At 43.8% G+C, this 144,179-nt stretch overlaps 2 protein-coding genes across 2 annotated transcripts; both read left to right on the forward strand.

The window, feature by feature from the left end:
- Positions 1 to 2,008: 2,008 nt before the first annotated feature.
- Positions 2,009 to 79,556, forward strand: LOC138677051 (gamma-glutamyl hydrolase-like). Its single transcript, XM_069766871.1, has 11 exons — positions 2,009 to 2,033; positions 48,590 to 48,676; positions 49,738 to 49,842; positions 51,568 to 51,682; positions 53,099 to 53,149; positions 56,446 to 56,530; positions 58,743 to 58,881; positions 74,622 to 74,728; positions 75,842 to 75,935; positions 76,016 to 76,153; positions 78,320 to 79,556. The coding sequence occupies exons 3-11, from the start codon at positions 49,740 to 49,742 to the stop codon at positions 78,439 to 78,441; spliced, it is 954 nt and encodes a 317-aa protein (XP_069622972.1). The 5' UTR covers positions 2,009 to 2,033; positions 48,590 to 48,676; positions 49,738 to 49,739; the 3' UTR covers positions 78,442 to 79,556.
- A 20,077-nt stretch (positions 79,557 to 99,633) lies between these two features.
- Positions 99,634 to 100,560, forward strand: LOC138674635 (olfactory receptor 1E16-like). The gene has a single exon (XM_069762450.1). It carries the CDS (start codon positions 99,634 to 99,636, stop codon positions 100,558 to 100,560), a length of 927 nt encoding a protein of 308 aa, XP_069618551.1.
- The last annotated feature ends 43,619 nt before the right edge of the window (positions 100,561 to 144,179 follow it).

Raw genomic sequence — 144,179 nt, forward strand, 5'->3', positions numbered from 1 at the left:
CGACGACGACGACGGCGGAGACGATGACGGCTGAGACGACGACGGCGGAGATGACGACACTGGAGACGACGACCCTGGAGACGACGACATGGAAGACCGAGAAGCAGAAGAACAAGAGGCTGCAGAACAAAGAGCAGAAGAACATTAAGCATAAGACTTAATATCAGAGCAAAAGATATTATCTAAATTATATGCAGAAGAAGACTAAGCAGTGTATGGGGGTGAGTCCGTTCCTCCTCGTGGTGCCCCTGGATAAAGCCTGATGCTGCAGGCCAAACTGAACGCGGACAAATGTAACTTTTGTGACTGGCAGAACGGAAGGTGTAATCTTCCAACTTTTATAGATAACAACTACGGGAATGCCTGTCACAAATGAGAATATGATGAAGAAGTAGAATAGGAAGAATAATAACAGTGGAATAAAAAGAATATGTAGAATAGGAAGAATAATAATAGTTGAATAAAATGAATATGAAGAATGTAATAAAAAAAAAAATAGGTAGAAGATGAAGAAGATGAATAAGGTGAAGAAGAAGTTGATGTCAAAGATGCTGATGATGATGAAGATGAAAGTGTGGGAAAAGTAAAAAAAAAAAAGAAAAAAAAAGAAGGGGAAGGGCGTGGAATAGTGAAACATCAATATCTGACAAAATAAAAAAAAATTTACATACTCAATATCTTTTTCACTCCGAACGTCTTAAAAAAAAAAAAAACCATGCTATTCTATTTGATTGGGCTAAACCTCATTGCCTTTAATGTCTCCGCCACCTCCCACAATGAATCCTACATTATTCTTAGTTGTTTTCCTTCATGTAGAATGAACCTACAAGGCAAGAAAGGGTTTATTTTAATTCCGATATTTTGGTCCCATTGACTTGCATTGGGATCGGGTATCGGTATCGGCGATATCCGATATTTTTTGAATATCGGCCGATCCTATCCGATACCGATACTTTCCGATATCGGAAGGTATCGCTCAACACTAGTAAGGAGGCATGGGGATTTATTATAAGCAGCACATGTTGTGGTTTATGTAGAGGTGGTGGAATGTGAGGAGGGTCCTGGAAAAGCAGTAAAGTAAAGAAGTTTCTGTGCTTTATTTTACAGGGACGAATTATGGATGGAATAAGATGTCATTGAAGTCTGGACCGAATGGAAAGGAAAATAGAAAATGAACGACAACAATCAGTAAAAAAAATCGCCCTTGAGAACCTGTACAGTACATCTGGGCCGGTGTTAGGGGCAGGCAAACTAGGCCCCCACTCCCCCAGGGGCCCCCAGCCAGTGGTGTGCCGCTAATGGGGGCACACCACAAGGCCACTATGGGGCCCGTTATTCAGGGGGACCTGGTGCCACAGTCAGGTAGACCAACAAAAATGTTGTCTACAACTGCCAGGAAAATTGTTCTGGATGCAAAGAAAAACCCACAAATAACATCAGCTAAAATACAGGACTCTCTGAAAACTAGTGATTTGGCTGTTTCAAGATGCATAATAAGGAGGCACTTGAAGAAAAATGGGCTGCATGGTCAAGTCGCCAGAAGAAAGCCATTACTGGGCAAATGCCACAAAGCATCTCGCCTACAATGCACAAAACAGCACAGATGTAAGCCTCAAAACTTCTGGAACAAGGTATTTCGAGTGATGAGACCAAAATTGAACTTTTTGGCCACAACCATAAACGTCCAGTTTTGGGCACCACATTTAAAATAAGACATCAACAAACTGGAGCAAGTTCAGAGAAGAGCGACCAGAATGGTGACCGGTCTGCAAGCCATGTCCTATGAGGAACGGTAACAGGATTTGGGAATGTTTAGCTTACAAAGAAGAAGACTGAGAGAAGACTTAATAGCTTTCTACAAATATCCCAAGGGCTGTCACATTGTAGACGGATCATCTTTATTCTCATTTGCACAAGGAAAGACTAGAAGCCATGGGATGAAACTGAATGGGAGGAGAGACAGATTAGATATTAGAAAAAACTTTTTGACAGTGAGGGTGATCAATGAGTGGAACAGGCTGCCACGAGAGGTGGTGAGTAGTGATAAGCGAGTGTACTCGTTCAGGGTTGGACTGGGGTGTCTGGGGCCCACCAGGGGAATGTACTCTAGGGGCCCACCCTACAGCTATATGCAAATATCTGTAATTATAGCGGAGCATCAGCTGTAAAACACAGGCGGCTGCTGCACATCTACTGTGCGACCCAATAACTTGGATGTATAATTACGGTAGTTTACATTAATGGGGTTCTTTGGTTGAAACAAATTATCACTGATCCATGGGCTCCACAGGATAGGTGATCGCTTAGATCTGACCATTAGAAACTGCACCGATCGGAAGAATGGGGAAGTTTTATCCCTGACAGGACACTTTTATCCCTATTTTAAAATGCAGCGGCAGGTGGGATGTCTGACCGCAGCTCCATTCATTCTCTTTGGGGCTTCTAGAAAAAAACAAGTGCAGCCACTGAGGGAATGAATGGATCAGTGATCTAGTCGGACATGCCACTCCAGTCTAATGGGGATAAAAAATTCCACATTTTGCTGAATGGGTCCAAGCAGTCAGACCCCACCACCAATCAATACGTTATCAATTATCCTGTGGAGAGGTGATTACTTTTTTTCCACAGGAAACCCCCTGTAAGTGCATCTCCGCCGCTGTGTACAGAGCATTAAAACTCTAATGGAAATAAAGAATCTTCTCCTAATTAATATCAGAGAGAACAAATGACCGCCATACACAACACAATCCACTATACCAAGAACAATATTACCACATACAGGGAAGAAATACCACCACACCATGACCAGACCACATAGTGACCGAATAATACTACAAACAAGGGACAAATACCGCCACACCATGACCAGATCACATATAACCACCACATAGTGACCGAACAATATGACATATTAATGCGGCACGGTTCAGAGGTTAGCACTGCAGCCTTGCAGCGCTGGGGTCCTGGTTTCAAATCCCACCAAGGACCACATCTGCAAGGAGTTTGTATGTTCTCCCAGTGTTTGCGTGGGTTTCCTCCAGGTACTCTGGTTTCCTCCCACATTTACAAAGACATACTGCTAGGGAATCTAGATTGTGAGCCCCATCGGGGACAGTGGCAATAATGTCTGTAAAGCACTGTGAAATTAATAGCGCTATATAAATGAGTAAAAATAAATAAAAATAAATATTACCAGCATATAGAGACCAAATGATACCACATACAAGGAGAAATACTGCCACGCCATTACCAGACCACAAATTACCAACACATAGTGCCCGAATACTACAGTCATGGACAAAAATTTTGAGAATGAGACAAATATTAATTTTTCCAAAGTCTACTGCTTCATTTTTTCTAATGGCAAGTTGCATATAAATAAATAAATAATAATAATCTTTATTTTTATATAGCGCTAACATATTCCGCAGCGCTTTACAGTTTTGCACACATTATCATCACTGTCCCCGATTGGGCTCACAATCTAGAATTCCTATCAGTATGTCTTTGGAATGTGGGAGGAAACCGGAGTGCCCGGAGGAAACCCACGCAAACACGGAGAGAACATACAAACTCTTTGCAGATGTTGTCCTGGGTGGGATTAGAACCCAGGACCCCAGCGCTGCAAGGCTGTAGTGCTAACCACTGCGCCACCGTGCTGCATATACTCTTGAATGTCAGAGTGATCAGCTTAACAGCAATTACTGTACTTGCAAAGTCAATATTTGCCCAGAAAATGAACTTTAACCCCCAAAACACATTTCAACATCATTGCAGTCCTGCCTTAAGAGGAGCAGCTAACATCGTTTTAGTGATTGATCCATTAACACAGGTGTGGGTATTGATGAGGACAGGGCTGGCGATCAATCAGTCATGATTAAGTAAGAATGACATCACTGGACACTTTAAAAGGAGGCTGGTGCTTGGTATCATTGTTTCTCTTCAGTTAACCATGGTTATCTCTAAAGAAACACGTGCAGCCATCATTGCACTGCACAAAAATGGCCTAACAGGGAAGAGTATCGCAGCTACAAAGATTGCACCTCTGTCAACAATCTATCGCATCATCAAGAACTTCAAGGAGAGAGCTTCCATTGTTGTCAAAATGGCTCCAGGGCGCCCAAGAAAGACCAGCAAGCTCCAGGACCGTATCTTAAAACTGTTTCAGCTGCGGGATCGGACTACCAGCAGTGCCGAGCTTGTTCAGGAATGGCAGCAGGCTGGTGTGAGTGCTTCTGTACGCACTGTGAGGCGGAGACTCTTTGAGCAAGGCCTGGTTTCAAGGAGGGCAGCAAAGAAGCCACTTCTCTCCAGAAAAAACATCAGGGACCGACTGATATTCTGCAAAAGGTACAGGAAGTGGACTGCTGAGGACTGGGGCAAAGTCATTTTCTCTGATGAATCCCCTTTTCGATTGTTTGGGACATCTGGAAAACAGCTTATTCAGAGAAGAAGAGGTGAGCGCTACCACCAGTCTTGTCTCATGCCAACTGTAAAGCATCCTGAAACCATTCATGTGTGGGGTTGCTTCTCAGCCAAGGGAATCGGCTCACTCACAGTCTTGTCTAAAAACACAGCTATGAATAAAGAATGGTACCAGAATGTCCTCCAAGAGCAACTTCTCCCAACCGTCCAAGAGCAGTTTGGTGCCCAACAATGCCTTTTCCAGCATGATGGAGCACCTTGCCATAAAGCAAAGGGGATAACTAAATGGCTCATGGAACAAAACATAGAAATTTTGGGTCCATGGCCTGGAAACTCCCCAGATCTTAATCCCATTGAGAACTTGTGGTCAATCATCAAGAGACGGGTGGACAAACAAAAACCAACAAATTCTGGCAAAATGCAAGGATTGATTATGCAAGAATGGACTGCTATCAGTCAGGATTTGGTCCAGAAGTTGATTGAGAGCATGCCAGGGAGAATTGCAGAGGTCTTGAAGAAGAAGGGTCAACACTGCAAATATTGACTTGTTGCATTAACTCATTCTGTCAATATAACCTATTGGTACTCATAATATAATTGCAATTATATTTCTGTATGTGATATAAATATCAGACAAACACTAATAAAAACCAGAGGGCAGCAGATCATGTGAAAATATAATTTTGGTGTCATTCTCAAAAATTTTGACCATGACTGTACAATATTGATTATGAATACAAACCACAATACTAACAGCACTGTTATTACCACCAGTGACAATATACACAGTACCTCTGTATATAGTGTCAGTGTACAGGTAATACAGTGATCACAGGTGACATTATACACAGGAGATCTGTATATAGTGTCAGTGTACAGGTAATACAATGACCACCAGTGACATTATACACAGGAGCTCTGTATATGGTGTATAGAGTACAGGTAATACAGGGATCACCGGTGACATTATACACAGGAGCTCTGTATACAGTGTCAGTGTACAGGTAATACAGTGACATTATACACAGGAACGAACTCTGTATATAGTAGATAGTGTACAGGTAATACAGTGATCACCAGTGACATTATACACAGGAGCTCTGTATATAGTGTCAGTGTACAGGTAATACAGTGATCACAGGTGACATTATACACAATATATCTGTATATAGTGTCAGTGTACAGGTAATATAGTGATCACCAATGACATTATACACAGGAGCTCTGTATATGGTGTATAGTGTACAGGTAATACAGGGGTCACCCGTGACATTATACACAGGAGCTCTGTATATGATGTATAGTGTACAAGTAATACAGGGATCACCGGTGACATTATACACAAGAGCTCTGTATATAGTGTCAGTGTACACATAATACAGTGATCACCAGTGACATTATACAAAGCAGCTCTGTACACAGTATACAGTATATAATGTAAGTGTACAAGCAACACACTGACTCACCGAGGACATTTGTAGTTGAAGTCTTTTTTTCTTCATCCAGTGCAGACCGCCATTACTTCTTCCAGGAAAGACTCATCTCTGCAGAAAATAACACAGTTAGCTATAGCTGATCGTTTCCAGAGCACATTCCCCACTATTTTCCTCGACTTCTATGCTATGTCAGATGAAGAAAAAAAAAGACATAGTGCTACCCTGCACAGTAGCAGGACCCCCTTTTGTTCTCCCTATGGAAGACAGTAAGCTCAAAAATAAATTACAGCAGTAATAATGTCCCCTGATTGGCCCCTACAGTAATTATGTCCCCAGTTGCCACCTTAAGCAATAATGTATGTTCCTCATCCTGACCTCAATACAGTAATTATGTCACCCCTTTATTTAATAAGGTGCCAGATCCTTGGCCCCTTTATTTAATGTCTCCATCTTGGACCCGAATGTCCACCTTAATAAGGTCCCTATCCTGGGCCCCTTTCAGTAATAATGTCCTCATCCTGGGCCCCTTTATTTAATGTACCCTCCCTGGGCCCCTATGTCCGTCCCTATGGCCACTACCTTGCACAACTACAGAGGGGGGATTCTTCTCACATTCTTGCGCTCCCCGGGATCCTCTTGTGGCTTCATATTCGGCGTGGTCGTTACAATGGCTGCCGACTGCAGCTGTGACAGGGCGCTCTGCTCTGTAACAGGCCGTGCGCTGACATCGCATAGCAGTTACATTGAAAGGCTGCCGGCCTATCAAAGGCTGCAGGAGTTAACAAAACTGCTATGTGACTTCAACACATGGCCTGTCACAGAGCGGAGCGCCCTGTCACAGCTGCAGCCGGCATTCATCTTGATGTGCGTCGTCGCCAGGGTCGGCTCCAGGTTTTCATGGGCTTTGGGCAAAAGAGTATCAGTGGGCCCCTTTAACACATGCCACGATTCCCGATGCACAGATAAAAAAAAAAAACAGATCTAGTGCAATATATAGGCACCACACAGTGCGCCATACAGTATTATGGGCAACCACATAGTGCTCCATACAGTATTATGGGCAACCACATCGTGCTCCATACAGTATTAAGGGCAACCATAAAGTGCTCCACACAGTATTAAGGGCACCACATAGTCCGCCATACAGTATTATGGGCAACCACATAGTCCGCCATACAGTATTATGGGCAACCACATAGTCCTCCATACAGTATTATTGGCCCCATATAATGCTCCTCCATACAGTATTATTGGCCCCATATAAAGCTCCTCCATATAGTATTATGGGCACCTCATAGTCCTCCTTATAGTATTATGGCCAACCACATAGTCCTCCATAAAGTATTATGGGCCCCATATAAGGCTCCTCCATACAGAACATCATGGGCCCCCTGCTCCTACATACAGTATTGTGGGCCCCTTGCTCCTCCACACAGTATTATGCCCCCCCCCCAGCTCCTCCACACAGTATTATGGGACCCCACTCCTCCATACAGTATTATGGGACCCCACTCCTCCACACAGTATCATGGGACCCTGCTCCCCCTTACAGTGTTATGCCCCCACGCTCCTCCACACAGTATCATGGGCGCCCTGCGCCTCCACACAGTATTATGGGACCCCCCGCTCCTCCACACAGTATTATGCCCCCCAGCTCCGCCACACAGTATTATGCCCTCCCGCTCCTCCACACAGTATTATTCCCTCCACTCCTCCACACAGTATTATCCCCCCCGCTCCTCCACACAGAAATATGCCCCCCAGCTCCTCCACACAGTATTATGCCCCCCATTCCTCCACACAGTATAATGCCCCCATCTCCTCCACACAGTATTATGCCCCCACTCCTCTACACAGTATTATGCCCCCCACTCCTCCACACAGTATTATCCCCCAATCCTCCACACAGTATTATGCCCCCCCAGCTCCTCCACACAGTATTATACCCCCCACTCCTCCACACAGTATTATGCCCCCACTCCTCTACACAGTATTATGCCCCCCACTCCTCCACACAGTATTATCCCCCAATCCTCCACACAGTATTATGCCCCCCCAGCTCCTCCACACAGTATTGTATTCCCCACTCCTTCACACAGCATTATGCCCCCCCCCCGCTCCTCCATACATTAAAGAAAAAAGTAAAATCCTCACCTTTCCCGTCCGATGCACCCAGCGTCCCTCCGGCTCTGCAATGCTCAGGACAGAGAGGCTGAGCGCGCAGTGATGACGTCATCGCAACCTCTGCCCTAAGACATCGCAGAGTCAGAGGGCGCTGAAGACACTGCAGCTGCCACCGGAACGAGTAGAGGTGAGTATAAGAAGGGGGGCCCGATGCCAGCGCTGGCACCGGGGGGCCCCAAGTGGTGGCGGCGGTCGGCGGCACTCGAAGATTTAAAGGGCCCCCGTCCTTTTTTTTTTTCCTCCTCCTGCTCTCTGAGGCAGGGCCCACCGGGCATTTCACCGGTGTCCCGGTGGGCCAGTCCAACCCTGTACTCGTTGTTCGGGTTTTGAGGAGCATGCTCAGGTGACCGAGTATCAATGACTGCTCAGATTTACAGCTACTAGCCTGCTTGATTACATGTGGGGTTGCCTGGTTGCTAGGGAATCCCCACATGTAATCAAGCAGGCTAGTAGCTGTAAATTATTCAGCTGCCGCGATGAAAACTAAATCTCCAAGCAGTCATAAATACTCGGAGGTCACCCGAGCGTGCTCAGGAAAACCCGAGCAACGAGTACAGTCGCTGATCACTAGTGGTGAGAAGTAGTTCTCCTTCCATGGAAGTTTTCCAACAGAGGCTGGACAGACATTTGTCTGGGATGATTTTGTGAATCCTGCCTTGAGCAGGGGGTTGGACCAGATGACCCAGGAGGTCCCTTCCAACTCTACCATTCTATGATTCTATGTTACATTTGGAGAGAGGTCAACAAGGGCTATGATGAAAGGAACACCATTCCTACTGTAAAGCACGGAGGTGGATTGCTGATGTTTTGGGGATGTGTGAGCTACAAAGGCACAGGAAACTTGGTCAGTGTTGAAAGAAAGATTAATGCAGCCCGTTATCAGCAAATACTGGAGGCAAATTTGCACTAATCAGCCCGGAAGCTGCTCATGGGACCTACTTAGACGTTCCAACATGACAACGATCCAAAACATAAGGCCAAGTCAACCTGTCATTGGATACAGCAGAACAAAGTGAAAGTTCTGGAGTGGCCATCTCAGTCTCCTGACCTCAATATCATTGAGAAACTCTGGGGAGATCTCAAGCGCATAGTTCATGCTAGACAGCCCAGGAATTTACAGAAACTGGAGGCTTTTTGCCAAGAAGAGTTGGCAGCTTTACCATCTGAGAAAATAAAGAACCTCATCCACAGCTACCACAAAAGACTTCAAGCTGTCATTGAAGTTAGAAGGGGCAATAAATGGTATTAAGAATAGGGGAATGTAAACTTTTGATCAGGGTCATTTGGATGTTTTGGGTTGTCATTAGGATTTAAAAAGAGAAAACACAGTAGTTTGACAGTAAATGCCTTCACCCAACCACTGACCATGAGTGGAGAAAACGTTTTGGTGTTATCATTAAAAAAAAGGCCAAGAAAGCAAAAGTTCTGCAGGGGTATGTAAACTTTTGAGCACAACTGTATGTGGGCTGCATTATACTATATGTGAGCTGCATTATATGAAGGACTATAGGATGTGTACTATACTGTATCTACTATATGGGGGCTGCATTATACTGTATGGAGGACTATGGGGAATATGGGGAATGCATTATACTATATGAAGGACTATGAGGTGCATTATACTATGGGGAGTGCATTGTACTATATGTAGGACTATGGGGAGTGCATTGTACTATATTGTTAAATATGCTTATTTTGCACATTTCAGAACTCTTTACCAGATGCGTTACTCTTAAAGAAAAATGTCATCTTTCCCAAAGTTCTGAATGGTAAATGGTGTCTGTCCCTGACATGGAGTATGGTATTAGTCATCCTTGTTAACTCACATACCAGCTGTTCATTTCTTCTGTGTGTCCTCTGAAGTCCATGGAGAATGAAGAAGAGAAGAGGCCCAAGGAGACAGCCCCACGTTACAGCCCCTCCACCTCCTAAGAGCTGTGATTATATATGTGTCCCATAAACCACGTGTTTTCTCTATATGGCGTTGACTTTACTCTGAGCTAAGTATACAGAAATAACTCATGTAATGTCAGCGAGAGGCAATGTGCTCAGTACAGAAATGAGAATAAGAATAATTCAATTAATAATTAACATTTAATAATTCCCCCTTTTGAGGGTGACAGTCATTGATTGGAGCCCTCAAAGTAAATATAATGATTTCCGGGGGGCGTGGCCTAGGCAGCACACAGGAAGGTTGCATGTCACCACATCTCCTGCTCCTAGGCAAGGAAAAACGAATGAATTTGCACCAAGAAATTAACAAGTTGAAACTGCATCATTACTAATAGAAAGGCAAGTAAATTCAACAAGACTGCTCTGGCTCAAACTGCAGCTTACAAGAGGTTACTTTAATCCCTGGAGATCTTCTGGAGAGTACAAGCAAAGAAACATCCTCACAACAAAAAGAAAGAAGTGACTCATCTTCAGGAGACAAGCTAAGGCTACTTTCACACTAGCGTCAGAATCTCCCCGTCGCAATGCATCGGGCAGAGACTCCGACGCTAGCGTTTGACGCACTGCACAATAGGTGCAGCGGATGCATTTCTCCGGCGCATCTGCTGCCCCATTGTGAGGTGCGGGGAGGTGGGGGCGGAGTTCCGGCCACGCATGCGCGGTCGGAAAAAGCAGTCCGTCAGGAGCAAAAAACGTTACTTGTAACGTTTTTTGCTCCCGGCGGTCCGCCACAACATGGCGCAACCGTCGCACGACGGTTGCGACGTGTGGCAAAGCGTCGCAATGCGTCGCTAATGTTAATCTATGGGGCAAAAACGCATCCTGCAAACAACTTTGCAGGATGCGTTTTTTGCCATAAACGACGCATTGCGACATCTGGCAAAAAACACCAGTGTGAAAGTAGCCTAAGGAGGTGAGGGGGACCCTCTGTTGGTCTTATCTGGGATTCAGTGCCCCATGCACCCACTGTCCCCCATCCCCCAAATAATTGCTCTTGACTGTTCGCTCCTGGCCAGTTGTCTGGGAACACCCACAATCTAATGTTCTATCAGGTCTTGCAGTGCCTGATCACCCACTCTGATACCCCTGTGACTGGCTGTGTGTGTATTCCAGTCTATCAGCTCACACATAGTTCCTACCTGCCTCAGAACTTTTCTTGGCAGTCAGTCAGCTGCAAATTGCAGGAGTACATCCACCTCACTGCTTCCTGGGGGCTGCTCTGCTCCAGTGAGATGAAATATAACAGTGACCAAGACAAGGGAGGGAGGAAATCAACAGGGAGCTCTGGAGACAAGGAAGCATTGCTATCTTATTGCTCAGCACCATAGCTGGCAGATCAGCTCATATTGTTTAAAAGTGTGTGAAACAAATCAGCAGCTCATTATACATCAGAGACTTACTGCTACAGACTCTTGACGGGCTCCACAAGAGAGGAAGATAGGCTACTTTAACACTAGCATTTTTTTAAATACGTCGCAATGCGTCGTTTATGGGAAAAAAACGCATCCTGCAAAGTTGTCTGCAGGATGTGTTTTTGCCCCATAGTCTAACATTAGCGTGTGACGGTTGCTCCGTGTTGTGGCGGACCGCCGGGAGCAAAAAACATATAACGTTTGCTGCCAACGGTGCGCCATTTCCGACCGCGCATGCGTGGCCGGAACTCCACCCCCACCTCTCCATACCTCACAATGGGGCAGCGGATGCGCTGGAAAAATTCATCTGCTGCCCCCGTTGTGCGGCGCATTCACTGCTAGCGTCGGTACCTCGGGCTGAGTCCGACGCTAGTGTGAAAGTAGCCATAGTTGAATAATCTTGGAAACTCCATCCTTAAGTGGACAGTTCCCCCCCTCACAACAACAGCACAAGACAGGTATCATTCTAATAAATCAAACAAAGGGAGGAGCAGAAGAGAGACTATTCACATCAACTATAAATCCCCTGCATCTTAAGAAGCACTCCTAGCTGCTATTACATACTTTAAGACACAGACTCTCACAAGCCTAACTCTATATCTTTGAGCGAAAGAAGGGGAAATAGAAAAGTAAAATAACTTGACCACCCTGATTTTTCGTAGCAAGTCTTCTGCCACCATCTACATCTCTTGAGTGGAATAAGATCCCCCCCCTTTTTTTTCCTTTTTTTGTGCAATTCTAATATAGGACCCCAGTTCACTCACATGATTTAATCACTTAGCACTTCTCCCGGTGTAGTTACATTAACCCCTTCCCGACCTTTGACGCCACGTAGGCGTCATGAAAGTCGGTGCCATTCCGACCCATGACGCCTATGCGGCGTCATGGAAAGATCGCGTCCCTGCAGATCGGGTGAAAGGGTTAACTCCCATTTCACCCGATCTGCAGGGACAGGGGGAGTGGTAGTTTAGCCCAGGGGGGGTGGCTTCACCCCCTCGTGGCTACGATCGCTCTGATTGGCTGTTGAAAGTGAAACTGCCAATCAGAGCGATTTGTAATATTTCACCCATTATAACGGGTGAAATATTACAATCCAGCCATGGCCGATGCTGAAATATCATCGGTCATGGCTGGAAATACTAGTGTGCCCCCACCCCACCCCTCCGATCGCCCCCCCACCCCCCCGATCTGTCCGGTACACTGCTCCGGCTCCCCTCCGTCCAGTGCTCCGCTCCCCCCCGTGCTCGTGTCCGCTCCCCCCGTGCTCCAATCACCCCCCCGTGCTCCAATCACCCCCCCTGCACTCCGATCCACCCCCCCCGTGCTCCGTTCAACCCCCCCGTGCTCCATTCCAGCCCCCCCGTGCTCCGTTCCACGCCCCCCGCGCTCCGTTCCACCCCTCCCGCGCTCCGATTCCCCCCCCCGTGCTCCGATCCCCCCCCCGTGGTCCCCCCCCACCCTATCATACTTACCGATCCAGCCGTGGTCCCGTCCGTCTTCTCCCGGGCGCCGCCATCTTCCAAAATGGCGGGCGCATGCGCAGTGCGCCCGCCGAATCTGCCGGCCGGCAGATTCGTTCCAAAGTGCATTTTGATCACTGAGATATAATCTATCTCAGTGATCAAAATAAAAAAAATAATAAATGACCCCCCCCCTTTGTCACCCCCATAGGGACAATAAAAAAATAAAGAATTTTTTTTTTTCCACTAATGTTAGAATAGGGTTAGGGTTAGGGGTAGGGTTAGGGTTAGGGGTAGGGTTAGGGTTAAGGTTAGGGCTAGGGGTAGGGGTAGGGGTAGGGTTAGGGTTAGGGGTAGGGTTAGGGGTAGGGTTAGGGGTAGGGTTAGGGTTAGGGCTAGGGTTAGGGCTAGGGTTAGGGTTAGGAATGTGCACACGTATTCTGGTCCTCTGCGGATTTTTCCGCTGCGGATTTGATAAATCCGCAGTGCTAAACCGCTGCGGATTTATGGCGGATTTACCGCGTTTTTTTCTGCGCATTTCACTGCGGTTTTACAATTGCGATTTTCTATTGGAGCAGTTGTAAAACCGCTGCGGAATCCGCACAAAGAAGTGACATGCTGCGGAATGTAAACCGCTGCGTTTCCGTGCAGTTTTTCCGCAGCATGTGTGCAGCGATTTTTGTTTCCCATAGGTTTACATTGAACTGTACACTCATGGGAAACTGCTGCGGATCCGCAGCGTGTGCACATACCTTTAGAATTAGGCTATGTGCACATGGTGCGGATTTGGCTGAGGATTCGTAGCAGTTTTCCATCACGTTTACAGTACCATGTAAACATATGAAAAACCAAATCCGCTGTGCCCATGGTGCGGAAAATACCGCGCGGGAACGCTGCGTTGTATTTTCCGCAGCATGTCAATTCTTTGTGCAGATTCCGCAGCGTTTTACACCTGTTCCTCAATAGGAATCCGCAGGTGAAATCCGCACAAAAAACACTGGAAATCCGCGGAAAATCCGCAGGTAAAATACAGTGCCTTTTACCCGCAGATTTTTCAAAAATGGTGCGGAAATATCTCACACGAATCCGCAACGTGGGCACATAGCCTTAGGGTTAGGGTTGGAATTAGGGTTGTGGTTATGGTTAGGGGTGTGTTGGGGTTAGGGTTGTGGTTAGGGGTGTGTTGGGGTTAGGGTTGTGATTAGGGTTATGGCTACAGTTGGGATTAGGGTTAGGGGTGTGTTGGGGTTAGTGTTGGAGTTAGAATTGAGGGGTTACCACTGTTTAGGCACATCAGGGGGTCTCCAAACGCAACATGGCGCCACCATTGATTCCAGCCAATCTCGTATTCAAAAAGTCAAATGGTGCTCCCTCACTTCCGAGCCCTGACGTGTGCCCAAACAGTGGTTTACCCCCACATATGGGGTACCAGCATACTCAGGACAAACTGCGCAACAATTACTGGGGTCCAATTTCTCCTGTTACCCTTGTGAATCTAAAAAAATGCTTGCTAAAACATAATTTTTGAGGAAAGAAAAATGATTTTTTATTTTCACGGCTGTGCGTTGTAAACGTCTGTGAAGCACTTGGGGGTTCAAAGTGCTCACCACATATCTAGATAAGTTCCTTGGGGGGTCTAGTTTCTAAAATGGGGTCACTTGTGGGGGGTCTCTACTGTTTAGGCACACCAGGGGCTCTGCAAACGCAACGTGACACCCGCAGACCATTCCATCAAAGTCTGCATTTCAAAAGTCACTACTTCCCTTCTGAGCCCCGACGTGTGCCCAAACAGTGGTTTACCCCCACATATGGGGTATCAGCGTACTCAGGAGAAACTGGACAACAACTTTTGGGGTCCAATTTCTCCTGTAACCCTTGGGAAAATAAAAAATTCTGGGCTAAATAATTATTTTTGAGGAAAGAAAACGTATTTATTATTTTCACGGCTCTGCATTATAAACTTCTATGAAGCACTTGGGGGTTCAAAGTGCTCACCACACATCTAGATAAGTTCCTTTCAGGGTCTAGTTTCCAAAATGGGGTCACTTGTGGGGGGTTTCTACTGTTTAGGCACATCAGGGGCTCTGCAAACGCAACGTGACGCCCGCAGAGCATTCCATCAAAGTCTGCATTTCAAAACGTCACTACTTCAATTCCAAGCCCCGGCATGTGCCCAAACAGTAGTTTCCCCCACATATGGGGTATCACCGTACTCAGGAGAAACTGGACAACAACTTTTGGGGTCAAATTTCTCCTGTTACCCTTGGGAAAATTAAAAAATTCTGGGCTAAATAATTATTTTTGAGGAAAGAAAACGTATTTATTATTTTCACGGCTCTGCATTATAAACTTCTATGAAGCACTTGGGGGTTCAAAGTGCTCACCACACATCTAGATAAGTTCCTTTGGGGGTCTAGTTTCCAAAATGGGGTCACTTGTGGGGGGTTTCTACTGTTAAGCCACATCAGGGGCTCTGCAAACGCAACGTGACGCCCACAGAGCATTCCATCAAAGTCTGCATTTCAAAACGTCACTACTTCACTTCCGAGCCCCGGCATGTGCCCAAACAGTGATTTACCCCCACATATGGGGTATCAGCGTACTCAGGAGAAACTGGACAACAACTTTTGGGGTCAAATTTCTCCTGTTACCCTTGGGAAAATAAAAAATTGCAGGCTAAAAGATCATTTTTGAGAAAATAATTTTTTTTTTTATTTTCATGGCTCTGCGTTATAAACTTCTGTGAAGCACTTGGGGGTTCAAAGTCCTCACCACACATCTAGATTAGTTCCTTTGGGGGTCTAGTTTCCAAAATGGTGTCATTTCTGGGGGATCTCCAATGTTTAAGCACACAGGGGCTCTCCAAACGTGACATGGTGTCCGCTAATGATTGGAGCAAATTTTCCATTTAAAAAGCCAAATGGCGTGCCATCCCTTCCGAGCCCTGCCGTGCGCCCAAACAGTGGTTTACCCCCACATATGGGGTATCAGCGTACTCAGGACAAACTGGACAACAATATTTGGGGTCCAATTTCTCCCATTATCCTTGGCAAAATAGGAAATTCCAGGCTAAAAAATCATTTTTGAGGAAAGAAAAATTATTTTTTATTTTCATGGCTCTGCGTTATAAACTTCTGTGAAGCACCTGGGGGTTTAAAGTGCTCAATATGCATCTAGATAAGTTCCTTGGGGGGTCTAGTTTCCAAAATGGGGTCACTTGTGGGGGAGCTCCAATGTTTAGGCACACAGGGGGCTCTCCAAACGCGACATGGTGTCCGCTAACAATTGGAGCTAATTTTCCATTCAAAAAGTCAAATGGCGCGCCTTCCCTTCCGAGCCCTGCCGTGTGCCCAAACAGTGGTTTACCCCCACATATGAGGTATCGGCGTACTCGGGAGAAATTGCCCAACAAATTTTATGATCCATTTTATCCTACTGCCCATGTGAAAATGAAAAAATTGAGGCGAAAATAATTTTTTTGTGAAAAAAAAGTACTTTTTCATTTTTACAGATCAATTTGTGAAGCACCTGAGGGTTCAAAGTGCTCACTAGGCATCTAAATAAGTTCCTTGGGGGGTCTAGTTTCCAAAATGGGGTCACTTGTGGGGGAGCGCCAATGTTTAGGCACACAGGAGCTATCCAAACGCGACATGGTGTCCGCTAACGATGGAAATAATTTTTCATTCAAAAAGTCAAATGGCGCTCCTTCCCTTCCGAGCCTTACCATGTGCCCAAACAGTGGTTTACCCCCACATGTGAGGTATTGGTGTACTCAGGAGAAATTGCCCAACACATTTTAGGATCCATTTTATCCTGTTGCCCATGTGAAAATGAAAAAATTGAGGCTAAAAGAATTTTTTTGTGAAAAAAAAGTACTTTTTCATTTTTACGGATCAATTTGTGAAGCACCTGGGGGTTCAAAGTGCTCACTATGCATCTAGATAAGTTCCTTGGGGCGTCTAGTTTCCAAAATGGGGTCACTTGTGGGGGAGCTCCAATTTTTAGGCACACGGGGGCTCTCCAAACGTGACATGGTGTCCGCTAAAGAGTGGAGCCAATTTTTGATTCAAAAAGTCAAATGGCGCTCCTTCCCTTCCAAGCCCTGCCGTGCGCCCAAACAGTGGTTTACCCCCACATATGAGGTATCAGCGTACTCAGGACAAATTGGACAACAACTTTCGTGGTTCAGTTTCTCCTTTTACCATTGGGAAAATAAAAAAATTGTTGCTAAAAGATAATTTTTGTGACTAAAAAGTTAAATGTTCATTTTTTCCTTCCATGTTGCTTCTGCTGCTGTGAAGCACCTGAAGGGTTAATAAACTTCTTGAATGTGGTTTTGAGTACCTTGAGGGGTGCAGTTTTTAGAATGGTGTCACTTTTGGGTATTTTCAGCCATATAGACCCCTCAAACTGACTTCAAATGTGAGGTGGTCCCTAAAAAAAATGGTTTTGTAAATTTCGTTGTAAAAATGACAAATCGCTGGTCAAATTTTAACCCTTATAACTTCCTAACAAAAAAAAATTTTGTTTCCAAAATTGTGCTGATGTAAAGTAAACATGTGGGAAATGTTATTTATTAACTATTTTGTGTCACATATCTCTCTGGTTTAACAGAATAAAAATTCAAAATGTGAAAATTGCGAAATTTTCAAAATTTTTGCCAAATTTCCGTGTTTATCACAAATAAATGCAGAATTTATTGACCTAAATTTACCACTAACATGAAGCCCAATATGTCACGAAAAAACAATCTCAGAACCGCTAGGATCCGTTGAAGCGTTCCTGAGTTATTACCTCATAAAGGGACACTGGTCAGAATTGCAAAAAACGGCAAGGTCTTTAAGGTCAAAATAGGCTGGGTCTTGAAGGGGTTAAATCAGACCACAAAATGGGAAGATCCACTAAAACTCCCACTGATGAGCCAAGCAAACCACATAAGACACCTAAAAAAATCCAAGATGAAGACAAAACTCAAAAACATCTGCCCACTGAAACTCCTAAGGGCAGTAAGTCTCAGAGAGCTTCGCACAAATTGAAGTTTGTCTCACTTCCAACCAAGCATTGGTCAGACAGCGATGAAGATGTGGATGCTATACAAAATGATCCAGATATAAAGGAATATGTTAAAGCCCTACCCACGGCTGAATACATGAAAAAACTATTTAAAGACTTCACTCAAGCGGTAAAGGAAAAGATAGCGGATCTCAGAAATGATGTTAAGATTGTTCACGACAGAGTACAAAATTTAGAGACCAGCTCTGATCAGATTATAACACACGCCACAAGAGTCACAGAAATCTTAATAGAGAACCAAAAAGAACAATTTTTGCAGAGAATTCACCTAGATGACCTGGAAAACAGGTCAAGGCGTTACAATTTGAGAGTTAGAGGGCTTCCGGAAAATATCCTAGACAAGGACATATTCAACACGTTATCTACAATTTTCAACAACACCATTGGAAAAAAATGTGGACAATGATCTAGGAATGGAAAGAGCCCAAATAGTCTACAGACCAAAGCCATCAGGACCGGACAAACCAAGAGACATCTTATGTTGTTTTCAAAGCTTCAGAACAAAAAAAGGAAATATACCAAAAAGCAAGAGATGCGAAAAAAATAGAATTTGAAGACGGTGAGATTCAAATATTTCCAGACCTCACAAAGCTAACCCTGAATTTGAGAAGACAGCTTCAGCCCTTAACAAGAGCGGTGAGAGACAAAGGCATTGCTTATAGATGGCTTTTCCCATTTGGCTTGGCAATTGCCCTTAACAACAAAACTTTGATTGTCAGAACACCAGATGACCTGCCATTTGTCCTAAAAAAAAACTAGACCTGACAGATCTTCATGTCCCAGATTGGGCCACAGCAGAATTTTTTCCTAATCTACCACGAAGAATTGAAAAATGGTCCACAGCAACCCTTTCCAAGTCAAAGAAGAAGAGAAGATTGAATGAGGATCTCAAGAAAAACCCCAACAAAGATATAGGAGAAGAAAAAGAGGTCGGCTGAAGTTGTCAATATAAACTGGTATATAACTCTACACTTCTGCTGAGACATTTACCAGCTGACATGTTTGCCAATTTGTTCTCTTTCTCATCTCTGTTTTTCTTTTTTCACAAATCTGACACTGATTACTTTTGATGTTGTTATTTGCTGTTTGATATATTTCTAGTATATGCATGTTAGGAGTCGAATTTCCTCTGCTGCACAGGGGGAATCTCGATCCGTCTCCGATTCTCCTCCAGCCGCAGTGGAGTCTGCTCAGCAGGGACGTCGCTCCCAGTGTCTTGCTCGCTCTCACTCTGTACAGAGAGTTACTGCTGCTTCTTCAGCTCCTGCCATTAAAGTCAGTGCTGGTCAGCGGCGAGCGGACTTCCCTGGGACTAAGTCCTTGTTTGCGCACACTGAGCATGCCCAGAGCAAGATCTCCCATTGGAGATCGAGGGTCATGTGCTCTGGCTCTGCAGCGCATTCCATTGGTCCTCTTGGCAGGTCTTGGAAGGGCAAAGTTTCTGTGGTCACTTCCTGTCCTGCAATTATATAAACTGCGCATGACCACACGGCCATGTGCTAGTGTACATTTGAATACGTGTGTTTGTTGTGAGTGCAAGTCGTTCATTAAATACCCCTACCCTATTGTATGACTGTTCGCGTATGGAGTATGGCTGCTATCTAGCGCCCGACAAATCACTCAACGTGTCACACACGTATCAGCGTCTATTGCTGTGACCGCCAGTGCGGCGCCACGCGCCAGTAGTGCGCTTCCTGACCCACGTCTGGGTGCTTAGTGGTGCCTGCCAGCACGGCACAGTTCGCACTTCGGTGCTCTAATTATAAGTGTTGCCTTTACACACCCAGTTGAGGTGTTGTGCCAGCAAGGGTCTAATCGGACTTCAATCCTAGTTGGGGTTAAGTTCGCTGACTCCTTGCTCGCCTTCTATGTGCGGTACCGCGATCCTGTGACGCAACAGGATCGCTTCCTTCACGTTGGGTGAGGTTTAACCCACGTGTGTATTCTTATGAGTACCGCCATATAGTCCGTCGTTACTTAGCAGCAGGTTCCATCTCTGCACGGTGGACCCCGGGCTGCGAACGCACCATACACTATCAGTCTTATTATTTGGTGCGTTCCGCTAGCCCTAACATTACACTAGCGCCAGGGTCTGGCTAGTAATGACGGACAAACAGCAATCCCTGCGGTATATACAGCAGCTGGAGGGTAGGTTGGCGGCTCTCGAGAGCGCAACCTCAGCTGTGGATGTTACCGCAGTTGCTGTACAGGCTGCCAGCGTGGCTGCAGCAACTTTGTCCATTGCCACCCCTGTTCCGACATTTTCTCGCCTACCGCTGCCAGAAAAATTTTCTGGTAATAGCAAATTTTGTAGGGGATTTGTGAGTCAGTGCTCTATTCATCTCGAGCTTCTGGCTGCACGTTTCCCCACAGAGCGGGCTAAGGTGGGATTTATTGTGTCTCTATTGTCGGACAGGGCGTTGGAATGGGCTACGCCGCTGTGGGAGCGTGGCGATCATGTGGTGCAGAGTGCTCCCCTGTTTTTGAGCACTTTGAAACAGGTCTTTTTAGGACCTCAAGTCACCCATGACACTGCGCTCAAACTGCTGGCATTAACTCAGGGAGAGTCCTTGGTCAGTCATTTTGCCGTCCAATTCAGCACTTTAGCATCTGAGCTGGAATGGTCGGATAAAGCCCTTATCCCCATATTTTGGAGGGGCTTGGCTGACCACGTAAAGGACGCCCTGGCCACTAGGGAGATTCCTGCCACACTGGAGGAGCTAATAACTGTCTCCACTCGAATTGACCTCCGTTTTAACGAGCGGAGGTTAGAGCGAGCCCAGTGTAGGCAGAGGTTTCGGCTGGCTCCTACTTTCGCCAAACCTCTGGAATCTCCGGTCCTAGTTCCTGAGTCACATGAGGCCAGGGAAGTGTCACAAGCGGGATCTAAGTCCCGGACCGCTTGTGCACTCAGGGTCTGTCATGTTTGCCAGCAGTCTGGACATTTAGCCACCAGATGTCCTCAGCGGTCGAGGAAACGTCAGCGTCTAGTGGTTGTAGGTGGAGGTACACTAGACACGGCGACGTTTGCCTCTAAATTGTCCTTTAAGGGGACAATTACTATTGGCTCATTCTCCCACTCGGTAGAGCTCTGCATGGATTCTGGGGCGGAGGGCAATTTTATGTCTTCTGCCTTCGCCCAACGCCACGCAATACCTCTGGTTATGCTAGCTCAACCTGTAACGGTACGAGTGGTGAATGGGTCGACTCTGCCCTCACAGATAACTCACCAGACCATCCCTTTTACTCTGTCCATGTCGCCATCTCATCAGGAGATTATTTCTCTGCTCGTCATTCCCGAGGGAATTGATGAGGTCCTGTTGGGAATACCTTGGCTACGGTACCACTCTCCTCATATCGAGTGGTCCTCAGGCAGAATTCTGGGATGGGGTGAATCTTGTGGGGGTAGGTGTCAGAGGGAGTGCGTTCAGGTTGCTACAACAGAGGTACCCGCAGATCTTTCCTCTCTCCCCAAGCAGTATTGGTCTTATGCAGACGTATTCTCCAAAAAGGCAGCGGAGAACCTTCCGCCCCATCGCCCCTATGACTGTCCTATTGACCTCTTGCCTGGTGCTGAGCCTCCCCGGGGTCGAGTCTATCCGCTATCTCTCCCGGAGACGGAGGCAATGTCACAGTACATCCAGGAAAATCTGGCAAGAGGGTTCATCAGGAAGTCAGTGTCACCTGCTGGGGCAGGGTTCTTCTTCGTGCAGAAGAAGAGTGGGGAATTGCGCCCATGCATAGATTACAGGGGTCTTAACGCCATCACCGTTAAGAATAAATACCCTTTGCCTTTAATATCTGAACTATTCGATAGGCTTCGGGGAGCAAGGGTATTTACTAAACTGGATCTGCGGGGTGCTTACAACCTGATTCGCATCCGTGAGGGGGACGAATGGAAGACAGCTTTTAACACCAGGGATGGGCACTATGAATATCTGGTGATGCCCTTCGGGCTCTGTAATGCCCCAGCCGTTTTCCAAGACTTTGTGAACGATATCTTCCGGGATATGCTTTCCACCTCGGTCGTAGTCTATCTGGATGATATTCTCATCTACTCTCCAGATATTGACTCCCACCGGAGAGATGTTTGCAAAGTCTTCGACCTCCTACGGGCAAACTCCCTCTATGCCAAGTTGGAGAAGTGTATGTTTGAGCAGGAGTCCTTACCTTTCCTAGGCTACATCATCTCAGCTCAGGGATTGGCTATGGATCCTGCCAAACTACAGGCTGTGATGGACTGGCAGGAACCCCATTCTCTTAAAGCGGTGCAGCGCTTTATGGGGTTCATCAATTATTATCGCCAGTTCATCCCGCACTTCTCAACTTTGGTAGCTCCCTTGGTTGCCCTCACCAAGAAGGGGGCGAATCCCAAATTGTGGTCTGAGGAGGTCTCCAAGGCCTTTATCTCTATAAAGTCACACTTCGCTAGCGCTCCCATTCTTCATCGCCCCGATGTTGATAAGCCATTTATCATGGAGGTGGATGCCTCTTCTGTTGGTGCTGGAGCAGTCCTCTTCCAAAAGGATGCTCAAGGTCGGAAGCATCCTTGCTTCTTTTTCTCCAAGACCTTCGCACCAGCAGAGAGGAATTATTCCATCGGGGACAGGGAGTTGCTAGCCATGAAGTTGGCTTTCTCGGAGTGGAGACATCTCTTGGAGGGAGCACGTTTTCCCTTCCAAGTCTTCACAGATCACAAAAATTTGGTGTATCTGCAGACAGCTCAGCGGTTGAATTCTCGCCAGGCCAGATGGTCCTTGTTCTTCTCCCGGTTTCATTTCACCCTCCATTTCCTTTCTGGGGAGAAGAACATTCGGGCCGACGCTCTCTCTCGCTCCGTTGTGTCATCTGCGGAGGAGGAGGAGGAGCCTCGGCTTATTGTCCCCACCGAGAGTTTGAGAACCGTGGCCCCGGTTTCGCTGGAGTCTGTGCCCCCGGGCAAGACTTTTGTTCCATCTAGTTTGCGACCGGAGGTTCTCTCTTGGGCGCACTCGTCCAGGGTGGGTGGACATTTTGGTACTAAAAGGACATCAGAGTTACTGGCGAGGACATACTGGTGGCCGCATATGGCTCGTGATGTCGCGGAGTACGTTCGGGCGTGTGTTTCTTGCGCCAGGAACAAGACTCCTCGGCAACGGCCAGCTGGTTTGCTGTATCCTCTGCCCGTGGCTGACAGGCCCTGGGAGATGGTCGGGATGGACTTTGTGGTTGGCTTACCCAAGTCTCGTAATTGCACCATTATCTGGGTGATCACCGATCATTTTTCCAAAATGGTGCATTTGGTGCCTCTTCCACGGCTACCATCTGCACGGGCGTTGGCTGTCTTGTTTATCAAGCATATCTTTCGCTTACACGGTATGCCAGACAAAATTGTTAGTGACCGGGGTCCCCAGTTTGCATCTCGATTCTGGAGGGAGCTATGTCGTCTACTCAGTATTGAGTTAAATCTCTCTTCGGCATATCATCCCGAGACGAATGGGTTGGTACAAAGGGCCAACCAGACCTTGGTCACATATCTGCGACATTTTGTTTCTGCCAGACAGGATGACTGGGCATCCTTGCTACCGTGGGCAGAGTTTGCACTTAACAATGCCGTAGCCGACTCCACCGGTCAGACTCCATTCCTCTTAAATTACGGCCAGCATCCGCGTGTTCCTGTGCCCATGCCTGTGTCTTCTGCTGATCCCAGGGTGGCAGACTGGGCTGTGGAGGCACTGGACATTTGGGATCGCACGCAGGATGCCATTCGGGCCTCCAAGGAGAGAATGAGGTCCTCCGCCGATGTTCATCGGCGCCCCGCTCCGACTTTTGCCCCTGGCGACTTGGTGTGGCTCTCCGCCCGTAACATCAGGCTGCGAGTTGAGTCCACTAAGTTTGCTCCTCGCTACTTGGGTCCCTTCAAGGTTCTCGAACAGGTTAATCCTGTGGTCTACCGCCTGGCTCTTCCTCCACGCTTGGGTATCACCGACACCTTTCATGTGTCCCTCTTGAAACCCGTATACATGTCCCGGTTTTCCGAGTCATCTGCCGGGACATCGGGTTCGTCTACGGACGATTACGAGGTGAACGCTATTTTGGGGTGCAAGGTGGTACACGGCAAAAAGTTTTATTTGGTGGATTGGAAGGGTTATGGTCCAGAGGACAGGTCTTGGGAGCCTGCTGAAAACATTCGGGCCCCACAGCTCATTGCTGCCTTCGAGCGTAGCGAGGCCCAAGGAGGGGGGGGGCCCTAGGAGGGGGGGTAATGTTAGGAGTCGAATTTCCTCTGCTGCACAGGGGGAATCTCGATCCGTCTCCGCTGCGGTCTCCCATTCTCCTCCAGCCGCAGTGGAGTCTGCTCAGCAGGGACGTCGCTCCCAGTGTCTTGCTCGCTCTCACTCTGTACAGAGAGTTACTGCTGCTTCTTCAGCTCCTGCCATTAAAGTCAGTGCTGGTCAGCGGCGAGCGGACTTCCCTGGGACTAAGTCCTTGTTTGCGCACACTGAGCATGCCCAGAGCAAGATCTCCCATTGGAGATCGAGGGTCATGTGCTCTGGCTCTGCAGCGCATTCCATTGGTCCTCTTGGCAGGTCTTGGAAGGGCAAAGTTTCTGTGGCCACTTCCTGTCCTGCAATTATATAAACTGCGCATGACCACACGGCCATGCGCTAGTGTACATTTGAATACGTGTGTTTGTTGTGAGTGCAAGTCGTTCATTAAATACCCCTACCCTATTGTATGACTGTTCGCGTATGGAGTATGGCTGCTATCTAGCGCCCGACAAATCACTCAACGTGTCACACACGTATCAGCGTCTATTGCTGTGACCGCCAGTGCGGCGCCACGCGCCAGTAGTGCGCTTCCTGACCCACGTCTGGGTGCTTAGTGGTGCCTGCCAGCACGGCACAGTTCGCACTTCGGTGCTCTAATTATAAGTGTTGCCTTTACACACCCAGTTGAGGTGTTGTGCCAGCAAGGGTCTAATCGGACTTCAATCCTAGTTGGGGTTAAGTTCGCTGACTCCTTGCTCGCCTTCTATGTGCGGTACCGCGATCCTGTGACGCAACAGGATCGCTTCCTTCACGTTGGGTGAGGTTTAACCCACGTGTGTATTCTTATGAGTACCGCCATATAGTCCGTCGTTACTTAGCAGCAGGTTCCATCTCTGCACGGTGGACCCCGGGCTGCGAACGCACCGTACACTATCAGTCTTATTATTTGGTGCGTTCCGCTAGCCCTAACAATGCATGATGTTTCTTCCTTCTCTCCTCTTCCTCCTCCCTCTCCCTGCATATTGTATGCATTTAGCATTATAGTCTTAATCGACTAGTTTTAGTTACATCCTTAGATTGTAAAATGCTGCATTATGTTTACTGTATTACCTGTTCAAATAAGACTCACCGGGAGTCTGTTCACCTGCAATTATACTTATTCTCATATACTTTCAAATCACTTAAGGTTTTTGTCAAATCTAGGTCCATGCCCCCACAGGCCTAGACACCACCCTTTTGCATCTATACCTGGTTGGGCTCGCATCGAAGCCTACATCCTAACCAGCTGCAAAACCTTCTTGGGTTAATTTCCAGATTCATGAGCATGTTGCTCAGGTTCTGTAACAAACCTCCATTGTTTTCTTTAACCCCATATAACCTTGTCCCATCCCCAAGTCCTGCTAAAAAAATTAAACTACTTCGTAGTACACCCCCATTAAACTTTAATGGTTGATTTAAATATCGCTACCTTCAACGTAAGAGGTATGAATCTCCCTCAAAAAAGGCCACAAATCCTGAACTATCTAAGCAAAAATAAAATTGACGTTGTTTTTCTTCAGGAAACTCATTTTAAACAAACCTATACACCTATCACTAAGATTAACACTTTTACCAAATGGTTCTATGCCAATTAAAAAAAATAAAGGAGTATCCATAATTATAAACAAGAGAATTCCCTTCACACTCAAAAATGCTATATATGACAAAGATAGAAGATATATACTTTTAAAGTGCACAATTCACAATGAATTGTTTACCCTGGTCAACATATATGCCCCCAATAGCAATCAATGCCCGTTCTTTAAAAAGATTTTTGATATTTTAGATAATTTTGCTGAAGGTCAAATAATTTTAGGAGGTGACTTTAATGTACCTCTGCACCCTTCTCTAGACACCTCAAATGGTCACTCTACAGTTTCCGCAAAAACAATCAGATACATCAAAAAATTGATTGATGCTTGGAGAACAATACATCCCTCCACAAAAGATTATTCTTTTTTCTCCCCAGTTCATAACAAATACTCAAGAATTGATCACCTGTTCCTCCCCATCATCTATTGAATGCCATACAAAAAATTCTTCTGACACAATTCTTTTTTCAGATCATGCCCCATTATTTCTCAAAACAGCTATAGATCCACATGAAAGAGGGCCTTTAAACTGGAAGCTTAATAATAATCTACTTAAGAACAACATCACACAAGAATATATAGCCACAGGCATAATGAATTTCTTCAAGGAAAACCGCCCTCATGACAAATGTGACCCCAACACCTGGGAGGCTCATAAAGCCATTCTTAGGGGAATCCTTATTGAATTGGGTTCCAGAGAAAAAAAAGAAAAGTAAAAATAAAGATAAAAAAACTAGAGGCTTCACACAAACACAGCTTCCCTCTTTAAAAAAAGACCCATATAACTTAAGACGTGAAATGAAGGCCCTCCTAAATCAAAAATTTGAATTTTTTTTATTATATTCTCGGTTCAGAGCATATTCATCTGCGAATAAATGTGGCAAATATCTAGCAAATACAATTAAGAAACAAATTAACTCCTCGCACATCTATATACATAATTGTCTAAGGGTCACTTCCGTCTGTCTGTCTGTCCTTCTGTCACGGTTATTCGTTCGCTGATTGGTCTTGGCAGCTGCCTGTCATGGCTGCCGCGACCAATCAGCGACGGCCATAGTCCGATGAGTCCCTCCCTACTCCCCTGCAGTCACTGCCCGGCGCCCGCTCCGTAATCCCCTCCACTCACCGCTCACACAGGGTTAATGGCAGCGGTAACGGCCCGCGGTGTAATGCACTCCGTTACCGCTGCTATTAACCCTGTGTGTCCCCAACTATTTACTATTGATGCTGCCAATGCGGCATCAATAGTAAAAATATGTCATGTTAAAAATAATTAAAAAAAACAAAAAAACTGCTATACTCACCCTTCGCCGCCTTCCTCGCTCCTCCCCACGCTCCCGGGACCGCTCCACTGCAACCGGCAGCTTCCGCTCCCATCCCAGCGCTGGTGTGCGACAAGGACCTGCCGTGACGTCACGGTCGGTCATGTGACCGCGACGTCATCATAGGTCCTGCTCACACCAGCCCTGGGACGGGACCGCAAGCTGCCGCTTGCAATGGAGCGGTCCCCGGAGCGTGGAGAGGAGCGAGAAAGGCGGTGGAGGGTAATTATAGCAGGACTTCAACGCGCTATAGGTGAGTATATGTTTATTTTTTTTAAGTCTCTATCTACGTGGCTCTGTGCTGGGCAATATACTACGTGACTGGGCAATATACTACGTGGCTCTGCTATATACTATGTGGCTGGACAATATACTACGTGACTGGACAATAAACTACATCGCTGGGCAATATACTACGTGACTGGGCAATATACTACGTGGCTGGGCAATACACTATGTGGCTGGGCAATATACTACGTGACAGGGCAATATACTACGTGGCTGGGCAGTATAATACGTGGCTGGGCAATATACTACGTGGCTGGGCAATATACTACGTGATGGCAATATACTACGTGGCTCTGCTATATACTATGTGGCTGGGCAATATACTACGTGACTGGACAATATACTACGTCGCTGGGCAATATACTACGTGGCTGGGCAATATACTACGGGACTGGGCAATATACTACGTGGCTGGGCAATATACTACGTGGCTGGGCAATATACTATGTGGCTGGGCAGTATAATACGTGGCTGGGCAGTATAATACATGGCTGGGCAATATACTACGTGGCTGGGCAATATACTACGTGACTGGGCAATATACTACATGGCTGGGCAATATACTATGTGGCTGGGCAATATACTACGTGACAGGGCAATATACTACGTGACTGGGCAATATACTACGTGGCTGGGCAATATACTATGTGGCTGGGCAATATACTACGTGACTGGGCAATATACTACGTGACTGGGCAATATACTACGTGGCTGGGCAATATACTACGTGACTAGACAATATACTACGTCGCTGGGCAATATACTACGTGACTGGGCAATATACTACAGGACTGGGCAATATACTACGTGGCTGGGCAATATACTACGTGACTGGACAATATACTACGTCGCTGGGCAATATACTACGTGACTGGGCAATATACTACGTGGCTGGGCAATATACTATGTGGCTGGGCAATATACTATGTGGCTGGGCAGTATAATACGTGGCTGGGCAGTATAATACGTGGCTGGGCAATATACTACGTGACTAGACAATATACTACGTCGCTGGGCAATATACTACGTGACTGGGCAATATACTACGTGGCTGGGCAATATACTACGTGACTAGACAATATACTACGTCGCTGGGCAATATACTACGTGACTGGGCAATATACTACAGGACTGGGCAATATACTACGTGGCTGGGCAATATACTACGTGACTGGACAATATACTACGTCGCTGGGCAATATACTACGTGACTGGGCAATATACTACGTGACTGGGCAATATACTACGTGGCTGGGCAATATACTATGTGGCTGGGCAATATACTACGTGGCTGGGCAGTATAATACGTGGCTGGGCAATATACTACGTGGCTGGGCAGTATACTATGTGGCTGGGCAGTATAATACATGGCTGGGCAATATACTACGTGGCTGGGCAATATACTACGTGACTGGGCAATATACTACATGGCTGGGCAATATACTATGTGGCTGGGCAATATACTACGTGACAGGGCAATATACTACGTGACTGGGCAATATACTACGTGGCTGGGCAATATACTATGTGGCTGGGCAATATACTACGTGACTGGGCAATATACTACGTGACTGGGCAATATACTACGTGGCTGGGCAATATACTACGTGACAGGGCAATATACTACGTGGCTCTGCTATATACTATGTGGCTGGGCAATATACTATGTGACTGGCAATATACTACATCGCTGGGCAATATACTACGTGGCTGGGCAATATACTACGGGACTGGGCAATATACTACGTGGCTTGGCATTATACTATGTGGCTGGGCAGTATAATACATGGCTGGGCAATATACTACGTGGCTGGGCAATATACTACGTGACTGGACAATATACTACGTGGCTGGGCAATATACTATGTGGCTGGGCAATATACTACGTGACAGGGCAATATACTACGTGACTGGGCAATATACTACGTGGCTGGGCAATATACTACGTGACAGGGCAATATACTACGTGACAGGGCAATATACTACGTGGCTCTGCTATATACTATGTGGCTGGGCAATATACTACGTGACTGGCAATATACTACATCGCTGGGCAATATACTACGTGGCTGGGCAATATACTACGGGACTGGGCAATATACTACGTGGCTGGGCAGTATACTATGTGGCTGGGCAGTATAATACATGGCTGGGCAATATACTATGTGGCTGGGCAATATACTACGTGACTGGGCAATATACTACGTGGCTGGGCAATATACTATGTGGCTGGGCAATATACTATGTGGCTGGGCAATATACTACGTGACTGGGCAATATACTATGTGACTGGGCAATATACTACGTGGCTGGGCAATATACTATGTGACAGGGCAATATACTACGTGGCTCTGCTATATACTATGTGGCTGGGCAATATACTACGTGACTGGCAATATACTACATCGCTGGGCAATATACTACGTGGCTGGGCAATATACTACGGGACTGGGCAATATACTACGTGATGGCAATATACTACGTGGCTCTGCTATATACTATGTGGCTGGGCAATATACTACATGACAGGGCAATATACTACGTGGCTGGGCAATATAATACGGGACTGGGCAATATACTACGTGGCTGGGCAATATACTACGTGACTGGACAATATACTATGTCACTGGGCAATATACTACGTGACTGGGCAATATACTACGTGACTGGGCAATATACTACGTGGCTGGGCAATATACTACGTGACTGGACAATATACTACGTCGCTGGGCAATATACTACGTGACTGGGCAATATACTACGTGGCTGGGCAATATACTACGTGGCTGGGCAATATACTACGTGACAGGGCAATATACTACGTGGCTCTGCTATAAACTATGTGGCTGGGCAATATACTACGTGACTGGCAATATACTACATCGCTGGGCAATATACTACGTGGCTGGGCAATTTACTACGGGACTGGGCAATATACTACGTGACTGGGCAATATACTACGTGACAGGGCAATATACTACGTGGCTCTGCTATATACTATGTGGCTGGGCAATATACTACGTGACTGGCAATATACTACATCGCTGGGCAATATACTACGTGGCTGGGCAATTTACTACGGGACTGGGCAATATACTACGTGACTAGGTAATATACTACGTGACAGGGCAATATACTACGTGGCTGGGCAATATAATACGGGACTGGGCAATATACTACGTGGCTGGGCAATATACTACGTGGCTGGGCAATATACTACGTGACTGGACAATATACTATGTCACTGGGCAATATACTACATGACTGGGCAATATACTACGTGACTGGGCAATATACTACGTGGCTGGGCAATATACTACGTGACTGGACAATATACTACGTCGCTGGGCAATATACTACGTGACTGGGCAATATACTACGTGGCTGGGCAATATACTACGGGACTGGGCAATATACTACGTGGCTGGGCAATATACTACGTGGCTGGGCAATATACTACGTGGACATGCATATTCTAGAATACCCGATGCGTTAGAATCGGGCCACCATCTAGTACTTAAAATAAATAATAATAAAGATCAGTTACTTTATAAAACAGAAGATATTGCCAATGCCTTCTCAGATTTTTACTCAAATCTATACAATCTAAAACCCAATTATAGCTCTGCCGCAGATAAGACTGTTAAAACACAAAATTTCTTAAAAGACTTATCCCTTCCTCAAATCACGGACCCTCAATCGAAATTTTTAGATAGTCCCATAACTAGAGAAGAAGTGGAAGATGCGATAAACCGATCTCCAGGCGGAAAAAGTCTAGGTCCAGACGGTTTTTCGATCGAATATTACAAATATTTTAAGCCTGAATTATCCCAACATTTGACAGATTATTTTAATCACATTAGTAAATCCAACAATTTCAAAAAAGAGTCTCTAGTAGCCCACATTAGCCTCATTCCAAAAGAAGGAAAAGACCCCACCCCTTGCGGCAGTTACAGGCCAATTTCGCTCATTAATAACGATGTGAAATTATACGCCAAAATATTAGCGAACAGAATACAAAAACTTCTTCCAGATCTGGTAAACCCACAACAAGTTGGCTTTGTCAAAGGAAGAGAAGCCAAGGATAATGTCATGAGGGCAAACAATGCGATTCATCTAGCAAAACAACACGATATACAAATGTTGATTCTCTCCACAGACGCAGAGAAAGCTTTCGATCGCGTTGATTGGTATTTCATGGAACAAGCGCTTTCAAAATTTGGCTTCCCTCTAAATTTTATACATAAAATATCTGCCCTATATACAGCACCTTCTGTGAAAATTAAAATTAATAACACACTATCAGCCAGCTTTGACATAAAAAACGGCACAAGGCAAGGTTGCCCCCTATCGCCCTTTTTGTTTATTCTCTCTTTAGAAACATTCTTGCAAAAAATACGACAATTCGCTAAGATCAAAGGATTGAAAATAGGCACTGTTGAACACAAATGTTCAGCATACGCAGATGACATACTTTTCTTTTTGGTAGATCCTAACAACTCTATTCAAATTTTACTCACTGAGTTGCGTTTCTTTAACTCAATCTCCAATTTCAAAATAAACTTCACCAAGTCCAATGTCATGCATATTTCTTTATCTCCTGAAAACAGAAATAATTTAGCATCACTCTCCCCATTTAAAGAGTGCTCATCCATTGCATATTTGAGAACCAAACTTAGCTGCTCTTCACACCTTTTTTGATTTAAACTTCAAACCATTGTTTCGTTTGGTTGAGTCTACCTTATCAAATTGGAGAGATGTCCCTGCTTCATGGTTCGGTAGAGTCAACCTTATAAAAATGATAATTCTCCCTAAAGTCCTATACCTTCTTCCAAACCCTCCCAATAGACATTCCTCAACAATTCCTCAACTCAAAAATATAATTTTAAAATTTATATGGGCAGATAAAAACCATAGGATAAACCATAAAACCTTGATAAAATCAAGATGTAGAGGGGGTTTGGGTCTCCCTGATTTTGAAAGATATAGATTATCAACCCACATACAGTGGGGCAAAAAAGTATTTAGTCAGTCAGCAATAGTGCAAGTTCCACCACTTAAAAAGATGAGAGGCGTCTGTAATTTACATCATAGGTAGACCTCAACTATGGGAGACAAACTGAGAAAAAAAATCCAGAAAATCACATTGTCTGTTTTTTTTACATTTTATTTGCATATTATGGTGGAAAATAAGTATTTGGTCAGAAACAAAATTTCATCTCAATACTTTGTAATATATCCTTTGTTGGCAATGACAGAGGTCAAACGTTTTCTGTAAGTCTTCACAAGGTTGCCACACACTGTTGTTGGTATGTTGGCCAATTCCTCCATGCAGATCTCCTCTAGAGCAGTGATGTTTTTGGCTTTTCGCTTGGCAACACGGACTTTCAACTCCCTCCAAAGGTTTTCTATAGGGTTGAGATCTGGAGACTGGCTAGGCCACTCCAGGACCTTGAAATGCTTCTTACGAAGCCACTCCTTCGTTGCCCTGGCGGTGTGCTTTGGATCATTGTCATGTTGAAAGACCCAGCCACGTTTCATCTTCAATGCCCTTGCTGATGGAAGGAGGTTTGCACTCAAAATCTCACGATACATGGCCCCATTCATTCTTTCATGTACCCGGATCAGTCGTCCTGGCCACTTTGCAGAGAAACAGCCCCAAAGCATGATGTTTCCACCACCATGCTTTACAGTAGGTATGGTGTTTGATGGATGCAACTCAGTATTCTTTTTCCTCCAAACACGACAAGTTGTGTTTCTACCAAACAGTTCCAGTTGGGTTTCATCAGACCATAGGACATTCTCCCAAAACTCCTCTGGATCATCCAAATGCTCTCTAGCAAACTTCAGACGGGCCCGGACATGTACTGGCTTAAGCAGTGGGACACGTCTGGCACTGCAGGATCTGAGTCCATGGTGGCGTAGTGTGTTACTTATGGTAGGCCTTGTTACATTGGTCCCAGCTCTCTGCAGTTCATTCACTAGGTCCCCCCGCGTGGTTCTGGGATTTTTGCTCACCGTTCTTGTGATCATTCTGACCCCACGGGGTGGGATTTTGCGTGGAGCCCCAGATTGAGGGAGATTATCAGTGGTCTTGTATGTCTTCCATTTTCTAATTATTGCTCCCACTGTTGATTTCTTCACTCCAAGCTGGTTGGCTATTGCAGATTCAGTCTTCCCAGCCTGGTGCAGGGCTACAATTTTGTTTCTGGTGTCCTTTGACAGCTCTTTGGTCTTCACCATAGTGGAGTTTGGAGTCAGACTGTTTGAGGGTGTGCACAGGTGTCTTTTTATACTGATAACAAGTTTAAACAGGTGCCATTACTACAGGTAATGAGTGGAGGAAAGAGGAGACTCTTAAAGAAGAAGTTACAGGTCTGTGAGAGCCAGAAATCTTGATTGTTTGTTTCTGACCAAATACTTATTTTCCACCATAATATGCAAAATGTTAAAAAAACAGACAATATGATTTTCTGGATTTTTTTTTCTCAGTTTGTCTCCCATAGTTGAGGTCTACCTATGATGTAAATTACAGACGCCTCTCATCTTTTTAAGTGGTGGAACTTGCACTATTGCTGACTGACTAAATACTTTTTTGCCCCACTGTATCAAGAGTAATCGAGATGCAATCCCCTTGTCCCACAAAACTTTTGGTTCCACTTGAGCTGAACGATCTTCATGATGGTTTCTCTCATTGCCTATGGCCCATCCCATTTAATAGATTTAAATACAATAATATCACAAACCCATACACTATGACTACCCTCAGATTAGGGCACAAAGCAAATAAAAAAATCAATCGTATTCCAAATATATGCAAAGCCACTCCTGTCTTGCATTTGATCCCTAATAATTATAGATCTCTTAAGAGGAAAATCCGGCTCTTGACTCCCTTCAGAAACTTGACAATTTTCTCCTTGGTGTACAAAAACAGATGTATGAGCAAGAACAAGATCAGCTCACTCACTAAAAACCTTCATTTGAAAGATGAGGAAATTCAAACTCTACAGGAAGTAACAAAACTTTATCTCCCAGACATTTCTACCTCAGCACCAATTTAGTTTTTCTTGCTGCAGCTGAATGATTTACATCTGTTAGCCAGCATAAGTTCATGTGGGGGTTGCCTGGTTGCTAGGGAATCCCCACATGTACTTATGCTGGCTAACAGATGTAAATCATCCAGCTGCGGCAATAAAAACTAAATTTCCGAGCACTAAAAAAATACTCGGGGGACACCCAAGCGTGCTCGGGAAATCTCAAGTAACGAGTATATTTGCTCATCACTAGTAAGAATACATGTATATTAACCCAAATTATTGTATCCTAATTATCAATGCGCATTGTAAACTATTAAAATTAATATTTTAATATTTCTTTGAATATTCCCCAAATACACATTACCTAACACTTTGTAAACCATTTTATAGATAGAAAGACTCATCCATAAGAAACTTGAGCCTTAGTTCTAACCATATATTTGGTGCAGGGCCTGCAACTGAACCCATTTGACTAATAAAGGCTGAGGGCTACTCAAAAATTCTTCTTACTGAGATTACCAGCTTTAAACTGAAACAGGGGTGTATGCAATTATTATAACTTCCTGTGTAAATAAAAACATAAATCCATGTAAGAGGTTTTTCGATCAATTCCTGCTTTGAAATGAAAATTCTAAGGAAAAATAAAAGATAAAGGTTAATTTCATATTTATTCAGAAACAAAATAATTTAAATATCTTATACATATGTATATATTTAAAATATATATTTAATGTTATTATAAGTATTATTACTGTATTAAATTTTAATTATTTCACAATACATATAAAAATACAACATTAATATATGTATTTACTGTATATCATATGGATATATATCTACAAAACTATAGAACTACACAATTATACTGTTTAAAATAATTACAAATTACTAAATAATACATTGTATAACACATTTACACATCATATAATATAATTACAATTTTTAGCCAATTTCTAAACCAATTTTTGTCTCCTTGTCGATCATTTCCTGAAAAACTCTATTTAACCCAAAGTTCAAAATAGGTCTCCCCAGACCGAACAGAACAGCAGGGTTAAAATTGCCATTCTTAGATTTATGGATTCTGTGAAAAGCTCCGATAATGGAGTCTTCAGCTCACTCCCCATGCTCACCTGTTTCTGTCTGTCAATTTCTGCCATTTTTACAGAGAGATCTGACCCTTCAGCTTTTAACACTTTCAGAGCAACTTCTTTAATGGACTCTTGGATCTTTTGGTAGGGCTTGGAACAAATATGTAATTTTCTTTGTACTTCATAGATTTGATTTTGGGGATAACTCAGTTTTGGAGATTTTGATTTTGGCTTCTAATTAGATTTTACTCTGTCTGTTTTCAAAAACTTAGTATGATTTATTTTCCTTTCAAGATTCTCATGTTTTCTAGAAAAATCAAGGGATTGTGCACATTCAAATAAAGAATCTTTTTGTCACGCAATGCAGAACACGAGATGCAAAATTTAGGAATCCAAATTTGTTTACAAAACAATTTATCATTGATTGCGTATTAAAATTGTAATGACAGTTTTGTACAACTTTTCAAATATGGACATGAATGTAAAGGTACATTCTTTCCTGCCAATCCTTAATTTTAGAAGAATATCAATATCTGAATAATTTTCTTTTAATCCACAAAATATCAAAATTTTTAATCTTTCTATATCGGTTATTTCTTCATGGAACTCATCATTCTGCATTTTTAATAATAACATTCTGGAAAAAGTTACTGGAAGCCACATTTTAAACAACTGATTTTTCTCCTCATTAGCCAAATCAAACTTATCAGCAAAACTCTCAAATATCTCTGAATTTCTGCAAACAATCAAGTAAATATGGCAGCACACTGCAGCGCTAAAACATGCAACCATGAAACACGAAAATTGAACTGCATTACTGCACTAGAAATATGAAAAATGAGAGCGTTTAGCGCATAAAAATGGCCAATTTTATGTGTACCTGGTAGCCCCGGCATCTCTCTTATACCAGGTCCTAAACTTGCCTTACCTCGCTGAGAATAAACGTCTCCATCTGAATGGCTAAAGAATACATTTCAAAAACCTGACCGGCACATCCATTTGGATGTGCCGGTCAGGTTTTTGAAATGTATTCTTTAGCCTTCTGATCGTGCACTCCGCCTCCTAGCCACAGGTGTTTTAATTACAGCAGGTCCAATACCCCTCCACAGAGAGAGAGAATTTTAGTCTAGGAAGAGGTTTCACATGTACCCATTCAGATGGAGACGTTTATTCTCAGCGAGGTAAGGCAAGTTTAGGACCTGGTATAAGAGAGATGCCGTAAAAGGGCTACCAGGTACACATAAAATTGGCCATTTTTATGCGCTAAACGCTCTAATTTTTCTGAATTTCTGCAGACATGGATTTTGTCATCATACGCAGGAATGATTTTGTATAATTTTAACAAGTTTTTTTAGCTTTAGTTTGGAGGAGTTGGGCCTCCGAGTCGTCTTCTATTTTTAGTGGTCTTTGTACATCTGTTCCTTGTACATCATCTTTGTCAGTTCTCATGTCTCCTACGTTTCCTCCATCTTGTTTTACATCATGAGACACAAGGTCACCTTGAGTGGCCATTACAGATATGTGTCTTACATATTGTTCACTCTCCGCATTACAGTCAATCTTGGGAACATCACTAATTTCCTTTGATACTCTATCTACACAGTCTTTTTTGGATTTCTCTGACACAAACTTGTGAAATACGTCAACCAAATGTAAAGTATTTTTCAGTTTCTCTTTTTCTCTGGATATTAGCTTAGAATCTACCTTTAGATTTGCTATCTTGCCAAAATATTTCTAAGTTTTTAAACTCGTTGTCAAAAGATAAAAATTCCAGCTGACTTGACTTAGGATATGAATCAATTAAATCCATTTTTCTTACCTTGAAATATTTCAGCTTGTAGTTCCTTTGTTAGACAATGCTGGGCTCTGGTCATCAGCACGTCTTCTGGCACTTGTAATGCTAGTGCTTGTCAATCCATCTGGCACCTGTTAGTCCTCACTCATAGGTTCTCTGTCTGATCCTTGTGACTTGAAGTTTTGTAGTGGAATTCCTGAAAACTTGCACAATTGACATTTAGTGAAGCTTTTCTCTGCCCCCGTGTGCAAGGAGAAGGAAATCCACGCAAAAATAGCACAAAAAATCAGATCTGGCTGGCTTTTGCAATGTTAAATATGCTTATTTCGCACATTTATGTAATCAGGACTCTTTACCAGATGCGTTAGTCTTAAAGAAAAATGTCATGATATTTTTATAAAAAATGTAGTGGTTTATTGGATTATCCACAGAAAAAAACCACATTGCAGCAAAACATAAAATAATTAAAATAGTTACACATAGATTGTCCATTTGTCCATATCAGCGTTTGTTCCACATCTTTCCCAAAGTTCTGAATGGTAAATGGTATCTGTCTTTGACATGGAGTATGGTATTAGTCATCCTTGTTAACTCACATACCAGCTGTTCATTTCTTCTGTGTGTTGTCTGAAGTCCATGGAGAATGAAGAAGAGAAGAGGCCCAAGGTGACAGCCCCTCCACCTCTTAACCCCTTCATGACCCAGCCTATTTTGACCTTAAAGACCTTGCCGTTTTTTGCAATTCTGACCAGTGTCCCTTTATGAGGTAATAACTCAGGAACGCTTCAACGGATCCTAGCGGTTCTGAGATTGTTTTTTCGTGACATATTGGGCTTCATGTTAGTGGTAAATTTAGGTCAATAAATTCTGCGTTTATTTGTGATAAAAACGGAAATTTGGCGAAAATTTTGAAAATTTCGCAATTTTCACATTTTGAATTTTTATTCTGTTAAACCAGAGAGATATGTGACACAAAATAGTTAATAAATAACATTTCCCACATGTTTACTTTACATCAGCACAATTTTGGAAACAAAATTTTTTTTGTTAGGAAGTTATAAGGGTTAAAATTTGACCAGCGATTTGTCATTTTTACAACGAAATTTACAAAACCATTTTTTTTAGGGACCACCTCACATTTGAAGTCAGTTTGAGGGGTCTATATGGCTGAAAATACCCAAAAGTGACACCATTCTAAAAACTGCACCCCTCAAGGTACTCAAAACCACATTCAAGAAGTTTATTAACCCTTCAGGTGCTTCACAGCAGCAGAAGCAACATGGAAGGAAAAAATGAACATTTAACTTTTTAGTCACAAAAATTATCTTTTAGCAACAATTTTTTTATTTTCCCAATGGTAAAAGGAGAAACTGAACCACGAAAGTTGTTGTCCAATTTGTCCTGAGTACGCTGATACCTCATATGTGGGGGTAAACCACTGTTTGGGCGCACGGCAGGGCTTGGAAGGGAAGGAGCGCCATTTGACTTTTTGAATCAAAAATTGGCTCCACTCTTTAGCGGACACCATGTCACGTTTGGAGAGCCCCCGTGTGCCTAAAAATTGGAGCTCCCCCACAAGTGACCCCATTTTGGAAACTAGACGCCCCAAGGAACTTATCTAGATGCATAGTGAGCACTTTGAACCCCCAGGTGATTCACAAATTGATCCATAAAAATGAAAAAGTACTTTTTTTTCACAAAAAAATTCTTTTAGCCTCAATTTTTTCATTTTCACATGGGCAACAGGATAAAATGGATCCTAAAATGTGTTGGGCAATTTCTCCTGAGTACGCCGATACCTCATATGTGGGGGTAAACCACTGTTTGGGCACATGGTAAGGCTCGGAAGGGAAGGAGCGCCATTTGACTTTTTGAATGAAAAATTATTTCCATCGTTAGCGGACACCATGTCGCGTTTGGAGAGCTCCTGTGTGCCTAAACATTGGCGTTCCCCCACAAGTGACCACATTTTGGAAACTAGACCCCCCAAGGAACTTATTTAGATGCCTAGTGAGCACTTTAAACCCTCAGGTGCTTCACAAATTGATCTGTAAAAATGAAAAAGTACTTTTTTTTCACAAAAAAAATTTTTCGCCTCAATTTTTTCATTTTCACATGGGCAGTAGGATAAAATGGATCATAAAATTTGTTGGGCAATTTCTTCCGAGTACGCCGATACCTCATATGTGGGGGTAAACCACTGTTTGGGCACACGGCAGGGCTCGGAAGGGAAGGCGCGCCATTTGACTTTTTGAATGGAAAATTAGCTCCAATTGTTAGCGGACACCATGTCGCGTTTGGAGAGCCCCTGTGTGCCTATGCATTGGAGCTCCCCCACAAGTGACCCCATTTTGGAAACTAGACCCCCCAAGGAACTTATCTAGATGCATATTGAGCACTTTAAACCCCCAGGTGCTTCACAGAAGTTTATAACGCAGAGCCATGAAAATAAAAAATAATTTTTCTTTCCTCAAAAATAATTATTTAGCCCAGAATTTTTTATTTTCCCAAGGGTTACAGGAGAAATTGGACCCCAAAAGTTGTTGTCCAGTTTCTCCTGAGTACGCTGATACCCCATGTGTGGGGGTAAACCACTGTTTGGGCACACGTCGGGGCTCAGAAGGGAAGTAGTGACTTTTGAAATGCAGACTTTGATGGAATGGTCTGCGGGCGTCACATTGCGTTTGCAGAGCCCCTGGTGTGCCTAAACAGTAGAAACCCCCCACAAGTGACCCCATTTTAGAAACTAGACCCCCCCAAGGAACTTATCTAGATATGTGGTGAGCACTTTGAACCCCCAAGTGCTTCACAGACGTTTACAACGCAGAGCCGTGAAAATAAAAAATCATTTTTCTTTCCTCAAAAATGATGTTTTAGCAAGCATTTCTTTATTTTCACAAGGGTAACAGGAGAAATTGGACTCCAGTAATTGTTGCGCAGTTTGTCCTGAGTATGCTGGTACCCCATATGTGGGGGTAAACCACTGTTTGGGTGCACGTCGGGGCTCGGAAGTGAGGGAGCACCATTTGACTTTTTAAATACAAGATTGGCTGGAATTAATGGTGGCGCCATGTTGCGTTTGGAGACCCCCTGATGTGCCTAAACAGTGGAAACCCCTCAATTCTAACTCCAACACACCCCTAACCCTTATCCCAACTGTAGCCGTAACGCTAATCACAACCCTAACCCCAACACACCCGTAACCCCAACACACCCCTAACCACAACCCTAATTCCAACCTAACCCTAACCCTAAGGCTATGTGCCAACGTTGCGGATTCGTATGAGATTTTTCAGCACCATTTTTGAAAAATCCGCGGGTAAAAGGCACTGCGTTTTACCTGCGGATTTACCGCGGATTTCCAGTGTTTTTTGTCCAGATTTCACCTGCGGATTCCTATTGAGGAACAGGTGTAAAACGCTGCGGAATCCGCACAAAGAATTGACATGCTGCGGAAAATACAACGCAGCGTTCCCGCGCGGTATTTTCCGCACCATGGGCACAGCGGATTTGGCTTTCCATATGTTTACATGGTACTGTAAACCTGATGGAACTCTGCTGCGGATCCGCAGCCAAATCCACACCGTGTGCACATAGCCTAATTCTAAAGGTATGTGCACACGCTGCGGAAAACGCTGCGGATCCGCAGCAGTTTCCCATGAGTTTACAGTTCAATGCAAACCTATGGGAAACAAAAATCGCTGTACACATGCTGCGGAAAAACTGCACGGAAACGCAGCGGTTTACATTCCGCAGCATGTCACTTCTTTCTGCGGATTCCACAGCGGTTTTACAACTGCTCAAATAGAAAATCGCTGTTGTAAAACCGCATTGAAATGCGCAGAAAAAACATGGTAAATCCGCCATAAATCCGCAGCGGTTTAGCACTGCGGATTTATCAAATCCGCAGCGGAAAAATCCGCAGAGGAACAGAATACGTGTGCACATACCGAAACCCTAACCCTAACCCTACCCCTAACCCTACCCCTAACCCTACCCCTAACCCTACCCCTACCCCTAACCCTACCCCTAACCCTATCCCTAACCCTACCCCTAACCCTACCCCTAACCCTAACCCTAACCCTAGTTCTTACCCCAACCTTAGTGGAAAAAAATATATATATATTTTTTTTATTGTCCCTACCTATGGGGGTGACAAAGGGGGGGGGTCATTTACTTTTTTTTTTTATTTTGATCACTGAGATATAATCTATCTCAGTGATCAAAATTCACTCTGGAACGAATCTGCCGGCCGGCAGATTCGGCGGGCGCACTGCACATGCGCCCGCCATTTTGGAAGATGGCGGCGCCCAGGAAAGAAGACGGACGGTCCCCGGGAGGCCAGGTAAGTATAAGGGGGGGAGATCAGGGCACGGGGGGGGGCGTCGGAGCACGGGGTGGGGTGGACCGGAACACGGGGGTGGTGGATTGGAGCACGGAGTGGGGGATCGCTGTGCGGGCGGGTGGATCGGAGCATGGGGGGGGAATCGCTGTGCGGGGGGGGGGATCGCTGTGCGGGGGGGGGATCGGAGTGCGGGGGGGTTTGATTGGAGCACGGGGGGTGTGATTGGAGCACGGGGGGAGCGGGCAGGAGGACGGGGGAGCGGAGCACAGGACCGAGGGGAGCAGACCGCAGATCGGGGGGCTGGGGGGGCGATCGGAGGAGTGGAGTGGGTGCACATTAGTGTGTCCAGCCATGGCCGATGATATTGCAGCATCGGCCATGGCTGGATTGTAATATTTCACCATTTTTTTAGGTGAAATATTACAAATCGCTCTGATTGGCTGTTGAAAGTGAAACTGCCAATCAGAGCGATCGTAGCCACGAGGGGGTGAAGCCACCCCCCCTGGGCTAAACTACCACTCCCCCCTGTCCCTGCAGATCGGGTGAAATGGGAGTTAACCCTTTCACCCGATCTGCAGGGACGCGATCTTTCCATGACGCATATGCTGCGTCATGGGTCGGAATGGCACCGACTTTCATGACGCAGCGTATGCGTCAAAGGTCGGGAAGGGGTTAAGAGACATGATTATATATATGTCCCACAGAGCACGAGTTCTTTCTATATGGTGTTGACTTTACTCTGAGCTAAGTATACAGAAATAACTCATGTAATGTCAGCGAGAGGCAATGTGCTCAGTACAGAAATGAGAATAAGAATAAATCAATTAATTAATATTTAACATATGAAGGACTCGGGGTGCATTATTCTATATGGAGGACTATGGGATGCATTATATCATATTGTGGTCTAAGGGGAGTTCATTAAACTATATGGGGACTACAGGCTGTGCATTATACTATATGGAGGACTATGGGGAGTGTATTATACTATATGGAGGACTATGGGGTGTGTATTGTATTATATGAAGGACTCTGGGGGTGCATTATACTATATGGAGGACTATGGGATGCATTATACCATATTGTGGACTAAAGGGAGTGCATTGTACTAAATGGAGGACGATAGGCTGTGCATTATAGTATATGGAAGACTATGGGGTATATATGGAGGACTATGGGGAGTGTATTATACTATATTGAGGACTATGGGGCACATTATACTATGTAGAGGACTATGGGGCACATTATACACTATGGAGGACAATAAGGTGTGCATTATACTATATGGAGGACTATGGGGTGCATTATTTTAAACAAGCAAAATGCTGCCTATCCATAGAGTGATTGGATTGGTTATACTGGAACAAAAATAATTGTTCCCAGCAGCACATTGCTCAGTGAAAACTACAGATATGCTGCTGATAACATGATACTGTATGGGGACAGATTGATCTAGTGGCCATCATTCTTCCTCAGCCAGTGTAAGAGGCCGAAAACAAGCGTCAAACGACTTCAATATTGTCAGTCACACTCATTTAACAGCCTGAACTCAGCGCAAGTAAAGACAACCTAAATGTTTATGTGTGATGGCACAATATGTGAGCATTTAGGCCTGAATTTAAACTTTTACCCAGGGCCCCATGTTGTCTAAAACTGACTCTGCAGTACACACATATATACAGTTATATGAAAAAGTTTGGGCACCCCTATTAGTCTGAAGCTTAATGTTTTATAAAAAATTTTCTTTTTGCAACAGCTATTTCAGTTTCATATATCTAATAACTGTTGGACACAGTAATGTTTCTGCCTTGAAATGAGGTTTATTGTACTAACAGAAAATGTGCAATCTGCATTCAAACAAAATTTGACAGGTGCATAAGTATGGGCACCCCACCAGAAAAGTGACATTAATATTTAGTAGATCCTCCTTTTGCAAATATAACAGCCTCTTGTTGCTTCTTGTAGCTTTTAATGAGTTCCTGGATCCTGGATGAAGGAATTTTTAACCATTCCTCTTTACAAAACAATTCCAGTTCAGTTAAGTTTGATGGTCGCCGAGCATGGACAGTCCTCTTCAAATGATCCCACAGATGTTCAATGATATTCAGGTCTGGGGACTGGGATGGCCATTCCAGAACAGTGTAATTGTTCCTCTGCATGAATGCCTGAGTAGATTTGGAGCAGTGTTTTGGATCATTGTCTTGCTGAAAGATCCATCCCCTGCGTAACTTCAACTTTGTCACTGATTCATGAACATTATTGTCAAGAATCTGCTCATACTGAGAGGAATCCATGCGTCCCTCAACTTTAACAAGATTACCGGTGCTGGCATTGGCCACACAGCCCCAAAGCATGATGGAACCTCCACCAAATTTTACTGTGAGTAGCAAGTGTTTTTCTTGGAATGCTGTGTTTTTTTGGCCACGATGCATAACGCCTTTTTGTATGACCAAACAACTCAATCTTGGTTTCATCAGTCCAGAGGACCTTCTTTCAAAAAGAAATTGGCTTCTCCAAATGTGCCGACTCTGTTTGTGGCGTGCTTGCAGAAACGGCTTCTTTCCCATCACTCTCCCATACAGCTTCTCCTTGTGCAAAGTGCGTTGTATAGTTGACCGATGCACAGTGACACCATCTGCAGCAAGTTGATGCTGCAGCTCTCTGGAGGTGGTCTGAGGATTGTCCTTGACTGATCTCACCATTCTTCTCTGCCTTTCTGATGTTTTTCTTGGCCTGCCACTTCTGGCCTTAACAAGAACTGTACCTGTGTTCTTCAATTTCCTTACTATGTTCCTCACAGTAGAAATTGACAGGTTAAATCTCTGAGACAGCTTTTTGTATCCTTCCCCTGAACAACTATGTTGAATAATCTTTGTTTTCAGATCATTAGACAGTTGTTTTGAGGAGCCCATGATGCCACTCTTCAGAGGAGATTCAAACAGGAGAACAACTTGCAAGTGGCCACTTTAAGTAGCTTTTCTCATGATTGCATACACCTGGCTATGAAGTTCAAAGCTCAATGAGGTTAGAAAACAAAAAAAGTGCTTTAGTAAGTCAGTAAAAAGTAGGTAGGAGTATTTAAAACAAGAAAATGATAAGGGTGCCCATACTTATGCACCTGTCAAATTTTGTTTGAATGCAGATTGCACATTTTCTGTTAGTACAATAAACCTCATTTCAAGGCAGAAACATTACTGTGTCCAACAGTTATTAGATATATGAAACTGAAATAGCTGTTGCAAAAAAAACAATTTTTATAAAACATTATGCTTAAGATTAATAGGGGTGCCCAAACTTTTTCATATAACTGTATGGTCTGCAGAGCACTGGTGTAGATGATCACATTATACAGCCACTTTATGGTTGTAATATTAGTCCTAGTGTAAGGAGGAGGCAGAGACCCTCAGTGCTCCTTCTCTCCTTACATACTGGTACCCTCCAGTTCCCCTTGTATTTTGCACTGTTACTTATATGTACTGTAATATTTGCTAATTGTATTAATGTTATACTCATATGATGTACTATGTTTGCAATGTTTCAATGTTCTACTCTTATATTGTGCCTGTATTTGATCTGTGAATAGATCAGGGTAAGCACAGGTTAATTTAGAGGGATGAGCCAACAGCCTCTAGGGAAGAGGAATTTGAGGCTTCCTGGGAAGAGCTTAGGCAGCATGGCCTGAGGCAAGAGGTCTGTCCCCGTCTGGGACAGAAAGAGCCCCTGTCTGGAGCATATGTGCATCCCCGTCTGGGACTGGAACTGCTGACCTGGACTCACGGGCAGTGAAATGGGCACATGACTGTATAGTGCTCCGCTGAAGGGACTTCAAGCATCCAGATTCCGGCGTATGGACTATCTCCTCTTTCGGTCGCCGTAGCTGTTGTAGGCATGGCCATGGATGTCGTTAGGGAGAGAGCAGGAAGGTTGATTGATTTGCTGCAATTACATTTTTCTTCCTTTTTCTGCTTTTTACTACCTCCTCTACACATTCAATAAAAAGCTATCCCTGTTTGATTTTAACTGAGTCCTTGGATATTGTTTGCCTGTGCTGTAACGACTGCGGAGAATAGGTAATTAATCTGGGTTATAGCTGTCCTGTCCATTTCATGTGCAAGGGGCCGGGGTACTCGCTGACTGTGTGCTCAGTGGACTCTGTTCGTGGACTGTAGCTTTAAGTGACTTGGCTAGGACTACCACCCCGTGCCACCTTGTTACATTAATACGTGGGTTTGGTTAAATGGGTTGATCAGGTTTAATGTTAAAGGGATCCTGTTATCAGAAAAATGCTATTAACCTGCAGATATGGGGTTAATCTGCAGGTTAACCCCTTACCTACATCGGGCGTAATAGTACGCCGATGTCGGTATCCCCCGCTTTGATGTGGGCTCCGGCGGTGAACTTATGGAGCTTATAGTCTCCTATGGAGACTATTGAAGCATGCCAAAAGTTAAAGAAAAATGTTTAAAAAAAAATTAAAAAATATATAAAAGTTCAAATCGCCCCTCTTTTGCCCCAATCAAAATAAAACAATAAAAAAATTCAAACATACACATATTTGATATCGCCGCATTCAGAATCGCCCGATCTATAAAAAAAAAAGATTAACCTGATCGCTAAACAGAGTAGCGATAAAAAACCGCCGGAATTATGTTTTTTTGGTCGCCGCGACATTGCATTAAAATGTAATAACGGGTGATCAAAAGAACGTATCTGCACCAAAATAGCATAATTAAAAATGTCAGCTCGGCATGCAAAAAATAAGCCTGCACCCAACCCGAGATCCCGAAAAATAGAGACGCCACGGGTATCGGAAAATGGCGCCATTTTGTTTTTTTATTAGCAAAGTTTGGAATTATTTTCACCACTTAGATAAAAAAGAACCTAGACATCTTTGGTGTATATGAACTCGAAATGACCTTGGAGAATCATAATGGCAGGTCAGTTTTAGCATTTAGTGAACCTAGCAAAAAAGCCAAGCAAAAAACAAGTGTGGGATTGCACTTTTTTTGCAATTTCACAGCCCTTGGAATTTTTTTCCCGTTTTTTAGTACACAACATCGTCATACCAATGGTGTCGTTCAAAAGTACAACTTGTTCCACAAAAAATAAGCCCCCACATGGCCATAGTGACGGAAAAATAAAAAGGTTATGGCCCTGGGAAGGAGGGGAGTGAAAAAACGAAAAGGCAACACTGAAAAAAGCTCCGGTCATGAAGGGGTTAATAGCGTTACTTATCTGCTCGGCTTCTGCACATAGCCGAATGCTGTGTGGAGAAAATGAACTATATTCTCCACTGCGTCATCATAGGGAGCCAAAACCACCTTTTAGTGGAAAAAATTGTAATTTTCCACTTACTCAGCCCAATGTTATACAATTCTGTGGATTTCCTGAAGAATAAAAATGCTCATTTTACCCTTAGATGAATTCCTCAAGAGGTGTAGAAGTGAGGGGTCACTTGAAGAGAAGGGAAGTTCTGCTGGTTTGTCATGTCAGGGGCTCTTCAAATGTGACATGGCATCTACTCCAGCCAAATTTGTGCTCCAGAATTCAATTGGTGCTCTTTCCCTTTCGAGCTCTGCCTCTAGATAAGTTCCTTGAGAGGTGTAGTTTCCAAAATGAAGTATCTTGTGGGTGGTTTCCACTGTTTAGGCATATCAACGGCTCTGCAAACATAACATGGCTTTCCAGCCAATTTTGCACTCCAAAAGTTAAACTGTGCTCTTCCCTTCTGAGCCCTGCTGTGCGCCCAAATAGTAGTTTTCCACCACATATTTGGTATAGGTGTACTCAGCAGAAATTGAACAAACTGTACAGACCATTTTCTTCTGTTACCTTTGTACAAATAAAAAATTTGGTGCTAAAGAAACTTTTTTGAGGGAAAATTAGATTTTTATTCTTTTAACGGCTCAACGTTATAAAATTCTGTGAAGATAATCTGTGGACAATCTCCTGTGCTGCTGTATGCTATATGTGGCCATTTGCTGAGGAACAAGTGCTTGACACTTTGAAATGTGTTGAATAACAACCACTTGAATGAATCGCCGAGATTTGACATTTTCTATACACAGCAGCACGAGAGATATCCACAAATTATTCTTATGTTCATGCATATTGGTTTTATGACCCGTGGATAGCAGCTGTACTAATGCTTTTTACAGCATCAATCAGGTTAGTAGAATCTGATTAAGAACTTTAATTGTTTGTCAGATAAGACCCTATTTGCACTACTTTCTTCTCCTTAGGATTTTATAAAATTCTGTGAAGCACACGTTGAGTTTGTGGTGAGCTTTTTACCTCAGTATTTGCAAGCCAAAATCAGGGGAGGAACAATCAGAGGAAAAATGTATTAGAGACACGTTGCCACTTATGTATTTATCGCCCATTCCTGGTTTTGGCTTACAAATACTGAGGTAAAAAACTCACCAAATACTCAACATGTGCACGTGACCTTACGAAAAATGGAAAACCATCTTAAATGAGCAGACTGTGTAAAATATCAAGAATTACACTATTTCTTTTCTGGCCTCACAAATCCGTAATATTTCAAACAGACAGCGTCTTTGCTTAGAGCTGAACCTATGAATGTTTACTGGCTTGTGAATGGCTTCCCCCAAAAATACAGATAAAATAAACTAAAAAAAAAATGAGAAACTGACAGAAACATAATGAAAATAATATTACAAATATGTCAGGTCTGCTCTCTATTGTCACATTACTCTGAGTTCATATTATTTCATGTTTTTTTTGTCATGGTGTTTCTGAGAACTCTGGAATAAAAGCCACTTAGTTTAGTATTTCTTTTTTTCTTCTATTACACTTCCTGGACTGGCGTCAGAGCTTCTTATTGCTGACTTGTGAGTCTTGTTTCCTTATTCTGACCCCTCCTTAGTTCTTGTACAGATTCCTCTTCTTCCTGGACTTATTCCCGTCAGTGAGCAAATAAGATCTGCGTGACCGGCACCTTCTGATCCTGGAGGTAAAGTGACATCTCCTTATCAAGCTTCCCATTTACTATCCTTGTGGGCATCACCTGCTATCATGTGTCTTCCCTGAGAGTATGTGCACACAATGTCTTTTTCTGACTGAAAAATTGCTGAAAAATCCAAAAAGAATAATAATAATAATTTTTATTTCTATAGCGCCAACATATTTCGTAGCACTTTACAATTTAGAGGGGACCTGTACAGACAATAAAGGGCCCACCAGTAACCAAATCCAGGGCCCCACTTTTCAGCTACATGCAAATGTGACATTTTCCTCAATCACAAATTTATATAACAATGAACAGGGTAGATTGTGAAATAAATAAGATGATGCCTGTGTCTGTACACATTAATTCATGTGTATCATGCCAAGTACTGCTCATATAAGAGGCCGGTGGCCCATTCTTGCACAGAGGCCCACCGGAGGATTCTCCTGCTCTCCTGTGGGCCAGTCCAAGCCTGGGTCCAGCCGTCAATATAATAAATAGGGTATTCAAATAACGCTGCATGAACCGGTCACCAGCCAGTACCTGTATAAGTACAGATACAAAGTGCTGTTAAGTGCATAGAGGGTGTGTGAACAGATGCTCCGAGGGTCCTGGTGATAGGCCAGAGTGGGCATTAATATTTCTATGAATAAAAAAAACTTGATATGCCCATGTTCCGTCATCTTTGGGACCCCAATGCTTAGGCATTGGTACTGCTACAGTATTGTATTTTTGCAGTATATGGCGGCACATCATACTATTATTTTGAGAGGTGTATAAAATTGTTATTTGGTCACCATACTGAGTAACACCGTAGTAATACATTGTTGTGGGAAATATGTGTACACAGGATGCTCTCTGCACATCAGCAGACAAAACTAAGACCGACTCTCAATGTACCATTTGCATCCAGTACCAAAGCCAAAGTGCAGCCTGTATCTGTGCACGCCCTATAGCTACTGTACACCCCAGGTCTGATTTTGCAGCTCAGAACCATGCGATACATTATCGGTGTGTCCTCAGTACTTTTACTCCCTAAATAACATTTGTGTAATGGACTCTTACAGACATGAGTGGGATTCGACTCGCTATAGCCCTTGTACACCTCTACCTCCTGAGTTTTACTTTTCTTTACCCCATCGTTCTGGGAGAAAATGAGAGGCCAATAATAGGTAAGATGAAATGCAGCAGTGGAGTCCATTTTTCATTTATACTGTCTACAGATGATGACCATATATGTCGATAAAGGCAAAATACAAGTCCCGTACGTGCATACACCCCAGTTTATTTACACTGCAAGATAATTGGAAAAAAGAGCATTTCTAGGAACTCTCACATTCATCTTGCAGTATAGAAAAAACTCAATTTTCTTGCTGATCGTGAATATGTTCGATGTACTAAAAAGAAATAAGAAGAATGGAAATAGTGGTAAATACAAGTTCTACACAGGTGCTCTGTTCACAGTATAAGTATATACCATACACATAAACCCAGTCACTCACAGGTGATGTGCTCTCTGCTTGGTCACCTACTTTCTCTTTTCTTCCTGTCCAGGAAGACTTCATGTGTTATCTGTGAAGAAATTATCACATTTTTGGCTGATCACTCCTCCTTATTTTTCCCTTCCTCTACACAAACGCCACAGTGTCATAGGCGTAAATAATATCAGATACTGATAATTTCCCACGATGCCATGCACAGTATTAGTGCCCCCCACCTCTTTGTGACCCTACGCAATAATAATTTCTTGCTTATGCCCCCAAACAATCATAGTGCCCTTTTAAGGGACAATCCATGTTGAGGTTTTCTTTGTTGTCCCAATTACCCAGTTACAGTACATCTGAGTGTGTATGACATGTAGGGGGTTGCTGACTATCCCTATACAGGCCATAAGTGGTTTGATGGTATAGGGACCTTGAACATACGCGGCAAAAAATGAGACCAGTATCCGTTGTCAAAAAATAAAAACAACTTGAGTATTTCTCAAGTTTCCCAGCACTGTTCTTATTTTCTAATTCTCCACTACAATTGTACCTTCATGTCCCCTCACGGTTGGTATAGTAATTTTCCGAACCTCCAGGATAGACTAACATGGTGCCACTTTGTAGCCCACTCTAGCTGCCATGGAAAATAACGTCTCCCTCAGCTCAGTAATGCTTTGGCTGTACTTGCTCAATCTCTACAATCTAGCCATAAATAAATCAGTTGCTTACAGGTTACTTGCTCAAGAACTTGCTATCCGTCTATCCTCTGTTATAAATACACTCTCACTTGTGGCTTTTCCCTTATCAGCACTACTTCTTACTCCTCCACAAACTACTCTGTGTCTCTCTACAACTGACTAACAAACAGGAACATCGGTTCCTACGTGCCCAGTTTACTCCTCCCATGGGCTGGTCCCAAAGAGTTAACCCTGTGCACAAGCTAACTCACTACTGCAGATCCAAATGGATAAAAAAACATATAAAACAGGTCAATGCATTACAATCAATACAAAAGTTTTTCGGAAGGGGTGTCAATAGCTTTTCACAACTTTACACCCCCACACAATAATAATGTCCCTGTTCTGTTCCTGTATAATAATGGCTCCGTTGGGTCCCCACACAGTATTACTGTCCCCTCTATACTTGCCCAATAATAATGCCCCATTGGTACTCCTAAAGAATAAAAATTCACCCCTCTGTGTCCCACACAGTATTTGTGTCCCCTCTATACCTACCCAATAATAATCCTATTTGTTCTCCCGTCTCCACCAGACATGGTTGTGGTTGCAACCTTTGCCACTGTAATCCCCCTCTGCAACTACTAGTGGTTTTAGTATGTTTACTAGAAGATTTATATCTATAACATGATGTAACATAAAATGCCCTTGTCATATCCCGTATTATATTTTTCAGGGATTATAACTCAGGAGGTCTCAGACGAATCATTCTTCCGGTACGGTAAAACATATATTGCAGACTCCTATGTGAAATTTCTTGAGTCAGCTGGGAGCAGAGTTGTTCCTATCCGGTGAGTTTGAACATCCACGATAAAATGTGCACGCTTGGCTGGACATGTGTCATATGATGTGAAAAAAGGAGGAACGCAGCAGCACTCTGTAGAGAACAATATATATGCGAACACAAAATCTATCATAATTACTGCGGAATGTGTTGGCGCTATATAAATAAAGATTACCCTCCCCATATAAACTCGCTAACAGCTTCTTTGAGACGAGAGAAAAAGGTCTGAGGAACGCAGACAGGAACGGCCTGGAATATATAGAGAAGTTTTGGCAAAATGTCCATTTTGATCACATTCCAAGTGATCATTCGTTAGATTTTGAAGAAATTCTTCCAGGATCGGGATAGACTTGGAACAGTACAGATCATCCAAGTTCCCTGGAATTTATGTACCCAGGTACTTAATTACTTAAAGAGAAATTGAGAAATTAATTGTTACATCATTTCAGTGTTAAAAGTTTTGTTCATGGCTTCTGTTTTAGAGTAGTTGACTGTAAAATTGCTTACATGGCCGAATTCTTTGAATTCCTTTGTTATAGAGGGAATTGAGATCATTGGGTTGGAAACATAGAGCAACAAGTCATCTGCGTATAGGGCTAATGATGAGTTAAGCCTGTAGTAGCTCCTCTAATATCTGGATTTTTACGTAATGCTACTGCTAAATGTTCCATCACCAAAGTGTATAGGAGAGGTGATAAAGGACACCATTGCCTTGTCCCATTTTTAATAGAACAGGTGTCAGATAGAAGGCCGTTTATCCTAACTCCCGCTTTTGGGTCAGTGTATAAGGGTAGAATTTTTGAGTATTCACCCTTATTTGTGGTAGGGTGCTCTTCAAGAAAGTCCAATTCACTCTGTTGAACGCATTGGGATCCCCTTTTTTTTGCATTTGATATTAACAACTTTTATTTGTATCACCACAAGCTTCGCCGCCCTTAACGAAGCCAACCTGATCGTTACTGACAATTGAAAGTAGTTAATGGGAGAGCCCTGTTGCAATTATTTTACAGAATATCGCCAAGATTCCAGCGTTTTATCTTCGGCGTTCCATTCTCCTACAGCAGAATGAATTAACTGAGGATCCATCTGTGAGCTCGCTATGGCTGTCTGATGGGGAGTTTATAACTTTCCCTTATCTCTTTTTTATTTTAAGCACCTCTCAGCTGATTTATGACCACTCACCACATTACAGATGGATGTCCAAATGTACGAGAATAAAACATAGCTTTCGTGTAAAAGCTAAACAGTGCAAAAATTTTAATGAAATCAAATTGCAAAAATGATTTTTAGCCCCAAATACATCCATTTAAGTAAAAAAATAGTGTACAATCCCTAGATCTAGAACAGCATATTTGTGGGGTCCCAATGTCATGAGCCACATGATCTTGTTCTGATAGACATCCTAATATTTCCATTATTTCAGGCTGAACCTGAGTGAGGATGAATACGTCCATCTCTTCCGCTCTATCAATGGGTGAGTTGTTTTGGTGGTTGATGGTTATAAATTACGACATAAAGTGAAGCTCCTGGGCCCCAAAATTTGTAATAGAGCCCGTATCACCTCCGATACGCCTTTTATAATACTGATGTTGTGTGGGATGTTATAGGGGCTTATGGGCTCTTTGCCAATACATCTCGGATAACTATCAGCTAAAAGCTCATTCAGCCAACAGCTATTTCTTCCTCGCCCCCTATACCCAGAGAGTAGAGAAAGTCATTGCCAGACGCCTTTGGTGCAGCTTATGTCTTAGGAAAATAAAAGTATCAGGTGTTGAAATTAACTCTCCTGATAGGTAATGTCAGAGGAAAGTTAGAAGGCCCCCAAAACATATTAGATACTTGGCCAGTCCCACTGAAATTGGAGAATTCTCTTAGCTTTGTTCTTATGTGTACAGTCATGGCCAAAATTTTTGAGAATGACACCAAAATTATATTTTCACATGATCTGCTGCCCTCTGGTTTTTATTCGTGTTTGTCTAATGTTTATATCACATACAGAAATATAATTGCAATCATATTATGAGTACCAATAGGTTATATTGACAGTTAGAATGAGTTAATGCAGCAAGTCAATATTTGCAGTGTTGACCCTTCTTCTTCAAGACCTCTGCAATTCTCCCTGGCATGCTCTCAAATCAACTTCTGGACCAAATCCTTACTGATAGCAGTTCATTCTTGCATAATCAATGCTTGCATTTTGCCAGAATTTGTTGGTTTTTGTTTGTCCACCTGTCTCTTAATGATTGACCACAAGTTCTCAATGGGATTAAGATCTGGGGAGTTTCCAGGTCACGGACCCAAAATCTCTATGTTTTGTTCCATGAGCCATTTAGTTATCACCTTTGCTTTATGGCAAGGTGCTCCATCATGCTGGAAAAGGCATTGTTGGGCGCCAAACTGCTCTTGGACGGTTGGGAGAAGTTGCTCTTGGAGGACATTCTGGTACCATTCTTTATTCATGGCTGTGTTTTTAGGCAAGACTGTGAGTGAGCCGATTCCCTTGGCTGAGAAGCAACCCCAAACATGAATGGTTTCAGGATGCTTTACAGTTGGCATGAGACAAGACTGGTGGTAGCGCTCACCTCTTCTTCTCCGAATAAGCTGTTTTCCAGATGTCCCAAACCATCGAAAAGGGGATTCATCAGAGAAAATGACTTTGCCCCAGTCTTCAGCAGTCCACTCCCTGTACCTTTTGCAGAATATCAGTCGGTCACTGATGTTTTTTCTGGAGAGAAGTGGCTTCTTTGCTGCCCTCCTTGAAACCAGGCCTTGCTCAAAGAGTCTCCGCCTCACAGTGTGTGCAAGGAAAGCAAGCAAGCACACCAGCCTGCTGCCATTCCTGAACAAGCTCGGCACTGCTGGTAGTCCGATCCCGCAGCTGAAACAGTTTTAAGATACGGCCCTGGCGCTTGCTGGTCTTTCTTAGGCACCCTGGAGCCTTTTTGACAACAATGGAAGCTCTCTCCTTGAAGTTCTTGATGATGCGATAGATTGTTGACTGAGGTGCAATCTTTGTAGCTGCGATACTCTTCCCTGTTAGGCCATTTTTGTGCATTGCAATGATGGCTGTACGTGTTTCTATAGAGATAACCATGGTTAACTGAAGAGAAACAATGATACCACGCACCAGCCTCCTTTTAAAGTGTCCAGTGATGTCATTCTTACTTAATCATGACTGATTGATCGCCAGCCCTGTCCTCATCAACACCCACACCTGTGTTAATGGATCAATCACTAAAACGATGTTAGCTGCTCCTTTTAAGGCAGGACTGCAATGAGGTTGAAATGTGTTTTGGGGGTTAAAGTTCATTTTCTGGGCAAATATTGACTTTGCAAGTACAGTAATTGCTGTTAAGCTGATCACTCTGACATTCAGGAGTATATGCATATTGCCATTAGAAAAAATGAAGCAGTAGACTTTGGAAAAATTAATATTTGTCTCATTCTCAAAACTTTTGGCCATGACTGTATGTTAACCTTTAGGATATTAGATTGTCTCATGTGTCCGTGTTTTGCTTGCAATAGGCTTCATTAGAGGTTCTTGGGGCTAAATACCTTTAAAGCTTTTGTTTGAGAGGTCACCATGAAAAATATCACAACTATGTTATATTACTAGTTACTTGTGGTGAGCAAGCATGATCGGCACTGCTTGTTACTCGAGCGAGCATTAGGGTGCTCGGACACTCTCGTTATTCGGCCAAGTATCGGGGGTGCTCGAGCGCAATGTTTGACTCCCTGCCCTACATGTTTCGTGGCTGTTAGATAGGTAGTCTTTCTACCCCGGACCCAATGCTCAGCCCACTGACCTATAAAATTAGAGGATAAAATGTATATTCACTGCTTTCCCCGCCCATCTCTCGACGCCTAGAGATGGGCGGAAGAAGCAGTGAATATTCATTAAGCATTTACATCTCCTTAACTGGCAGATGAGTTATTTAAAATAAAAAATTGTAGACGAGTTCCCTCATTTACCTGTTTACTAGAAAGTAAAGGTCCTGCGAAGGTCTGATGTAGTCTACAGCACCACAATCATCACTCCGATGTCTGCAGGATATGAAGCCTCGTTAACAGAACAAAGCTTGATGAGCTGTAGCATCCGCTGCCGGTTCTCACACTGAGGGTAGCACGAGAGTCGGCGGCTGTGATAAGCATTGACGTCACGAAGGTTTCTGCCAAGCACAGACGCTGTGTGACAGAGTGGGAAACGGCATCTGAGATTCGGCGGTAACCTACTTGATGTCACCGCTAGTCACAAATACTGGCCTGTGATTGGCGGCAGCAGTGGTCAGGTGACTAGAATAATACATCATCGAATGTTTCTTTGATGACAGGCCATTCTAGTTGCCTGTCTTTTACACCCAATTGCAGGCCTCAGCAGTCCTGTTACAAAATATAGGTGATGTAATCCCTTTTAGTGTCGGAGTCGACAAGGGGATTAGAGCAGGAAAACATGGCTCAGTTTGCTATTTTCACTACATCCTTGCGGTAAAGTTTTTATTTAGGACAGAAAATATTATATTTGGCACAGCTGATAGGTCCCAATCATCCCTGGCAGTCTGGTATTGACTAAAGCTAACCAAATGCTTGGTTTAAATCCATGGGGCCTACCATCGGTGGTCTAAGAAATTTAACCTCTCCACCACATAGACCACCAATGTAAACCATACAGAAATGTGTGAATAGTCTTCCAATATGTGGGTATCCAGGATCTGGAAGTATAGTAAATTCATTATTTATGTGTCGTATGATGAATGCCTCTCTCTTCCTTAGAGTCCTGTTACCTGGAGGAGCAGTCGACCTCTTGAATTCTAGTTTTTCTCGGACAGCTGAAATATTTTATAAGTTAGCTATTGAGGTGAGCAGACAATATGAAAATAAAATATCAGGGTGCTGGGTGACATCAAGAACATTTTCTATTTGTGTCTAACATTTTCGTTCCCTCATAAAAATCAATCGGACTTTAATTGGGACCTGTCACTCCTGGTGTACACTGTGTGCAGAATTATTAGCCAAGTTGTATTTTGATCACATGATACTTTTTATACATGTTGTCCTACTCCAAGCTGTTCAGGCTTGAGAGCCAACTACCAATTAAGTAAATCAGGTGATGTGCATCTCTGTAATGAGGAGGGGTGTTGTCTAATGACATCAAAACCCTATATAAGGTGTGCTTAATTATTAGGCAACTTCCTTTCCTTTGGCAAAATGGGTCAGAAGAGAGATTTGACGGGCTCTGAAAAGTCCAAAATTGTGAGATGTCTTGCAGAGGGATGCAGCAGTCTTGAAATTGCCAAACCTTTGAAGCGTGATCACCGAACAATCAAGCGTTTCATGGCAAATAGCCAACAGGGTTGCAAGAAGCCTATTGGGCAAAAAAGGCGCAAATTACCTGCCCATGAATTGAGGAAAATCAAGCGTGAAGCGGTCAAGATGCCATTTGCCACCAGTTTTGCCATATTTCAGAGCTCCAACGTTACTGGAGTAACAAAAAGCACAAGGTGTGCAATACTCAGGGACATGGCCAACGTAAGGAAGGCTGAAAAACGACCACCTTTGAACAAGAAACATAAGATAAAACGTCAAGACTGGGCCAAGAAATATCTTAAGACTGACTTTTCAAAGGTTTTACGGACTGATGAAATGAGAGTGACTCTTGATGGGCCAGATGGATAGGCCAGGGACTGGATCAGTAAAGGGCAGAGAGCTCCACTCCGACTCAGACGCCAGCAAGGTGGAGGTGGGGTACTGGTATGGGCTGGTATCATCAAAGATGAACTTGTGGGACCTTTTCAGGTTGAGGATGGAGTGAAGCTCAACTCCCAGACCTACTGACAGTTTCTGGAAAAAACTTCTTCAAGCAGTGGTACAGGAAGAAGTCAGTATCGTTCAAGAGAAACATGATTTTCATGCAGGACAATGCTCCATCACATGCCTCCAACTACTCCACAGCGTGGCTGGCCAGTAAAGGTCTCAAAGAAGAAAAAATAATGACATGGCCCCCTTGTTCACCTGATCTGAACCCCATAGAGAACCTGTGGTCCATCATAAAATGTGAGATCTACAGGGAGGGAAAACTGTCCACATCTCGGAACAGTGTCTGGAGGCTGTGGTGGCTGCTGCACGCAATGTTGGTCGTAAACAGATCAAGCAACTGACAGAATCTATGGATGGAGGCTGCTGAGTGTCATCATAAAGAAAGGTGGCTATATCGGTCACTAATTTTATGGGGTTTTGTTTTTGCATGTCAGAAATGTTTATTTCTAAATTTTGTGCAGTTATATTGGTTTACCTGGTGAAAATAAACAAGTGAGATGGGAATATATTTGGTTTTTTATTAAGTTGCCTAATAATTCTGCACAGTAATAGTTACCTGCACAAACAGATATCCTCCTAAGATAGCCAAATCTAAAAAAAAACCACTCCAACTTCCAAAAATATTAAGCTTTGATATTTATGAGTCTTATGGGTTGATTGAGAACATAGTTGTTGATCAATAATAAAAAATAATCCTCTAAAATACAACTTGCCTAATAATTCTGCACACAGTGTAAATGTCACTGTTCTTCTGAATCTGGGGTTGTTTTTCTTTTGTTCCTACAACTCATCGTTCCTGAGATATGACCCACCTTTTCACTGTAAAAGACTAGTGTTTCTGACCAACTGGGCATGGTCCTCAAAGACAATCCCATAGAGAATAGTTAAAGATCACGCCCCCTTGGTAGCATGACTAGATTTATATACAGGGAAGAGGAGGCCATATTTCAGGCACGGAGAGAGGCAGGAACAAAAGAAAAACAACCGCAGACTCAGGAGAAGAGTAGTATTTTGAGCAAGTTAAAAAATTACATATTTTTGACAAGTAACCGGTAACCCTTTTTTAATACCTTTTTAAATGTTTTTGCAGGCAGTATAAAATTTAACTTGTATGCCCATGTCTTGTATCAAAGTCCCCGCACTATCCCTGCCAAGGTCTATCAATCATTCTCCTCCAATCAGTGTAGACTAAGGTGTTGAACAAATGTACCGGTACCAGGCTGATGTATCTAATACCTCTTTCTATTTCTCAGGCCACCTCCTCCAGTAATTATTTCCCTATGTGGGGCACTTGTATGGGTTTCCAGATTCTTACTGCCTTAACATCCGGGAAGAATTTATTAAATAAGACGTCAGCTAATAACATATCCCTTCCGCTCATCTTCACTGATGGTAAGCAGCACAGCCCATCTGAAAGGCAATTGTGCATGAAGCCACTGGAATAAGTATGAGGGGACACGTAAATGTTTGAGTTTGTCCACACTTGAGAAAAAAGTTTTATTCGGGTACAATAAAATGACCTGAACCCCATTCGAGTCAAAGGGGGGCCCAAATATCTGGCAGTTCCCACGCTGTCCTCTGTGTGACAGTGCGGAAAACAGCAACTCTGACCAGCGTTAAATTACTGACGTCACCGCTGGTGACAACCGCTGGATATTGCGGTTCCCACGCTGTCACGCATAGGACAGTATGTGAGCCAGAGGCTGTGACTGGAGGTGGCAAGGTTACTGCCGGACAGGCACTGGCGGATGACTACTACTGTCACCAGCGTCTTCTCCTCTCACTGATAGTATCAAGAGTATGTGACACTGATGAGAGTATTCAGCAGCCAGTGCCTGAGCAAAGAAAGAAATATGTGAGTGAGTGTGTATCTTACTGTATTTGGCTTATAAACAATAAAAGAAAAAAATTAAGTGGGGTCCCCTTTATTTTTAACACCCAGCTGAGGGAAAGCAGACAGCTGGGGGCTGGTGTAATTATACTGGGAAGAGGCCAATAACCATGAAGCTTCTCATTCTATTAATATCAGCGCACAGCTGTTTGCATAGCCTTTACATGTTATTAAAATGGGGGACCCCCCAAAAAATTAAGCTAAACAGACAGCTGCGAGCTGATATTGATAGCCTGGGAAGGGGGACAGATTTATGGCAGACCTCTTTGGATTATTTCATTTTTAAAGGTAATAAATAGGTAAAAGAGGGTAATGTTGGGGAGTGCTTTACACAAATAAGGGACTTTTCTCTGTGTGTGTTTATTGCTTTTGACTACAAGGTTAGTAATGGGGGTGCTATAGATGCCTCTCCATTACTAATACCTGGGCTTGATGTCAGCAGACATTACACAGCTGATATCAACCCCAAAACCATTATTCCCCTTGTCAACACACCAGGGCAAGTGGGAAGAGCTGAAGCTGAGAGCCAGAATTGATGCATCTAAGGCTTGGTTCCCATTGCGTTAATGGGAACGCGCTAACGGACAGCGTTGCACGGCGAAATTAATGCCGTGCAACGCGTCCGTTAGCGCGCCCATTCACGGCAATGGGAACGCGCAGCACTAGCGCGTGCCATATTCGGCATGCGCTAGCGACGCGCCGGTGTTTCCTGGCGCGCCGCGGACGCTGCTTGCAGAGTCCGAGGCGCACCCGCGGTCCGTTCCCCGCTCTCGCAGATCGGGGATCTGCGAGAGTGGGGACGTTACCGCGACCCCGGGACGCGGCCACATTAAAAACATTGCGTTAGCGCAACCCGCTAGCGCTAAACGGGTTGCACTAACGCAATGTGACCCTAGCCTAATAGATACGCTATTTTTGGGGTGGCTTAGGGATGGTGCTATTATTCTGGGATGTGGACAATATCCATGGCCCTTTCCCAGGCTATTTCAGCTGTCTGTTTAGCCTTTGCTGGTTATTAAAAAATAGGGGGTGACCCATGTAATTTTTTTTCGGTTCCCTTATATAGGATCATGGAATTGACATTGTAAGAGAGTGAGTGACTCACACATCAGGAATGGACAGTTGTGACTTGTACAGACTAATGTGGCCATCTACTGGTCAGAGCTAAGAGATGCGAGAGCCACGGAGAAACTAAAATGAAAACTTTGGCTGTCCGTGCAGAGGAGAGAGATCAGAGGCACAGGGTCATGTGATCTACTGTAACACAGTTAGAAAATATAAAAATCCCTGAGGCAAAGGCAGAGGATAAGTCATTGGCCAGACTTGCATCAAGTCGGATGTGCACTGTCAACTGAATTGGCTTATAGCTGCACCTCAGAAGAAGATGAGCAGTGGGAAGGGATGTCCTTACCCAGACCAGGAAGCCTAATCAATGAAAAGGAGAATTGTTCAGGAGAGCAGCAGGATGAGGTCCTTACCTAGGCCAGAAGGCCTAATCAACGAAATTGAGAAATCAGTCAGGAAAGCAGTGGGACAAGGTCCTTACCCAGGCCAGAAGGCCGAATAAACAGAAAAGAGAAATTACTCGAGAGAGCAGTGGGACGAGGCCCTTAGCCCAGGCATGGAAGCCTAATCAACGAAACAGAGACATCGCTCAGGAGAGCAGCAGGGCGAGGTCCTTAGTCCATGCAGGAGGCTTAATCAACGGAACGGAAAAATCTCTCAGGAGAGAGGTTTAGATAAAAGACTATGGCCACAATTCATAAAAACCTGGGATCTTTACACTGGTCTTAATGAGGAGGTGGGGTGAAGTACGAGGCTCTTAATTCATTAAGAGGCGTACACCTCTTAATGAATCCGACGCGTCTGACGAGTAACTGTGCGCATCCTGGTAGAATAAGATGTGGTGTAATGAACGCCAGCTGCTCATCATGGACTTGACAAGCGGCGGTCGCCCTGCTTCTTGTTTTGCTCCAGCTACGCTCACTTTGTCGAAGCTGAGTGAAAATGGCTTGAGAACATCAAAATTTGAAAACATTTAGCGCAACCTTGATTTTCACTAAAATTTGGGATCTTTTTACAGCTGGCGTATAAGCTTTGATGAATTGAACCTTATATCTATATGCGATCTGTGGAAGTCAAGATAAATTACTGAAGTTCATCTCAGAGGACGGTGGCAGTCTTCCTCCTGAAGAGTCTTCTCTGGTGGTTTTACCACCATTTTCACTTCCACTGTCAGCATCTTTTTTCGATTATTTAAACTATAATTAGAGTGCAGCTTCGTAGCAGAAGCTGCCCGAACGATGGACATGCTACATCTTTAACCTCTTCACAGTTTCCGAACCCTGGAGCAGTTAAAAAATAAAATTAACAAAAGACTGAACATGTGCACAGCAATGCTGTTTTTACATTGCTGTGCATTATGTTCATTTTTGTGGCATGAAAAAGACATCGTGTGCACATACTCTTAGGTGGAATTCTAATTTCTGGTCTACGTGTCAATGTTTCTCTCTTTTTTTCTTTTTTTCAGCTCATCGTTTTCGGGCAAATTGTGCAAAGTCCACATGGAAATGTAATGTTTTACCAGATCCATTAAGCTGACATTCAAACCTTTTGGAGATAGTGTTTTTAATTTCTACATCGGATATATTTCTTGTTTCTTGAGTGTATCCAGCATCGGACTAGGAGCCAAGGAGCCACATGTACCTGACTCCAGGGCCCCGCTTTTCAGCTACATTCAAATGTGACATTATCCTCAATCACAAATTTATATAACAATGACCTGGGTAGATTGTTAAATGAATAAGGTGCTGCCTTTGTACATAGTGATTCAAGTATGTAGTGACAAGCACTGTGGGTGGACACTTTTGCACATGGGCCCACCAGAGGATTCTCCTGTTTCCCGTGGGCCAGTCCAAGCCTGAGTGTATCCAATATGTTATTCACATGTTCTATTATGGGATCGATTGGAATAAGAGAGCCAGGTTCCGGGTTGTTTGGGTGAAAAATAGCACAATACCTGTGTTAGGACTGGCGGAACGCACCAAGAAAGATGTAATAGATGCGTTCGCAGTCCGGGGTCCACCGTGCAGGTAAAAACCTGCTGCTAGTAAATGGCAGCGTAATATGGCGGTGGAAGCGAACCCGGTAAAACCACAGGTCCGCAATACCGCACTAAAGAGTGCAAGCAAGGAGTCAGCGAACACAACCCCAAGACACAGGATTGAAGTCCGATTAGACCACTTGCTGACACAACACCGCAACAGGGTGTGTTAGGCAACTCTTATAATTAGAGCACCGAAGTGCGAACTGTGCCGTGCTGGCAGGCACCACTAAGCACCCAGACGTGGGTCAGGAAGCGCAATACTGGCGCGTGGCGCCGCACTGGCGGTCACAGCAATAAACGCTGATACGTGTGTGACACGATGAGTGATTAGTCGGGCGCTAGATAGCAGCCATACGCGAACAGTCATACAATAGGGTAGGGGTATTTAATGAACGACTTGCACTCACAACAAACACACGTATTCAATTGTAAGACAATACTAGCGCATGGCCGTGCGGTCATGCGCAGTTTATATAGCAGCAGCACAGGAAGTGGCTACAGTACCTTTGCCCTTCCAAGACCTGCCAAAAGGACCAATGGAATGTGCTGCAGAGCCTGAGCACATGACCCTCGATCTCCAACGGGAGATCTTACCCTGGACATGCTCAGTACGTGCAGACAAGGACTTAGTCCCAGAGAAGTCCGCTCGCTGCTGACCAGCACTGACTTTAATGGCAGAGACTGGAGAAGCAGCAGTAACTCTCAGAACAGAGTGAGAATGAGCAAGACGCTGGGACCGATGTCTTTGCTGAGCAGACTCCACTGCGGCTGGACAAGAATAGGAGACCGCAGCGGAGGTGGCTCGAGATTCCCCCTGTGCAGAAGCGGGAACTCGACCCCTAACATTACCCCCCCTCCTAGGGCCCCCCCTCTTTGGGCCTCGCTACGTTCGAAGGCAGCAATGAGCTGCGGAGCCTGAATGTGCTCAGCAGGCTCCCAGGATCTATCCTCAGGACCGTAACCCCTCCAATCCACCAAATAAAATTTTTTGCCACGAACCACCTTGTACCCCAAAATAGCGTTCACCTCGTAATCGTCCGTAGACGAACCCGACGTCCCAGTAGATGACTCAGAAAACCGGGACATGTAGACGGGCTTAAGGAGGGACACGTGAAAGGTGTCGGTGATACCCAGGCGTGGAGGAAGGGCCAGACGGTAAACCACAGGATTAACCTGTTCGAGGACCTTAAAAGGACCTAAGTAGCGAGGTGCAAACTTGGTAGACTCAACTCGCAGCCTGATGTTACGGGCGGAGAGCCACACTAAGTCGCCAGGAGCAAAGGTTGGAGCGGGGCACCGATGTGCGTCGGCGGAGGACCTCATTCTCTCCTTGGAAGCCTGAATGGCATCCTGAGTGCGATCCCAAATGTCCCGTGCCTCCACAGCCCAGTCTGCCACCCTGGAATCGGCGGAAGACACGGGCATGGGCACAGGTACCCGCGGATGCTGACCATAGTTAAGGAGGAATGGAGTCTGTCCAGTGGAATCAGCGACGGCATTGTTAAGAGCAAACTCCGCCCATGGTAGCAAAGATGCCCAGTCATCCTGCTTAGCCGAAACAAAATGTCGCAGATATGTGACCAAGGTCTGGTTGGCTCTCTCTACCAACCCATTCGTCTCGGGATGATAAGCCGAAGAGAGATTCAACTCGATACTGAGAAGACGACAAAGCTCTCTCCAGAACCGAGACGCAAACTGGGGACCTCGGTCACTGACAATTTTGTCTGGCATACCGTGAAGACGAAAGATGTGTTTGACAAACAACGCTGCCAAGGCCCGTGCAGAAGGTAACCGGGGAAGCGGCACCAAATGCACCATTTTAGAAAAATGGTCGGTGATTACCCAAATAATGGTACAGCCACGAGACTTGGGCAGACCCACAACAAAATCCATCCCGACCATCTCCCAGGGCCTGTCTGCCACCGGCAGAGGTTATAACAAACCAGCTGGCCGTTGTCGGGAAGACTTATTCTTGGCACAAGAGACACATGCCTGAACGTAGTCTCCGACGTCACGAACCATATGTGGCCACCAGTACGTCCTCGCCAGTAGCTCAGATGTCCTTTTTGCCCCAAAGTGTCCACCTACTCTGGATGAATGAGCCCAAGCGAGAACCTCCGGACGCAAATTGATGGGAACAAAAGTCTTGCCCGGGGGCACAGACTCCAGCGAAACCGGAGCTACAGTTCTCAGACTCTCCGAAGGGACAATGAGCCGAGGCTCGTCCTCCTCCTCCTCAGCTGACACGAAGGAGCGAGAGAGAGCGTCAGCACGAATGTTCTTCTCCCCGGCGAGATAATGTAGGGTAAAGTGGAACCGGGAGAAAAACAAGGACCATCTGGCCTGACGAGAATTCAGCCGCTGGGCTGTTTGTAAATAGACCAAATTCTTGTGATCCGTGAAAACTTGGAATGGGAACCGAGCACCCTCCAAGAGATGTCTCCACTCCGAAAAGGCCAACTTCATTGCCAGCAACTCTCTATCCCCGATGGAGTAATTTCTCTCCGCTGGTGTGAAAGTCTTTGAGAAAAAGAAGCATGGGTGTTTCCGACCCTGAGCATCCTTTTGATAGAGGACTGCTCCAGCACCAACGGATGAGGCATCCACTTCCAAAAGGAATGGCTTACCCACATCGGGACGATGTAAGATAGGAGCACTGGCAAAATGGGACTTTATAGAAGAGAAGGCCTTGGAAACCCCTTCGGACCACGATTTGGGATTCGCTCCCTTCTTGGTGAGGGATACCAAGGGAGCTACCAAAGTTGAGAAGTGGGGAATGAACTGGCGATAGTAATTTATGAACCCCATAAAGCGCTGCACCGCTTTAAGAGAATGGGGTTCCTGCCAGTCCATCACTGCTTGTAGTTTGGCAGGATCCATAGCCAATCCCTGGGCCGAGATGATATAGCCCAGGAAAGGCAAGGACTCCTGTTCAAACACACACTTCTCCAACTTTGCATATAAGGAATTCGCCCGTAAGAGTTCGAAGACTCTGCCAACATCTCTCCGGTGGGAGTCAATATCTGGAGAGAAGATGAGAATATCATCCAGATAGACTACAACCGAGGTGGAAAGCATATCCCGGAAGATATCGTTGACAAAGTCCTGAAAAACGGCTGGGGCATTACAGAGCCCGAAGGGCATCACCATGTACTCATAGTGCCCATCCCTGGTATTGATAGCCGTTTTCCATTCGTCCCCCTCACGGATGCGAATTAAGTTGTTGGCACCCCGCAGATCTAGTTTGGTGAATATCTTTGCTCCCCTTAGCCTGTCAAAGAGCTCCGATATCAGGGGCAACGGGTACTTATTTTTAATGGTGATAGCATTGAGACCCCTGTAATCAATGCAAGGACATAATTCCCCTTTCTTCTTCTGTACGAAGAAGAATCCCGCCCCTGCAGGAGACACTGACTTCCTAATGAATCCTCTTGCCAAATTCTCCTGGATGTATTGAGATATAGCCTCCGTCTCAGGGAGAGAGAGGGGATATACCCTTCCCCGAGGAGGTTCAGCTCCAGGCAAGAGGTCAATAGGACAGTCATAGGGGCGATGAGGCGGTAGAGTCTCTGCTGCCTTTTTAGAGAATACATCTGCATAGCACCAATAGTACCTTGGAAGAGATGAAAGGTCTGCGGGTACCTCGGTAGTAGAGACCTGTACACACTCACTCACACACCTGCCCATACAAGACTTACTCCAACCCAATATTCTCCCAGAGGACCACTCAATATGTGGGGAGTGGTAACGGAGCCAGGGTATTCCCAGTAAAATCTCATCCATTCCCTCGGGTAGGACTAGAAGGGAAATAATCTCCTGGTGGGAAGGGGACATGGACAACGAGAATGGAACAGTCTGGTGTGTGATTTGTTGTGGAAGTGTCGACCCATTCACAACTCTAACAGTTACAGGTTTGGCGAGCATAACAATTGGTACAGCGTGGCGCAGAGCAAAAGCAGAGGACATGAAATTTCCCTCTGCTCCTGAATCCACACAAAGCTCTACTGGTAGAGTGGATGAGTCAAACAGGATTGTCCCTTTAAAGGACAGTTTGGAGGAAAAAGCCGCTGTGTCTAGTGAACCTCCCCCTAAGGTTACTAGACGCGATCGTTTTCCCGACCGCCGTGGACACTTATTAGTGTAATGTCCTCGTTGGTGACAATTTTTACAAACCATGGGTACTCGAGCGGCCTGAGACTTAGGTCCCGCTCGAGAAACCTCCATGGGCTCATGGGAGTCGGACGCCAAAACGGAAGATTCAAGAGGTCTGGCGAAGGTGGGAGCCAGTTTAAACCTCTGCCTACACTGGGTCTGCTCTAACTGTTATGGCTGGCAATCAGGCAACACAGCGTGCAGTAATCAGCGCACATACAGAGATCTGGCAATAACCCAAAACAATAGGACGAGCTCTGAGACGTGGAATCTCTGTAGACTGCAGTACCTGATCTATCCTCACACAACTGGAAGCAGCAGTGGATTGCGCCTATCCACTACCTATGCAACTCGGCACTGCCTGAGGAGCTGACTAGCCTGAAGATAGAAATACAAGCCTGACTTACCTCAGAGAAATACCCCAAAGGAACAGGCAGCCCCCACATATAATGACTGTTAGCAAGATGAAAAGACAAACGCAGGAATGAAATAGATTCAGCAAAGTGAGGCCCGATATTCTAGACAGAGCGAGGATAGCAAAGAGAACTATGCAGTCTACAAAAAACCCCAAAACGAAAACCACGCAAAGGGGCAAAAAGACCCACCGTGCCGAACTAACAGCACGGCGGTGCACCCCTTTGCTTCTCAGAGCTTCCAGCAAAAGATAATAACAAGCTGGACAGAAAAAACAGAAAACAAACTAGAAGCACTTATCTAGCAGAGCAGCAGGCCCAAGGAAAGATGCAGTAGCTCAGATCCAACACTGGAACATTGACAAGGAGCAAGGAAGACAGACTCAGGTGGAGCTAAATAGCAAGGCAGCCAACGAGCTCACCAAAACACCTGAGGGAGGAAGCCCAGAGACTGCAATACCACTTGTGACCACAGAAGTGAACTCAGCCACAGAATTCACAACAGTACCCCCCCTTGAGGAGGGGTCACCGAACCCTCACCAGAACCCCCAGGCCGACCAGGATGAGCCACATGAAAGGCACGAACAAGATCTGGGGCATGGACATCAGAGGCAAAAACCCAGGAATTATCTTCCTGAGCATAACCCTTCCATTTGACCAGATACTGGAGTTTCCGTCTAGAGACACGAGAATCCAAAATCTTCTCCACAATATACTCCAATTCCCCCTCCACCAAAACAGGGGCAGGAGGCTCCACAGATGGAACCATAGGTGCCACGTATCTCCTCAACAACGACCTATGGAATACATTATGTATGGAAAAGGAGTCTGGGAGGGTCAGACGAAAAGACACCGGATTGAGAATCTCAGAAATCCTATACGGACCAATAAAACGAGGTTTAAATTTAGGAGAGGAAACCTTCATAGGTATATGACGAGAAGATAACCAAACCAGATCCCCAACACGAAGTCGGGGTCCCACACGGCGTCTGCGATTAGCGAAAAGCTGAGCCTTCTCCTGGGACAAGGTCAAATTGTCCACTACCTGAGTCCAGATCTGCTGCAACCTGTCCACCACATTATCCACACCAGGACAGTCCGAAGACTCAACCTGTCCTGAAGAGAAACGAGGATGGAACCCAGAATTGCAGAAAAATGGAGAGACCAAGGTAGCCGAGCTGGCCCGATTATTAAGGGCGAACTCAGCCAACGGCAAAAATGACACCCAATCATCCTGGTCAGCGGAAACAAAACATCTCAGATATGTTTCCAAGGTCTGATTGGTTCGTTCGGTCTGGCCATTAGTCTGAGGATGGAAGGCCGAGGAAAAAGATAGGTCAATGCCCATCCTACCACAAAAGGCTCGCCAGAACCTCGAGACAAACTGGGAACCTCTGTCAGAAACAATATTCTCAGGAATGCCATGTAAACGAACCACATGCTGGAAGAACAAAGGCACCAAATCAGAGGAGGAAGGCAATTTAACCAAGGGCACCAGATGGACCATTTTAGAATAGCGATCACAGACCACCCAAATGACAGACATCTTTTGAGAAACGGGAAGGTCAGAAATGAAATCCATCGAAATATGTGTCCAAGGCCTCTTCGGGACCGGCAAGGGCAAAAGCAACCCACTGGCACGTGAACAGCAGGGCTTAGCCCTAGCACAAATTCCACAGGACTGCACAAAAGCACGCACATCCCGTGACAGAGATGGCCACCAGAAGGATCTAGCAACCAACTCCCTGGTACCAAAGATTCCTGGATGACCGGCCAGCACCGAACAATGAAGTTCAGAGATAACTTTACTAGTCCACCTATCAGGGACGAACAGTTTCTCGGCCGGACAACGATCAGGTTTATTAGCCTGAAATTTCTGCAACACTCTCCGCAAATCAGGGGAGATGGCAGACACAATGACTCCTTCCTTGAGGATACTCGCCGGCTCAGATAACCCCGGAGAGTCGGGCACAAAACTCCTAGACAGAGCATCCGCCTTCACATTTTTAGAGCCCGGAAGGTATGAAATCACAAAATCAAAACGAGCAAAAAACAACGACCAACGGGCCTGTCTAGGATTCAAGCGCTTGGCAGACTCAAGATAAGTAAGGTTCTTATGATCAGTCAAAACCACCACGCGATGCTTAGCACCCTCAAGCCAATGACGCCACTCCTCGAATGCCCACTTCATGGCCAGCAACTCTCGGTTGCCCACATCATAATTACGCTCAGCAGCAGAAAATTTCCTGGAAAAGAAAGCACATGGTTTGAACACTGAGCAACCAGAACCTCTCTGTGACAAAACCGCCCCTGCACCAATCTCAGAAGCATCAACCTCGACCTGGAACGGAAGAGAAACATCAGGTTGACACAACACAGGGGCACAGCAAAAACGACGCTTCAACTCCTGAAAAGCTTCCACGGCAGCAGAAGACCAATTAACCAAATCAGCACCCTTCTTGGTCAAATCGGTCAATGGTCTGGCAATGCTAGAAAAATTACAGATGAAGCGACGATAAAAATTAGCAAAGCCCAGGAATTTCTGCAAACTTTTTAGAGATGTCGGCTGAGTCCAATCCTGGATGGCCTGAACCTTAACCGGATCCATCTCGATAGTAGAAGGGGAAAAGATGAACCCCAAAAATGAAACTTTCTGCACACCGAAGAGACACTTTGATCCCTTCACGAACAAGGAATTAGCACGCAGTACCTGGAAAACCATTCTGACTTGCTTCACATGAGACTCCCAATCATCTGAGAAGATCAAAATGTCATCCAAGTAAACAATCAAGAATTTATCCAGATACTCACGGAAAATGTCATGCATAAAAGACTGAAAAACAGATGGAGCATTGGCAAGTCCGAACGGCATCACCAGATACTCAAAATGACCCTCGGGCGTATTAAATGCCGTTTTCCATTCATCTCCCTGCCTGATTCTCACCAGATTATACGCACCACGAAGATCAATCTTAGTAAACCAACTAGCCCCCTTAATCCGAGCAAACAAGTCAGAAATCAATGGCAAGGGATACTGAAACTTAACAGTGATCTTATTAAGAAGGCGGTAATCAATACACGGTCTTAGCGAACCATCCTTCTTGGCTACAAAAAAGAACCCTGCTCCCAATGGTGACGACGATGGGCGAATATGTCCCTTCTCCAGGGACTCCTTCACATAACTGCGCATAGCGGTGTGTTCAGGTACGGACAAATTAAATAAACGACCCTTAGGGAATTTACTACCAGGAATCAAATCGATAGCACAATCACAATTCCTATGCGGAGGTAGGGCATCAGACTTGGACTCTTCAAATACATCCTGAAAGTCCGACAAGAACTCTGGGATGTCAGAAGGAATGGATGACGAAATAGACAAAAATGGAACATCACCATGTACTCCCTGACAACCCCAGCTGGTTACCGACATAGAGTTCCAATCCAATACTGGATTATGGGTTTGTAGCCATGGCAACCCCAACACGACCACATCATGCAAATTATGCAGTACCAAAAAGCGAATAACTTCCTGATGTGCAGGAGCCATGCACATGGTCAGCTGGGCCCAGTACTGAGGCTTATTCTTGGCCAGAGGTGTAGCATCAATTCCTCTCAACGGAATAGGACACCGCAAAGGCTCCAAGAAAAATCCACAACGTTTAGCATAATCCAAATCCATCAGATTCAGGGCAGCGCCTGAATCCACAAACGCCATGACAGAATATGATGACAAAGAGCACATTAAGGTAATGGACAAAAGGAATTTGGACTGTACAGTACCAATAACGGCAGAGCTATCGAACCGCCTAGTGCGTTTAGGACAATTAGAAATAGCATGAGTAGAATCACCACAATAGAAACACAGTCTGTTCAGACGTCTGTGTTCGTGCCGTTCTACTTTAGTCATAGTCCTGTCGCACTGCATAGGCTCAGGTTTACTCTCAGACAATACCGCCAGATGGTGCACAGATTTACGCTCGCGCAAGCGACGACCGATCTGAATGGCCAAGGACATAGACTCATTCAAACCAGCAGGCATAGGAAATCCCACCATTACATCCTTAAGAGCTTCAGAGAGACCCTTTCTGAACAAAGCCGCTAGTGCAGATTCATTCCACAGAGTGAGTACTGACCATTTTCTAAATTTCTGATAATATACTTCTACATCATCCTGACCCTGGCATAAAGCCAGCAGATTTTTCTCAGCTTGATCCACTGAATTAGGCTCATCGTAAAGCAATCCCAGCGCCTGGAAAAATGCATCAACATTACTCAATGCAGAATCTCCTGGTGCAAGAGAAAACGCCCAGTCCTGTGGGTCGCCGCGCAAAAAAGAAATAATAATCAAAACCTGTTGAATAGGATTACCAGAAGAATGAGGTTTCAAGGCCAAAAATAGCTTACAATTATTTCTGAAGCTCAGGAACTTAGTTCTGTCACCAAAAAACAAATCAGGAATCGGAATTCTTGGTTCTAGCATCGATTTCTGATCAATAGTATCTTGAATCTTTTGTACATTTACAACGAGATTATCCATTGAGGAGCACAGAGCCTGAATATCCATGTCCACAGCTGTGTCCTGAAGCACTCTAATGTCTAGGGGAAAAAAAAGACTGAAGACAGAGCTAAGAAAAAAAAATGATGTCAGGATTTCTTTTTTCCCTCTATTGGAAATCATTGAATGGCTCCTTGTACTGTTATGGCTGGCAATCAGGCAACACAGCGTGCAGTAATCAGCGCACATACAGAGATCTGGCAATAACCCAAAACAATAGGACGAGCTCTGAGACGTGGAATCTCTGTAGACTGCAGTACCTGATCTATCCTCACACAACTGGAAGCAGCAGTGGATTGCGCCTATCCACTACCTATGCAACTCGGCACTGCCTGAGGAGCTGACTAGCCTGAAGATAGAAATACAAGCCTGACTTACCTCAGAGAAATACCCCAAAGGAACAGGCAGCCCCCACATATAATGACTGTTAGCAAGATGAAAAGACAAACGCAGGAATGAAATAGATTCAGCAAAGTGAGGCCCGATATTCTAGACAGAGCGAGGATAGCAAAGAGAACTATGCAGTCTACAAAAAACCCCAAAACGAAAACCACGCAAAGGGGCAAAAAGACCCACCGTGCCGAACTAACAGCACGGCGGTGCACCCCTTTGCTTCTCAGAGCTTCCAGCAAAAGATAATAACAAGCTGGACAGAAAAAACAGAAAACAAACTAGAAGCACTTATCTAGCAGAGCAGCAGGCCCAAGGAAAGATGCAGTAGCTCAGATCCAACACTGGAACATTGACAAGGAGCAAGGAAGACAGACTCAGGTGGAGCTAAATAGCAAGGCAGCCAACGAGCTCACCAAAACACCTGAGGGAGGAAGCCCAGAGACTGCAATACCACTTGTGACCACAGAAGTGAACTCAGCCACAGAATTCACAACATCTAACCTTCATTCGTGAAAACGGAGGTCGATGCGGGTAGATAGAGAAATAAGCTCCTCCAGTGTGGCGGGTATCTCCCTGGTGGCTAAGGTGTCCTTCACGTGGTCTGCCAGTCCCCTCCAGAACACCGGAATTAGAACTTTATCCGACCACTCTAACTCCGAGGCTAGAGTCCGGAACTGGATGGCAAACTGACTGTCCACGGACGAACCCTGAGTGATTGTCAATAACTGGAGCGCGGTATCGTGTGTAATACGGGGTCCCAAAAAGACCTGCTTCAGAGCGTCCAGAAAGAGTGGAGCACTCTGTACCACACGGTCATCACGCTCCCAAAGTGGCGTTGCCCACTCCAACGCCCTGCCCGACAAGAGAGATAAAATAAATCCCACTTTCGCCCGTTCCGTAGGGAAACGCGCCGCCAGGAGCTCAAGGTGTATGGAGCACTGGCTTACGAATCCGCGACATTGTTTACTGTCACCAGCAAACTTGTCAGGAAGCGGGAGACGGGATAAAGTCGGGGCAGAGGTGGCAGCGGACAAACTGGCTGCGGTTACACTTGCAGCCTGAACAGCGACAGCAGTGACATCCACAGCTGAGGTTGAACGCTCTAGAGCCGCCAACCTTCCCTCCAGCTGCTGGATGTACCGCTGTAAACGCTGATCGTCTGCCATTTACTAGCCAGACCCTGGCGCTAGTATTCTGTTAGGACTGGCGGAACGCACCAAGAAAGATGTAATAGATGCGTTCGCAGTCCGGGGTCCACCGTGCAGGTAAAAACCTGCTGCTAGTAAATGGCAGCGTAATATGGCGGTGGAAGCGAACCCGGTAAAACCACAGGTCCGCAATACCGCACTAAAGAGTGCAAGCAAGGAGTCAGCGAACACAACCCCAAGACACAGGATTGAAGTCCGATTAGACCACTTGCTGACACAACACCGCAACAGGGTGTGTTAGGCAACTCTTATAATTAGAGCACCAAAGTGCGAACTGTGACATGCTGGCAGGCACCACTAAGCACCCAGACGTGGGTCAGGAAGCGCACAACTGGCGCGTGGCGCCGCACTGGCGGTCACAGCAATAGACGCTGATACGTGTGTGACACGTTGAGTGATTAGTCGGGCGCTAGATAGCAGCCATACTCCATACGCGAACAGTCATACAATAGGGTAGGGGTATTTAATGAACGACTTGCACTCACAACAAACACACGTATTCAATTGTAAGACAATACTAGCGCATGGCCGTGCGGTCATGCGCAGTTTATATAGCAGCAGCACAGGAAGTGGCTACAGTACCTTTGCCCTTCCAAGACCTGCCAAAAGGACCAATGGAATGTGCTGCAGAGCCTGAGCACATGACCCTCGATCTCCAACGGGAGATCTTACCCTGGACATGCTCAGTACGTGCAGACAAGGACCTAGTCCCAGAGAAGTCCGCTCGCTGCTGACCAGCACTGACTTTAATGGCAGAGACTGGAGAAGCAGCAGTAACTCTCAGAACAGAGTGAGAATGAGCAAGACGCTGGGACCGACGTCTTTGCTGAGCAGACTCCACTGCGGCTGGACAAGAATGGGAGACCGCAGCGGAGGTGGCTCGAGATTCCCCCTGTGCAGAAGCGGGAACTCGACCCCTAACAACCTGATTCATGAATTTTCTTTTTCGGGCAGGTCTGCTCCAAAACCCACCTGAAAAAAAAAAAGAAAATGCTCCAAAGCATAAACATAAGCATTTCTATGTAAAAACGACTTGCTGTGCACATGTTCAGGCTTTTGAACGTCTTTTAACCTCTTAGGTTTCTAAAAACGCCAAGTGGTTAAAATAAGTGACCGATCCATTCTTCTGGCATTGTTTACTCAGAAGACGCTCTGTATTTCACAATACAAGTCAATGGGAAAGCTCAAAAGGCGCCTCAACTTCTTTTGAAAAAAAAAAAACACTAGCAGTTTCTTCATTGTTCAGTGGAGTGAAAAAATTGACAGCAAAAAAAAAGTCAGAAAAATCACGGGAAATATGGCGGAAATTGTTCTTTTTTCATTTGTTTATTGTAAACAGCAGAAAGTTTGGAAATGTTTCTAAAAAGCCTATATCACCCTTTGTTGATTCCTTCTGTATCTCTTTACAAAACAGATGTTTCTTCTAGCAAAATGTTCCATCATGCCCCCCCTAATTTACTACATGCAGCCTCTCGGGAACATATAACGGCAAATTTCCACCATTATGGAATTACTCCAAAGGTAACAGGGACGCAGAAGTGAATTCTTTTTGTGTGTTATTTCCACACTTAAAAAGTTTGTACTACAATTATATTTTTTTAGTCTCCATGTCTGCAAATCAAAAAAGCTGCTCAATGCAATTAGCTTTTAAAACTGAAGTCCTCTAAAGAGTTTTCAGTCCAGAAATCCACATATGAAAAGTCATCTCCAGCCTAACAGTCCACACATCTGTCCTCCTGTAATTCTTTTCATTCTGTTCAAGCATGTGCATGATATATCTGCATTAAAAGGGAAATGTCATCGGATTAAAACTGTCCTGTCGTGGCCCTGATTTTATTCCTTGCGCTACCCTGATCAAACCGCTATTTGTTTTTTTAAAATCCGCTATACTGTTCCAAAGTTTTAGGCTTTTATATTCAGTACTAATTTTTATGATCTTTGCCTGGAGCCCTGACTCACAGCAGTCTCTGGGGCGTGTCTTTAGGCTGCTTTGCATAATGACCCTGGGAGCCACGCCCCCTTTTAAAGACCATAAAAATGTGTACTAAACAAAACCTCCCATATCTCTGGAACCGTATGGCTGATTTTAATAAAACAAAATGTAGAATACTCAGGAGAGAAGTGGGAATAAAATAAGAGCAAAATCTGGTCACTAATGACATGTTGAAAGGTCCCCTTTAACTGCACAGCAAGAATCAACCTCTTCTCCCATTGTGGGGTGGTGCATGTGCAAGTGCCAAGATTTGTCCACTCTCACCCACCAGTGTTATTTTTCTATATTGCACCCTAAATACGTATATTAGTGTCTATATTTGTTGTACTTGTTTACAAGGAGAGAGCAGGGTGGTTCATTGAGCAGAGAAGAGGTGCAGGGTGCTTCTGGGAACTGTTGTTACCTAGAAGTAAGCAATGATCACATAATTGCAAAAAAAAAAAAACAACAACAGTATTTTGATAGCAGAGCATTGAAGCATGGACTGGATTGAAATGCGTGGAAAGAAATTAAATTGTAAGTTTGTTGGGCGTCTTTTAAGATGTAGTAAATATTTCAAGCCTGTGGACAAATAAGCTAAGACAACCCCTTTATCTGATGCCTATTCACTCCATTATGGCACTCTTCATCTTGTTCTGTAGACCTTCTATGCCAATGAGAAGCTTTCTACATTTTACCGTATTCTGTCTACGAACCATGATCGGGATGGCGAGGAATTCATATCCACCATGGAGGGTGAGCAGGTCATCAGGGGAGCAATTCCTTGTGATGATAGCTGATTCTAGGAGCTATAACCATGTCTCCTCCTCTCACAGCTCGGGAATATCCCATCTATGGAGTGCAGTGGCATCCGGAGGTGAACCGCTTCCAGTGGGAAAGTGATCTCGCCTATCCGCACTCCGTCAACGCCATTTGGTTATCACAGTATATTGCAAACTTCTTTGTGAATGAAGGTAATGATGTGAGCTATCAGCTGAGTGGAGCCATCCTCTGTCACTTTCTACCTAACAGGGTTGTCCACTTGGATAATGTCTCTTTGTTCGAAAGGTCTCTTAATAATAAGCTAATCCCTATATATCCCCTTACTAGGACCTCCAATGCTCAGCTGGTAAAATCTAATAATAAGTGCGCAGTCAGATGGCCTTATAAATCGGACCGAGATCGGAACGCAGTGAACGGACTGGCTAGGCGGTCTCCCGACAAGAGCGTGATAGATCCATATATTTCTATGCATCTGCTATGCTCTGCTCAGGAGAGCCGCAGCAAGTCCAAGCACTGGGGTCCAATTTATAAGGCCATCTGACTGCGCACTAAGAGTATATTCACACAAAGTTTATAATCACGTGTTTTTGGAGCTGGTTGGTTCTGAAAAATTCATGAAAAATCACACAAAAAATGCTTGTAAATTTTTTTTATTGACTTCATTATTTCTTAATACATTTTCAAAACCGACATTAAATCACCACAAAAATGCTAAAGAAACCCCCCCCCCCAAAAAAAACAACAACTTCAAAGCCTAATTTAAACATTAATGAAACACATCAGAGAACGTTAAAAACAACAACAAAACGACTGCATTTCATTAATTGCATTCTGCTTGAAAGACTCGTCATTTTTGATCACCTGAAAAATAGACCGTTTTTTTTTTGCCCTGAAGAGTTTTTATTAACGAAAAGCTTCAAGAAATTTTTACCAAATGTTAAAGTTTTTCTTAGGCAGTGTAACGGGGTCTGCTGTGCTGGGGTACCTCTTTCAGTACCACCCCGTGTTTCAGGAGGTCCACTCTGCTTTTGCTGGATTCTGAATGAAGGACGCTGGCTTGAATTCCTTGATTACATGAGAGCATATAAAAGCTGACTGCTACTCCACGTATTTCCAGTCTAAAAGAACACACTTTATTCACAGAACACAGAATATATAACACAGATACACAGGGCAGGCCAATAGAAAAAGCAGGCCAGACATACATTACAATAGCCGCAGGGGGCCGGAGCCTGCTGATATTTACTGTGGGAATTACAAAGGTGGGGGAGGTCAGAAGGAGAATATCTTGTCCCCTCTGACCAGGGGCGCAGCCTGTTGACTGATGCATTTCACATGGAACCTTTATACATAATATATACTGCATAACATATTCTTGGTGCTGGGGGTTCTGTAACAGGCAGTTTGTAAAAAAACAAAAGAAAAATATAATGTGTATTGAACCATTGCAAAAATTAGTATTTATTGAATGCAAAAGTTAAAAATACAAAAGATTTGTAGGCCAGAAAATATAAAAACAATATGCGAAAAATGGCAATGCACCACAAAATACAGAACTACGAAAAGGCAATACAAATATAAGATGATTGTCAAAATATATTGCATTTTCCATATACTAAACAATTGTGTAAATATGTCATGTAGAATTAAAATACTAGACAATGGAGATCACACTGAGAAAATAACCCATGAAAAGGTAAATACCGTAGAGCATGATAACTCTCTGCCACATCAAAACCAACAATGGGCAGGAGAACAATCAGATAATCTAAACATGAAAAACTAATCCATGATACCTGATTGTGGGGTGATACCAGGTATCCCCAACGCGCGTTTCGGCGCTGTGTCTTCTTCTGGTGTTTTTTCTGAGTGGACCAGAAACAAATGAAAAAAAGCTCCATGTGATCATACCATTGGTGTTAAAATTCATTGCAATGCCCCCAAAGTAGAAATTTAGCATTACTCAGTGTACATTCAAATCATAGGGTTTCTGTGTAATGTGGGACAGGACAACAATACAGGTCCTTAAGAGACAGAAACGCTCCCCAATATAGCAAAAAGGTGGGGATGCTGGACAGAAGACCCCCTCCTATAATTCCTTAATCGGGTATATGAAAATGTCAACCAGCTCCCCATACATTTTAGATCATCATCCGAACCTGTCGAATTCGGCTGGTTCAGCCGAAATTAGTGTCATGTGTATGGGGGCCTTTATTCATAAAATATATCAAAGGACCCATTAATTAGGAAACCCATGAGCACATTGCGGTACTTCATATCCCCTGTGGGGGCACTGTTATTGAATTGGGCACTTAAAAAAAGAAGATTTTTCAGTTTCTTTCTTCTTTCTGTTACAGCCCGAAAGAATTCAAATCACTTCTCAAACCGGAAGGAGGAAGAGTCAGCTCTGATCTATAACTGGCCATCAACATACACAGCGAATATCAGTGGCTACGAGCAGGTGTATTTCTTCGATTAGGAAATTTTCACCAAATTTTGGCCTTTGTTAAACAGAATCAAATGATTACGTTCATTGTTCATAAATCACCATCCTTCATATTGAGGGAGCCGCAACCCTGTACAATCCCCCTGTTAGAAGACTGAAAAAGAAGTGTGGGCAAAATCTATACGCTATCTGAAGGACTATTTATGCTGGTGGTGTAGCAGTGATAGTAGCACTTGATACCCTAAATACGGCAGTGGCTCTCCTTGCAGCACTAATACACTAGATTGTATTTGTCTCCTTATCCTCCTTTCGTGCCCACTGGTGACCCAGGTACCTTCAGACTCTACAGTCACTCACACTCTCTAAGGAAGCGATGGGATAAATCCACCTCCCCCAGAATACAGAGAGTGACCGGGAAGCAGCATACAGAGCCTTATCTGTGTGCATAGTGTTATTTCCTGCCGTATGTACACTTTCAACAACACAGTAGATATGCCATTACATGATCCTCCTTTAAATGATAATGAGATGACTATTTTCATTCTGTCCAAGTCTATACAGAAAAGCCAGCAGTCTTGTTGTAGACGAGGTAGTGTAGGTGTTTCATTATGACCCCATTCACTTTTACTGTATAAGATAGCAATGTAGCAGTGAGCGAGTGAACTTTGGTTGCATGATGGCTGTTGACGCCAAGTTCGCTGTGTAGCCCTAAGCCTTAAAATAAAATATTCTACAATACTAGCACACAATGAAGAAATTATTATATTTTAATGGATTTTTACACAAATCGCTGTGTGTCCAGATCATGATTACATTTTTGCTTTGGTTATTATTATGGAATGTAACGTTCTTGCAATGTCCCATGACTTGGGAATCATACATTATTGTATTGTCATTGTACTGTTTCTGTTATCACTGCTATGCAATCAGGTTTCCTTTTAGAAGTTTGTCCTCTCTCTCATCCTTTTGATCTCCTCTGCTCTGATGTCAGTAATCCCTCCCTTCTTCTTGCCCAGATAGTATATATATCAGCCATGTTGATAAATTCAGAACTATTCAGCTGTGGTTCATAATAGTCTTTTTTACCTACTGTAATTGTGCATCACTACAAGAATTCAGCTTGAAAATAAACCTTCTTCTGGACTCTTCATATGTGCCTCTGTAGCCAAATTAAGCTATTTGATGAAATCTCTTTGTGTGAGTACTAGTACATAGAGACAGACAAGAAACTGAGTCTTAAGAGCCCCACACTTGCAGTTTATGGAGTCAGAATAATTCCTCCTATGAGAAAAGCTCAATGAGAATATTTAAATTATATATATATATATATATATATATATATATATATTTTAGTGTAGTGACCCATAAATGAATGACCAATTAGATTAGATTATTACAGTTTTTACCTATGATTAGAGCATTAGAGCAGTTTGATCAATGTACTTTCAAGTTGCAAACAAAGCCTCAGATCTATGGAACCTGCGCTCCTGATCTCCTTCCACACACGGTCGCCTCTACAATGGCGTACATGCATGTGATATTGCGTTAAGAGTTTTAAAAACACTCCCGGATGTACTATTATGTCTGAAGTGAATTCTGTTCTATGGTATATTTTGATTTTTATTTGCAAATAATTGTGTCCCACATTTCTAAATATTCGTATGATGTTGATGAACTCAAAATATTGACAATTCTGATGTAACTTTGATATTAAAAGTCTTCATTCCAATATTTAGTACACCAAAGGTTTGGCATCAGTACGTCAGAAATTTTGTAAAGTCGTTTGTTGTATACAGCACAAACTATCGGATGATCACAGTTTCAACTAACAAGTATAGTAAAAAGTGAAAAAAAAAAAAGTTTTTAAAAATATGAAAAAAATTAAAAAACATAAAATTTCAAATTATCCCCGTTTCCCCATTAAAAATAAAGAAACAAAAAATTACACATATTTGGTATCGTTACATCCGTAAACGTCCGATGTATCAAAATATAAAATTAATTAACCTGATCAGTAAATGGTGTAATGACTACGGGTCTCGGGAAATGGCAACACAAGCAAAATTTATTTATTTATTTATTTATTTTTTACAAATTTCTGAATTTTTCTCACCTCTTAAATAAAAAAAACTATACATGTTTGGCATCTGCGCTGATTTTTACGTTTTGAAAGAATCTAGGCAGGTGTTCATAATCATGTCATGATTAAGGGAGCGTAGTCTCCAGAAACGCGTTGAGATCCCTACCCATATGGTTTGTGCTGAAGTCTGTATCCTCCATGTTTAAGTTTGTGAATAAAGAAAACTTTTTTTCACGGATTCGGTGAAGCTGGTCATTTTTTTCTTTTGAATATTTCTGAACTTTACCAAGGAGGCATGAATCCATGATAATTATTGAGCAATAATTTACTTTGCATATTCCACAAATTAACCATCATCTATAAGCAAAGAGAAATAAGTAAAATGAAACATGAATAGTGAAGTCAATGCTCCCTAAAGTTCCAATATTCTGCTCTCTTGTGGCCAAAGTCCCCTCCTCATCCTCCGGAGTTTACAACCTCATCTCTGAGGTCTGCTATGTTTAATGTGATTTTTCTAATTAAACTCTATGCACCTAATTAAGAAGAAGCTCATTAGATCTTCCATGAGCCTACAAAATTCCCAAAGAGAGACAAACAAGACGGGAATTAAAATAGAAAGCAGAATATAAGCTATGAAGTTGGATTGATAAATCGGGTATGAAGTATTAAGACGTTGGATTAATGGAAGAGTCACATCAGTTTCAGACTATGGGCAGAGTTTTCCAACCAATATTTTCTGGAGGATAAAACATGATTCACCAATTGGTTTGAATTTTTTAGCACGAATAAAAAACAAACAGAATCAGATGTTATTGATGATGTTGATTGGTACTCAAACTTGCTCTCCACCTTTTTCTCCTCCAGGCTTGCCTGATGGTTGTAGTCTATGTGCAAAGAACCTTTTATTGCTTTAGCGTTGTACCTGTTACGTAAAGATATTTCATATTTAGACTCCGGAGTATGTAAAGCCTTCACCAATATTATATGAGTAGGTGGCACTTCTTTCCTTCTTCACCCTTACTACGTTACTGCCCAGTTTTAGGTTCCTGTACAAAAAATCATTGTCTCTATTTCCCTTAATCCTACTCCATTGATTAATGATCAGTGCAGGGAGACACAGGCATCCACTCAAAGACTCGTAGCTTCTAGGCAGGTAAATAAGAGTTAAATCTCTGCTGGACTAGGTTGCTAATCTCCTTTAGTCACATGCTGACATCCAGTTATATCTTCTCTCCTACTATATAAAGTGGGTACGGAAAGTATTCAGATCCCTTTAAATTTTTCACTCTTTGTTTCATTGCAGCCATTTGGTAAATTGAAAAAAGTTCATTTTTTCACATTAATGCAAACTCTGCACATCTTGACTGAAAAAAAAAACCAGAAATGTAGACATTTTTGCAAATTTAATAAAAAAGAAAAACTGAAATACCACATGGTCATAAGTATTCAGACCCTTTGCTCAGACACTCATATTTAAGTCACATGCTGTTCATTTCCTTGTGATCCTCCTTGAGATGGTTCTACTCCTTAATTGGAGTCCAGCTGTGTTTAATTAAACTGATAGGACTTGATTTGGAAAGGCACACACCTGTCTATATAAGACCTCACAGCTCACAGTGCATGTCAGACCAAATGAGAATCATGAGGTCAAAGGAACTGGCCAAGGAGCTCAGAGACAGAATTGTGGCAAGGCACAGATCTGGCCAAGGTTACAACAGAATTTCTGCAGTACTCAAGCTACCTAAGAGCACAGTGGGCTCCATAATCCTTAAAGGGAACCTGTCACCTTAAATTGGTGGGATATTTAAATGACTTTTTACCTGTCCGATGGGCGGCGTTCCATCTTCATTTCTCCGTCCGTCCCTGTTGTCCACAATATGTTAGTGAATTAGAGTACTTGTGCTGAATAGTTGGCGCGTGCGCAATGCATTCTTTGGTCGTGCACGCGCAGTATGCTTTTCGACTTTGCCCGCAGTTGGGCAAAGCATACTGAGCGTGCACGACCGAAGACTGCATTGTGCACGTGCCAACTATGGAGCACAAGTACTCTAATTCACTATCATATTGCAGACAACAGGGACGGAAGGGGTGGAGAAATGAAGATGAAACGCTGCCCATCGCACAGGTAAAAAGTCATTTAAATATCCTGCCAATTTGAGGTGACAGGTTCCCTTTAATTGGAAAAAGTCTGGGATCACCAGGAGTCTTCCTAGACCTGGCCCTCCAGCCAAACTGAGCAATCGTGGGAGAAGAGCCTTGGTGAGAGAGGTAAAGAAGAACCCCAAGATCACTGTGGCTGAGCTCCAAAGATGTAGTAGGGAGATGGGAGAAAGTTCCACAAAGTCAACTATCACTGCAGTCCTCCACCAGTCAGGCCTTTATGGCAGAGTGGCCCGACGGAAGCTTCTCCTCAGTGCAAGCTGGCATAGAGTTTGCTAAAAAACACATGAAGGACTCCCAGACTATGAGAAATAAGATTCTCTGGTTTGATGAGACGAAGAAAGACTTTTTTTGCTGATAATTCTAAGCGGTAAGTGTGGACAAAACAATTCTTTCTTCTGTGACTAATGCGATACAGCACACCATATTTGGCCTTGGAATTTACTGTCGCTGAAATTCAGCTGTTTGTAGAGGTGGTGCAGAGTTTAAAATCTAATTTTTTGTTGCAAATACTATGCTCCTACCATGGTATCTGAGCAACATGCCTGGGAAAAAGCGAGCATGTGGTGGAATGGGAATCAGGCTTGGTGTTCAAGGTGTATTTAGGGTAAGTTGTAAGATTAGTGAAAGCACTAGTGAACCAGCAACGTCACGCCCTATGCAATGACATCTGACAGCCTCTGTTACTGGACAGGCTACACGTCTACCTTTCTTTGGCAGACACACAGCGGTACGCCTTGTCGATGATGCCCAGAAAGAGCATGTACTTGAGTGGATGGCAAGCACAGCTTCAAGTGGCCTCTCCTCCTCTTCCTCCACCTCAACATCACACCTAGTACAGTCCACAGAGGTGACACCCAAATTCCGCTTGCTTCCCCCGCGTCCAAACTCTTCAACCGTACAACTGTTCGGAACCACAGATGGGTGAGTATGAAGAGCTGTTCACACATTCTATGCCATGGTCATCAGAAGTGTACTCAAAAGCTTCACAGAGTCAAGAGGAAGAAATCTGCACCGATTCCCAAATTTTTTTCCGCTTGGATCCTGGGCAGGACAAAGGAGGGTCCTAACAGCATCCTGACCCTCGTTACCAGACGTTAACCCCTGGAAGGGGGTTGATCCTGATGAGACTAAGATATCTGAGGTTCACTTAGACTGTAATGTGCTGTCAGGGCAGGAAAAGGAGGAGGGTGACTCCAAGGGCGAGGAATGTGATAACACAGAGGATGATGATGATGTGTTAGATCCCAGTTGGCTTGAGCATAGATGCACACAGCTGAGTAGGTCATCTGAGGAGGAAGACAAGGAGGTTACGCTGCGATCCAACTAGCGGTGAACTCCGCGTTGGTGCAAGCAGGACCACAGCTATTCCATGTCTTCTTGGGACTTTTGAATAGAACCTATACCTTAATTTGCCTACTAGTCTAATATTTCAGTCCTGCAGCTAAAATCCACTACACACTTACCTTCATTATACCCCATCCTTAATGCAGTCGGACTGATGAAGGTCCTTGCAGGACAGAAACGTCTCTTGTCAATTTGTTTGGCAGACTGCAATAAATATTTCCTTTGGATTCTCTTGTTAAGTTGAGTGCCAAGTTTTGTTTATATATTCACTGGCCTGGGAACCTACTTGCGCGCCACTTGCACAGCTGCTTTCACACCGCACAACTATGGCTGTGACATGCAGCTTCTGCAGGTCTGCAGCTCGCAGGAGTAGCAAAGGTTGCCTAGCCTGGACCTATTTTGACACTGCAAAGGATGAACCAACTCACGTAATCTGTCAAGTTTGCAGAAGAAACTTAGTCGAGGCAAAAAGTGCAATAATTTCACTACTACATGTATGAACCTTCATATGCGCAAGCAACATACATTACTGTGGGAATCCCACTGTGTAAAAATGCAGACCCATGGACCTCAACAATCATCAGCCACCCCATCAATCGCATCTTCCTCCTCCTGTTACCATGACAACTATAGAGACACAGGTCTTCCACCGCAAAACTTCGGGTTCTTTACCCGCTCCAGTAATCCTGACTGAGAGCCTGCCGTCAGCTGTAACGGAAGCGGACATGCCTGCTGTTTTTGACCGATCTCAGAGAATGAGCACACCACAACTTTCTCAATCCACCGCAAAATCTCCGCCTCCACCTCTCTCATGGTTCAGCAGTTTGTCCGGTTCACCGTACTCCACCCTCTCTCAGCACTGCAGCCAGCCCACAGTTCCGCAGTTGTGGTCATGTAAAAGATTGACAAAGCTAAGAGGTTGAACTCCACCATCTCAATCTGTTGACCACGGAAATGCTGCCTTTCTTCCTGGTAGATACAGATGGTTTCTAAAAGATGATGACCATCGCAGTCCCCCAGTACCAATTGCCCAGTCGCCATTACTGTTCTAAGAAAGCTGTGCCTGCGCTACACCAGCATGTCACAGACATCACCCGTTCCTTGACAAAATGTCTGCCAAGATGCATTTCACCATAGATGCTTGGATGAGTAAACATGGCCAATTGCATTACATCTTGCTGACTTTGCACTGGGTGACTCTGGTGGCTGTGGGAGCAGGCGTTGCTCCACAAGTCTTGGAATCCCCAAAGCTTGCAGGACAAACCTCTACATTTAACACTTCCTCCACTGCTTCTACCTCCTCTATCTCCTCTAGGACCTCCACCTGCACCCTCAACCTCTGCCTTAATGAGACACGCGTTGAAACAATGCAGAGCGAATCCCCACCACCTCCGTACTGCGCAGCCAGGGCTCACCGCAATCAGGCAGAATTAAAATTGATATGCCTTGGAGATCGCAGTCATACAGCTGAAGAGTTGTGGACAGCTCTCCAGGCTGAGTTTGATCAATGGCTGTCTCTGCTGATTCTGCATCCAGGGAAGGCCGTGTCCGATAATGGTGCAAACCTGGTGGCCGCCCTACAGCAAGGCAAGCTCACACATGTGCCTTGCATGGCTCACTGTTGTGAATTCTGTTGTCAAGCTCCCTCCTGTGGTCATGAATGGTACTTCGGCTGGTTCTGTCCATGGGCTTCCTCTGGTGGTTGTGAGTGGGGCTGCGGCTTCTGAGTTTCCTTCCACAGGTGACGAGGTTAATTCGTTAGCTGGCTGCTCTATTTAACTCCACCTAGATCTTGCTCCATGCCACCTGTCAATGTTCCAGTATTGGTCTAGTTCGCTCCTGGATCGTTCTTGTGACCTGTCTTCCCAGCAGAAGCTAAGTTCCTGCTTGTTTTTCTCTGTTTGCTATTTTTCTGTCCAGCTTGCTATTTTGATTTTTGTCTTGCTTGCTGGAAGCTCTGGGACGCAGAGGGAGCGCCTCCGCACCGTGAGTCGGTGCGGAGGGTCTTTTTGCGCCCTCTGCGTGGTCTTTTTGTAGTTTTTTGTGCTGACCGCAAAGTTACCTTTCCTATCCTCTGTCTGTTCAGTAAGTCGGGCCTCACTTTGCTAAATCTATTTCATCTCTGTGTTTGTAATTTTTATCTTAACTCACAGTCATTATATGTGGGGGGCTGCCTTTTCCTTTGGGGAATTTCTCTGAAGCAAGGTAGGCTTTATTTTTCTATCTTTAGGGCTAGCTAGTTCCTTAGGCTATGACGAGTTGCATAGGGAGCGTTAGGAGCAATCCACGGCTATTTCTAGTGTGTGTGATAGGATTAGGGATTGCGGTCAGCAGAGTTCCCACATCTCAGAGCTTGTCCGGTATTATTAGTAACTATCAGGTCATTCCGTGTGCTCTTAACCACCAGGTCCATTATTGTCCTAACCACCAGGTCATAACAGTACAGGTGGCCAAAGTATTAATGCTTCTCAATAGAGGGATAAGAGAAGTTCTGAGACCATTTTTTTTTCTTTGCAGGGTGTTTTGTCTCTTTTTTCCCCTTTACCTCTGGGTGGTTCAGGATACAGGTGTAGATATGGACATTCAAGGTCTGTCCTCTTGTATGGATAATCTCACTGCAAGGGTACAAAACATTCAAGATTTTGTGGTTCAGAATCCGATGTTAGAGCCTAGGATTCCAATTCCTGATTTGTTTTTTGGGGATAGATCTAAGTTTCTGAATTTCAAAAATAATTGTAAATTGTTTCTTGCTTTGAAACCTCGCTCCTCAGGTGACCCTGTTCAACAAGTGAAAATCATTATTTCTTTGTTACGTGGCGACCCTCAAGACTGGGCATTTTCCCTTGTGCCAGGAGATCCGGCATTGCGTGATGTTGATGCGTTTTTTCTGGAGCTTGGATTGCTTTATGATGAACCAAATTCAGTGGATCAGGCAGAGAAAATCTTGTTGGCTCTGTGTCAGGGTCAGGATGAGGTAGATATATTGTCAGAAGTTTAGGAAGTGGTCTGTACTCACTCAGTGGAATGAATGTGCCCTGGCAGCAATTTTCAGAAAGGGTCTCTCTGAAGCCCTTAAGGATGTCATGGTGGGATTTCCCATGCCTGCTGGTCTGAATGAGTCTATGTCTTTGGCCATTCAGATCGATCGACGCTTGCGTGAGCGTAAAGCTGTGCACCATTTGGCGGTATTATCTGAGCATAGACCTGAGCCTATGCAATGTGATAGGACTTTGACCAGAGCTGAACGGCAAGAACACAGACGTCGGAATGGGCTGTGTTTTTACTGTGGTGATTCCACTCATGCTGTCTCCGATTGTCCTAAGCGCACTAAGCGTTTCGCTAGGTCTGCCACCATTGGTACGGTACAGTTGAAATTTCTTTTGTCCATTACTCTGATTTGCTCTTTGTCATCCTATTCTGTTATGGCATTTGTGGATTCAGGCGCTGCCCTGAATTTGATGGACTTGGAGTTTGCTAGGCGCTGTGGTTTTTTCTTGGAGCCCTTGCAGTATCCTATTCCATTGAGAGGAATTGATGCTACGCCTTTGGCCAAGAATAAGCCTCAGTACTGGACCCAATTGACCATGTGCATGGCTCCTGCACATCAGGAGGATATTCGCTTTTTGGTGTTGCATAATCTGCATGATGTGGTCGTTTTGGGGTTGCCATGGCTACAGGTCCATAATCCAGTATTGGATTGGAAATCTATGTCTGTGTCCAGCTGGGGTTGTCAGGGGGTACATGGTGATGTTCCATTTTTGTCTATTTCGTCATCCACCCCTTCTGAAGTCCCGGAGTTTTTGTCAGATTACCGGGATGTATTTGATGAGCCCAAATCCAGTGCCCTACCCCCTCATAGGGATTGCGATTGTGCTATCAATTTGATTCCTGGTAGTAAGTTTCCTAAGGACCGACTGTTCAATTTATCTGTGCCAGAACACGCCGCTATGCGGAGTTATATAAAGGAATCCTTGGAGAAGGGTCATATTCGCCCGTCGTCGTCACCATTGGGAGCAGGGTTCTTTTTTGTGGCCAAGAAGGATGGTTCTTTGAGACCTTGTATTGATTACCGCCTTCTTAATAAGATCACAGTCAAATTTCAGTACCCTTTGCCGCTGCTGTCTGATTTATTTGTTCGGATTAAGGGGGCTAGTTGGTTCACCAAGATAGATCTTCGTGGTGCGCATAATCTTATGCGTATTAAACAGGGCGATGAATGGAAAACAGCATTTAATACGCCCGAGGGCCATTTTGAGTACCTGGTTATGCCATTCGGGCTTTCCAATGCTCCATCAGTATTTCAGTCCTTTATGCATGACATCTTCCGAGAGTACCTGGATAAATTCCTGATTGTATATTTGGATGACATTTTGGTCTTCTTGGATGATTGGGAGTCTCACGTGAAGCAGGTCAGAATGGTGTTCCAGGTCCTTAGTGCTAATTCTTTGTTTGTGAAGGGGTCAAAGTGTCTCTTTGGAGTTCAGAAGGTTTCATTTTTGGGTTTCATTTTTTCCCCTTCTACTATCGAGATGGACCCTGTTAAAGTCCAGGCCATTTATGATTGGACTCAGCCGACATCTGTGAAGAGTCTGCAAAAGTTCCTGGGCTTTGCTAATTTTTATCGTCGCTTCATCAGTAATTTTTCTAGTGTTGCTAAACCGTTGACTGATTTGACCAAGAAGGGTGCTGATGTGGTCAATTGGTCTTCTGCGGCTGTGGAAGCTTTTCAGGAGTTGAAGCGTCGTTTTTCTTCTGCCCTTGTGTTGTGCCAGCCAGATGTTTCGCTCCCGTTTCAGGTCGAGGTTGATGCTTCTGAGATTGGAGCAGGGGCTGTTTTGTCGCAAAGAAGTTCTGATGGCTCGGTGATGAAACCATGTGCCTTCTTTTCTAGAAAGTTTTCACCTGCTGAGCGCAATTATGATGTTGGCAATCGAGAGTTGTTGGCCATGAAGTGGGCATTCGAGGAGTGGCGTCATTGGCTTGAAGGAGCCAAGCATCGCATGGTGGTCTTGACGGATCACAAGAATTTGACTTATCTCGAGTCTGCCAAACGGTTAAATCCTAGACAGGCTCGTTGGTCGCTATTTTTTTCCCGTTTTGATTTTGTGGTTTCGTACCTTCCGGGCTCTAAGAATGTGAAGGCTGATGCCCTGTCAAGGAGTTTTGTGCCCGACTCTCCGGGTGTTCCTGAGCCGGCGTGTATTCTCAAAGAGGGGGTAATTTTGTCTGCCATCTCCCCTGATTTGCGGCGGGTGCTGCAAAAATTTCAGGCTGATAGACCTGACCGTTGCCCAGCGGAGAAACTGTTTGTCCCTGATAAATGGACTAGTAGAGTTATCTCTGAGGTTCATTATTCGGTGTTGGCTGGTCATCCTGGAATCTTTGGTACCAGAGATTTGGTGGCTAGATCCTTTTGGTGGCCGTCTTTGTCGCGGGATGTGCGTTCTTTTGTGCAGTCCTGTGGGACTTGTGCTTGGGCTAAGCCCTGCTGTTCTCGTTCCAGTGGGTTGCTTTTGCCCTTGCCGGTCCCGAAGAGGCCCTGGACGCATATTTCTATGGATTTTATTTCGGATCTCCCTGTCTCTCAAAAGATGTCGGTCATTTGGGTGGTTTGTGATCGCTTCTCTAAGATGGTCCATTTGGTACCCTTGTCTAAATTGCCTTCCTCCTCTGATTTGGTGCCATTGTTTTTCCAGCATGTGGTTCGTTTACATGGCATTCCGGAGAACATCGTTTCGGACAGAGGTTCCCAGTTTGTTTCGAGGTTTTGGCGATCCTTTTGTGCTAGGATGGGCATTGATTTGTCTTTTTCCTCGGCTTTCCATCCTCAGACAAATGGCCAAACTGAACGTACTAATCAGACTTTGGAAACATATCTGAGATGCTTTGTTTCTGCTGATCAGGATGATTGGGTGCCTTTTTTGCCTTTGGCTGAGTTCACCCTTAATAATCGGGCCAGCTCGGCTACTTTGGTTTCGCCGTTTTTCTGCAATTCTGGTTTCCATCCTCGTTTCTCTTCAGGGCAGGTTGAGTCTTCGGACTGTCCTGGTGTAGATACTGTGGTGGATAGGTTGCAGCAGATTTGGACTCATGTGGTGGACAATTTGACATTGTCCCAGGAGAAGGCTCAACGTTTCGCTAACCGCCGGCGCTGTGTGGGTCCCCGACTTCGTGTTGGGGATTTGGTTTGGTTGTCGTCTCGTTATGTTCCTATGAAGGTTTCCTCTCCTAAGTTTAAGCCTCGTTTCATTGGTCCATATAAGATTTCTGAGGTTCTCAATCCTGTGTCATTTCGTTTGACCCTTCCAGCTTCTTTTGCCATCCATAATGTATTCCATAGGTCGTTGTTGCGGAGATACGTGGCGCCAGTGGTTCCATCCGTTGATCCTCCTGCCCCAGTGTTGGTTGAGGGGGAGTTGGAGTATGTGGTGGAGAAGATTTTGGATTCTCGTATTTCGAGACGGAAACTCCAGTACCTGGTCAAGTGGAAGGGTTATGGTCAGGAAGATAATTCCTGGGTCTTTGCCTCTGATGTTCATGCTGCCGATCTGGTTCGTGCCTTTCATTTGGCTCGTCCTGGTCGGCCTGGGGGCTCTGGTGAGGGTTCGGTGACCCCTCCTCAAGGAGGGGGTACTGTTGTGAATTCTGTTGTCAAGCTCCCTCCTGTGATCATGAATGGTACTTCGGCTGGTTCTGTCCATGGGCTTCCACTGGTGGTTGTGAGTGGGGCTGCGGCTTCTGAGTTTCCTTCCACAGGTGACGAGGTTAATTCGTTAGCTGGCTGCTCTATTTAACTCCACCTAGATCTTGCTCCATGCCACCTGTCAATGTTCCAGTATTGGTCTAGTTCGCTCCTGGATCGTTCTTGTGACCTGTCTTCCCAGCAGAAGCTAAGTTCCTGCTTGTTTTTCTCTGTTTGCTATTTTTCTGTCCAGCTTGCTATTTTGATTTTTGTCTTGCTTGCTGGAAGCTCTGGGACGCAGAGGGAGCGCCTCCGCACCGTGAGTCGGTGCGGAGGGTCTTTTTGCGCCCTCTGCGTGGTCTTTTTGCAGTTTTTGTGCTGACCGCAAAGTTACCTTTCCTATCCTCTGTCTGTTCAGTAAGTCGGGCCTCACTTTGCTAAATCTATTTCATCTCTGTGTTTGTAATTTTCATCTTAACTCACAGTCATTATATGTGGGGGGCTGCCTTTTCCTTTGGGGAATTTCTCTGAGACAAGGCAGGCATTATTTTTCTATCTTTAGGGCTAGCTAGTTCCTTAGGCTGTGACGAGTTGCATAGGGAGCGTTAGGAGCAATCCACGGCTATTTCTAGTGTGTGTGATAGGATTAGGGATTGCGGTCAGCAGAGTTCCCACGTCTCAGAGCTTGTCCTGTATTATTAGTAACTATCAGGTCATTCCGTGTGCTCTTAACCACCAGGTCCATTATTGTCCTAACCACCAGGTCATAACAGCTCACGTCCTCAACCTGGTGGTACAGTGTTTTCTCTGCCACTATCCTGGCCTGGGTGAGTTGCTCCAGAAAGCATGTAAGCTGTTTGTTAATTTCCGACGTTTGCACCCCTCAGGTCATCGACTTGCATCGATACAGAGGTCTTTGTCCATGTCAGTTAACAGGTTGATATGCAATGTGCCGACACAGTGGAATTCCACTCTGCACATGTTGCAGCACCAACGAGATCTTTCACTACAAGAATTGTCACTGGTTTTCTCTTTCCTTATCCCTGTCTCTGTAGCATGCTCTTCTACCTCTCATCTCTGCTTTCCAGTTGTCTCTTTTTCTTCTTCCTCATAATGGCTCAATCAATTTATTTACCCCTTCACTTTTTTTCTGAACACTGCATGGGTTCGATCCCCCCAACACTTTCTCAATCTACTCCGCTCTTTCCTATTTTCACCTAATTTCTCTGCTGATTTTATTTGTTTCTTTTCTATTACCCACGTCTTTCTTTTCTTTTTTCCTCATTTTTTTTCTACAGCTTTTTCAATCCTATTATTAGTCTACTTCTCAATGTCCTCTCCTTCCTGTCCACTCATGCTCTCTCCAGTCTCCCTCTTTTTCGCATTTCTTTGTTGGTGTTTTCTGCAATGTCAGTCACACCTCCAGCCTTTTTAACCATCCTGCCCTTGAACACTTACTATGCAATTGTTTGTTTTCACTTAAAAAAAGAAACCAGTCCAGGGTTGAAACGCATTGGTCTTGTGTGCTTTAGTTGCTCAACAGTTTTTCTACTTGTAGTTAAGATCATTACATGAGCCGAGCAGGTTGTCATTATATGTCTAACACAGGAGTAGCCTGCTCTGATCTCACTGCAGTTAATACAAGTTATTGTGACTACAACATACATACGGTAAATGTGATTACTGACACCTTTGAACTCATCTCTGGCCAGGCAGTTTGAGGAAAAGGGCAGCGCAGCAGAGGTAATAGTGCTATTGTAATGCAGGTGTCTGGAGGAAATGCACAGCGATCATGAGGCAGGAACAGTCAGGATTTGATGTAATACTATTTATATACAGTAGTAACTTTAAACAATTAGTGTTAGTAATAAGGCAAATCAACAGTAAAACAAATAACAATAAGCTTGGAAATAACTAAGAAAGACTTTCACTATTTAACGTTAATATTCTTTTCATAAAGGTGGTGCGCCCAGTCCTTGAAGTCACCACTAAAGTTCACTGGCCCTAGCAGGGGTAACCGGGTTTTCTGTTATGACCTGGTGGTGAGGACAATAATGGACCTGGTGGTTAAGAGCACACGGAATGACCTGATAGTTACTAATAATACAGGACAAGCTCTGAGACGTGGGAACTCTGCTGACCACAATCCCTAATCCTATCACATACACTAGAAATAGCCGTGGAGCGCTCCTGACGCTCCCTAGGCGCCTCGTCACAGCCTAAGGAACTAGCTAGCCCTAAAGATAGAAAAATAAAGCCTATCTTGCCTCAGAGAAATTCCCCAAAGGAACAGGCAGCCCCCCACATATAATGACTGTGAGTAAAGATGAAAATTACTAACACAGAGATGAAATAGATTTAGCAAAGTGAGGCCCGACTTACTGAACAGACAGAGGATAGGAAAGGTAACTTTGCGGTCAGCACAAAAAACTACAAAAAGACCACGCAGAGGGCGCAACAAGACCCTCCGCACCGACTCACGGTGCAGAGGCGCTCCCTCTGCGTCCCAGAGCTTCCAGCAAGCAAGACAAAAATCAAAATAGCAAGCTGGACAGAAAAACAGCAAACAGAGAAAAACAAGCAGGAACTTAGCTTCTGCTGGGAAGACAGGTGACAAGAACGATTCAGGAGCGAACAAGACCAATACTGGAACATTGACAGGTGGCATGGAGAAATGATCTAGGTGGAGTTAAATAGAGCAGCCAGCTAACGAATTAACCTCGTCACCTGTGGAAGGAACCTCAGAAGCCGCAGCCCCACTCACAAGCACCAGAGGAAGCCCATGGACAGAACCAGCCAAAGTACCATTCGCGACCACAGGAGGGAGCTTGACAACAGAATTCACAACAGTTTTCCCACTTAGCCATAAGTCTCTCTCTGACATAGTCTATCAAAGCCCTTTGAGCCTCCCACGCACCAACTGGCCCACTCTCAACCTCTAATCCAAGTCCTAGCCGATCCCGATACCGCAGGTGACAGCTGGAAGTGACAGCCCAGCTCATTCATGCTGTCAATCTGCAATTGGTCACAGACTCCACATGGCTCTTCCCAGCTTGACCGTCGACAGATGTTTCTTAGGCTTGGGGTGGAGAGGACTAGGCCTCAGCTCTTGACAGGTGACGTCAGGTCTCAGAGGTTTGACCAGCGTAGGTGAACCTTATAGTTATCCTGCGGGAAGCCGGACCTTGCCAGGCGGTGACCGATACCTGGGTGGTGCAGACTTCCCGCTGGTCTCAGCAGCGTCTTTTGAGCACATCTGCTCCACTCTCTTCCCTGGCACAAGTTTGCCTGTGTTATGGTGTGCAGGACTTTTATATCAAGGAAGTTCTTTCTGTGGATCACTTGATCAGGTCCAGCACCCTAAGTCGCTCCCACTGCAAATCTTTCAGCACAGTTTGGTTCCCCTTGACTTCTCCTGGTCAGCAGATAGCAGTCTCTCTTCATTAATGGAACATCCTGCAAGGGCTTTTCAAGGAATTCACTGCTTCTTATTACACTATGAGAGGAGAGCTGATAGAAGGCTTTGTAATGTGACACAGCTAAACTCAACTGTGCTGCCAATCCCCCACGGGGACCTTATCTGAAAGGTATTAGTTAGTTGTGATCTCCCATCAATTTTTAAACATGCAGGAGGTTAGACCAGGAGATCCGAGCTGTATCATTACTTCTCACACATTAAGAAACCTAAGCTATTGTGAGGTTGTGTTATTTTTCTGCTGTGTTGCTGCCTGCTTTTGATTGGATAATTCATACAGGGAGAAGAAGTGCGCACCCCAAGTGAAAATCTATTAACAAAAGTTAACTCATTAGGTTCCATGATTGCTAATATCTTCGCAACGGAGAGGCTAAATTAAAAAATATATTTCTACCCCTGTGCAGCTGTTATTATATCATGTATCCAGTTCAACATGGAAAATTTGGTGAAAGTCCTGTATAATGGCTGCTCGAATCCAGCACATATTTGTTCACACTGATGCCAAATTTTACTGAATAAATTAATTGTGTATTTATTGTGTCTATAAACTGTTAAACCTCTAAATTATTATTGGGAAGCAGATAATGAGTTAGGGGAATTCTGGATTATTTTGTGTAATAAAAACAAAACATATCACTAATGATATCCTATTACTTGTCTTCATGGAGAAATTCTCCTGTGTATCAGTCTGACATAAAACCTCCTCGGTGCCACGGGAGACTTTGCTTCTTCATTTAGCTGTAGTTAAAGGTACATGGTGGATGATACATTTGTGCTAAATGTGCTGAATTTTGTATGCAATCCTTTTTACATTACAACATCAGGACACAACAAATTCTTATTTGAATTGATATTGTAGCTATAAAAAAAAATGAAGCAACATTTCAAATATGCATCGTTAAGAAAAAAATATTCTGCCCTTTTGGGTATACAACTCCTATTCACATTTACTGTATTTACTTCCAGGGTTGGATTTTTAAATCATGACACAAATGCTTCAATTTTAATCTTAGATGCATTCAAGTTATGGAGAAATTGCTTGCAAAACTTTACACATAAACACTCGTAGCATATATATTTAAATTTAATGTATTTTTTGTTATAACATTTTGAAATGCTATATTTTTTTTTCATCTATCTATCTATCTATCTATCTATCTATCTATCTATCTATCTATCTATCTATCTATCTATCTATCTATCTAGACAAAAGTAAAAAGGAAGCCAGCACTCCATAGATTTAAAGGTGAAAAAAGTGGATTTTATTTAGACCCACACGGCATGTGGGTCTAAATAAAACCCACCTTTTTTCACCTTTAAATCTATGGAGTGCTGGCTTCCTTTTTACTTTTGTTTGGATTGGGGCAAGTATTGGATGCATTGCTGAGGAGGCCTGAGCACCTGATAATTGGTATTGTGCTGTTCCATTTTTTTTGCAATTTATTATCTACTAGATGGTGGCCCGATTCTAACACATCGGGTATTCTAGAATATGCATGTCCACGTAGTATATTGTCCAGCCACGTAGTATATTGCCCAGCGACTTAGTATATTGCCCAGTCACGTAGTATATTGCCCAGCCACGTAGTATATTGCCCAGTCACGTAGTATATTGCCCAGCCACGTAGTATATTGCCCAGCCACGTAGTATATTGCCCAGCCACGTAGTATATTGCCCAGTTACGTAGTATATTGCCCAGCCACGTAGTATATTGCCCAGCCACGTAGTATACAGCACAGAGCCACGTAGTATATTGCAGAGCGAGGTAGTATATTGTCCAGCCACGTAGTATATTGCCCAGCCTTGTAGTATACAGCACAGAGCCACGTAGTATATTACCGAGCCAAGTATGTCACAGGTTAAAAAAATAAAAAATAAACATATACTCACCTAATGATCCAAGGGCCCCTTGTAGTTGAACATACTCACCATTCTGGTCGCTGCTCCTCAGCGTCCCATCTCTCTGGGTACAGATCTTACTCCAGGACTGAAATGTCGCCACATGGGCTATTAAAAAGCACCTTATAACTTTGCATTTGGTGTGCTGTCTCAACTTTTTTGAAATTAGATAATAGATAGAGAGATAGACAGACAGATAAATAAATAGATAGATAGATAGATAGATATATAGATCGATAGACAGATAGATAATAGATAGATAAATAGATAATAGATAGATGATAGATATATAGAAAGATAGATCTATAGATAGATAATAGAGCGACTGATATATTGATAGGTCTATCTATCTATCTATTATCTATCTATCTATCTATCTATCTATCTATCTATCTATCTATCTATCTATCTATCTATCTATCTATCTATCTATCCCTTTGAGCTTCTAACCTGAACATGCTGGAATCTGGGCAAATGTCATTGTGAAGGGAAGGGGATTAGATAAGTTGGGACTATCACCTGTTGGAAATTGTGGATCCTATTTTACCTACTGCATATAGAGGCGTTACTTTTCATTGTAATCCTGTCTGTAATGATAATGAGATTCTAGAAAAGTCTTCTGAACAGATCAGGAAGTGTGAGTCTAGCATTAGCTAATGTGAAATCTGGAAGATTTCTGATTTTTCATTTTACCATAGAAGGTGATATGGGAAATTAAAAAAGGAATATTTCACTCCATCCCAAGCATACTATATAATAAATTAAGTAATTATCAAATACAAGAAGCAGCAACCTATCGGCTATGAGAATTGTAAAGGACATTTTAATTATGAAATCCTGAGCAGAAAAAGAATAATCAACCACCATATTGTCTATGCACTGTGAACAGAAACAATGTCGACAGTGCTGACCTGATAAATGCCACATGACTAGCTTCTATAGACATACTGTCTGACAATTAAAGCTACACTATGAATTGGATTATTCTGAAAATACATTTGGCTGGTGCATCGCCTAAATATTGTTCCAAAGTTACAATCGGCCATCACTTTTCAGATTAGGACGTTTCGTAGTGTATGAGTTAAAAGCAATGATGGACACTGAAAATCAACCTTGACTCCATGACCATTAGGCAGGCCTGATTCAAGGGTTAGGAACGATCTGCTGTATGTGTCTTCAGAATTAACCGTTCCCATTTTAGGTCAATTAGGATTACCATAATTATTAATATTTGCCAAATGCCAGAATAATGAGACAGAGAGAATTTTTAAGGCATTTTTGTTACTTACTGCAAAGTCAAAAGTTTACATATATGTCATTAGTATTTGGTACCATTGCCCTTAAACTGAATGACTTGGGTCAAACTTTTGGGATCTCCTTCCACAAGCTTCTCACAATTGTTGGTCGGAACTTGGGCCCATTCATCCTGACAAAGCTGATGTAACTGATCCAGGTTTGTAGGTCGCCTTGCTCGCACTGGCCATTTCAGCTTTGCCCATAAATTTTCAATAGGATTGAGATCAGGACTTTGTGATGGCCGCTCCTAAACATTGACTTTGCTATTCTTAATCCACTTTAGCATTTTGGCAATATGCTTTGGGTCGTTCACCATTTGGAAAACCCATTTCCGCCCAAGCTTTAACCTCCTGGCTGATGTCTTGAGATGTTGCTTCAGTATTGCCACATAATCTTCTTTTCTCATGATGCCATCTATTTTGTGAAGTACTACAGGCCCTCCTGCAGAAAAACAACCCCACAACATGATGCTGCCGCCCCGTGTTCTTAGGCTTCCAAACTTCTCCCTTTTACATCCAAATGTAACGATGGTCATTATGCCCAAAAAGTTCAGTTTTAGTTTCATCAGACCACAGGACATGTCTCCAAAAATTAAGGTCTTTGTTCCTGTGTGCATTTGCAAACATTAATCTAGCTTTTTATGCTTTTTTTTGAGTAATGGCTTCTCCCTGGCAGAGTGGCCTTTCAGCCCATGTTGATACAGTAATCGTTTCACTGTGGATATAGACACAATCTTACCAGCTTCTGCCATCATCTTCACAAGGTTTTTAGCTTTTGTCCTTGGGTTTATATGCACATGTCGGACCAAAACACATTCATCTCTGGGACACAGAACCTGTCTCCTTCCTGAGCGGTATGATGGCTGGACATTCCCATCTTGTTTGTACTTGCATATAATTGTTTGTACAGATGAACGTGGCACCTTCAGCTATCTTCAAATTGTTCTCAAGGATGAACCAGACTCGGGCAAGTCCACAATTCTCTTCCTGATGTCTTGGCTGATTTCTTTAGACTTTCCTATGATGCTACACAGAGAAGCAGTGTGTTTCAGGTGTGCATTAAAATACATCCACAGGTGTGTCTCTAAATCAGAAGCCTCCAAACACAGGACATCATCATATGGGAGTTCCAGAATTGGTTGAAGGCATAATAATCTTAGTGTATGTAAACTTTTGACTTTGCAGTAAGTAATAAAAATGCCTTAAAACATTCTCTCTCTCATTATTCTGGTATTTGGCAAATATTAATAATTATGGTAATTCTAATTGACCTAAAATGGGAAAGGTTTATTCTGATTTCATGTCAGATATTGAGAAAAACATGCAGATGTGTCTTTTTATATAGTGTATGGAAACTTCTGGTTTCAACTGTACGTAATAATACATGTGGCATCATTTCTGAAGAGGGGGAAAAAAAATCACATTGGACACTGACAGCCAATGGCCGCAGTGTAGTGTGTGTCTGGAATAGCCAAGGGGGTAGTGACCATTAAATTTTGCTTTTAGTAGATTGTTAGAGACTTTAGTAAGGGCAGTTCCTGTAGATTGTAAAAGGTCAAGAAGAACGTTATCGGAGATAGTGGATTAGATCATTACATGCATTTAATGTATTTCATGGGTTGTTACAAATACAGGAAGGACTAATAAGTCTATGTTATTTACTTATTTTCAACATATTACCAAAGAAAAGTTTTTTTTCAATAGATTTTGTGCCATTTTTTTTATTTGTAGCTGTAGTAATTGGAATACTTATCAAACTCTTACTTTTGAGGATCTTAGGCAGAAAACCTGTGTCATACTGCCCTACTACTAGTATTTCTACTTTCCAACTCAATGTCTGAGTTTGGATGCTGGCAGGTGCAAGAAGAGGTTAAGAATTAATGAACTATATAGAAACACCCACTGTTTTCACTCAGACTGCCGTGAGGGCTTCTCTCCTAATGTCCTCCATTGGAAGGGTAATTACCTGCATATGCAGATAATGGTGCAGATCAGCCTCAGGGCTTGGCTCCCTACTCCATAGACCGGCTTGTACAAGTGGTATGTCCACACCTGAGGGCAGGGAATGCAATCTGGCCCTAGGGCCTCCAGTTTGGCATCAATAGTTTGAATCATAGAAATTGGGTTAAAAATGTTGCTTTGTGGTGAATATTGACACACGCTAAGCGTTACTCCATCTTTTCACAATTTAAAATAGATGTCAAACCAATGATTGGACCCTATTTCATAGAAAAACAATCAATAATTTCATAATAGAACCTAAGGAAGGAACACTAAAAGAATTTGATGGGTAACCTAACATATGGCTTTCACCTGACCGCATTTTCCAGTTCTACTGAATATCACCCATTACTCTTCTTTATAATTTTGCTGATCTACTTGACTGGAATATTGGGGAACATTCTTATCATTACTTCTGTAATCATTGAAAACCGTCTACATACTCCTATGTACATTCTTCTCAGCAACTTATCTTTGGTGGACATGACATTTAATTCATCCACCCTTCCGAAACTAATGGACATTTTACTTACTGGGAATGATTCAATATCCTTCATTCAATGTTTCATCCAACTCTACTTTTACTTGTTTGCAGCTAGCACGGAGGACATCTTGTTGTCTTTGATGGCCTACGACCGATATGTGGCCATCTGTAAACCCTTACATTACCAACTGATCATGAATAAGAAAAAGTATGTCCTCTTCTTACTAAGCACTTGGATATCAGGATGTGCAAACTCTCTCTTTTTGACCTTCTCTATCTACCAGTTGGACCTATGTCCATCTAACAAGATAGAGCATTTCTTCTGTGATATTAAAGCTTTGGATAAGATAACCTGTAGTCATAGCCAATTTTACATCCTACTATACATTGAAAGTGTGGTTCTCGGACTCTTTCCATTTTTGCTTAGCTTAACATCCTACATCAAAATTATTCTCATCATCCTACGTATCAGATCCACCAGTGGTAGAAAGAAAGCCTTCTCCACTTGTACATCCCACCTGGCGGTGCTAATCATTTTCTATGGTGTAGCTCTATGTATGTATGTGAATCCTCCTTCACAACACTTTGAGAAGCGAGACTTAGTGTTCTCCATAATGTACACGGCAATAACTCCCATGTTAAATCCATTAATTTACACCCTAAGAAATAAAGAGGTGAAAGGTGCGCTTTTGAGGATCTTTAGGATATACAAAACAAAGACAACTTAAAGGGAGATGTTAGCATGTCGTAGAGCCAAAAAAAACTACGCAGACTGATATGTGCAGTGCATATAATAAGCCTACACATCGCTGTTAATCCCTTAGTGACCGAATCATTTTTAACCTTAAAGGGGTAGTCTCATCTCCAAGACCCTATCCCAATATGTAGTGGGTGTAATAATAATAATATTAGCAAATACCTCCAATTAGAAATGTAGTATAATTTTTCTGATTCACTATTTTCTTTCCTCATGTGCAGGTATTGCAGGACCTTAGGTATTTAGGTAGTTGCTAGTGGCCGTAACCATGGATACCTAAAGTCCTGCAATGCCTGCACATGAAGAAAGAGACATAGTAACCCAGAAAATCTATGCTACATTTCTAATTGGAGGTATGTGTTAATTTTATTATTTTCACACCTACTACATCTTGGAGCTGGAAATAGCCCTATAATTACCAGGCCAATTTTTTAAAAATCTGACCAGTGTCTCTTTATGACTCTGGAACGCATCAACAGATCCTAGTGATTCTGAGAATGTTTATTGGTGACATATTGGGCTTCATGTTAGTGGTAAAATTTGTTCGATATAACTTGCATTTCTTTGTGAAAATATCGGAAATTTGGCAAAAATTTTGAAAATGTCACATTTTTCAATCTTTTAATTCTTAAACCCTTAACCCCTTTACCCCCAAGGGTGGTTTGCACGTTAATGACCAGGCCAATTTTTACAATTCTGACCACTGTCCCTTTATGAGGTTATAACTCCGAAACGCTTCAACGGATCCTGGTGATTCTGACATTGTTTTCTCGTGACATATTGTACTTCATGATAGTGGTAAAATTTCTTTGATAGTACCTGCGTTTATTTGTGAAAAAAACGGAAATTTGGCGAAAATTTTGAAAATTTTGCAATTTTCAAACTTTGAATTTTTATGCAATTAAATCACAGAGATATGTCACACAAAATACTTAATAAGTAACATTTCCCACATGTCTCCTTTACATCAGCATAATTTTGGAACCAATTTTTTTTTTTGTTAGGGAGTTATAAGGGTTAAAAGTTGACCAGCAATTTCTCATTTTTACAACACCATTTTTTTTTAGGGACCACGTCTCATTTGAAGTCATTTTGAGGGGTCTATATGATAGAAAATGCCCAAGTGTGACACCATTCTAAAAACTGCACCCCTCAAGGTGCTCAAAACCACATTCAAGAAGTTTATTAACCCTTCAGGTGTTTAATAGGAATTTTTGGAATGTTTAAATAAAAATGAACATTTAACTTTTTTACACAAAAAATTTACTTCAGCTCCAATTTGTTTTATTTTACCAAGGGTAACAGGAGAAATTGGACCCAAAAAGTTGTTGTCCAATTTGTCCTGAGTACGCTGATACCCCATATGTGGCAGTAAACCACTGTTTGGGCGCATGGGAGAGCTCGGAAGGGAAGGAGCGCTATTTGACTTTTCAATGCAAACTTGACAGGAATTGAGATGGGACGCCATGTTGCGTTTGGAGAGCCACTGATGTGCCTAAACATTGAAACCCCCCACAAGTGACACCATTTTGGAAAGTAGACCCCCTAAGGAACTTATCTGGATGTGTGGTGAGCACTTTGACCCACCAAGTGCTTCACAGAAGTTTATAATGCAGAACCGTAAAAATAAAAAATCATATTTTTTCACAAAAATTATATTTTTGCCCCCAATTTTTTATTTTTCCAAGGGTAAGAGAAGAAATTGGACCTCAAAAGTTGTTGTCCAATTTGTCCTGAGTACGCTGATACCCCATATGTGGCAGTAAACCACTGTTTGGGCGCATGGGAGAGCTCGGAAGGGAAGGAGCGCAGTTTGACTTTTCAATGCAAAATTGACAGAAATTGAGATGGGACGCCATGTTGCGTTTGGAGAGCCACTGATGTGCCTAAACATTGAAACCCCCCACAAGTGACACCATTTTGGAAAGTAGACCCCCTAAGGAACTTATCTAGAGGTGTGGTGAGCACTTTGACCCACCAAGTGCTTCACAGAAGTTTATAATGCAGAACCGTAAAAATAAAAAATCATATTTTTTCACAAAAATTATATTTTTGCCCCCAATTTTTTATTTTTCCAAGGGTAAGAGAAGAAATTGGACCTCAAAAGTTGTTGTCCAATTTGTCCCGAGTACGCTGATACCCCATATGTGGCAGTAAACCACTGTTTGGGCGCATGGGAGAGCTCGGAAGGGAAGGAGCGCCGTTTGACTTTTCAATGCAAAATTGACAGGAATTGAGATGGGACGCCATGTTGCGTTTGGAGAGCCACTGATGTGCCTAAACATTGAAACCCCCCACAAGTGACACCATTTTGGAAAGTAGACCCCCTAAGGAACTTATCTGGATGTGTGGTGAGCACTTTGACCCACCAAGGGCTTCACAGAAGTTTATAATGCAGAGCCATAAAAATAAAACAAAATTTTTTTCCCACAAAAATTATTTTTTAGCCCCCAGTTTTGTATTTTCTCTAGGGTAAGAGGAGAAATTGGACCACAAAAGTTGTTGTCCAATTTGTCCTGAGTACGCTGATACCCCATATGTGGGGGGGAACCACCGTTTGGGCGCATGGGAGGGTTCGGAAGGGAAGGAGCGCCATTTGGAATGCAGACTTAGATGGAATGGTCTGCAGGCGTCACATTGCGTTTGCAGAGCCCCTAATGTACCTAAACAGTAGAAACCCCCCACAAGTGACACCATTTTGGAAAGTAGACACCCTAAGGAACTCATCTTGATGTGTGAGAGCTTTGAACCCCCAAGTATTTCACTACAGTTTATAACGCAGAGCCATGCAAATAAAAAATATTTTTTTTTCCACAAAAATTATATTTTAGCCCCCAGTTTTGTATTTTTCCAAGGTTAGCAGGAGAAATTGGACCCTAAATGTTGTTGTCCAATTTGTCCTGAGTACGCTGATACCCGATATGTGGGGGGGAACCACCGTTTGGGCGCATGGGAGGGCTCGGAAGGGAAGGAGCATCATTTGGAATGCAGACTTAGATGGATTGGTCTGCAGGCGTCACATTGCGTTTGCAGAGCCCCTAATGTACCTAAACAGTAGAAACCCCCCACAAGTGACCCCATATTGGAAACTAGACCCCTCAATGAACTTATCTAGATGTGTTGTGAGAACTTTGAACCCCCAAGTGTTTCACTACAGTTTATAACGCAGAGCCGTGAAAATAAAAAATCTTTTTGTTTTCCCACAAAAATTATTTTTTAGCCCCCAGTTTTGTATTTTCCCAAGGGTAACAGGAGAAATTGGTCCACAAAAGTTGTTGTCCAATTTGTCCTGAGTACGCTGATACCCCATATGTTGGGGTAAACCCCTGTTTGGGCACACAGGAGAGCTCGGAAGGGAAGGAGCACTGTTTTACTTTTTCAACGCAGAATTGGCTGGAATTGAGATCGGACGCCATGTCGTGTTTGGAGAGCCCCTGATGTGCCGAAACAGTGGAAACCCCCCAATTATAACTGAAACCCTAATCTAAACACACCCCTAACCCTAATTCCAACGGTAACCCTAACCACACCTCTAACCCTGACACACCCCTAACCCTAATCCCAACCCTATTCCCAACTGTAAATGTAATCTAAACCCTAACCCTAACTTTAGCCCCAACCCAAACTGTAGCCCCAACCCTAACCCTAGCCCTAACCCTAACCCTAATCCTAGCCCTAACCCTAGCCCTAACCCTAGCCCTAACCCTAGCCCTAACCCTAGCCCTAACCCTAGCCCTAACCCTAGCCCTAACCCTAGCCCTAACCCTAACCCTAGCCCTAACCCTAGCCCTAACCCTAGCCCTAACCCTAGCCCTAGCCCTAACCCTAGCCCTAACCCTAGCCCTAATGGGAAAATGGAAATAAATACATTTTTTTTTATTTTTCCCTAACTAAGGGGGTGATGAAGGGGGGTTTGATTTACTTTTATAGCGAGTTTTTTAGCGGATTTTTATGATTGGCAGCCGTCACACACTGAAAGACCCTTTTTATTGCAAAAAATATTTTTTGCAATACCACATTTTGAGAGCTATAATTTTTCCATATTTTGGTCCACAGAGTCATGTGAGGTCTTGTTTTTTGCGGGACGAGTTGACGTTTTTATTGAAAACATTTTTGGGCACGTGACATTTTTTTATCGCTTTTTATTCCGATTTTTGTGAGGAAGAATGACCAAAAGCCAGCTATTCATGAATTTCTATTGGGGGAGGCGTTTATACCGTTCCGCGTTTGGTAAAATTGATAAATCAGTTTTATTCTTCGGGTCAGTACGATTACAGCGATACCTCATTTATATCATTTTTTTATGGTTTGGTGCTTTTATACGATAAAAACTATTTTACAGAAAAAATAATTATTTTTGCATCGCTTTATTCTCAGGACTATAACTTTTTTATTTTTTTGCTGATGATGCTGTATGGCGGCTCTTTTTTTGCGGGACAATATGACGCTTTCAGCGGTACCATGGTTATTTATATCTGTCCTTTTGATCGCGTGTTATTCCACTTTTTGTTCGGCGGTATGATAATAAAGCGTTGTTTTTTGCCTCGTTTTTTTTTTTTTTTTCTTACGGTGTTTACTGAAGGGGTTAACTAGTGGGCCAGTTTTATAGGTCGGGCCGTTACGGACGCGGCGATACTAAATATGTGTACTTTTATTGGTTTTTTTTTTTTATTTAGATGAAGAAATGTATTTATGGGAATAATATTTTTTTTTTTTTTTCATTATTTTGGAATATTTTTTTTTATTTTTTTTACACATTTGGAAATTTTTTTTTTTACTTTTTTACTTTGTCCCAGGGGGGGACATCACAGATCAGTGATCTGACAGTTTGCACAGCACTCTGTCAGATCACTGATCTGATAGGAGTGCAGGCTGCTTCACAGTGCCTGCTCTGAGCAGGCTCTGTGAAGCCACCTCCCTCCCTGCAGGACCCGGATCCGCGGCCATCTTGGATCCGGGGCTCGAGCAGGGAGGGAGGTGAGGAGACCCTCGCAGCAACGCGATCACATCGCGTTGCTGCGGGGGGCTCAGGGAAGCCCGCAGGGAGCCCCCTCCCTGCGCGGTGCTTCCCTGTACCGCCGGCACATCGCGATCATCTTTGATCGCGGTGTGCCAGGGGTTAATGTGCCGGGGGCGGTCCGTGACCGCTCCTGGCACATAGTGCCGGATGTCAGCTGCGATAAGCAGCTGACACCCGGCCGCGATCGGCCGCGCTCCCCCCGTGAGCGCGGCCGATCGGCTATGACGTACTATCCCGTCCAGGGTCAGATAAGCCCAGGGCACCTCGACGGGATAGTACGTCTAAGGTCACAGAGGGGTTAAACCAGTCCGTTATGTCACACAAAGTTGTTAATAAATAACATTTCCCACATTTCTACTTTACATCTGCATCATATTTGAAACATTTTTTTTTTGTTAGGAAGTTAGGAGGGTTAAAAGTTAACCAGCATTCCTAATTTTTCCAACATTTGCAACACCATTTTTTAAGGGACCACATCACATTTGAAGTGACTTTGGGGGGGCCTATATGACAGAAAATGCCCACAAGTGACACCATTCTAAAAAAATGCACTCCTCAAAGTCCTCAAAACCACATTCAAGATGTTTATTAACCATTTGGATGCTTCACGGGAACTAAAGCATTGTGAAACGAAAAAATTGACATTTTACTTTTTTCAGAAAAATTTTACTTTAACCCCAATTTTTTTATTTTCACAAGGGTAACAGGAGAAAATGGACACCAATATTTGCTCTGCAATTTCTCCTGAGTATGCCAATACCCCATAAATTGGGGAAAACACTGGGTGCACTGAAGATCTTGGAAGGGAAGGAGCACCGTTTGACTTTTTGAATGCAAAAATGGCTGGAATCAAGAACGAATGCCATGTCGAGTGTAGAGAGCCCCTAATGTGCTTAAACAGTAGAAACCCCCACAAGTGACCCCATTTTGAAAATTAGACCACTCAAGGAATGTATTTAGATGTGTATTGAGCACCTTGAGCCCTCATACATTATGCCCAGCTTGGGCTTCTGATGATATCCACCCTGTGGCTATGGATTTGAAAGCGCAGAATTCACTCTACGTTATTTGACGAGGAGGGAGTCTTTGTTCTACCAGTAACGTAGGAACCCCCTATAGTTCCAGTGACACATGACAGACCTAAGTAGGGGTTGTTTTTATGAGGACAAATTAGGGTTTTTATTGGTAACATTTTATGGTACACACAATTTTTCGATCGTTTTCAGTACAAGGCTGGATCACATTCTTGTGTTTTATGCTGAGCACTTACGTGGGGGTTTCCATGTAAATCTCACAAAAATGCAATTCAGATGAAACCCCCAACCAAACCACATACCAGATAAAAAAAGATATCCATCTTTTTAGGTGTGCGCAGATCTGTGGTCATCCACAGTTGAGCGCTAAAAAGATGCCTAAAATGACGTGTAAACCCCGATGTAAGCGCTCAGCGGAGAGCCGAGCCCTGTTCCAATTTTTGGGAGGTAGAATGAACGAATAGACAGCAGTACAAAAATACCATGTGGTATAAGTGATAAGGCTTATTTATCCTTATGGTCGGTGCGATTACAGCAATACCAGATAAAAATCTTTTTTTGGGCTTTGCTGCTATCACACAGTAAAAATGCTTTTTTATAAGAAAGTATTTTTTTCGTTGTCATATTCTGAGAGCTGTAATTTGCTTAGTTTTGTCACTTTTTTTGTATGAGGGCTTACTTTTTGCTGGACAAGTTGAAGATTTGTTTGCTACCAATTTGGGATATATAACATCTTTAGATTGCTCTTTATTCAGATTTTTCACACACAGAATGAACAAAACCCAGCCATTCAGTTATGGTTTTAATTTTTTATTATATGTGCTGTTCACCCTGCAGTAAAAGTGGTAAGACTGATTTGTTCGTTGGGTTGGTACGATTACAACGATACCAGATTTTTTTATTTTTAGATTTTGCTGTTTATACACACTTTAAACAATATTTATAGTAATAAATAATAACAATAATATACATATGGAGAAAATAAGTATTTGGTACACTGCGGATTTTGCTAGTTTTCCCACCTGCAAAGAATGGATAGGTCTGTAATTTTTATCGTAGGTATACTACTTCACCTGTGAGAGACAGAATCTTAAAAAAAAAATCCAGAAAATCACATTGTATGATTTTTACATAATTAATTTGCATTTTATTGCATGAAATAAGTATTTGATACAATTGAAAAACAGAACTTAATATTTGGTACAGAAACCTTTATTTGCAATTACAGAGGTTAGACAATTCCTGTAGTTCTTGACCAAGTTTGCACACACCTGGAAACGGCAAAACTAGGTGCATTGGAGCAGTGATGAATGGCCCGGTTGTCCCACTACGGGTTTACTATCAAGTACCATGCGGTGCACAAGAACGCAAATGCCGATGCGCTGTCCAGGATGCCCTATTTACCAGAAGATAGAGAAGACCCAGAAGCACTCGAAGAAATTGAGTTATTAGCTTTCCACCACCTAGTTGCGGCCCAACACTCCTGCTGTGTGAGGAACAAGCGCCATGTCATGCAAGAGACAACTCTTAATCCATTGCCCCACCATGAATGGGCAGAGACGCAGGATAGCGACCCAGCAGTTCATCTGGTAAAAGAGCTGCTGACGCAGGCTGATTCACACCCTGGCCCAGATGCTCCACAGGAAGCGCAACAGTTGTGGAAGGAGAAGGGCAGGTTGTCATCTATGAAGGAAAGCTGTGTCGGAGGAAAATCAACTCCCACAGCCATGAACTGGTCTGGAAGATAATAGTCCCGAAGCGGGATGCGCCAATGGCCTTGGAAGCGTACCACGATAGAGCAGGATACTTCGGATGGAAGAAGTTGGAGGTTCTACTACGTGAGAGATTCTACTGATTTGGCATGACAAGAGCCATTGAAAAGTGGTGCCGAGAGTGTGGCCATGCAACCTGTGCAGAAAGGACCGCGACAGCCAGAGAGCACCCCTCTAGGTCATAGTCATGAAACAGCCACTGGAATTGGTAGCCTTAGATCACGTGAAGTTGACCCCAAGCCGGACAGGCTATGTCTATGCTTTGACCACAGTGGACCATTACTTAAGATTCCTGGTAGTCGTGCCTGTCAAGGACCAAACAGCAAAGACAGCAGCCAAGGCATTGTCGACTATTGTCGACCACATGGTTACCCTGAAAAGGTACTCACCGACCAAGGCCCAGCCTTTGAGGCGGAAGTGTTCCAGGAGTTCTGTAAGCTGTACAGATGCAAGGAGATCAGGACAACACCGTATGATCCACATACGAATGGTATGTGTGAGAAAATGAATCAGGTGGTACTTGACCTGTTGAAGACCTTGTCCCTGGAAGAAAGAACCCTGGGGCCAGAGAAGTTGCCGGACTTGGTAGATCTGTACAATCTTATCCCGGTGAATTCCACCAGCTGCACTCCAGTCTACCTGATGAGAGGAAGACCTAGCAAATTACCTGTTGACTTCGACATTGGAGTCTTGACACCTGACACATCACCAGATGCAGATTGGGATACAGAGCGGCAGCAGAAATACCGCAAAGTAAGTACAGGAATGCGTGGAAAGAAGTTTGTCCCATGCAAGGCAGAGGCAGGAGAAAAACTATAACCAGCACGCCCCTGCAGTTCCCTTCTCACCTGGAGAACAAGTTCTAAAGAGAAAAAGAAGAATGCACAAGCTCAATGATCAGTGGGAGGCTGAACCATACGCTGTCATGCCCTCAAACTTTGATAACACCAAGGTGTGCCTCATCAGTCAAGATGGAGGAGAAACCTCGACAGTGGTATCAAGAGATCATCTGAAGGCATGCCTTGATCAACTGAAAGGCAGAGAGAAAGACCAAGGTAGCCCTCAAACCATAGAAGAGGAGGAAAGGAGAATCTATACCGTTCTTGGAGACTTTCCCCAGTCATGGACTCAAGTAAATCAAGCCATATTGGTGCCCACTTTGACCTTTCCCCAGTTGGAAGTACCAGAAGGAGATGTGACTCGAAATAAACCTGAAGCAGAAGAGACTCTACACCAGTGGGCTCAAGCAGCAGATGTCACACCAGCAGAGGAGTAAGAGAATCCACCCCCTGCTATCAGTGAATCTGTCATGCCCACAGTGAGTAGAAGTACTCGTAGAAAATCAGGTATACCTATGCTATGTAGAATCATCAGTAGCGTAGCCATAAGAGAGTGCACTACACCAGTGATAACAAGCCTAGTGAATCCGGTCAGATCACTCTCAATACCTGTACTGCATAGATCTACCCGTAGTACCAGAGGTCAGATCCCAGCCCGTTACAGGGACTAAAATGTAAGATGTCAAGAATTGTTGTTACCTGTTTAAAAATGTTTGATTTTGCTTATTGAATGTTTAAATGGACAACAGGGTAATGGATTGTGAATTGCCTAAAATCTTTCCTTGTAAATAGTGGGCACCTCTTAACCCCTTCACCCCGAAGCCTGTTTTCAACTTCCTGACCAGGCCATTTTTTTCAATTCTGAACACTGTCACTTTATGAGGTCATAACTCTGAAACGCTTCAATGGATCCTAGTGATTCTGAGAATATTTTCTCATGACATATTGTACTTTATGACAGTGGTAACATTTCTTTGATATGACTTATGGTTATTTGTGAAAAAAATGAAAATTTGCGCAAATTTTGAAATTTAGCAATTTTTGAATTTTGAATTTTTATGCCCTTAAATCAGAGAGATATGTCACAAAAATTAGTTCATAAATAACATTTCCCACATGTGTACTATACATCAGCACAATTTTGGAACCAAAACCTGCGATTTTTCATTTTTTCAATAAAATTTAGGAAACCCTTTTTTTTAGGGACCACCTCACACTTGAAGTCACTTTGAGGGGTCTATATGACAGAAAATACCCAAAGGTGACACCATTCCAAAAACTGCACCCCGCAAGGTACTCAAAACCACATTCAAGAAGTTTATTAACCCTTCACGTGCTTCACAGGAGCTGAAGCAATGTGGAAGGAAAAAATGAACATTTCACTTTTTAGTCACAAAAATGATCATTCAGCAACAATTTGTTTATTTTCACAAGGGTAAATGGAGAAAATGATCCACTAAAGTTGTTGAGCAATTTCTCCTGAATACGCCGATACCCCATATATAGGGGAAAACCACTGTTTGGGCGCACAACAGGGCTCGGAAGGGAAGGAGCGCCTTTTGACTTTTTGAACGCAAAATTGGCTGGAATTGAGAGTGGACGCCATGTCGCTTTTGAAGAGCCCCTGATGTGCCTAAGCATTGGAAAACCTCCACAAGTGACCCCATTTTGGAAACTAGACCCTATAACGAACTTATGTAGCTGTGTGATGAGCACTTTGAACCCCCAGGTGCTTCACAGAAGTTTATAACGTAGAGCCGTGAAAAAAAAATCACATTTTTCCATGAAAATGATCTTTTAGCAATGATTTTTTTATTTTCACAAAGGTAACGGGAGAAAATAGACCACTAAAGTTGTTGCACATTTTCTCCCGATACCCCATATACGATACGATACGATACGATACACTTTATTGATCCCGTGGGAAATTATGGTATCACAGAAGCACAACTTAAATCATAAAAAACATAAAGGAATTACATAGTTGACATGACAGTTTGTTGACAGAAGAACATTATACATTAGAATAGGACATACACAGCGAGTGAACTGAAATGTAGAGAAATAAGTAGACACTCACCTTGGTGGTTTAACCCTAATGTTATTATTGTACATTCCCATAGCAGTTGGCACAAACGATTTCCTATATTTTTCCTTCTTACACCTCAGAAGTATAAGCCGGTTACTGAAGGTGCTCTTCTGTCTCATGAATAGCTCATATAATGGATGTGCATTATTGTTCATAATTGCCATACACTTTCTCAGAGTTCTTTTCTCCACTACCTCCCCAAAAGAGTCCAGCTTGCAGCCCACAGCAGAACTTGCCTTCTTAATAATCTTATTCAGCTTATTAGCATCAGAGGCCCGCACACTACTACCCCAGCACGTGATTGCAAAAAAGATGGCAATTGCCACTACAGATTGGTAGAACATTTCTAACATTTTGCTGCACACATTAAAAGACCTCAGTTTCCTTAGGAAATACAATCTGCTCATCCCCTTCTTGTAGACAAACTCTGAGTGGCATCTCCAGTCCAGTTTGCTATCCAAATGGACCCCCAAATATTTGTAACTCTCCACCTGCTCTACCTCCTGACCTGCAATAGTGATCGGTAAGCATTCCAACTTAATCCTGCTTTAGTTGGCCACCAACTCCTTAGTTTTCTTAACATTTAGTTGTAGATAGTTACCATTGCACCAATCCACGAAATTCGACACCACACTTCTGTATTCCTCATCCCCCTGATCTCCCCTAATGCATCCCACAACCACGGAGTCATCCGAAAATTTTTGAAGGTGGCAAAGTTCAGATTTATACTGAAAGTCTGAAGTATACAGTGTGAAAAGAAAGGGCGCAAGCACCGTTCCCTGGGGGGCACCTACACTGCTCAATAATCTGCTTGACACCACTGCTCCCATCTGTACAAACTGTGGCCGATCTGATAGGTAGTCAGTTATCCAATTTCTCATCCCCTCCTCAACCTTCATATCAGTCATCTTTTTGTGTAGTAAAAGTGGCTGCAGGGAGTTAAATGCACTCGAGAAATCGAAGAACATCGCTCGCACCGTGGTTCCGTCAATCTCCAGAAATGAATGTACCCTATGTAACAGAGAGAGAATAGCATCATCCACCCCCAATCTATGTCGGTAGGCAAACTGAAGGGGATCGATAAAAGCGTTAACCCAAGGTCTTAAATGAGCAAGCACTAATCTTTCCAAGGCCTTCATAGCATGAGATGTTAAGGCTACAGGACGATAGTCATTTAGGGTTGCAGGAGAAGAAGTCTTGGGTACCGGCACCAGACAGGAAGTTTTCCATAACACAGGTACCCTCTGTGTTTGTATACTTCCATTAAATAGGCGTGTAAAGACAGTACACAGCTGGTCTGCACAAACTTTAAGGACACGTGAGCTGAGTCCATCAGGTCCTGCAGCTTTACCAATGTTAAGTGACTTAAACTGCCTCCTCACATCATTTTCGGATACTCTAAATTTAGTCTGCTCCTCCTCCAATATCGATGTTGCAGAATTTGCACCCAGGTCCCCTCCACTATCAGTTGGCACATGTACACATGTACTGCTGAACCTGTTGAAATACTCGTTCATCTCATTAGCCTTGTCTAGATTTCCACCATGATTTTCAGGCCTCAACTTAAGCCCAGTCAGTAATTTAATTCCTGACCAAACCTCTCTGGTATTATTGTGGGACAGTTTCTTTTCAAGTTTAATTCTGAAGGCTTCCTGGGCCTCCTTTATTTTATGCTTCAATTCATGCTGTATTATTTTAATTTCCTCTTTGTCACCTACTTTAAATGCATTTTTTTTCCTGTTGAGCAAATGCTTCAATTCCTTTGTTATCCATGGCTTGTTGTTTGCAAAACACCTAATCTTTTTAGTCGGCACCAGCATATCAGTGCAGAAGTTAATGTAGTCAGTCACTCTACCAACCACTTCATTAACATTTGTATACTCGTCCATTGTCCCAAGCAGCACATCCCAGTCTGTAAGATGAAAGCAATCCTGCAAAGCCTGTTCATTTGTTGGACACCACATTCTAACTGATTTAAAGGTAGCCGGCTGTTTTCTAACAACAGGTTGGTAGACTGGTGACAATAGTACAAGATTGTGATCAGACTTCCCCAAGGGCGGCAGGGTAGAGGATGAATAAGCATTCTTGACATTCGCATAGAGTAAGTCTAAAGTAATATTGTCACGTGTTGTACATTTCACAAATTGATAGAATTTAGGTAAGGCAGTAGAAATTTTAGCTCTTTTAAAATCCCCAGAGATTACAGTAAGCGAGTTGGGGTGTTTCAGCTGGAGCCGAGCAATGACTCCTGACAGCACTTCACCTGCAGCCTCATGGTTTGCAGTTGGTGGTATGTACAACACTATTGCAGTAACAAGTGAGAATTCTTTAGGAATATAGTAAGGTCTGAGGCCAACAGCTAGCAATTCAATGTTCGGACAACAATGGCGCTCCCTTACAGTCACATGCCCCTGATTGCACCAACCATTGTTTATGTAGAGTATAACTCCACCGCCCTTTTTTTTGCCGCTCTTCATAGTGTCTCTATCCGCCCGGACCATGTGAAATCCTGGTACTGAGACACTTGAGTCTGGGATCTCGCCACGTAACCATGTTTCAGTAAAACACATCAAACTGCATTCCTTGTATTCCCTCTGGGTCCGTATTAATGCCAGCAGTTCATCCGACTTATTACCCAGTGATTGAACATTCCCCATGATGATGGACGGAACTACAGGTTTAAACCGTCTTCGCCTTGCCTTAAGTTTTTTGCCCGCTCTGCAGCCTCTGTAGGGTCGCCTTACCTCACACGGGACATGTGGTCTGCCCACTGCAGGAGAAGACATTAGCCTGCGCAGCTCCAGAAGTCGGCCCCTTGAGTAAGCAACACGTTTATGAACAGGCTTAGGGACATCAATCAAAACCTTGCCCATGTTAGTCGCACTAAGCCTGTCCGTGTAGGGAGGCATACAGTGCACTCCTCCAGACATAGCTGTGCCAATTCCCAGACAGGTAGTGGCCGCCTGGCAGTAGGTGCGTATAATACCAGTCCTAGGTTGCAAGGTGATCACAAATGCACTGTAAATCCAGATAGCAGCGGGTAGCAGCAAACATCCAAGGGAAACCTTCCAGGGGAGCCAAAGATCAGAAGCATACATCCAGAAAGCTGTGGGTAGCAGTATGCATCCAGGGGAAACAAATCAGAGGATCCCAGAAGCAACCAGCCAAGGGGAAATCCAAGGGTTCAGCATAAATCCAAGGGTTCAGCATAAATCCAAGGGAAGCATTCCAGCGGATCCAAGTTCAGAAGGAGAAGGTACTGGGGAAAAGAAATTCCTTAGGAGTACCAAAAACTGAGGTTCAGAAAGAAAAAAGGTTCACACATAACAAGAATAATTCCAAAATAAAATAAAGTAAAGTAAAATAAAACAAAGCAAAATAAAACAAAACAGAACTATTGCTGCTGCAATGGGCTGCCACTAGCACGGCGCCTTATTGTCCTCATCCAGCAGAGAGCAGACAGACACGTCTGCTCTCCTTGGTGTCCTGCTTGGTGTCCATATGTGGGGGAAAACCACTGTTTGTGTGCACTGCAGGGCTCAGAATGGAAGGAGTGACGTTTTGGATTGCACACTTTGATGGAATGGTCTGCGGATATCATGTTGCATTTCCAGATCCCCTGATATGCCTAAACAGTGGAAATCTCCCAAAAGTGACCCCATTTTGCAAACTAGACCTCCCAAGGAATTTATTTAGATATGTGGTGAGCACCGTAAACCTCCAAGTGCCTCACAGAAAATTATAACGTTGAGTCATGAAAATAAAAAAAATCACATTTTTTTCCACAAAAATGATTTTTAGCCCCAATTCTTTTATTTTCACAAGGGTAACGGGAGAAAATAGACCACTGAAGTTGTTGCACATTTTCTCCTGAGTACGCTGATACACCATATATGGGGGAAAACCACTGTTTGTGTGCATGGCAGGGCTCAGAATGGAAGGAGTGACGTTTTGGATTGCAGACTTTGATGGAATGGTCTGCGGGTGTCATGTTGCATTTGCAGAGCCCCTGATGTGCCTAAACAGTGGAAATCTCCCAAAAGTGACCCCATTTTGGAAACTAGACCTGCCAAGGAATTTATTTAGATATGTGGTGAGCATCGTAAATCTCCAAGTGCCTCACAGAAAATTATAACGTTGTGTCATAAAAATAAAAAATCACATTTTTTCCACAAAAATGATCTTTTAGCCCCAATTTTTTTTATTTTTTATTTATTATTTATTGGTGTATTTTTATTTTTTATAATCACAAATGTAACAAGAGAAAATTGTTGCACATTTTCTCCTGAGTACGCCGATACCCCATATGTGGGGGTAAACCACTGTCTGTGCACACGGCAGGGCTCAGAGTGGAAGGAGTGACGTTTTGGATGCTCGACTTTGATGGAATGGTCTGCGGACATCATGTTGCGTTTTCAGAGCCCCTGATGTGCCTGAACAGTGGAAATCCTCCACAATTGACCCCATTTTGGAAACTACACCTCTGAAGGAAGTTATCTAGGGCATAGGTTTATAGTAATAACTATAATGCTTTTGGTTTTAGTGTATGAATTTAAAATGTGGCGGTACGTGTAAGATGTGCTCGGTACATCAGATTATAGATGTGTTGTGTCAAAAGGGTATAAACTAATTTTATTAATTTGTGGACGTGTGGTACGCTTTGAAACAATCCTTAATGCAAAAGCCAGGTTTCTCAGGGCAGGTTTCACAATGGTAAGTTGTGTCCTTTCGGATTCCCCTCTTGGAGCATACTCTGCACCATTTTTGTGATCGGCCTGTCCTCGCTGCTTGGGGAACCTGTCCTGGGAAATGTTGACCTGGGACAATACAGGCACTATCAGATTCAGAAGTACTGGGGCCCTCACCTCCTTTCGTGCCAAACATTAGGGCCTTGATGACTTCCTCCTGAAACACAAGGAAGGTCCCTGTATTGCCGTCAGATCTGAACAGCACAAAAGCATTGTACAGTGCCATCTGTACAATGTGCACGGCCAATTTTTTGCACCATACTTTGGCTTTTCGCATGGCACTGTATTGTTGGATTACCTGATCTGAAAGATCCACACCCCCCATGTACTGATTGTAATCCAAGATACAATCTGGCTTTCGGACTTGTGTTATTGTCCCACGAACAGTGACAAGGGTGCTGTTGTCACGGTGTCTGGTGGTCAGGATAAGGACATCCCTTTTGTCCTTATACTTGACCACCAGCATGTTGTCACTGCATTAGGCTCTGCTTTCCCCTTTTCTCAGCATTTGCCCAATTAGCGGCTTAGGGAGGCCTCGCTGATTTTTTCGCACAGTGCCACATGCAGCTGTACCTCTGGCAGAGAGGGCCTTGAAGAGTGGGACGCTGGTGTAAAAGTTATCAATGTAGAGGAGATAACCCTTAACCAGCAGTGGGTGCAGCAATTCCCACACAATTTTACCACTCACCCCCAGGATGGGGGGGTGGCATTCAGGGGGGTTAATTTGGGTGTCCTTCCCCTCGTAGAACCTAAATCTGTGAGTGTACCCTGAGGTACTCTCGCACAGTTTGTACAGCTTTATTCCGTACCTGGACCTCTTACTGGGCAAGTATTGTCGGAATTTTAGCCTCCCTTTGAAGTGAACGAGAGATTCATCAATAGCTATGTCACTCTGGGGTATGTACGTGTTAAATATTAATTGAATTATTCTCAATTCTGTACCGAGCACATTGTTTCTTGCTGACACTATCAAAAGCTATTTCTGTGTATGTAGCTCAGAGTATAAGTTAACACCATATACAGAGAACACGTGATCTGTGTTGGACATATATAAACGTCTCTTAGGAGGGTGTAGGGGGCTTTTTGTCACGTGGGACGGTCACCTCCCTTCCTACATATGATTCTCCATGGACAACAGATGAAGAAGCAACAGCTGATAGCGGAAGCCATGATGACCTTCAAACTTCACACAGACAGACGGGTTTACCATTCAGGACCTTGGGAAAGATGAGTAACAAGACAAGCGCTGATATCTACACATGGACAATCTGTTCGTAACTATTTCATCTACTTTTATGTTCTTTCAGCAATGGTGGATAATTCAATAAACCACTATACTTTCATCAGAATATCATGACATTTTTCTTTTAAGAGTAAGCACCTGGTTAAGTCTTGATTAAATATTTTTGCGCAATAACGATTTTTAACATTGGCCAAGCCAGCCAGTTTTAATTTTTTGTGCTATTTTTGCGTGAATTTCCTTCTTCTTGCACACGGGGGAAGACAGAAGAGTTCCGCTAGATTGTGCAAGTATTCAGGGATTCCACTTCAAAACTTCAAGTCACAAAGATCTCATACAAGAACCTACTAATTACGGAGACTTTAACAGGTGTCAGACGGATTGACAAGCAGTAGCACTGGAAGTGCTGAAGATAGACGTGCTGAAAATAGCCGTGCTGAAGTCCGAAGCCCAGCGTTGTGCAGCAAAGGGACTACAAGCTGAGATTTCAAGGTAAGACAAATGGATTTGATTAATTCATATGCTAAATCAAGTCAGATAGAATTTGTAAGCTTATACAAATCTAGCTTAGAAATATTTTGGTTTTCTTTATTTGCAGAATGCAGAATCGCGAATTTGAAGTTAGATTCTAAGCTAGTATCTAGGAAAAAAGAAAAAGAGCAACTGAAAAATATTTTACATATGGTTTATGTATTTAACGAGTTTGTTACAGAGAAGTCCAAAACAGATTGTGTAGAAAGAATTTCTAAGGAAATAGAAATTAATGATGTTCCCAAGATTGACTGTAATGGGAAGAGTGAGGAAGATGTTACACACGTGTCTGTGATGACGATGACCACCCATGGTGACCTTGACTTTGTGACACATGATGAAAAACAAGATGGAGGAGGCGTAGGAGATATGACAACTGACAAAGATGATGTACGAGGGACAGATGTACCATTGCCATTAAAAAGAGACGACTCAGAGGCCCAACTCCAACCTAAATCTAGGAAAATCCTGTTAAAATTATGCAAAACCATTCCTGCATATGATGAGAAAATCCCTGTGTGCAGAAATTTAGAGATATCTGAGAGTTTTGCTCATAAGTTTGATTTGACTAATCAGGAGAAAAATAAATTGTTTAAAATTTGGCTGCCAGTAACTTTTATCAGAAGATTTTCATTAAAAATGCAGAATGATGAGTTCCATGAAGACATGACTGATGTAGAAAGATTAAAAATTTTGATTTTCTGTGGATTAAACGAAAATTATCCAGATCTTGATATTCTTCTAAAAATGAAGATTGGCCGGAAGGAATGTACGTTCACTTTTATGTCCATTTTTGAAAGAATTTATAAATTGGTCTATACAAATTTGAATCAACAATCCATGATAAATTGTTTTGTAAACAAGTTTAAATTCTTAACTCCTGTATCTCGTGTAATTGCATCACAGAAAGATTCCTTATATGAATGTGCGCAATCCCTTGATTTTTCTAGAAAACTCGAGAATCTTGAAAGGAAAACAAATTTTACTAAGTTTTTGAAACCAGTCAGAATTCAATCTTATCAAAAGCCAAACTCAAAATCTCCAAAACTGACCCAAAATCAAATCTATGAAGTACGAAGAAAATTACATATTTGCTACAAACCCTATGAAACGATTCAGGAGTCTATCAAAGAAGTTCCTCTGAAAGGGTTAAAAGCTGAAGGCTCAGATCTCTCTGTAAAGATGGCGGAAATTGACAAATGGAAGCAGGTGAGTATCCCAGGGGGTGCTCAGCTGAACACTCCATTATCACAGCTCTTCAAAGAGTCCATAGGGTTAAAAATGACCTTATTAAATAAAGCTTTCCAACAGATTATCGACAGAGAGTTAAATTTTGGGATAAGAATTGGCTAAAAATGTAATTATAATTATATGATGAGTTATACAATGTATTATTTATTAATGTAATTATTTTATTCAATATAATTCTGCAGTTACATATATTAATATAGTATACAGTAAATACTGTAGCATATTTGTATAAGTAGAGATTACATTAACTGTATTTTTATATGTATAGTGAAATAATTAAAATTTACTCCAGTAATAATATTTAGAATTACATTAAATACATTTATTAAATATATACATATGTATAAGATATTTAAATTATTTTGTTTTTAAATAAATATGAAATTAACCTTTATCTTTCATTTTCCCTCAGAATTTTACTTTCAAAGCAAGGATTGAACAAAAAAATACCTGTTTCATGAATTTATGTCTTATTCACACAGGAAGCTATATTAACTGCATGATTTTTATATATTTAACACTTAAAATAAATAATATATCTAACAACCTAAAAATGTGTGTACTACATGTAAGTTTTTTTGTAACAACTTAAAACGTGTTGTTTTTCCACTGCATGGTGCATGACGTGACATATGAGAGTGAACCTAATGTAAGAGTGTAATGCTATGAGTGAACTTGATATAAGAGAGATGAATGTGGAATGTGGAATGTATGCACGGTATGAAACAGGCCTCTTTCAGTCTTATGATTCATGGTATGGTGGAAAAAAACCAAAAAACTTTGTGTTTAAGAAATAATAGGATTCAGTTAAATTATTAAAATATTAAGATATATTTAAATATTATTATTCAACATATATTTCTTTAGTGATTATTAGTGAATAAGTACAATAACACATCAATATGGTTTATCTAGAAAATCTACATTTAGAACATTTTCCCAAATGATAATTTTATGATATTCAGTGTTTTTTTTTTATGGTTACATAGATGAGTACACATCTTCAAACAAATATAAGTCATAAAGCTGATATGACAGTTATAAAAATAATAATTTTTTACTTGGGTTTTTACAAATTATTATTATTTTTTTTTTTCCATAAAATAATATTTTTTGATATTAAGGGGGAAATGTGTTTTTGATCCAGATTACATCATCACATTTCATCCATACCTCTTCTTCACACATTTTAATAAAGAAGAAATATTAATAAGGTATTTGTTAGGGGTCGAGTTCCCGCTTCTGCACAGGGGGAATCTCGAGCCACTTCCGCTGCGGTCTCCCATTCTTGTCCAGCCGCAGTGGAGCCTGCTCAGCAAGGACGTCAGTCCCAGCGTCTTGCTCATTCTCACTCTGTTCTGAGAGTTAGTGCTGCTTCTCCAGTCTCTGCCATTAAAGTCAGTGCTGGTCAGCAGCGAGCGGACTTCTCTGGGACTAAGTCCTTGTCTGCATGTACTGAGCATGCCCAGCGTAAGGTCTCCCGTTGGAGATCGAGGGTCATGTGCTCAGGCTCTGCAGCACATTCCATTGGTCCTCTTGGCAGGTCCTAGAAGGGCAAAAGTGCTGTGGCCACTTCCTGTGCTGCTGTTATATAAACTGCGCATGACCGCACGGCCATGCGCTAGTATTGTCAAACAATTGTTGATGTGTGTATGTTGTGAGTGCAAGTCGTCCTTGGAAACCCCTTCCCTATTGAATGTCTGTTCGCGGAAGGTGTATGGCTGCTACCTAGCGCCCGACTTAGCCTACAGCACTAAAAACACATCTCAGCGTCCTGTAGCTGTGCCTGCCAGTACGGCGCCGTGCGCCTGTCTTGCGCTTTCCATACCCGAGTCTGGGTGGTTAGTGGCGTCCGTTAGTGCGGCATCGCTTGCACTCTGGTGCACTTATATTCCTTAAGGTTCTCTACACACCCAGTTGCGGTGTTACGCCAGCAAGGGTCTAATCGGGCTCCAATCCCTTCTGGGGTTAAGTCCGCTGACCACTTGCTCGCGCACTAGTGCGGTACTGCGGTCCTGTGGATTAACAGGATCGCTTTCTTCACGCTGGGTGAGGTTTAACCCACGCGTGTATCCTTTAGTGTACCGCCATATTGTCCGTCTTGCTAGCTGCAGGGTCTTTTACCTGCACGGTGGACCTCGGACTGCGAACGCACCTAGTTTCTTACCATCTATACATGGTGCGTTCCGCCAGTCCTTAACAGTATTATTGGGTATAATAACAATAAATATTATAAATGTCATTTTTTTTCTCTTATGAAGGGTATTATATGCAAAGCTGCATAATTTCAATATTTTGGTGATCCAAGGTTATGACAACATCTACATGAGGAAGTATTAAGGGAATGTGTTACTGAGAAATAATCTCAGCATTTGTCATCAATATATAAAGGCCTTATTCTTATTTTTTTTTATTCTCATTTCTATTTTTCATTTTTCATTTTTTCATCAACAAATGAAGGCCTTATTTTTATTTTTAATTTTTAATTTTTTCTTCATTTTTATTTTTCATTTTTATTTTTTATCTAAAAAAAAATCAATATTTCATAAAGTAATGTCTAATACAAGAATATTGCTTTATCAAATATAATGATCATATGGTTTCATTATATAAGAAATGTTTCAATCCTGAGTTAAATACAACAATTCTTTCATTCATTCATTCATTCATTTATTCATATATATATTCTTATTTTGGTTCATGGCTACACATTTTTACATATAATTTATTAATAAAGTTTTAATAATAAATGTCTGCACTTGTTACATAAAAGACACACTGACATCTATGGGTTCAAAATGAAATTACACCTATGACATAAAAATGTTCAATCACATGAAGAATATGGTTAATAATATATTATCATTTATTATTATTATTATTTATTATTATTATTATTTTATTTTTCCAAATATGAACTCCATATAAATATTCTGATAAAATAATTATATGGATATTATTGATTGCTATGGTACGCTGTGATATTATAAGTTAGGAAAATTACCAGATTTGGTATAGAATAGGGAATGAAGACTTCAATCAAGATACCGGAGATACGTTAAAGGGAACCTGTCACCCCGTTTTTTGAGATTGAGCTATAAATACTGTTAAATAGGGCCTGCGCTGTGTGTTCCTATAGTGTATGTAGTGTACCCCGATTCCCCATGTATGCTGAGAAATAACTTACCAAAGTCGCCGTTTTCGCCTGTCAATCAGGCTGGTCAGGTCGGGAGGGCGTGGTGACATCGCTGGTTCTTCCTCAGCTTTACGTTGGTGGCGTAGTGGCGTAGTGGTGAAGACACAGCGCGCGATCTGCGCTGTCATCCCTTTCGTCGGTGGGGGCGGCCATCTTCCTGGGGCCGCGCGTGCGCAGATCGAGTGCTCTGCTGCACGGGGCTTCAGGAAAATGGCCGCGGGATGCCGCGCGTGCGCATTAGAGATCGCGGCGGCCATTTTCCCAAAGCCGAGTTTGCATCTCGGCTTTGGGAAAATGGCCGCCGCGATCTCTAATGCGCACGCGCGGCATCCCGCGGCCATTTTCCTGAAGCCCCGTGCAGCAGAGCACTCGATCTGCGCACGCGCGGCCCCAGGAAGATGGCCGCCCCCACCGATGCAAGGGATTACAGCGCAGATCGCGCGCTGCTTGTTCACCACTACGCCACTACGCCACCAACGTAAAGCTGAGGAAGAACCACCGATGTCACCACGCCCTCCCGACCTGACCAGCCTGATTGACAGGCGAAAACGGCGACTTTGGTAAGTTATTTCTCAGCATACATGGGGAATCGGGGTACACTACATACACTATAGGAACACACAGCGCAGGCCCTATTTAACAGTATTTATAGCTCAATCTCAAAAAACGGGGGTGACAGGTTCCCTTTAATAAAGACATTTCATTTTTCTAAATTCAATTGATTTTTAAAAGTTGCAAGAAGAAAAGCTGTTATCCAGAAGTTCCACAAGGTAACAAAGCTATGATTTCTGAGTAATAATAGGCTGTGTCAAATACAATACATGTCACCACTCACGACTATAGCATCCATCACTGACAACTGAGTACAGTATCAAAGATGAACTGTGTTATTACGTTCCAGTGGTTTCCTATCACCTATAAGACTTCCATGAAAGCTGGTGAACAATCAGGTAACAACCCTGACATGTGTCTTGTGCACTAAGGACTAGGGTTGAGCGAAACGGGTCGTTCATTTTCAAAAGTCGCCGACTTTTGGCAAAGTCGGGTTTCATGAAACCCGATCCGACCCCTGTGCGGGGTCGGCCATGCGGTACGCGACTTTCGCGCCAAAGTCGCGTTTCAATGACTCAATGAAGGTAAACGCAGAGTGTGGGCAGCGTGATGACATAGGTCCTGGTCCCCACCATCTTAGAGAAGGGCATTGCAGTGATTGGCTTGCTGTCCGCGGCATCACAGGGGCTATAAAGGGGCGTTCCCGCCGACCGCCATGTTACTGCTGCTGATCTGAGCTTAGGGAGAGGTTGCTGCCGCTTCGTCAGAAGCAGGAATAGCGTTAGGCAGGGTCCATCAACCACCAAACCGCTTGTGCTGTAGCGATTTCCACAGCCCAACACCACCTTCGGTGTGCAGGGACAGTGGAAGCTACATTTTTTTTTTTTCCTCAGCGCTGTAGCTCATTGGGCTGCCCTAGAAGGCTCCCTGATAGCTGCATTGCTGTGTGTACGCCGCTGTGCAAACCAACTGCTTTTTTCAAAGCACAAATCCTCTTGTTCCTTCCTTTCTGCACAGCTATCTTTTTGGTTTGTACACACTTTTTATTTAATTTGTGTATCAGTCCACTCCTTATTGCTGCCTGCCATACCTGGCTGAGATTACTGCAGGGAGATAGTAATTGAAGGACAGTTCCTTTTTTTTTTTTTTTTGTGGGAGATTAAGATTGGCATTTCTGCTAGAGTGCCATCCCTGTCTGTGTCATCTCTCACTCAGTGGGCCATAGAAAGCCTATTTATTTTTTTGCTTGATTTGGGTTCTAAAATCTACCTGAAAAAATCACTACATCAATCAGTGGGAGAAAAATATTGGCCTCAGGGCTTGTGTGCCACTCCTTACTCCTGTGTGTGCCATCTCTCACTCAGTGGGCCATAGAAAGCCCATTTATTTTTTTGCTTGATTTGGGTTCCAAAATCTACCTGAAAAAATCACAACATCAATCAGTGGGAGAAAAATATTGGCCTCAGGGCTTGTGTGCCACTCCTGACTCCTGTGTGTGCCATCTCTCACTCAGTGGGCCATAGAAAGCCTATTAATTTTTTTGCTTGATTTGGGTTCTAAATTCTACCTGAAAAAATCAATAAATCAATCAGTGGGAGATTAATATTGGCCTTTGGGCTTGTGTGCCGGTCCTAAGCGTGCCATCTCTCTCTCTCAGATAGTGGGCCATAGAAAGCCTATTTATTATTTTTTTTATTGGGTTTATAAATTTTCCCTGGAAAAAAAAAAAAAAGTGGGAGATTAACCCCTTTACCCCCAAGGGTGGTTTGCACGTTATGGACCGGGTCAATTTTTACAATTCTGACCACTGTCCCTTTATGAGGTTAAAACTCTGTAACGCTTCAACGGATCCCGGTGATTCTGACATTGTTTTCTCGTGACATATTGTACTTCATGATAGTGGTAAAATTTCTTTGATATTACCTGCGTTTATTTGTGAAAAAAACGGAAATTTGGCAAAAATTTTGAAAATTTCGCAATTTTCCAACTTTGAATTTTTATGCAATTAAATCACAGAGATATGTCACACAAAATACTTAATAAGTAACATTTTCCACATGTCTACTTTACATAAGCACAATTTTGGAACCAAAATTTTTTTTTGTTAGGGAGTTATAAGGGTTAAAAGTTGACCAGCAATTTCTCATTTTTACTACACCATTTTATTTTAGGGACCACATCTCATTTGAAGTCATTTTGAGGGGTCTATATGATAGAAAATACCCAAGTGTGACACCATTCTAAAAACTGCACCCCTCAAGGTTCTCAAAACCACATTCAAGAAGTTTATTAACCCTTCAGGTGCTTCACAGGAATTTTTGGAATGTTTAAATAAAAATTAACATTTAACTTTTTTTTACAAAAAATTTACTTCAGCTCCAATTTGTTTTATTTTACCAAGGGTAACAGGAGAAAATGGACCCCAAAAGTTGTTGTACAATTTGTCCTGAGTACGCTGATACCCCATATGTGGGGGTTAACCACAGTTTGTGCGCATGGCAGAGCTCGGAAGGGAAGCAGCGCCATTTGACTTTTCAATGCAAAATTGACTGGAATTGAGATGGGACGCCATGTTGCGTTTGGAGAGCCACTGATGTGCCTAAACATTGAAACCCCCCACAAGTGACACCATTTTGGAAAGTAGACCCCCTAAGAAACTTATCTAGAGGTGTGGTGAGCACTTTGACCCACCAAGTGCTTCACAGAAGTTTATAATGCAGAACATTAAAAATAAAAAATCATTTTTTTTCACAAACATTATCTTTTCGCCCCCAATTTTTTTTTTCCCAATGGTAAGAGAAGAAATTGGACCACAAAAGTTGTGGCACAATTTGTCCTGAGTACTCTGATACCCCATATGTGGGGGTAAACCATTGTTTGGGCGCATGGGAGAGCTCGGAAGGGAAGGAGCGCCGTTTGACCTTTCAATGCAAAATTGACAGGAATTGAGATGAGACGCCATGTTGCGTTTGGAGAGCCATTGATGTGCCTAAACATTGAAACCCCCCACAAGTGACACCATTTTGGAAAGTAGACCCCCTAAGGAACTTATATAGAGGTGTGGTGAGCACTTTGACCCACCAAGTGCTTCACAGAAGTTTATAATGCAGAACCGTAAAAATAAAAAATCATTTTTTTTTCACAAAAATTATCTTTTCGCCCCCAAATTTTTATTTTCCCAATGGTAAGAGAAGAAATTGGACCACAAAAGTTGTGGCACAATTTGTCCTGAGTACTCTGATACCCCATATGTGGGGGTAAACCATTGTTTGGGCGCATGGGAGAGCTCGGAAGGGAAGGAGCGCCGTTTGACCTTTCAATGCAAAATTGACAGGAATTGAGATTGGACGCCATGTTGCGTTTGGAGAGCCACTGATGTACCTAAACATTGAAACCCCCCACAAGTGACACCATTTTGAAAAGTAGACCCCCTAAGGAACTTATCTAGATGTGTGGTGAGCACTTTGACCCAATAAGAGCTTCACAGAAGTTTATAATGCAGAGCCGTAAAAATAAAACAACATTTTTTTCCCACAAAAATAATTTTTTAGCCCCCAGTTTTGTATTTTCCTGACGGTAACAGGAGAAATTGGACCCCAAAAGTTGTTGTGCAATTTGTCCTGAGTGCGCTGATACCCTATATGTGGGGGAGAACCAGCGTTTGGGTGCATGGGAGGGGTCGGAAGGGAAGGAGCGCCATTTGGAATACAGACTTAGATGGAATGGTCTGCAGGCGTCACATTGTGTTTGCAGAGCCCCTAATGTACCTAAACAGTAGAAACCCCCCACAAGTGACCCCATATTGGAAACTAGACCCCCCAAGGAACTTATTTAGATGTGTTGTGAGAACTTTGAGCCCCCAAGTATTTCACTACAGTTTATAACGCAGAGCCGTGAAAATAAAAAATCTCTTTTTTTCCCACAAAAATTATTCTTTAGCCCCCAGTTTTGTATTTTCCCAAGGGTAACAGGAGAAATTGGACCCCAAAAGTTGTTGTCCAATTTGTCCTGAGTACGCTGATACCCCATATGTTGGGGTAAACTCCTGTTTGGGCACACGGGAGAGCTCGGAAGGGAAGGAGCACTGTTTTACTTTTTCAATGCAGAATTGGATGGAATTGAGATCGGTCGCCATGTCGCGTTTGGAGATACCCCTGATGTGCCTAAACAGTGGAAACCCCCCAATTATAACTGAAACCCTAATCCAAACACACCCCTAACCCTAATCCCAACGGTAACCCTAACCACACCTCTAACCCAGACACACCCCTAATCCTAATCCCAATCGCAAATGTAATCCAAACCCTAACCCTAACTTTAGCCCCAACCCTAACTGTAGCCCCAACCCTAACCCTAACCCTAGCCCTAGCCCTAGCCCTAACCCTAACCCTAGTCCCAGCCCTAGCCCTAACCCTAGCCCTAACCCTAGCCCTAACCCTAGCCCTAGCCCTAACCCTAACCCCAGCCCTAACCCTAGCCCTAACCCTAGCCCTAATCCTAGCCCTAGCCCTAGCCCTAACCCTAACCCTAGCCCTAACCCTAGCCCTAACCCTAGCCCTAACCCTAGCCCTAGCCCTAACCCTAATGGGAAAATGGAAATAAATACATTTTTTTCATTTACTTTTATAGCGGGTTTTTTAGCGGATTTTTATGATTGGCAGCTGTCACACACTGAAAGACACTTTTTATTGCAAAAAATTTTTTTTTGCGTTACCACATTTTGAGAGCTATAATTTTTCCATATTTGAGTCCACAGAGTCATGTGAGGTCTTGTTTTTTGTGGGACGAGTTGACGTTTTTATTGGTAACATTTTCGTGCACGTGACATTTTTTGATTGCTTTTTATTCCGATTTTTGTGAGGCAGAATGACCAAAAACCAGCTATTCATGAATTTCTTTTGGGGGAGGCGTTTATACCGTTCCGCGTTTGGTAAAATTGATAAAGCAGTTTTAATCTTTGGTTCAGTACGATTACAGCGACACCTCATTTTTATCATTTTTTTATGTTTTGGCGCTTTTATACGATAAAAACTATTTTATAGAAAAAAATAATTATTTTTGCATCGCTTTATTCTGAGGACTATAACTTTTTTATTTTTTTGCTGTTGTCGCTGTATGGTGGCTCGTTTTTTGCGGGACAAGATGACGCTTTCAGCGGTACCATGGTTATTTATATCCGTCTTTTTGATCGCGTGTTATTCCACTTTTTGTTTGGCGGTATGATAATAAAGCGTTGTTTTTTGCCTCGTTTTTTTTTTTCTTTTCTTACGGTGTTTACTGAAGGGGTTAACTAGTGGGCCAGTTTTATAGGTCGGGTCGTTACGGACGCGGCGATACTAAATATGTGTACTTTTATTGTTTTGTTTTTTTTATTTAGATAAAGAAATGTATTTATGGGAATAATATTTTTTTTTTTTTTTTTATTATTTAGGATTTTTTTTTTTTTTTTACACACTTGGAAATTTTTTTTAACTTTTTTACTTTGCCCCAGGGGGGGACAATACAGATCGGTGATCTGCCAGTTTGCACAGCACTCTGACAGATCACCGATCTGTCTGAGAGCAGTGCAGCGTTACCAAGTGCCTGCTCTGAGCAGGCACTTGGTAAGCCACCTCCCTCCCTGCAGGACTCGGATCCGCGGCCATTTTGGATCCGGGACTTACTGCAGGGAGGGAGGTAGGAGACCCCCGGAGCAACGCGATCACATCGCGTTGCTGCGGGGGTCTCAGGGAAGCCCGCAGGGAGCCCCCTCCCTGCGCGATGCTTCCCTGCACCGCCGGCACATCGCGATCATCTTTGATCGCGGTGTGCCGGGGGTTAATGTGCCGGGGGCGGTCCGTGACCGCTCCTGGCACATAGTGCCGGATGTCAGCTGCGATAAGCAGCTGACACCCGGCCGCGATCGGCGGCGCTCCCCCCGTGAGCGCGGCCGATCGCGCTGGACGTAATATTCCGTCCTTGGGAATTAAGGCCCACCCCACATGGACGGAATATTACGTCCAATGGCAGAAAGGGGTTAATATTGGCCTCTGGGCTTGTGTGCCAGTCCTGAGCGTGCCATCTCTCTCACAAATAGTGGGCCATAGAAAGCCTATTTATTTTTTTGGTTGATTTGGGTTCTAAATTCTACCTGAAAAAATCAATAAATCAATAAGTGGGAGATTAATATTGGCCTTTGGGCTTGTGTGCCAGTCCTAAGCGTGCCATCTCTCTCTCTCAGATAGTGGGCCATAGAAAGCCTATTTATTATTTTTTTTATTGGGTTTATAAATTTTCCATGGAAAAAAAAAAAAAAGTGGGAGATTAATATTGGCCTCTGGACTTGTGTGCCAGTCCTGAGCGTGCCATCTCTCTCACAAATAGTGGGCCATAGAAAGCCTATTTATTTTTTTGGTTGATTTGGGTTCTAAATTCTACCTGAAAAAATCACTAAATCAATCAGTGGGAGATAAATATTGGCCTCTGGGCTTGTGTGCCACTCCTGACTCCTGTGTGCGTCATCTCTCACTCAGTGGGCCCTAGAAAGCCTATTTTTTGTTCTATTTGTTTTCTAAATTCTCCCTGAAAAAATCATTTTATTTTATTTGGTTTCTAAATTATTCCTGAAAAAATCATTTTTTTTGTATTTTTTTTTTCTAAAGTCTCCCTGAAAAAAAAAAAAAAAATCAAATCAGTGGGAGATTAATATTGCCCTTTTTGCTTGTGTGCCAGTCTTGACTCCTGGGTGTGCCATCTCTCTCTCTCCAATTGTGGGCCATAGAAAGCCTATTAATTTTTTTGCTTGATTTGGGTTCCAAAATCTACCTGAAAAAATCACTAAATCAATCAGTGGGAGATAAATATTGGCCTCTGGGCTTGTGTGCCACTCCTGACTCCTGTGTGCGTCCTCTCTCACTCAGTGGGCCATAGAAAGCCTATTTTTTTTTAATTTGTTTTCTAAATTCTCCCTGAAACAATCATTTCATTTTATTTGGTTTATAAATTCTTCCTTAAAAAATCATTTTTTTTTATTATTTTTTTTTTTCTAAAGTCTCCCTTTTAAAAAAAAACAAACAAATCAGTGGGAGATTAATATTTACATTTGCGCTTCAGTGACAGTCCTGCGTGTGTGGCATCTCTCTCATTTGTTGCCACCAACAACAGAGTGTGTAACATTGTGCCTGATTTTCGTTGTGGTCTCACCCACCTGTAAAGGGGTAGCTAAATCATACTGAAGTTATAGCTCACTGTGTAAGTTGTGTGACAGCAACAAATACCGTTAGTTTGGTAACGTTTTTAAAACAATGAGGAAGTCTGGTGGAAGAGGTCGTGGCCGGGGGCGTTCATTGTCAGCTGGTAATGAGGGTAGTGGTAGTGGTGGAGCATCAGGTGGTCGTGGGAAAAAAAATATTGCACCTAAGTCTGGAGCTGTGGAGCCAGGTTCGTCGTCTGGCTACACAAGGCCTCGAACGCTCCCTTTTCTGGGAGTAGGAAAACCGCTTTTAAAGCCGGAGCAGCAAGAGCAAGTTTTGGCTTATCTTGCTGACTCAGCCTCTAGCTCTTTTGCCTCCTCTCGTGAAACTGGTAAATGTAAAAGCAGCGCATCGTTAGTGGATGTTCACGGTCAGGGACAAGTCGCTTCCTTGTCCTCTTCAGCAAAAACAACAACAGAGAAGAATGCAGCAGGCGACACAACGGGTTACTCCATGGAGCTCTTTACACATACCGTCCCTGGCTTAGAAAGTGAAGCAGTTAACAGTCCATGCCCATTACAAGTTGAATCTGACATGGAGTGCACTGATGCACAGCCACAGCCAGACTACTATGCTGGTCCTTTGACTCAGACCACAACATTGCCCTCGCAGGGTGCTGATCAAGAATCAGACCCTGATGAGACTATGTTGCCCCATCACGAACGCTATACCACCGACCGACACGGTGACACAGACGAAGTTGCACACGAGCTTCAAGAAGAGGTAATAGATGACCCAGTTCTTGACCCCGATTGGCAGCCATTGGGGGAACAGGGTGCAGGCGGCAGCAGTTCTGAAGCGAAGGAGGAGGGGCCGCAGCAGGCATCAACATCGCAACAGGTTCCATCTGCCGGGCCCGTATCTTGCCCAAAACGCGTGGCAAAGTCAAAACCTGTTGGAGGACAGCGTGGCCATCCGGTTAAAGCTCAGTCTGCAATGCCTGAAAAGGGATCCGATGCTAGAAAGAGTGCAGTCTGGCATTTTTTTAAACAACATCCAATTGATCAGCGCAAAGTCATCTGTCAAAAATGTTCAACTACCTTAAGCAGAGGGCAGAATCTGAAAAGTCTCAATACAAGTTGCATGCATAGACATTTAACCACCATGCATTTGCAAGCTTGGACTAACTACCAAACGTCCCTTAAGGTTGTAGCACCCTCGGCCAATGAAGCTAGTCATCAACGCAACATCCCTTCCGGCAGTGTAGGGCCACCATTTTCTGCACCACCTGCAGTATCTGTGCAGGTTTCTTTGCCAGGCCAAAGCAGTCAGGGTCAGGGAATCACCAGTTTCGTAGTAGGAAACACTGCATCTAGGGCACCGGCGGCAACAATACCATCTCCCACCGTCTCTCAGTCTGCCATGTCCACCGGCACCCCCGCTAGTTCCACGATCTCCAGCTCTCCAGTCCAGCTCACCCTACATGAGACTATGGTTAGAAAAAGGAAGTACTTAGCCTCGCATCCGCGTACACAGGGTTTGAACGCCCACATAGCTAGACTAATCTCGTTAGAGATGATGCCCTACCGGTTAGTTGAAAGCGAAGCTTTCAAAGCCCTGATGGACTACGCTGTACCACGCTACGAGCTACCCAGTTGACACTTTTTTTCCAGAAAAGCCATCCCAGCCCTCCACCAGCATGTTAAAGAGCGCATCGTCCATGCACTCAGGCAATCTGTGAGCACAAAGGTGCACCTGACAACAGATGCATGGACCAGTAGGCATGGCCAGGGACGTTACGTGTCCATCACGGTACACTGGGTAAATGTGGTGGATGCAGGGTCCACAGGGGACAGCAAGTTTGGGACAGTTCTGCCTAGCCCACGGTCTAGGAAACAGTTGGCTGTAGCCGTTCACACCCCCTCCTCCTCCTCCTCGTCCTCCTGCAGAAGCGAGACCTCGTCCACAGACCGCAGTCGCACAACCACTCCATCCGCAGCTGCCACTGTTGCACACCAGGTCTCCCATTATGGGGCAGCTACTGGCAAACGTCAGCAGGCTGTATTGGCTATGAAGTGTTTGGGCGACAACAGACACACCGCTGAAGTTCTGTCCGAGTTCTTGCAGAAAGAAACGCAGTCGTGGCTGGGCACTGTAGATCTTGAGGCAGGCAAGGTAGTGAGTGATAACGGAAGGAATTTCATGGCTGCCATCTCCCTTTCCCAACTGAAACACATTCCTTGCCTGGCTCACACCTTAAACCTGGTGGTGCAGTGTTTCCTGAAAAGTTATCCGGGGTTATCCGACCTGCTCCTCAAAGTGCGTGGACTTTGCTCACATATCCGCCGTTCGCCCGTACACTCCAGCCGTATGCAGACCTATCAGCGTTCTTTGAACCTTCCCCAGCATCGCCTAATCATAGACGTTGCAACAAGGTGGAACTCAACACTGCACATGCTTCAGAGACTGTGTGAACAGAGGCGGGCTGTTATGTTTTTGTGGGAGGATACACATACACGGGCAGGCAGTAGGATGGCAGACATGGAGTTGTCAGGTGTGCAGTGGTCGAAGATTCAAGACATGTGTCAAGTCCTTCAGTGTTTTGAGGAATGCACACGGATGGTTAGTGCAGACAACGCCATAATAAGCATGAGCATCCCCCTTATGCGTCTGCTGATGCAAAGTTTGACGCACATAAAGGATCAGGCGTCTGCAGCTGAGGAAGAGGAAAGCCTTGATGACAGTCAGCCATTGTCTGGCCAGGGCAGTGTACAGGACGAGGTAGCGGGCGAACAGGAGGAGGAGGACGAGGAGGATGATGGGGATGATTATATTTTTAATGAGGAAGCTTTTCCGGGGCCAGTGGAAATTGTTGGCGCGACAAGGCCGGGTTCTGGTTTTTGGAGGGACACAAGTGACGTGGATTTGCCTGAAACTGCCCCTCAACCAAGCACAACCACAGATTTGAGAACTGGAACTTTGGGCCACATGGCGGATTATGCCTTACGTATCCTCAAAAGGGACACACGCATAACAAAAATGATGAACGATGACGATTACTGGTTGGCCTGCCTCCTTGATCCTCGCTATAAAGGCAAATTGCAAAATATAATGCCACATGAGAACTTGGAACTAATATTAGCAACCAAACAATCAACTCTTGTTGACCGTTTGCTTCTGGCATTCCCTGCACACAGCGCCCGTGATCGTTCTAACACGAGCTGCAGGGGCCAGCAGACCAGAGGTGTTAGAGGGGCAGAAATCAGAAGTGGCGTTGGCCAGAGGGGTTTTCTGACCAGGTTGTGGAGTGATTTTGCTATGACCGCAGACAGGACAGGTACTGCAGCATCAATTCAAAGTGACAGGAGACAACATTTGTCCAGTATGGTTACTAACTATTTTTCATCCCTTATCGACGTTCTCCCTCAACCGTCATTCCCATTTGATTACTGGGCATCAAAATTAGACACCTGGCCAGAATTGGCAGAATATGCATTGCAGGAGCTTGCTTGCCCGGCAGCTAGTGTCCTATCAGAAAGAGTATTCAGTGCTGCAGGTTCAATACTAACAGAAAAAAGGACTCGTCTGGCTACCCAAAATGTAGATGATCTAACCTTCATTAAAATGAACCACAACTGGATTTCGAAATCTTTTGCCCCACCTTGCCCGGCTGACACCTAGCTTTCCTATGTAAAGGTCTTGCCTGTGGACTATTCTGAACGACTTTTCCAATCTCGTAATTTGCAGCACCTGATTGTCCAGCATCCGACATGTTAACACCTCCCTAAATGGCCAAAGTCCCCACACGGGGCCGTGGTATTGCCACTTGGCGCCAGCACCCGTGAGAGTACTGTTTGTCTGAGGAGGTGGGTGTGCCCGCTTTTGGTCGACGGCACTGCCACTAGGTCCCTCATAGTACAATAAAGTGTCTGGCGGTGGTGGTGCGCACCCAACGTCAGACACACCGTTGTAATATGAGGGGCCCTGGGCCTGTACCGCCGGCCACAAGACAGTCCCCCCCCCAGCTCAAACAGTGCTCTACCACTTGCAAAATTTTCTCTCACAGCTCCACCAATGTTTAGTCTATGCGCTGACATCCTTCAATGCCTGGCACTGTCAATACCATTGTATTGACAGTTTTCTTATGTTAGGCCTTCGAAGCCTGTCTGCGGTCACTCCTTCCACTAGCCTCCACTGACCTGTCTACTGCTGCCCGTGTTCCCCTGGAACCAATTTTAAATTGCCTACAGCCCAATTTTTGTTATGTTAGGCCTTCTAAGCCTGTCTGCGGCCCGTTCTTTCCACTACTAATACACTGACCTGGCTACTGCCGCCCGTATTCCCCTGGAACCAATTTAAAATTGCCGACAGCAAGCCCAATTTATTATGTTAGGGCTTCAAAGCCTGTCTGCGGTCCCTCCTTCCACTAGGCCTCCACTGACCTGTCTACTGCTGCCCGTGTTCCCCTGGAACCAATTTTAAATTGCCTACAGCCCAATTTTTGTTATGTTAGGCCTTCGAAGCCTGTCTGCGACCCGTTCTTTCCACTACTACTACACTGACCAGGCCACTGCTGCCCGTGTTCCCCTGGAACCAATTAAAAATTGCCGACAGCAAGCCCAATTTATTATGTTAGGGCTTCGAAGCCTGTCTGCGGTCCCTCCTTCCACTAGGCCTCCACTGACCTGTCTACTGCTGCCCGTGTTCCCCTGGAACCAATTTTAAATTGCCTACAGCCCAATTTTTGTTATGTTAGGCCTTCGAAGCCTGTCTGCGGCCCGTTCTTTCCACTACTACTACACTGACCTGGCTACTGCCGCCCGTGTTCCCCTGGAACCAATTTAAAATTGCCGACAGCAAGCCCAATTTATTATGTTAGGGCTTCGAAGCCTGTCTGCGGTCCCTCCTTCCACTAGGCCTCCACTGACCTGTCTACTGCTGTCCGTGTTCCCCTGGAACCAATTGTAAATTGCCTACATCCCAATTTTTGTTATGTTAGGCCTTCGAAGCCTGTCTGCGGCCGTTCTTTCCACTACTACTACACAGACCAGGCCACTGCTGCCCGTGTTCCCCTGGAACCAATTTTAAATTGCCTACAGCCAGCCCAATTTATTATGTTAGGCCTTCGAAGCCTGTCTGCGGTCCCTCCTTCCACTAGGCCTCCACTGACCTGTCTACTGCTGCCCGTGTACCCCTTGAACCAACATCAGAAAATATAAAAATAAGTATTTTGCTTATAAAAAAGAAAATACTGGAGAGATATCAAATGCAGACATTTTAACATTAAAAACAAACACATACAACAAAAATCTGGTACAGTACTAAAAATGGCCACCAGCTACAATAACTTTCTCCTGCAAGTAGTTAACTGAAAGTTTTTTTCAATTTAAAACACAGATATGGCATCCACCGAGTGTTGTCCTGTCGCGTCTTCTTTATATTATTGCCAAGAAGATGCAAAACAATGAAAATAATAAAATCATTATTTACCAAAAAAATAGAGTAAGTCAAAACCACATTGCAAATAAACATTCATTACAAATAAAGAAGCAGGGCGCGTCCGAGGGTGAGTATATACCTAATAAGAATATAATCACCCTCGGACGCGCCCTGCTTCTTTCCGACAGCCTTCCTTCCTAAGAATCAGCCCTTCCGTGGTGTAGAGAGAGGGTGTGTTACACTCCAAGGTGTTCCCCAGGTTGCCTTTCCTGAGCTTCGATCTTCATGCTCTCGTTTAGTAGTTGTAGAAAACTACACTGCATTAGGCCTACAAAATGGGTATCGGGTGGAGAGAGATGGTGTGTTACACTCCAAGGTGTTCTCCAGGTTGCCTTTCCAGAGCTTCGATCTTAATGCTCTCGTTTAGTAGTTGTTGGAAACTACACTGCATTAGGCCTCCAAATTGGCTATGGGGTGTAGAGAGATGGTGTGTTACACTCCAAGGTGTTCTCCAGGTTTCCTCGCCACTGCTTCGATCTTCCGACTCTCGTTTAGTAGTTGTAGAAAACTACACTGCATTAGGCCTACAAAATGGGTATCGGGTGGAGAGAGATGGTGTGTTACACTCCAAGGTGTTCCCCAGGTTTCCTTGCCATTGCTTCGGTCTTCCGACTCTCGTTTAGTAGTTGTAGAAAACTACACTGCATTAGGCCTACAAAATGGGTATGGGGTGGAGAGAGATGGTGTGTTCCACTCCAAGGTGTTCTCCAGGTTGCCTTTCCTGAGCTTCTATCTTCAGGCTCTCGTTAAATTGTGGTTAAATGGAACAACTGCATTTGGCGTACTAGTTGGTTTGGGGCCTACTAACAGTGTCTGCCGCTCCTTGCTGTTCTCCTGGTTTCCTGTCCTGAAATTCCGTTTTCAGGCGCTCGTTAAGTAGTTGTTAATGTTAGACTGCATTTGGCCTACTAGTTGGGTTGGGGCCTACTATCGGTGTCTGCCACTCCTTGCTGTTCTCCTCCACTGAACAAAGCTGTGCCGCCTGTTTACTACGGTTGCCAATTTTGAACTGCATTTCGACTACTTACTGATTTGGGCCTACTCTCTGTGTCAGCCTCTCATTCCAGTTGTCCTCCACTGCAATGCCCCCTGGTTATTCCTGTGTTACCAATTTTGAACTGCATTTAGCCAACTTTATTCTTTGGGCCTATATCTGTGTTTCCTCCTCATCCTGCCCATTGCCCAGCCAGTGATAGATGAGTCTGCTGGTACATTGACCCATAACGCAACATTCCCCGTGCACGCTACACAACAACATTGTGACCCTGCTGAAAGTCAGGTTCCCCTTCCCGCATACCATACCACCTTACACGGGGACAAAGAGGAAGGTGCAGATGAAAGTGCAGGTTCCTTCATCAGGTGGGGGGAGGAATACTAGTTGGCGACGTCACTGGCACAGGGCCTCTCATAGTACGCAAAAGTGTTGCTGCCGGTGGGAGGCGCCCCCGCCGTGCAAACACACCGCTGTACTTTGAGGGGCCCTGTGCCAGTGCCAATGCCAACGAGTGGGCCCCCCCTGCTTGCTCAGGTTCACAGCACTTGCAAAGTTGAAATACTTACCTCTCCCTGCTCCACTGCCGTGACGTGGTCCAGATTTCCTGGGCCCACTAATTACTTGAACCAGCCCTACCCACCACAACTTTAGCCAAATGACCCCCAATTTCAAATGCCTTCCAATTATTATAAGGTAAATTACGCTTGACAAGCTTCATTAAGAAGAATGGATGGTTTTGACATTAAAATGGGCACTCTAGGTGTTTTCCTGGCCCCCACTCACTGCCGACTATGCTGCCCCATTGACTTGCATTGGGTTTCGTGTTTCGGTCGATCCCGACTTTACGTCATAATCGGCCGATTTCACTCGACCCGACTTTTGAGATAGTCGGGTTTCGCGAAACCCGGCTCGACTCTAAAAAGGTCAAGGTCGCTCAACTCTATTGGTAACACATTACGCCATAAAGAATTAAAATTCTGCAGTGCCCGCAACTTCCCCCAGCTCAAGAAGGCACATGTGCAGGCCTGTCTGAAGATTGCCAATGAACATCTGGATGATTCTGTGAGTGATTGGGAGAAGGTGCTGTGGTCAGATGAGACAAAAATTGATCTCTTTGGCATTAACTCAACTCGCCATGTTTGGAGGAAGAGAAATGCTGCCTATGACCCAAAGAATACCGTCCCCACTGTCAAGCATGGAGGTGGAAACATTATGTTTTGGGGGTGTTTCTCTGCTAAGGGTGCAGGACTACTTCACTGCATCAATGGGAGAATGGATGGAACCATGTACAGTGAAATCCTGAATGACAACCTCCGTCCCTTTGCCAGGACTTCTCACATTTTCTGCACTGTCTCCATTTATCCAGAACCTCCTTATCCTGCTGATACCCCAATGCCGAGCCACCACTGACGCCGTGTCTCTATTACTGCATCTACTGTGTGGTACTGTGTGCCCTCTAATTTTCCTCCTACTAAAGCCATAGATTTCCCTTTCATTGCACTTGTAAAGTATGAGGTCAACAAAAGTGGCAGCACGGTAGCGCAGTGGTTAGCACAGCAGCCTTGCAGCGCTGGAGTCCTGGGTTCTAATCCTACTCAGGACAACATCTGCAAAGAGTTTGTATGTTCTCTCCGTGTTTGCGTGGGTTCCTCCGGGTACTCCGGTTTCCTCCCACATTCCAAAGACATACTGATAGGGAATTTAGATTGTGAGCCCCATTAGGGACAGCGATGATAATGTGTGAAAACTGTAAAGCGCTGCGGAATATGTTAGCGCTATATAAAAATAAAGATTATTATATTATTATAAGTGCCCCACAAACACTAAGATACCCCCATAGTGAATTCCTCCACAGTACCCTCCACACACACAGTATGATGACGTTACTGTACCGCACCCCACAATTGTTCCAGAAAAGTATGGTGACCCCAACACAGTATGATCCCCCAACTGTGACCCCCACACATCCCTTCATGTAGTATAATGGCCCCACACATATGCACAATGTATATTGACCCTACACAGTATGATGGACCATAATAGTTTGCATACAGTTTAATAACTTCCACATAAGCCTTCACATATTTCAAGAGCCCCACATAATCCTCCATACATGTCCCGTACAGTACAATGCATCCCCCCATTACAATTCATCCTCCCATGGTCCATACAGTATAATGAGTCCCCCCCGGTCCTCACAGCATAATGCATCCCCACATGGTCCATACAGCATAATGCATCGCCTCTGATCCTCATAGCATAATGCATCCCCCCATGGTAAATACAGTATAATGCATCCCCTGGTCCGCACAGCATAATGCATTCCCACATGGTTCATACAGCATAATGCATCCCCACATGGTCCATACAGCATATTGCATCCCCCCCCCATGGTCCTCACAGCATAATGCATCCCCCCTGGTCCTCACAGCTTAATACATCCCCCATGGTCAATACAGCATAATGCATCCCCCCATGGTCCATACAGCATAATACATCCCCATATGGTCCATACAGCATAATGCATCTCCCATGGTCCACACAGTATAATGCATCCCCCTGGTCCTCACAGCATAACTAGGAACTAGGAACCTCCAAAGGGCACAGCAACCCTGCAGCCGTGGCATGTGAGGCCTTCGACCTAGCGCACACAGTACACTGACGCACCCACTTGATGATTTCTCTTTGCCACCCTGGCCACCAGAAACTTCAACCGATCCACTTTCTAGTTTCCAAAATCCCTGGATGACCCGCCAACCGAGACTCATGACATTCAGCAAGCAAAGCTATCTGCAAGGCTCCAGGCACAAATAATTTACCATAGGGAGTGTTATTTGGTGCAGCATTCTGGGCCTCTAGAATGCTACTCTCCAACACAGAACCCAATGCTGCCACCACCACGCTTTTTTGCAAAATACATTCCTCCTTCTCAGTATTAACTGCTGGAGAGAAACTACGAGACAAAGCATCCGCTTTAACATTCTTTTGTCGGGCAAAAAACAGTGCCCACCTAGCTTGACGGCATTCAAACGTTTAGCAGCATCCAGATATATCAGATTCTTATGATCAGTAAAAACCTGTATCGGATGTCTAGCCCCCTCCAAAAAATGTTGCCAATGCTCAAAAGCTACTTTACTGGCCAGCAACTCTCTGTTTCCAACATCATAGTTGAGCTCAGTCTCCGAAATTTTTTTAGAAAGGAAAGCACAGGGATGCACCCCATCCTCTCCCTCCTAGGATAGAACTGCCCCACCCCTACTGAAGAGGCATCAACTTCTACCAGAAATGGCTTGGTCTCATCTGTCTGGATCAAAACAGGAGCAGAGCTAAACCTCTCCTTGAGATGCTCCAAAGCCTTAACAGCCTCAGAGGACCATTGAACAGTATTAGAACCCTTCTTGGTGAGATCAGTTATAGGTTTAGTGATCACAGAAAAATTCTTTATGATTTTTTTGTAATAATTAGCTAACCCTAAAAATCTCTGAACCGACTTCAAACATTCAGGCCTAGGCCACTCCAATACCGCATGAACCTTCACTGGGTCCATCTCAAATCCATCACTAGAGACAAGGTACCCCAAAAACCTCATTTTCTGTACCGCAAACTCGCACTTCTCCAATTTAGCAAAGAGTGAGTTTTCGCTCAAAATCTGTAGAACTTTGCGGACTGTCTGCCAATGCGACTTTTGATTGGACTAGTAGATCAAAATATCATCCAAATAAACAATAACACTCCTACCCATCATTGACCTGAGAATGTCATTAATGAAATTTTGAAAAAATGCAGGCGCATTATTAGTAAGGCCAAAAGGCATCACCAGACACTGAAAATGACCTTCTGGGGTATTAAAGGCTGTCTTCCATTCATCACCCTCCTTCACCCACAGGAAATTATATGCCCCACGAAGGTCAATCTTAGAGAACCACTTTGCTCAGGTTAGTTGATTAAACAAATCCGGAATAAGCGGCAACGGGTAAGGATTGCGCACAGTGATCTTTTTAATCTCCCGAAAATCCAGACATGGCCTAAGGCCCCTATCCTTTTTGACAAAAAAGAATCCTACAGCCACAGGGGACTTTGAGTTTCTTATATGACCCGCAGCTAAACTAGTCTGTAGGTATTCCTTTAAGGCCTCCCTCTCGGGAATTTTCAGATTAAATAAACGACTCTTAGAAAGTGTGACACCTGGGACGAACTCAATAGCGCAGTCGTAATCTCTATGGGGTGGTAGAGCTTGCGACTCAACCTCCGAAAACACCCTCCAGAAATCCTGAATGGCTTCAGGTAGCTCCTTCTTCACAAAAGCAGAAATGTGAGCATTACAACAATTACCATAACACCCCTGACCTCAGGACCTTATAGTACTAGACGACCAGTCCAGCAAAGGATTGTGCATTTTTAACCAGGGTAAACCCAGGACGACTGGGCAAGGTAATTTAGCAAGGACAAACAAGTCTATACACTCCTGATTTTCCATATTTACAGTAAGTGGGAACCCGGTAACCTTTCGAGAAATACACCCATGTTCCAGAAGAGTGTTATCAATAGCTACAACAGGAATAGGAGATGACAATGGTTCAGAATCAAACTTATATTTGTCTAGGAATTGTTGATCAATCAAATTAAGTGCAGAACCACAATCCACCATTACCTGAAAATCAATGGAATGACCATGATCTGTGGTATTACCAGAAAAAAAAACTCCTGCGAATCGTAAAAATGCAATACGAACTGGAGTGTGACTCCTACTGACCTTTTTTTTCTTTCCTTATGCGAACCTCACTTTGCTTAATAAAATGGTTAGCCTTACCACAATACAAGCATAGCCCTTCAGAAAACCTCTTCTCCCTCTCCTGGGAACGAGAGGATATTGCACCAAGTTGCATCAGTTTCCTGCTGTCGACGGGGCTATCCTGAGAGACGGGGTTCAGCATTATAAGAGCCTTCTCTTCATTCTGTCTGTCTCTCAATCTTCTATCCACACAGATAACTAACTGCATAGCAGTTTCCAAAGTATCAGGTGCAGGATATGCAATGAGCAAATCTTTAACTCTTTCACTCAAACCTGCTAAAAACTTACTCTTGAGCGCTGGGTCATTCCACCTGACCTCTGCAGACCATCGTCTGAACTGGGTGCAATACCTCTCAGCATCAACAGAACCCTGTTTAAGCCATCTGAGCTCTGCCTCAGCTGATGTGACCTGATCAGGATCATCATATAACAACCCCATAGCAGAAAAAAATGCTTCTACTGATGTCAAACAAAGATCATCAGGATGTAATGAAAATGCCCAGATTTGGGGTTCATTTCGCAATAAAGACATAATAATCCCCACACGCTGTAATTCACTCCCTGATCTGGGTCTAAGCCAAAAATATAGTCAACATGCATTTTTAAACGTAAAAAATTCCTGCAGAAAAAAACTCAGAGCGTGCTCCAGAGTAATTACTCACATGCTGTTGCAGGTCGGCAACTTCCAAAGTTAACCATTGCAAGCGTTGATGAAGTTCTTGGACGCTGCACATATTGAAGGAATCTGGGAGAGAATTTTTTATTTTTTTTGTATGGCTGGACAAGCTCTTACGAAACTGCAACACAGAACTAGGATAGAAGGGGGAAAAGTGACCCTGCACTGAGACTAGGCTGATACCCTATGATGGAGTGGGCAACCCATTCCTTGCGAATAGACCCTCCGACGATCCTAGGTTAATCTCAGCGAAGACCTAAAGAAAGGGGGAAGGAGGTCCCTAAAAGATCTGAGTACTGGGTATAAAAACAGGTCACCTCCTAATAGAAAACACAGAGAGGGTGTCACAGGGCTACCGCGACAGAGAGGTTCCAGAGAACCACAGCGCTCTGGGCCTCGTTCACACACAGTGAACAGAAGCTCTTCTCCTGTATTCTGACCTGGCTGCTTTGTGCCAGCAGTGCACGAGTTAACCTTGTTGCTGAGTTGCTGTGAGCTGGGTCTCTCAGCTGAAGTGGATTTTGGTAATCTCCTCCTCTATTTAGACCCAGCCTTGACTACAGCTATTGTCAGTGATCAGTTCTGCTGCCTGGCTTGGAGGTTGAAGGAGCGTAGTATTTGGAGCTTGGAGGTTTATTACAGAGATTTGTGTCTGCTGTTTTGGTTGCATGTTAAACCTGTTTTCCTTCCTAGTTTTTTCCTTCTCTTCCCTTCTATGTGTTACCTCTGTGGTTATGTGAGCATTTAGTGAGTTTGAGACTTTTAGTTACCTTGTCTGTATACCCTGTTTATTGTTGTGTTTATACACTGGTGCCGTCCTCCTCCCTGGGGGGAGAGGGGGCTACTGATAGGACCTGCACAGGAGACAGGGATACGCTGGTGGCTCAGGCCTCCTAATCATCATAAGTACCCCTGAGATAAGGGAAAGTCAGGGCCCCATTATAGTGGCAGGGACAAGTGCGGGTCCCAGTACGCCATCCTGCCCCTTTATCGCCGTTAACGGCGTGACAGTATCACTGACCTTAAAATATTGCATTACCAGACAGGTTCTCTGGGGGGGCGCGACAAATTTGTTACTTTCAGGGAGGCCTGTCAATTGTATTTTAGGTTGCGTCCTCACACTTCAGGTTCAGAGGAGCAGAGGGTTGGAATTGTAGTATCACTCCTACAAGGTGACCCTCAGGCCTGGGCTTTTTCACTTCCCGCTGATGCTTTGCCATTACGGACTGTGGAGTTTTTTCAAGCCTTAGGTCAAGTGTATGATGATCCTGACCGCGTCTGCCTCGCTGAGTCCACAATACACCATCCTACACAGGGAGACCGGCCAGTAGAGGAGTACTGCTCTGAGTTTCGGAGATGGGCTACTGACACATTGTGGAATGACCCTGCACTCCGCAGTCAATTTTATCAGGGCCTATCTGATAAAATAAAAGATATCTTCACCCTACAGGAGACTCCAACCACACTGGAGGCAGCTATGTCTCTTGCGATCCGTGTGGACCGCCGCCTGCGCCAGAGACTTAATGAATCGCCACTTTTCAAGGGTAATTCAGATTTGGATTCACCAGATTCTGAGTCTCTAGGAGAACCTATGCAGTTGGGTGGCGCATCTCATTCTAAGGGGGCTGGAGTAGTACGGCGTAAGAGAGGAGCATGTTTTTTTTGTGGCAGAAGGGGTCATTATGTGAATGTGTGCCCTTCTAAAAAACAACCGCCGGAAAACTATTGAGCCCGGGTTGCGGGGAGGTTGGCAACTCGGGTGTACTAGTTTCCTCCTTAGGTAAACCACAATTTTTCCTACCAGCCGAGATTCATCTTGGTGAAAGTAGGCTCAATATCTCTGCCTTTCTGGACTCTGGGGCAGGGTTTAATTTAATTGATGCTGGGTTTGTTCAGGCACATGGGCTTAAGACTCAAGAGTTGTCTAGACCCATACCTATAATTGCTATTGACTCTGCACCTTTGAGCCAGGGGACTTTCACTCAGATCGTCCGTGGGGTGAGCCTACAAATAGGGGAGTGAATAGATTGTTATGTGTTAGGGGATTTGCCGTCGCCTGTAGTTCTCGGTTTACCATGGCTCACGTTACACAGCCCGGTGTTAGACTGGCAGACTCGGGAGGTTACTAGATGGTAGGGTTGAGCGACTTTTCTTTTTATAGGATCGGGTCGGGTTTCACGAAACC

Source organism: Ranitomeya imitator, chromosome 4 (assembly GCF_032444005.1).
Source record: "Ranitomeya imitator isolate aRanImi1 chromosome 4, aRanImi1.pri, whole genome shotgun sequence".
NCBI classification, from domain to species: domain Eukaryota; kingdom Metazoa; phylum Chordata; class Amphibia; order Anura; family Dendrobatidae; genus Ranitomeya; species Ranitomeya imitator.

Coding starts and splice junctions, on each gene's coding strand:
- LOC138674635 (XM_069762450.1), top strand. CDS start 99,634: ATGGGTAACCTAACATATGGCTTTCACCTGACCGCATTTTCCAGTTCT.
- LOC138677051 (XM_069766871.1), top strand. CDS start 49,740: ATGAGTGGGATTCGACTCGCTATAGCCCTTGTACACCTCTACCTCCTG. Junction 51,683..53,098: donor AGCAGAGTTGTTCCTATCCG/GTGAGTTTGAAC, acceptor CCATTATTTCAG/GCTGAACCTGAGTGAGGATG. Junction 74,729..75,841: donor ATTATGGAATTACTCCAAAG/GTAACAGGGACG, acceptor CTTGTTCTGTAG/ACCTTCTATGCCAATGAGAA.